This window comes from Nipponia nippon, unplaced genomic scaffold (genome assembly GCF_047370975.1).
Source record: "Nipponia nippon isolate SJK-2023a ecotype South Korea unplaced genomic scaffold, ASM4737097v1 scaffold_3, whole genome shotgun sequence".
Taxonomy (NCBI): Eukaryota; Metazoa; Chordata; class Aves; order Pelecaniformes; family Threskiornithidae; genus Nipponia; species Nipponia nippon.
Window position 1 is genome coordinate 22,520,307 of NW_028262347.1, and position 128,193 is coordinate 22,648,499.

General features: G+C 40.1%; 1 protein-coding gene across 2 annotated transcripts; it reads right to left on the reverse strand.

Moving 5' to 3' along the window:
- Window positions 1-59,197: 59,197 nt before the first annotated feature.
- Window positions 59,198-120,615, reverse strand: IL17REL (interleukin 17 receptor E like). Of its 2 annotated transcripts, XM_087766423.1 has the most exons (18): window positions 120,525-120,615; window positions 109,088-109,129; window positions 88,973-89,000; window positions 83,067-83,216; window positions 82,168-82,277; window positions 80,564-80,678; window positions 78,901-78,945; window positions 77,946-78,085; window positions 77,712-77,783; window positions 75,432-75,486; window positions 71,884-72,047; window positions 69,466-69,510; window positions 68,753-68,810; window positions 68,281-68,426; window positions 65,632-65,691; window positions 64,572-64,629; window positions 62,126-62,180; window positions 59,198-60,063 (listed from the first exon to the last, which is right to left on the reverse strand). In XM_087766423.1, the coding sequence occupies exons 4-18, from the start codon at window positions 83,164-83,166 to the stop codon at window positions 60,036-60,038; spliced, it is 1,251 nt and encodes a 416-aa protein (XP_087622549.1). In that variant the 5' UTR covers window positions 83,167-83,216; window positions 88,973-89,000; window positions 109,088-109,129; window positions 120,525-120,615; the 3' UTR covers window positions 59,198-60,035. The 2 variants fall into 2 exon arrangements, with proteins under 2 accessions (XP_087622549.1, XP_087622548.1); XM_087766422.1 differs by lacking the exon at window positions 120,525-120,615 and having other exon boundaries at window positions 109,088-109,214.
- Between the last annotated feature and the right edge of the window lie 7,578 nt (window positions 120,616-128,193).

The window sequence follows — 128,193 nt, forward strand, 5'->3', positions numbered from 1 at the left end:
CTACAGTATCGCACTTTCAAAATGTGCAATCTGTCAAAGCCACAGCTCAAAATGTCTGCTACGATGAGAGTCTTTGAAAAATCTGCTACGGTGTTGGCATTCATTCAGAAAATAATGAGTATATCAACAGAGAAGGAGGGGAAAGGAAAAAAGTTGTTGGGGGGAGGGGAAGAAGTGGAGAGGAAAGAAGATTAATCCTGAATGTAATTTGCTAGAATCTGAAGAAACTACAGGAATTCTTTATGCAAGTGTAATCCAGTTTCATACAAATTCCTCCAGGATGACAGCATGTTAATAGATAAATAGTCTGAGTGCTACATTTAATAACAGTGATGAAAAGATAATTTATCATAGATTTGACCACAACTGTACACAGCAAACCTCAATATTGATTCAAACACTGAATACATTTACCAAACAGTAGAAGACAGCAAAATTCCTTGCACTGTTATTGAATATTATGAGATGCTATATATGGAGAGTATCATAAGAGATAGGTGGAGAGAGTAGGGATGCTTAATTTATTAATTGAAAAATGAAGGAAACTGAAGAAATTTCAGGAGACTTGTAAGTAAAGACAAACTTCAGTTTTAAAATAGACAACAACACTCACAACAAAATACCCAAGGACTGTCAAAAGTAATTCTGAGAAATTTCCTTGTCTGTTTTCCTTCATCCTGTATTTCAGAAAATACACATTTACATTCAAAGAACATAAAAAGAGGCAAAAAGAGGGGGGGGAAAGAACATTTAGAAAACAAGAAAATATTTGCATATTAAAAACAAGTTCTTGTGTACCTACCTGAACAGCTGACAATACAAGCAAGTTTTCCTGGACATGTCGCTAAGCTAGCGAAAGGACTGCAGTAGAATTTTGAATTCAAAGCACTACAGAAGATCTGTGTGCTCCTTGCCATGTATCTCTGAAAACAGGAGATTACAGAAAGTTCCTTGAATATAGGAAGCAAATGTATCCTTAACAGCATAGCATTAACATGTCTGAATCCAATCACTTCTAGAAGTAAGCAAGGAAACTGATAGCAAGAATATTCAACAACAACAACAACAACAAAAAAAACCAAAACCAAACAAACAAAAAGCAAACAAAAAACAACTAGCAAACAAAAAAAAAAAACACCCCAAAATAATATCACACACACACAAAAAAAACCCTCCACTTTGGAGAAAGCTTGTGCAAAATTTCCTGCAACCAAGAAGGCTACTGAGCTGATTGAAACCAATCAGGCAGGCTTACAATGAGCATGAGATAACTAGAATAAACAGGGCCTGTGAACTAACTTGCATTGCCAATTTGAGTTTTCTCTATTAAAAAGTTAAATATTCATTTTCTATTCTAATAAAATCTGCATTTTTGTTTATTTTAAGAGCTTTAGGCCTTATTTGGGAGTCTCACTGAAAATCTCACCTGGGATATATGAAACCAACTCTTGAAAGAGGTCTTTACTGAATTAATTATTATATTGGAATTGCTCCTAATTTAGAGAATAAAAGTATTTCAGTCCCTTTTTCATGCAAAAGGAGAAAAAAATTATTGAATCTTTGAGATTATGGTTTTATGTTTAATTGTCATGTCCCTAAAAGCACAGCAAAGTGTCCTGGGTGACTTTGGCAATGGAAGCCAAATTCTTTCGTTGCCTTTAAGAGACAAAATTCAGAAGTGGCTTACCATTTTATAAAAAATACTAAAAAGATTTTGGTTTTTAATCCTAATATTTTGAAGCATCTTTAATTAGTCCCTCCTTCTTTCCCCCTCTCACTTCCATACAAATATCTTGAATGGGGGGTTCACATCCATAACTTCTGTTTGCATAAGCAAACCACGTTGAGGAAGACTCCAGTAGAAGTATTGAAGTTGCATGAGTACTTCATAATTTAGCACTATGGCCACAAGCTGAGATTCTGTTCTATAGGCTTCAGAATAGTGATTTATTTCCAAATATATGTATGGTAACTTAAAGTAGATAAATTGAAGAGTTTGTCCTGTAGTCTGTTAAACAAATGCAGCCAGAATACATTAAAAAAGCATACAATTTTAATGTAGTCAGCTTCATGGAACTGCCAGGTCTCTTGAAGCTCCTGCAAACACTCTTATTTTCCAATAGAGATGGTCTATAAGGTCCATTGTCCCCATCTTTCTCCTGCAAAGAAGTTAGGAAGTGTGTGGGCTTCAGTTCTTCTTTCACATACATCACAGTTTTGTCTTGGAAAACTTAGAAATCACATTTAAATGTTTACAGGTTCTGCCCTGTGGGATCTTCAGAAGACATCTTTGAATTTTGTTAAATTGTGCCTTCAGCATAAGCATTGCAAAATTGTTTCAGTATGTGGAGAGAGATATCACTCATCAGCTTAACAAGATTTAGAATTTCATTTCTCCTTCTCTGTAGAAGACCATCAAAAACAGCAGCCTTGATGATCCACCTGTCTTGCTTCCAGGTTTATATATCATTTTATGTTACAGTTCTTTACGTGATTGCCTCCCGCAGCACAATGTAGAGAACTTGGATTGCAATTAAGATGCCATCCTCTCAAATGTTCTTCTTGCAAGTGTCAAAGGGGTACAATAGTTCACTAATGAGTCAAAGCTGCAAAGACTCAAGCACCACCTATTGTGTGCGAAAAATGTCAGTGGTTTTTGTTGACTTCATTAAGTCAGGAGTGTTCAAAAGGCTGCAGATTTAGGCTCAGCAGCTGGAACTTTAAAGCATATGTCTACATAACTGTTTTAAGTTTGACCAGAACAGAACTTTCAAAGGGAATTTCCTAATCATCCCCATTTACAAATCAAATCCCTTTTGTTTCACAGTACAGAGCAGTCTCAGAATGTCTGAACTCCACTGCTACATAAAATGTTTCGCCTGGAATGTTTTTTGAGATCTCATAAGCTTCCATACTGATGTGATCAGCTGTGCTCCATCACAGCCTTTCCCATTCTTAAATGATTTGTTCTCACTTGAGTTTCTCTACTTGTCTAAAGAGGGACTTCTCAATACGCTACAGGCTGGCCAATATGTATGTAGATGTTCTTTGCAGACCACCTCTCTGTGTTTTATCTTTAAAACTCTAGAAAAGAAGGTGCAATTTGAGAATCAACTCTTATTTTGGAGTGTGGATGTTAAAAAGAAAACAAAAAAACCCATAAAATTAAAATAATCAAAAGCTAGAAAAACAAGCTTAGGGCATGTTCTTTGGAAGACAAAGCCCACACCAAGCCTCAAGGAATTCTGGGCTCCAGAGGACTGCAGACTGGGTCTGCTCCTTTCCTTTATCCCAGAAGAAGAATCCCATCCAAATTAGCTTTTGATGATGCATAACAGGGGAGGAAAAAATACAGTTAAGATTATAAAATCATCTCTCTAAAGTGATATTTTATTCCGCTGGCTAACTAACCCCCTACTTGTAGTAAAACTATTTTGTTGTATACTCTGGAAGGAGAGAAATGTAGCTGAGCTGGCCCAGTTCCATAATAAGGAGTTAACAGAAGTGGGACTGTATCTGGGTCCCAATCTGGGACAGAGAAAAGTGCTTTTGTTTCCTTGCAGTGGAATCCTGCAGGAAAGTTAAATAGCAGAGAGAGAACCCAACAGAAAAGTGGTAATACTACATAGGCTACAACCTGTGCAATGCACAAAGATATATATACATACCATGGAGATTATTAACACTCTCCAATTTTAGGCACCTATTTTAACCACTTACTCTCACTTACAGCCAACAGGAAGAGAAAGATGGCTTTTTCCAAGGGGAAAAAAAGAGATTCCTTGATCTAAACTGCCCCTGGAGCTGACTCTCTCTTGCTCACTTCCTGCACTGACTACAGAAGGAAAGTGCAGAGAACAGCCAGCTACCTTAAATACTAAGAAATTCGCTGATATAAATATCCACCACTGTGCCTTTCCCATCGTCATAGATAATGTGGATTTCGAAGATAAGGGGACTGTTTTATATACTATCTAAAGTAATAATTCCTCTGCTGGCTTGTCAGATAAGTCAGGCCTATGAAGTTTTACAGAACTCACAGTTGTTCTGAAAGTTAGGATCACCCCAAAAATGAGGAGACTGAAGGCTTTTAGGAATGTAATTTTATTTCTCCTTTCTTTTTCTACAAGATAGACTGCACACAGTTTCTTGAGGAAAAACACTTTTAATTAAAAAAGGGTTTGAACTCTTTGGTTGCAACAGCCTCAGCCACAGACTGCACACAGTTTTAAGAGAATGGTGCTTACAGCAGAATGATTAATTCAGAATTCAATTGAGATAACTTGACTGTTTTGTAAGTGCCTACAAACAAACTGGTCTTCCTCATGGTTTTTGAGGATTCAAAGGAAATATTTACAGACAGCGATTACAAAAAGTGATATGGTGAAATTACCGAAATATTTGTGGAAGTTCTTTTGCAATATTCATGCAGCTCTAATGGAAAACTCACTTCCAAACATTTCTAAAATTGCACTTTACTGCACAGTCTTAAATGATGTAATTGCATGTGATACTAGTGCATACTAGGAATTCCCAATAATCTGAAGTTCAGCTACTCCACAGAAAAGAGTTTCAAGAATTCAGTCATTTCACAATGAGGAGTCTAAATATATGCTAACAATGACACCAGCTTCAAAAAGACATTGCATTTTGGAAACTGAATAAAACACCTAGTGCGTGTGGTCTTATATAACCAACCAAGATGTCTGTTTAAAATAAGAGCTCTTTAAACCAATTATGCAATGCATATAGTAAGAAAATACCTTGCTGTACATACAGAAAAGCTTCTAAGCTACTATTATGGCCTACTACATGCATTCACAATATTCTTCTGAATTTCTTAAATATGTATTTATCTATTAGACCAAAACAAATTCTTCTTAGCTGAATCAGCTTCATACATTACGAAGAGTAGAATTATCGAACATGCTGCTCATCATAAGACCACTGGTACACTTCATCAAGTTATCTATATCAGAAAAATGACCATCCTGTTGCTTCAGCCCAAGTAGGCAGTGATAGGATAAGTATGACTACAGAGAAAGCCCACTCCTAATTAACTGCACCTCATTCTCTGAAAAAAAAATTTTAACTAAACATTTTATTTCTTCAAAGCAGGAAAATTTCACAGAAGCATCAGGAATGAAGACAGGGAGATACACCGAAACAGACTGTGGCAGACCCAGCTCAGTTCCCTGGACTGCCCAAGTGAGGAGCCAAGACTTTATCAAGCTGAAAACCCAGCCCTCACATGCACACACACATTACATTATGTACTTAATGTTATAGTATGCATCAGTCTCAAGTGATAACTGCATTATTATTGAATACATGCAATAGATATTACGCTAGTGTATTTGCCTACATTTGCCAAGTGCAAGTACCCTGAAATCATCTTTGAAATCCAACTTATGAAATTCATAAGGAAAGTAAAAGGAGCGTTTTCCCTAACTGACTGATGCCTTGAGCAGTCTTTGAAGTAAAATTTTATTTTTCAGTATAAACATTTTGTCAACTGCTTCCTTTCTTACTTATGCATGCAGTCATGAAGTTCATCACATATTGCCCTGTATTGAAACACATGAGTCTCACAAGCCACCTGGCCTGCATATTCCTCTTATCTACTCATGGTTCATTTCATTTATTATACTACCTATTGACACAAGCTTCCATGCAGTGGTTCCAATTGGGCACCCTTGCGTCCCTGCTTACATCCAGGGCTCAGAGCCAGCGCCAGCAGTCACAGCAAACACCCCCTCCCGGTGAGCGACCGGGTGGCAGCTCCCGGCCATGCTTCCCTGGGGCTAACCCCCGGGATGGGAAGCGGCGCCTCTCCCCAGCTCCCAACAAACGCTAGAAGCAGCAACCTCTTTCCCAACCTACGAGCCTCACTTCTAGCACTACCAGCCAGATTTACAATATTTTCCCTTCAGGGGACTTTCAGCATTAGATGTGCCAGGAATTTCATTAAAACGCAACATTGCCTTAACAGCTCAAGTCTCTGGCGGTTTTCCCCAGGAAAAACTGGCAGGATCGATTCCAGGCTGCTCTCCCCATTACAGAACGCCACAGTGCTTCCTACACACACCACTGAGTTACAAGGATGCTTTAAACTTGCATTACTCTTCCCACTCAAACAAGATGTCGGTTTTAATGTCTGCTAATAATACAGAAGTATTTTGATGATGCAGAGTGTGGCAGATGACTTACAACTCACTTTGCGCTATTGAATGCAATGCAAATTGCAAGAGAGGACAAAAGTCTTGTGAATGTGAGCTTTGAATTGGAAGAAAAGGTTTCCTTTTGGGAAATGTTTAAGTTGGGAAAAAGCCTACTTGAATTTTTATGAATATGTTGTTAATAAACATTCCCATTGTCAAGGCGCCACAAAGGCTGGTGGGTCCCTCAGGGTCAGGCACTGGGAGCAATGAGGGCTCCCCAGGAGACCCAGCCGGGCAGGGCCTGTCAGCCAGGGCCTGTCCCGCTCCAGCCAGGAGCAGGGAAGCCAGGGGCAGCCCCAGCCCCAGGCATCAGGCACCTCCCTGGGGATGGGAAGAGGCTGAGGCCAGACTGGGACATGGGCCTGCAGGTAGGCCCGGCTTGGCGGGGCCCATGTCCGGGCAGGGCAGGGCTGTGGGGAGCTGGAGACCGGGCCTGCTGCAGCTTCACTGGGGCAGGGGCTGACAGTCCCAGGGGGGCTGGAATGGGGTCCTGGGCCATGGCCAGGGCAGTGCATGTATATAACTGCTCACAGGAGGGAAAAAGGAAGAATCAGCCCTTCAAGATTACACAGCAACTCAAACTCCTTTAAGAAAGTTTACCCAAAAATTGCTGCCAGTCCCACATATCTGGCTGCCTAGAGTCTCCATTGTATAACTATCTGATAACAGCAACTACGGACTTTCACCATACGGAACATGCAACACATAATAGAGTTGGTTGAAGGATCAGGTGCTCAGGTAGTGTTTTCTTCAATCCTTTCAGTAGCAGGGAAGAATATTGAATGGAACAGGCAGACTCAGCTGATAAACACGTGGCTCCGAGGCTGGTGTCATCATCGGAACTTTAGGTTTTTCAATCATGGGATGGTCTATTCATCACCAGGTCTACTGACATCCGATGGGATGCACCTTTCTCAGAAGGGGAAAAGGGTTTTTCTCAGGAGCTAGGAGGGCTGATTGATAGAGCTTTAAACTAGATTGGAAGGGGGAAAGGGAAAATACCAGGCTAGTCAGTGATGAGCAACGGGATGGCACACCAAAGTTCGAAGAGCTGCATGCTAGTGAGATTCCTCAGACTGCTCCATGAGGTAATTGGGCACAATGAACCACACTTGAAGTGTTTCTACACAAATGCACGCAGCATGAGGAACAAGCAAGAGGAGCTAGATGCCTTGGCCCAGTCCCAGAGATATGACATCATAGGCATAAGCGAAACCTGGTGGGATGAGTCTTGTGACTGGTGTGCCGAGTCTTGTGACTGATGTGCCATGATGGATGGTTACAGGCTCTTCAGGAGGGATAGGCAGGGCAGGCGAGGCGGGGGGGTGGCATTGTATGTAGTGGAGGGGCTGGAATGCATGGAGCTAGCAGTTGGCAATGGCACAGTTCAGAGCCTCTGGGTAAAGATTAAGGGACAGACAAATAAATCGGATGTCGTTGTGGGAGTCTACTACAGGCCACCCAGCAAGGATGACGACACTGATGAGTTATTCTTTAAGGAACTAAGGGATGCTTCTAAGTCATCTGCCCTTGTCCTTACGGGGGACTTCTACTTGCCAGATGTCAACTGGGAGTATCACACAGCTGGTACAAACAGGTCCAGAAGATTCTTAAACCATCTGGATGATAACTTCTTGGTACAGGTACTAAAGGAACAAACCAGGAAAGGTGCCTTCCTTGATTTGTTGCTTATTAACAGAGAGGGTCTTGTGGGTGAAGTGGTGATTGGTGGCTACCTTGGCCACAGCAACCATGAAGCAGTCAAGTTTAAAATCTATGGCAACAGGAGGAAAACTGCCAGCAAGACCTCAACTCTGCATATGAGGAGAGCTGACTTCAGGCTGCTCAGGGAACTACTTAGTAAGGTCCCCTTGGAAAAAGCTTTTGAAGGTGCTGGGATCCATCCGTGCTGGTCACTTTTTAAGTACCACCTCCTAAGAGCACAGGAGCAGGCAATTCCAAAATCTCAGAAGTCAAACAGGCAAGGTAGAAGGCAGGCTTGGCTGAGTACGGATTTTCTTCTAGAACTAAGGTGAAAAAAGAAAATGTATGGCCAGTGGAAGCAAGGTCAGACGACATGGCAGGACTACAGAGATGCTGCTTGCCACTGTAGGGAGGAAATTCGCACGGCCAAAGCTCAACTGGAGCTCAAGCTGGCCAGTACTGTGAAGGACAATAAAATGGCTTTTTTAAATATGTTAATAGCAAAAGGCAGGCCAGAAATAACATTGGCCTGTTACTTGATGAGCATGGTCACCTCACAAACAGGGACACAGGCAAAGCAGAGACGTTTAATGCTTTCTTTGCCTCAGCCTTCAACACCGATGATGGGCTCTGGGACCCCCCAGAGCCCTGGGCTAGAGAACCATGACTGTGAGAATGATAAACTCCCAACCAACCCCGAACTTGTGCAGGATTTGCTGCTCCAGCTGGATCCCTATAAGTCAATGGGGCCTGATGGGATTCATCCGAGGGTACTTAAAGAGCTGGCTGATGTCATATCGAGACCTCTCTCAATGATTTTTCAATGCTCTTGGGAATCTGGGGAGGTCCCAGTTGACTGGAAGCTGGCAAACGTTGTCCCAATCTTCAAGAAGGGCAACAAGGATGACCCCGGTAACTACAGACCTGTCAGTCTCACCTCTGTGCCTGGCAAAATTATGGACAAGATTATTCTGGGAGTTACTGAAAAACATGTGAAAGACAACGCAGTCATTGGTCCCAGCCAGCATGGGTTCACAAGGGGAAAGTCCTGCTTAACAAAATTAATTTCTTTCTATGACAAGGTTACCCACCTGGTTGACCAAGGGAAGCCAGTCGATGTAATCTTTTTGGACTTCAGTAAAGCCTTCGATACTGTCTCTCACAGTATCCTCCTGGACAAAATGTCCAGCACACAGCTGGATAAACACATAATGCAATGGGTGAGTGATTGGCTGACGGGTTGGACTCAAAGGGTTATAGTAAATGGGGTTACATCGGGCTGGTGACCAGTCACTAGTGGGGTTCCGCAGGGATCCATCTTAGGGCCAGTGCTCTTTAATGTCTTTGTAAATGACTTGGATGCAGGACTTGAAGGATTACTATCTAAGTTTGCCGATGACACAAAATTGGGAGGAGCTGTTGACACTCTCGGGGGCAGAGAGGCCCTGCAGAGATCTGGACAAATTAGAGAGCAGGGCAATCACCAACCATATGAAGTTTAACAAGGGTAAGTGCCAGATTTTGCACCTAGGACATGGCGACCCTGGATGTACATACAGACTGGGGAACAAGAGACTGGAAGGCAGCCCCACGGAGAGGGATCTGGGGGTTCTGCTCGATCGCAAGTTAAACATGAGCCAACAGTGTGCCCTGGCAGCCAAGAGGGCCAACCATGTCCTGGGGTGCATCATGCACTGTATTGCTAGCCGGTCGAGGGAGGTGATTGTCCCGCTTTACTCTGCACTGGTGGAGCACTGGAACAAGCTCCCCAGGGAGGTAGTCACAGCGCCAAGCCTGATGCTAATATTCAAGAAGCATTTGGACAACGCCCTCAGATATATGGTGTGAATTTTGGGGTTGTCCTATGCAGGGACAGGAGTTGGACTCAATGATCCTTGTGGGTCCCTTCCAACTCAGGACATTTTATGATTCTATGATTCTATGAATACTTTGGAATTGGAAGCACTGTGCAAGACCCTGAATTTTGCATGGAAAAGCAACATACCCAGATTTGGAGTGGTATTATATGTGCACATATAATTGATTCAACAGGCCTTGTTTTTAAATGGACATAAATCTTCCACACAGTGTTGACATTTGCTTTCCCAGGGTGCCTCAGAAACCATGCAGCTTCCCAAAAAAAAAAAAAAAAAAAAAAAAAGTGACATGCTGATGGAGAACTGAGATTTTTTTATTTCCCCCTGCTTTTAAACCAGATAGTAAGTAGTTCAGAGCAAGTATTTAATAGACTGGAATAGTATTTCATTTTTGTCTAATCCAAAGACATTCATCAGAAACCTTTCAACTTACAGGTTAAACTTGTGAGTGAATGTAAGCTTTACTTGTTTCACTGAGATTTTGGCTTCTCCCTTCCCACCTCCATGCAGTTACTATCTCACACAGCTTAAAAGAGGAAGCAAGAGGTTGTCTTCTGCTCCCCAGCACTAGTTTCCTCCCAAGTCCCACACCTGTCTTTGGGTCCCCCAGCAGGCTCCCTCTTCTTCCTATAGTGGTGATTGTGCTGGTTGAGGATGGGGCTACCCCATGCACCTCCGCTAGCCCTGATACTACCATTCCTCAGGCCTTCCTGTTTCTTCTGCCTGGGGAGATCTGTAGGTCCAAGAGAGTTCTCCATTCTCACTTTTCAGTTCTGCAACGGTAAGAAAGGGGAAACAAGAAAGAAGGAAGTAACACCAGCTTAAATTCAACTTTTTTTTTTTTTTTTTGTGTGAGAATATGGCAGCTGATTTTCCCCATGTTCTGGACCCTTTCTGTTCAATTCACCATATCCCTCAGAGAAACAAGCAAATTCCTTTATTTCTTTCTTGTTCAAAAGATTCCTCTTTTTAAGGGGTTGGAGACAGCTGAAGCTCCCTCCTGACTCAGCTGTTTTCCTCCTAGTGGCAGGGAAGTGCAGAAAGCAGCCAATTCTTGGGACTTTTCAGTCCTTTTGAATAACAGTAATACCCAGCCCATCAAAGCTTCATTTGCAAGAGCATTACCCATCTATGAAATGTTCCATGAACTTTCAGAAACATTTCCCAAGTCTTGTAGGAGTAGAGACTTGAACCCTCAGGTTTTAAAAAAAAGGGCTTTGGGGGGCTTGAATGACAGTACATCAGCATCAGTACCATACACGTTTGTAGCAAGAGTGTCACTGTTTTGAATTACTAAAAATATTGACAGGAGTTTCCTAATATTAACTTTTTTCTAATACACTAGAAAGCCTTCTGTGATGGAAGACAATGTTTCTTCAGCTAAGACACATGTTTTGTGGTCTCCCAGCTCTGAGTTCTTATTGTCTGTCCTTGACAAACCACATGTGATGACAGGAAAATTGAACTCTGCCACAATTAACATTCAGAATAGATGAGCATATGCCCTGGTAAATATCATTAATATGAAGAAAATCTTAAAAATATTTACTTGCACTCAGAGGGAAAACATAAACATCAATCCAGACATTTAGAGCTTGAAAGTTTGTCTACATAAAAGTCATGACACTCATTTTAAGAAAAATGGAGTGGTTTGCTTCAGGAAGGGTCCATTTAAAATTAAAATACCTTTCCTTCTCTTAAAACCTAGTGAACAATATGACATAAAATATAATATGTTCTTTTACTGTCTTTCCCTAAAATAGAATGGTAGGTGAGAGGAAAACATTAACATCTATATAAAATATAAACCATTAACTGTAAACTAAGAAACAGATTAAAAATGCACAAATAGGAAGCAGAGACTACTCACTGTTAACTTGGATACAGTATGCGATTCGCAGAAATGGACACAGAGCTAAGAGAAAAAAAAAGTTCTGATTTCTGTTCACCCAGTCAGAAAAGTGGGGCATAATATTCACATTTAGGATCCATATTTCTCTTTTTCTCCTTTAGTATTCGGATTTTATCCTATTTTACCATAGATCACAACTATCCAAAGCCAATACATGTGAAGGGGAAGAAAAGATTCTAAAATTCCTTCTTCTCTAGCAATGTCTTTGAAACAAACAGGTTGGTTTACTCAATTTTTTGCTGCAGTATTTCTTAGCCAAGAACAATCTCTATGTCAATTGTGCAGACGTTTCACAGGCTTAATCAGGTATTTTAAACTAGCAAGGAGTATCCCCATTTAACATTTATTCTCCAAAGTTCTGCAGAAGCTCTTCCAAGTTCTGCAGAAAGTTCTGCAAAGTTCTTCCAAGCTCTGCAGAAAACATGTTTCAAAACAGTGACAATGTCACATTGCAATCCACAAATCCTACCCTTCATAACTGCAGCGAATCCTTGGCCAAATACATCTCCAAGTGTTTTCAGTTAACTAGGACTGTTCATCCCAACATGTATATTCACAGCAATAATATGAACAAAATGCAGATATTTTTACTTTAGAATTATTTCTACTGCTTAAATGTAAAAAGAGAAAGTTCCATTATAAATATAAGCAGTTAGACACAGCATCTATTTGATTTTATAAAATAATTTTCTCTTTACTCAACAACATAAAACAGTCACCCTCTTTAGTCAATACATCGTTTCAAGTCTTAAGACTTCCAACAAATACAAATATTTCTGAGAAACAGGCACACAGATTCTCTTTTAGCAACATTTATTTACACCAGAATGGAATCTGTGCAGATTAAACCTACAGTTCATCTTAAAGTATTTGGACAAACTATTGCCAAGATATTCCACATAATTGTCTCATTTATTTTAATTCACTCTTCTAAGCTCAATACATGCAAAATAACCCATAATCTTACATTCCTAGTGACCACTGGAATGACTTCATAAAATGTCATCAATACAAAGCATATGGAATAAAAGACTAAGCATATATCAATGCTGTATTAAAGGAGAAGGGAAAAGTGCACTTTCAAACATTTCTGCTTTGACATTCTGGCCTACCAGCCACTTAGCCTATAAATAAGTGGATTTAGTCTTTTATAGACTCTATTCTTTCCTTCAAAAATGGACTGATTCCTCATCATTATTATTATCAAAAACACTATGTTTATTGGCTATTAGTGTCTTTCTGCAGGGACACATCAACATTAAAACAAAAAAAAAAAAAAAAGCCAGGCAAGTTAAAATCCCAAAATCCCAAAATCAGATATAAAAGTGTAACACTAATTTTAGTTGATTCAGTGTTGGGTTTGATTTTTGGCTATTCCTTAATTTAATACGTAATCACAGTTGTAAATACTCTTATTCTGAAAATATTTGATGTATGCATGCAAACCAACAGATCTTGGAAACTTGGAAGTGGCATATCTTTGTGTTCGTGTTTTAGATTTTTCTTGAAGGTGATTTGCAAAGCCCATAGCTGATTAAAATAAAATATATTTTAAAAAAAACTAAAAAAACCCAAAAAGGTAATTTATATATCAGGTAGACTTCATTAATCAATACCATGTCTTTCAATTATGCAAATACTGTATGCTTAACTCTGACCTGCTGTTGTATAACATACTCAGCTATTGCAGGTGGGAAGTTAAGCATTTCTAAAGGAAAATAGTTTTGCTACCTCCTACTTGTTTCAGAATTTTTTTTAGGAATCAGCTCAGGTTTTCACAATGTTAGATGCACAGCAGCTGGAGCAGCAGGTGATCCAGGCCCTTTAAATACAATACCTACAAACACACAGGTGATTTATACAGGTGTCCACATAAATACTTTCAATTCCTAAGTTTATGAAAGGAGATTTTGACTGTGATCAAAGGTTTGACTTAGTTTTAATGATAACTTCCTCATTAAATGTTAAATATATTAAGTAGCCACTCTGCCAAAAGACTCCTTTCGGCAATTACGCCTTCCTTTTACTAAGAGTTGATATATAGGCAAACACCTCAGTTTGAAACAGGCACGACACTAATGATTGAGAAGATATACAGACAAAGGGAAATACATAAGAGCTGAAAATTAGCCTTTTGCAGGGAAATAAGAGAAGGTTTGTGGAACTAAAAGGAAATGTATGCAGCACCCATACATTCAAGCAGATGGCAGCTATTAGTCACCCACAGGATTGTGGTTTCAACATTGAACTTGCATATGATTTATCCTTAAAAGCATCTACAGTAACACTAATTCCTCTGTGCAATGAGGCAGACTTCTCTGCTGTGATAAGAGGGATGCCACTGTATCCTTCTCTCTCTATAAATACCTTGTGTATACAGCAGTTCAGGTGACCGAGGGTTTTGGTGTGACATTTACAATAGGAAGTTAGGCCACAGAAGTCCCAGCGTATTCTAATATTGTTATGGAACACAAGGGCTGTGGACAGCAAGCTGTAACATAAGGCAGCTGGAGTGAGACTGTGCATTTAAAAGCATATTCTTACCCAAACCTATTCCCTTGAAATTACAGACCAGAAGACGATGTATACCTTCATTCTGGCTTCTTGACTGATGAGAGGTTTTCAGGACAGAAAATTCTTGTTCTATATGAAGCTTTGTGTTACAGAGTTGTGCTGGTCAAATAATTCAGAGCAAGTGGAAAAGCTTGCTTAGAGGGATTGCTGTGTGTGGAGGTCACCCGTTGAGGAAAAACAAAAAGCTAAACCATGAGTCAGCCTCAAAGGATGCTGACAGAGAAGAGGCTCCTGCAGGCTGGTTTTGCATTTTTATCCCCTAAACAAAGCTTTTTCTAAAGGAGGCAGTATGATTTCTCAGCCTTTTAGGTGACAAAAGATATGAAATAACAATAAGCTAGAAAAGCAGCTGAGTTTCCCAAGGCACTGCAAAAATCATGTAATTTTTGGCATTTACAGAGATGAGCCAACTTGTTTAAAAACATACATATCTTAAGGTTGCTTTGCAGATGACCAGTTCTCAATTCTTTTGTGTAACCATGCCAATGAAATTCTCAGCTAGTGGGATTAAAGCCTCTGAAAACTGTAACTCATTGAAAGACAGATTGTGCCATGTTCTGAACCAGTGCTTCAGGTTTCCAGGCCTTTTACATGACTTTTCAGTTTCTAGTATAGCTGTTAGGCTCTTAGCAGTCATTGAGCACAGATCTGGAAACTAAAATCACCTAGTGAGGACCAGGAAACCTTTCTAAACACAAACTACAACATGTGGGAAAAGGGAATAGAGAAAAGAATGGAGGGAAATAGGCATCACAGCATTCAATTCTTCCCATACTACAAAAGAAAATATGATTGCCTCGATTCCAGCACCTCCAGAAGTTATGAATGAGACATACATGGCACCAGCTATGGTTAAAAGCTCCATTTTATCCTTCATAGGTTGACAAATGTTACAAAATGGGCTGTGCTCTTACATTAAATGTAAGGAGCAACAAGTTACTGATTGAGGTACTGAGAAACAGTTACAGCTGTAGACGGCAATGACAGGGCAAGTGCAGGAAGAAAACTGCGAACAGAACATTCAGTATTTCCACTGTCCCCCAGTGCTCTCCTTACACTGGAAGATGGGAGACTTTTAATCCTTCCTGTTGAGAGTTGTAACATAGATGGGCTAATGCAATTTCTAGGACAAAGAAATTATAAAATTAGACAAAAGCTAAATACAAACAAAAGACATAGTTGGTTCAAAATTTCTTCACAAACTCTTCTGTAACAGGTCAGGGAAATATAGCAGCAGAAACGGACTATTTTTCTGGGGAGAAAAGCAGTATCAGTGAGATCAGTCCTTGGACCATTTATTCAAATCCTGAAAGGTGCTGAAATAGAAAAAAACCTGATATGCATTCAGCATATTGCAGAGAATTTGGCTATTGGCTACAAGATAAAAAATTTAAACAAATACAATTAAAAAGAAGACAGAAATCAAGCTTACTCTTACTGCCAGTAAGATGACTTACTGTTTTTTCTGAATCGCTTATTGATGATTCAGAATTTAAAATCCCTCCTGAGTATGTATGCTCAGTTGCCTTGATGGAGCATTCCCAAATCTCTGCATTGCTACTTGCCCAAGTCCTTCTAGCCAGATTAGGAACAACAGTCAGACTCCTCTGCTTATAAAGATGGGGCATGCACTTTTCAAATGCTCACTGAATGCTGTTGCTCCTTCCACATGACCACCTCACTGTTTCATCTTCCTTTCCTCCTGGGATATTCCAAGTCCCACAGCCAATCCTTCTGCCTTGCTGAAAGTGCTGTTACTGCTCAGGTAGACAGAAAACTCCCTTTGACTTCAATGATTGAAATTCACAGTACACTGAATCATTTCAGTTGCTGTAAAACACAAATGGTGAACTCTTATTCATTCTAAATGTGATAGAGAATAACTGAAGTCATCAATGCTTCACATGTTGAAGCTACATACTTTCAACAAAGCTGGCTGAGGATGGCAATGTCACAGGAAAAATTGATTGCACGGTTGTGTTTCCCTGGCAATTTAAAGATACAAGTGAATCCACTTGTTACTTTCAACATTCCTCAAAATTCTACCAACTGTGCAAACAATATGTCTAATGGCACTAGACTAGCAGAGTCTGCTTGAAATTAGATATGTGCTCTGAATATCATTGGAATGCCTGTAACAAAAACTCCCCTGAAACTACAACATGATGTGAAGTATATGTCCCCCACTATCTTCAGTGGAAGCAGAGCACCTGTGAACCCAGATCCACAACAGCATCAGCTCCAAGGAACCTGAACCCAGTTCATGTTTTGCAAGAAGTCACAACCTGTGAGCTAAATCAAAACTGAATATCCAGAAACACTCATTCTGGCCTTATGATATACTATTACATGAGAGGCATTAGTTCATGTAATTAGAGTTTGTATGCGTAGATTAAGACATCAGGCTGCAGAGCAACATTTACTTTGAGCAGGATTGTGACTTGGATTACATTTCTCTATGGAAAAGAAGCATTACACATTACTGCAAGTGGAATATTTAGGGCATAAATAGAGCACCCAGTTGCTCCGATAAAACATACGTGGGGACACCTTCATTCCCTGGGGCAGGGAAATAGTTGACCACTGGTAAGGGTAAATCTCAGACCAGATATATATCTTACAGCACTACAGAAAAATATGCAAGAGAAATAATGAGGAAAATAGCTACATTACTGAGTAGAAAATGCTAATAAATGGGATCCCACCTCTCCCAAAATTAGAGAGATCTTCCTCCAGCCCAACATGCATGCTGTGTGAAACTGCATGAACAATCCAGCTTTCCTGGAATCTGCATCATTCCCATAAGCAAACAGAAAAGAGCAAGTCAGTTACCCATACAAATGGGGCATGACATTGCAACAGCCTAAGGGTTAACATTCAGTCCTCTCTATACTGGAGAAGAAGCGATGCTCACCTGAAGCCCTGCATCTCAAAGAGTCTCTAATGAGACGGCACATGCTGCCAACTGTGGCTCAGAAATCCACTTTAACCCTCATGGTTTGACAAATGTTGTAGAGTGAGCTGTGGTCTTACCGTACCCCAAGTAGGAAAACGGGATCCAAGGCATTTCTAAGATGCTTTGCTTTCTCTAAAGGTTGTCCTCAAAATCGAGCTTGAGACTACAATGAAGCAAGTAGCACACCCCAACCCTGCTGTTGAGAGTTGTTCCATAAAGAATGGAATTCATGATTTGTAAGTCCAGAAGAAGAGATCAAGGAGGACCCTAACAGTACAGACCCGTTGTTCACCTGCTCTAAAAGAACCTGAGGTTCTGCCATTCCTTCTCAGCATAGCTGCTTTTTCACGGAACAATTACTGGGTAAAATTGCAGTATCAGCAGCAGGAGCTATCATCTATTGGCTGTGCTCTTTGGAAAGGAACAACTTAATCACCTTTGAGTGTCAGTGGGAATGCAACCTAATCACAAGACATGAGAAACCATCCTGATAAAGCCACTACGCCCAGAGATCAACTGCAGCACTAGAAATGGAAAATAAGGTGCAGTGAAGTCATGGCTGATGGCAGACATGCTAAGCAAGGCATGTTTCCTAGACCAGTAACAGAGATCTCTCAGTGAAAGAAAAGACTGAGAATATCAATAAAACTATATCATCGTCCCTTCTCTGCTGGGAGGCTCCAGGTCACTTGACAAAAGTCTCAAAGTTGTAGTTACAGTTAGTCTGTTAGGCCGATCGCAAAAAGCCAATGCCAGGGAATATTACACTCTGCTACCAGGTGACTATTGATCTCCAGATGCAGTGAAAGCTGTGCCTTATTTAAAGAGAATCCATGGAGATTTAAGAACCCCAGTAGCACAGACAAGTTTCAAAACTTCTGAGAAAACTCTGACATGCTTATACCTAGTCAGAGAGCCACGAAATCCAGGATTCATGTTGTTCCACATATGCAGTTAGGTGCTGTCATTAGAGTGCAAATTTGGAAGAATGTAGGTCCCTAGTTTTTCATAAAAGAATCTGAGTTCCCTACAAAGAGGTGTCTCTGAGAAGTTACACTCTTGAATCTGGCAATAAACCTGTCTTCTCAAAGTAAAACACAAATCATGAGGTTTTATCCATGGTTTAAAATACCACATAGTTCCAAGGATGTGCTCCTGAAAGAAATGAAAACAACTGCAATCATCCATGGTGAAAAGCTTTAGTAGTTTAATTATAGTCTCTCTTTCCAATGAGAAATATATTTGCTGATATTTGGGCTGAATTTTGAAATGCTTATCATGCTTCTCCAAATAGAAGATTCACATTTGCTCATGCTGTGCATTGGATCTCTGTTTGAAAGAGAGAGGCAAGAAATGTTTATCATAGTGAATTCATAATATGGACATGTTGTTTCAAAACCTGCAAGGAGAACAAAGATATTACTCTGAAATTAAATGCACTACCCTAATCAGCAATCCACTTCAAATTAAGTCTAAGAATACCTGTACTTTCAGTCCTCTCCTGCCTTTTTAGTTGTTTAAGAACAAGTAAGTATTATCTTTTATGATGTCTGTACTTTTCAACTAAAATTGAGTTTTAAATATTTAAACAGCTAAATAACATTGATATGAGCTGATGTGGAGGAATATTCGCATTTGGGAACTGCCATCATCGTGTCAATAATAGTTTCAAACACTGGAGAACTTGTCTTGCAAGACATAAATCTTTAATCAACCTATGAACAGTTTGTTATACGTTAATTCATATTGAAAACAGCACTCCTGTGTCAGAACCACACAAAGACAGGCCTACCACCACATGGGAACCATCTGCACATAATCCAAGTTACCGTTGTTTAGCAACAGCCTGATAAGCTAGAGGTCCACTTAAATGTGTATAAGAGCCATTTCTCTTCATCACATCCTAGTTCTGTCAGACTGACTTTATGACATGAAAAAAATGTAACAAGATTATGCAGCACAGCTGGACAGCTCTTCCAGGCTTTCAAACAAAACATTGTGTAAAAGTTATTGTCAAACCCACCTGTCCATTCCATTTGCTTATATGTCACCGTGCAATCAGTCTCTACAAAGCTCCTACTTTGTAGAGCACCTTGAGACACAAGACTGTTTTAGACAGCCAGGTTCTATTTCACATGAAGTTGATAAGGTGATAAAAGTAAAAGCATCTTTCCTTTAAGGAGGTTTGTAGCTATTAAAGCAGTGAACAAAGACAGTACTTGGTCTGAATTTGCTCAAGATCACATACTGGGAGACAAAGAACTGCAAGGCACATTCATGTGCAAATGCCCCCATTAGCCTTTGTAGTTTTGAGCATTACTCCTGCTTTCTTTTACTTTTCTCCATTATAATTACTTATCATTCAAAACTAAATATTCCTGCCAATTTTACTTGATCTCTCATCAGTCTCTGATGTGGAGGTGCTGCTGATATGCCTGCAGGGCCCGTTAAGGCTGAGTGAGACTACTTTAAAACAGCTCGTTCACTCCTGTTTGGTTGCTACTAGAAGGCTGTGATGGGTACTTGTGTCTATTCTCTAAAGGCTTTCGTGAGTTCGGTCTTACATTTTTCACAATGAGGTTTTACATCTTTCACTCTACTTCTCTCACAGGTGAACATCCTTGAAGGAACCCTCACAGAAAGTATTTGGGCTTTTGTACTTGCAATACAAGAGGAGGAAGATTCAAGGAAATAAATAATAAGCACCTCCTCCCCATATCACACACACTAATAGCGCAGTGTTAGAGTATTTGAAAGATATGGGATATTTGGAGTTAAGATTATTTGGAGGATACAGGAGCCCTCCACTTCCTAGGGGCAGTTAGACTCTTGTCTCCCACCTCCCAGGGAGAGTCTGAACCACTCCAAGGTATACTCGAGTAGTGTTCTTAATTTCTCCTATTAGAGTAGGTCCACTTTACATGAAATATCCATCAGGGTAAAGAGAGAAAAAACAGGCAAGACAACTAAGCTCCTATCCCTTCTCCACCAAAAAGCTTAGTATTCTATGCAATGCTGACCATCATGAAGAAGAGTACTTGAGAGAAATCCACCCTGGAGTTACAGATACAATAGTGGTTAGTGAACTCTGTTGTGAGATATGGGTTCAAAGCCCCTTGAATTGCAAGAGAATTGAATCTGGGTTTCTCACATCTTCAAAAATTCCAGTCCAGAATGGCTGGGTAGGGAGAAGTAAGAAAAGAGTAATTTTTCTGTCTGGCTGTTTAGTGAATAATGTATATCACTTCTTCATTCTTTTGCCACAAATTTGCAAAAATACAGTTGTCAAAGCTTGTCTTTTTCTTTTGGACACAATGTTTTGGTAAGTTTAGGATTAAATTTGCTGACAGGTTTGACAACTGAAATAAAACCCCAAAATATTTTTCCTGGTTTCATTTATAGTTTAAAAAAAGAGAGCACACAAGGATTAGATATCTCAAGTTTTACCTCTACAAAAATATGTATGAAGGCAACTGCACTGAACACGTGTATTACAAAAGACTCTCACCTTGACACCCTCCCCAGCTCTCCCTGTGTCTCTTTCTTACTTTGCCGCCTCACAGTTTGGGACCTATTTCACCAGCCACCTTTGCCAGGCGGACCTACTGACACACTCCAGCACCCACATGTGTATTTACCCTGGCCCCAATCTGCTTCACTTCCATGCCAGAGCTAAAAAAGTAATTTTTGAGCCATCACAGTGCTGGGGTGCAGAAGATACAGAAGTTGGGGCTCATTCCTGCTCCCCAGCTCACAGTTCTGCTGTAGGATTGAGGCAGAAGCAGCCTCAAAGTGAGTTTAAAATGCAGGAAGCAGGCTCCAGAGATCCCATAATTTCACCTGCTGTAAATAGAGCCTGCCCCACCTATTACCCCCAATCTAAATAGTCTTTACAAGAAACAACTGGGTGCTGTGCAATATGCATCATTGAGGAGCAGATGCAGGAAGAAAGACTTACAGAATATATTTTATTAATGTGTGAAGATTTCCTCTTTCATCAATCAAACTATTACATTCTACAACTTGTTTTTCCTCTGCAGAGTGCTCCCTGCAAGGCACAAAAGAGAAGACTCCTCATGGTGGGTTGAAATTCAGCCCTAGTATGGTGGGAGACAACAGTGTTTGCCATCATGATGATCCAGATAAAATCCAGGTTACTTTCCAGAATTCCTTTGCCCTCCCTGGCTAGGGGCAGGCTGGGCAGGGAAGGGTCTCACACCCAGATCCCACCACCGTGTGCTGATATATTGGCCAGCTGGCAAGGAGTATACATTAATTGGCTAGGTACTGCTGCCTCTCAGCTCAGGGGAAAATCAATGAAACAGCTTCAGAAACTCTTTGCCCTCTTACAGCTCCTCCTGCTATGTCAGCAGTGCAGGGACCATCCCCATGGACTCACTGAATGTACTGCAGCCAAGAGATGCAGGGATGTAGCCTATTTCTTTATCAGCTCTTTAGGACCAGAGTGAAGACAGGCACTGAACTTAGAATAAAAAAAATCTAATTTTTCTCATGCTTGTCTCTCCCAACGGCTGACAGTGTTGAGGAAGAAACCACTAGATTTAAATATTTTACAACTTTTGTTGTATTTTTACCTTTGTGTATGTGTAGTTTTCTAGGATTATTAAAAAACACAATTAAAAGCTCCACCATTTAACTCCATATTAAGCACCCATATCAGACCTCAGAAGCATTGCTCTACATGTTTTTAAGTGTGCATCACTTTAAAGCTAGTTGACTGCTAGCTGTCTTTTCATTCTGTATAGGGGTCAGAAGTATCTGCAGCTTTTGTACTCCCAAATGCAAGATTATCTCTAAAATCTGTTTTCCCATCTTACATTTCCTTTGTTCAGAACAGTGAGAAATAGACTGCAATAAGATTTAGTACTTACCATGCATACTATGTACATTATGTGGAAGAAACAGGTCTAGCCTGGATCTGTGACTTCCATGATTTTATTTCATTGTTCTTGTCCTTGCCAAGTTCTCAAAACATAATTTGATTTCATATCATTCGAATGACTACCAGTATTACATGATTAATATAAACGAACAATGTCTGAGGAAAAAAATAAGACCAGATGAACATAAACACCAGAAGATGATTCATTCTTGGTGTAATTTCTGTGTCAATGGAAAATACACCAGGGATAAATTTGGCCCCGTGACGCAGAACTTCCAGGAAACATGAAGCTATTGTAACTAGAGATCTCTGCTGACGTATGAATTGAAAAGCAAAATAGAAATGAGGCAAATTCAGCATGGGCATAAAAGGAGTGAAGCTAGCTCTATTAATTACCCAGCTGAAAGAAAACAAAAGCCTGGATCAAAATAACCTAATGTACAGAAAGAAAAGGATGAAAACATGAGGCAAGAACAACAGCATGATGACAGATTTGAGAAGCAGCACATAGTAAATAGGATGACTAAAATGGAAAAAGAAAGGGTTTTCCATGACATTCAGCACAGAAGACAAATCTTTGACTTCTGAGAAACCCAGTTCAGAGAGTGTTCAATGAACTACATCGTTCAATAAACATCCTTTATGCCCATTAATAACCAAACAGCTTTTGCTAACACCACACTCATACATAAAATTGTGAAGAGATGGCTTTTGATCTGATGAAATTAGGGTAAAGGTGATCTGTTCCTACATAATTGGTACTGCCATTTTCATCACTTCACAAGGGGCACAAGTACCAGTTCACCTCAGGAGATGCCCCACACTTTCAATTTAAACTCTTTTTAGTGTAAAATATAGGTGGTAGAGTAGGGCGCAGAAGAGCAAAGGTCAAATAAACCCCTTCTTATTGGCACATTTTTTTCCTAAATTTGATAAGAGAGTGTCAGAACCATCATTAACCCTGCTGTCCAAATCTTCTGCCCTGGGGGAGTTTGGGAACATGTCCCACCTCCCTCCTTCCCTGCCTGCCCTCCCTGCCTGGGTTTGCTGCCTATGGAGGACAGGAGGAGGGGGCCTCCCACATCTTATTCCAATGTAGATTTAGACACAGTCGAGACATGCCCTTGGTGCCGAGGACTGCCTGTAGCAATTATCCACTAATGCGCACAGATTCTACTGTGAAGAGAAGACAATTCAGGTCAGAGAACATCATTGGTGAAATTTTGCTTGTAGTTATTTTTAAGGAACTGGCATATTTTATTACAATATCTAAGGTTGTTCCTAAACCAAGTAACTTACTAATGGTATCACCAGCTATACTATAAACCCTTATGTTCCATGCAAGCTGTGACAAGTCAAACTGTAGATTCTTTTTTCTGATAGTTTATTAAAGGCAAGAAATGGTATCATTAAAAACTCAGGTTGACAAGTTCTCCAAGAGCAGTGAGGAGAGGTTTAGGCTCACTCCAGTCATGGATGTCCTCCTGAGAATTAACAGTCAAAAAGGGATGGGAGAGTGAAGAGAGAAAATAAATCCAGATCTTCAGATGGCCTCTCCCATCCTCATGACAAGGTGATTAAGTTATGGGTTGAGAATTTACCCTTCTTAAAACATGAACCTGTCCTTTCTGGTGAAAGTTGAGTGCATACAAATGATCTCACCAAGCTGTATCCCTAAAAAACTCCACCATGTAATCATAAACATAGCCACTGTGAGAACTTCATAAGCACAAATTAAATTTCCACAGATAGACAATCCCAAAGACACAACCCAGATGCAATCTGATTCCTCTGTGTTCTCCAGGATGGGTCTAAGTCTTACCACCCTTGACAAGTGAGCTTTTTTCAGTTGTGTTATTTAAAAAAGTGTCATCAGAGGAAAGTAGTGCTTTGTGATAGACCTGTATCAGACTAATATTTACTAGTTTGCAGGTCTGGAATATGAAATCATTAACAGCCTGTTCATTACTATCTTTTGGCCTGTAAAAAACTACTCCAGACAGACATATTTGAGGAGGATTTTCGCAATTATGAACCTATGTCTTTCAAAGTACTAAAATTGCAGTTGCTGTAAATTACTATATAGAGTTGACTTCTCAAATAACAGATGTTCTAAAAGACAAACGGACACATACAGAAAATCTTTACTGAAATTTTTATCATGGAAATATTTCCATCTAAAACATAATAGTGTTCTTGCTTGACTTTTGTCATGAATTATCTGTTATGATTGTCTGAACTACAAAAGAGATTTCAGTGTTTAATAAGTTATGTTTATCTCTTGATTTGCCATTATCATATTAATATTACCGAATTTCTAAAATACTAATAAATAAGGAAAAGAAGATATTATTCTTGTCAGTCAATCCAAAATAAGAGGTTTTGTCCAACAGGAAAACATACCATATATATGTTATTAGCTTGGTTGATTTGTTCTCTGTCTTATGATTTGCAAGGAAAACTTGAGGTGTAACAGGCAGGGATTTAGTAAAAGTTATTTTCTAAATAAATAAAAGCAAATTATTTCCCTGTGGCAACCACCAGGAAGAACATTACACAAAGAATCCTACATAGTTTGGTGCTTCTTTTTACATGATAAATGATGACCATCTGTCCAGGCAAGGATCAGTAGCACGGCTTCTCTTACAAAGTAAAGTAAGGTCAGAAGTTTATGCATCCGTCTTTATGTGTCTGAGATGGCAAATAGCACCCTCAATGTATTACAAGTGCATCATGTCGCATCCCCAACCCAAAGTGAAAAATTTGGTGCAGATGATGCTACTTACTACTTGAATGACATGAGCCAATTTCTGTGACAATGACTATTAACTTCAGCAGCAAAGAATTTAAGGAGTATTGCCCTTCTGAAGACTTCTATCATGGATATGACTAACTAACCAACAAATAATGATACTTTCTATTTAATAATCGCTAAAAACAGCAGTTGGCAAACAGGGGAACTGGATAGGAAAACAGGGTCAGGTGGTTGGTTAAGAGACAGACATAAAGTGACAAATTTAGGACTGGAAGGAGTTAGAGGACTAGTACAGGCACCTGTTTTTCATTCAGAAGGGGAACAGAGATAGGAAAGGAATTTCCCATCAACCTCCCTAATCTTCCTTCCCTTGTCTGGTTTCCCAGAAGAGAAGAGGAGAGGAGGGTTAGGAGAAAAGGTAAGCAGACAAGAAAGGGGAAAACATGTTGCTTATTTCTTCCCCTGCTCCTTCCTATCCATGACAGGCAGTACTGCAGGAACAGTAACAAAACAGCAGCAGGTATAAAGGATCAAAGCAGGCTAGAAGGACCAAGGGGGAGGTGTCATGGGGATACAGGGGATCACCAGATCCCTTATTATTGCTAGGCCCCGAGAAACTCCTTAGCAACCCAGTCTGCATATGAACATAGACTTTACTATCATCAAAATATTTGGATGTGTCTCTGACACTGCTAAATATTCAAGGTAAAACCTATGCTATCCCTTTGTAACAATTTTATACAGATCCTTCCACAGTTGAGTCCTGGCTTCCAAATTCCCAATACAGGACAGTATCACTAGCTTCCCCACTTCTGCTTACTCCAGGAAATCCTACAGGCATAGGGATAACTTCTCTGACCGGCCATTCTAATTTTCCCTCCTTTTTATTGTTTTGTATACATAGCTGGGAATATTTTTCCCACAGTGAACTAACTTGCAGTTTTCCTGTGTGCCTGTGGTCTGAGAAAAATGTCTTACATGATTTGTGTCAAATTCTCAACAGAGAAAAACAGAATTTGATCTTTGCTTTTAATAGAGATGTAGGGTTACCACCTTGTGTTTTGGATATAGGTTAGCCTGTTTTATTGATAAGGGCTTGAAGTAGTGCACTTCTGTGCCAGAGCTGATTCAGAGTCCAGTGGTCTGATTTCCTAATGTAAAGCAGCACAGTATCATTGCTGCCTCTTTGCATACTCTCTTTCCCCCCATCCTCACTCCAGCCCACTGTCATTGCTAGATATGTTCAGGGCATTTGGCATCTCCATGCAGAGAAAGTAACTCTTTCCACCATGTCTCACCCACATCTTCAGCTCAATAATATTAAATTTCATAACTGGGCTATGCTGATCACAGCTGGAGCAGAATGAACCTAGAGGATTTGAGGAACTATTGCTCTGGTTCTAAATAGCACTGTTCTTGTCTCTCTGAATGACCAGGATTTTGCGTGAGGTCTCCTTGCTTTTAGTTACCACATCACATAACCAAGCATCTCTTGTCTGAGATTATAGTATAAACCTACAACAGAAGATTAATATGCAAGAGTCTGCCCTACACTATTTACATCCCTGACATCTATCAAAGGTTTCTACAGAGAACTTGCTAACTCTCTATTAACTCTGTATCTAGATACACCTGCTATGTCACTGCACAGGCGATGTGCTTTGAGAGACAGGATGCACAGCTAGCAGAACATAATGGAATGGTCACATTAAATTGAACAACAGAAACACCTCCTAATTATAAAGCAATATCCCTTATTTTCAACACATTTTTATCTCTATGAAAAATAACTATCAGTCTGTGTAATCATTATATGACTAGTGCTGCAGATGAAGCTACCCAAAGGGCTATTTTTTATCTTAACTAATTTCTTTTGCCTGCATCTAATATTCCTAGTATATTATCTTGCCAACAGAAATATGGACATACTGTTCCATACAGCTATGTATGAATCAGTGACCTTGTTAAGAAGTTAGCAATATATTAGCCCCATCTCCTGTGGTTTTGTCATATAAAGAAATTTATGCCACACTAGTCACCTCACCAAGAAAAACATAGCATAGAGAAACTGAGGGAGAAAATTCAAGGAAAATGTGATGAGAAAGAGTAGGGATGTTGGTAGAAATCATAAAAATATGAGGATTATTTTCCTTGGAAAGCAGGTGAATAAGAGGCTACGGGATTAAAAAATACAAAGAACAAGGCTGAGATTCATTTTCTCTGTGTCAAAGCACAAAAGTAAGAGGATATTCAATCAAAATAGAATATCATCTCACATGATATTTACTCAAACTCTGGAACTACATTTCCGGATGTCACAAGCATCAGGACAGTAGCAAGATGGAAAAGGAGATTACATGTTCAGAGGTAACAGAAGAAAATATGGAACAGAGCTAACAGCATTTCAGAGGAGATTAATCTTCATGTTTCAGGATGTAGTGAAAAAATATCTTAACTTTTCTGAGGTATCTGAGCTGGCCACTTTCACAGTAATACTGAACGGCTGATCAGGCCACCTAACTAGACTGCCATGTTAGATTAACTCTTAGACTAGTCTTCACCTGCAGAGTAGAAATGTTGAGACTGAGCAAACTGTCTTATAACTGTCTGTAAAAAGCCAGCCAAAACCTACAAATGCATTCACTCTTCCACCCTAGTGTTATATCTGCCTATTATCCATACAGTGAAAGATTGCATTTTCCTTCCATTCGAATTATTGCAAAAATTCTGTTAAAAACACATATGGAAGGAAGATGCCTACCTTCACTTTCTGTAACTGGATTTATGTTGGACTCATAGCTTCTGTAGGAACCCAGGAAGAGTTACACATGAAAGATACAGGACATAAAATGCAGTGCCCTTCATTTTTGATACATTTGGTCTGAGTAAATCAGCCATGTATTATCATCACAAAGAGCTGGAGGGACATCTAGTGGACTTATTTACAAGTAGGAAGGCCTTTGTGCTATCGTTTTACTGCACTGCTCCACATCAGAGGTGTTAATCATAGAATCATAGAATCCTAGAATCGTTAAGGTTGGTCTTTCCACTAAATGAGCATATGAAATGCCAGAACAGTACTAAAATCCACGCCATGCAAAAACAGGCAGCCAGCTATAAAACATACTGTCATCAACTCTAGATCTGTAGTCCGACTCTCATATCCAAACTGAGATACAATTTTAAACCACTCTACAGCTTACTGACACTACTAGATCAGAATTACATGTTTAAAATACAGACCTGAGGCATTTTAAATATAAATACATGTAGCGCACATTGTACCAGCCTTCCAAAAGTTGTTTATGGTTTAACACCTATGAAAATTCCTTTACAGGCTGCAGGCAAGAGATAATTCTATTTTAAATATCTTTTTTAAGAGTAAGAGAGAACTATCTTCCAACTTTACCCTAATCCTATTGGCTCAAGAGAAGTAATGCATTTTGGAAAGCAGAATGAGTCATTCAGCAACATATATTTCATATAAACTTTATTCTTATCCAAGCTATGAATATTTACTTCCACTGGCCTTCCTCAATAATATACCTGAAGATTTCCAAGCTTCCTAGGAATGGAGTTACAAGTGTACTTACGCATTTAGGGAAGTGGACAGAGTTGGGGAATGCTCTGATTCTGGGGAGTAATCCTACTAATTTCAAGTACCTTTGAGAAATCCAAGAGAAACGATATTTGAGAGCCTAAACATTTTTAGTGCCTGAGTCCAACAGATGTATTCCAAAATAGTTCATCAGGTTAACATCTGTATCTTTAAGAATATCTTTAGGTAATCTGGTAATTCCCACAAATTTTAATTTGAGCTTCTTGACCTGCAAATGTGTTCAACTTTGTTCCAGACATGGGCAATCAATTTTCTGTTTAACTGAACTCTTAAAGTATTCTAGTTTAAGAAGCAACTGAAGGAGAATCATGCAAAAGCCATTTCCTTCTTCTCTCCACCCGAGTGAAAAGCTGAGTCTCAGCTTTTCTATCTCTAGCTTTCTATAGTTCTCTATAGTTGAAATTATAGAAACAGAAAAGTCCAAAAATATCAAACTAGGCCAATTTAAAAAATTAGAACAGAAATCAGTTCTGTTGAAGAAGCTGAAAGGGCAAAGGCCAACTTCTCTCAGATATAAACTTCTTCATTTACTGAGCCATCCCGATATGCAGAGTTATATTAAAACCACAGCTCTTGAAAAGCATGAAAATCTCAGGGCAACAGAAACAAAGACTAGGAGTCAAATACGTAGGAGGGAAGAAGAAATCTTTATCTAAAATTTAAAAAAAAACCTCATGTGTCGGTCTCATGATTCTTCTGGAACTTAGCAGATGGCTCTTAGTCCCTGACAATGAAGGGCCGACAGGTACAATCTGGAACTGCCTGGAAACCAAGCTATTATCCATTTGAGTTCTCAGATCTGTCATCTGTTTCCATCTGCAAGTTTTGTCCAGGAGGACAAAAAGGGCTTGTGAGGACTTCAGGAATCTGAGTCATGCTGGTGGTCATTCAGTTGCTACGCAACAGCTGAAATATAGTCATCCTGACATAGATGGGATTCAGTAGATCCTATTTTGTTTACGCACTTCACGCCAATCTGTGTGCCTCAGATCTGTTGTGAGTGGCTTGCTCACTATCCACACCCATATTTCAGTCTGGAAGACAAGATACACACAGCAACCCTACACTGAATAATAAAAAGCTCTACAAGTGCCTGCTTAAGCTACAATCCCTGGCGGGAATCTTTCTTTTCCTCCAGTTCTCACAGGCTTAGCTCTGGTGTCTCCCAGGTGTTCATGATGCTACCTGGAAGAGGGAGGGTTGCCTGCATCCAGTGATCAACGATATTACTGTTGTCCTTGTCTAAGCATAAAATTCACATCACATAGGCTAACTTCCAGCTGGCTGTCCCAACTCTGTGCTGGGACACAGAGCTAGGAGACCCGAAATGCTGTGATTGAAGGGCCAGACCCTGGGACAGAGACGGACCAGACTCTGATCAGTTTCTAAAGGGACAGTCTGTCCTGACACAGCAGCACATGCCACAAGAAAGATCAGAAGATCTTTATCTGAATAATGGTAATTTTTCATCACATTAGTGAAAATACATTGAAAAATGCTACTTTTAGAAAACAATTAGTTATTCAAACATTTGCACTTGTCACTCCACCCTGCGGCCCAGAGTTCTTGGTGTTGGCTTTGTAAAAAAATCACTAGGATTTCTCTCAGAAGTTTCTGATCTTGCAAGAGGAATTTTTTCCTTTTCTATAATCCTATATTTTGGCTACAAAGTGATAAGTGAATAGAATCAATGTGACACAAAGTAGACATGCAAACAGGAAAATCACACTTGGATATTTTACTACAGTGTTGGTTGTTTCATACAGAATAAATGTTTGGTACCACAACATTGATGTAGTATAGGAGTACAAATACCGAATGCATTATACACAAATAGGAGGCTGGGAGCAATCCAATCTTCAAGTAATTCTGAATTCACACGTCAAAGAAGATACCCTCCTTCAAGAAAGTACACACTTTCTGTTTGAATATGTTCCTTATGAAAAATGCTCATTTCAGGTTATTTTGCCACGCATTAAACACATAGACATTTGTAATCCAAGCACATGTTACTACACATCCTAATGCGCACAACACCCTTCACATCCCTCAATAGATTCAACTCCAGGTGGCCTTTCACTCTGCTAATCGAATCCCTGCACACTCATACAGTGTCTCTGTTCCTCCAAGGTTTGGAGGAACGACCTGACCCTGCTCCTACCTCTTCTGTGTTCCTTTATTATGTTTTTAGTCAGGAGACCTCATCTACTTCTTCTTCCTGTCTGTGGCAGATACCGGCCACAATGCCCACGTTTGTCACCCACTAACTCTAACCCATAAGCTCTCAGCTGGCTCATCATGCATCCCTAGGCAAAGTTCACCTACAGTGTGTAAACTCTGTACAAGAAGAAAGCAAAACCTTCAGAAGGCTGGCTTTCTGAAAGAGAAGTCTGCACAAACCATAAAAGAAACATATGCTTCCTGTTGCACTGACACAGGAACATTGCAACTTCTGCTGCCATGTTGCCTAATACGGGCCAATATTTTATAGACTACAACAGTGTAGAAAGTATGGTTTCATAAGTAGACAGCATTCATCCACAGTAAGCTCCAAAATGCAAATACAGATTATTGAGCAAGACACTTGCTTTGATTGACATTTTGACTAAATTCTCTTTTAGGTTCCTAGATTTGCTTGAATCCAAACATGAAAGCAAAGGTTCTGAAATATGCACATAAAGCTGAAAACAATCTCATAAATAAAACCCAGAGAAAACCGGCCAGATTTCCATTCCTATAATTTTTTTTCATATTTTGCCCTGAATGGACTAATAATGCTTGCCATAAACAGAGACGAAATATCTGACAATCTTTCTTTCCACTATGCTAGTGTTAGATTTGGTCCCATCTCACAGTGTTTTCATGGATAGACATAGGAATGAGGAATACCACCATCATTTGGCCAATGGATTTTCTAATTAGATCACATAAAGGACATCTCCTGAAAGCTAGGCAGGATCAAAAGTCAACTCTGTGCATTTACTAGCTATGTAGCACTTATGGAAAAGTTATGAAGAGGATTAATAGTTACCCAAAAACTGAAGCTGAGGTTTTCCTTGGATACGGCTCTTGCAATGTGCAGTTTAACAGAGAGAGGCTGATTGCTATGTCCCAGTTAATTTCAGGGAGCACCCATTTGGACATTTGGACTGCAGGAGCAAATTGCTGCAATTTGTATTGCTAGGTGTTCTAAATCCAAGTCCAGACCTACAGGTTAAAAGATAATTTTCATTTCTGTGGCATTCAAAATACATAGCTAAAATGATTTTCTAAAAGGTTGCAGTGAACAAGCCCATGCAAACTATTCTCATGGTGAATGTGGCTTATACCAGCCTGAAGATGACAAATAAACCTACTGCTAATCTCATTGCTGAAAAAGGCAGACAGCCAAAACACAAGGTTATTCCCAACAGATTTACAGGCCAGCAAAAAAAATCCCCATCTCAGGCTTGAAGTCCTTTTGACTGAGTAATAATAAAAGTATTATGTCTACCAGTGCCCTTCCCATCCTTATTCATATTTCCACCCAACTCAATTCAACAACAAAGGAGAAAAATTAAAAAAAAACACCTTTTATCTGTTTCAGTCTTTAGGATGCAGACAGCAAGGAAAATCCTCTCCTCTCCCACTACCTTTTTCTTCTTCACATTTCTTTTAAAAAGAGGACACATCTCTTGCTTTAAAAACACTTTTCCTGGAATCACAGGATCACAATGGCTGAAGTTGGCGGGGACCTCTGGAGATCATCTAGTCTAACCCCCCTGCTCAAAGCAGGGTCACCTAGAGCAGGTTCCTGTGGACCACGTCCAGCCAGGTTTTGAATATCTGCAAGGACGGAGACTCCACAGCCTCTCTAGGTGACCTGTGCCTGTGTTTGACCACCCTCGCAGTAAAAAAGTTTTCCTTCTGTTCAAATGGGAATTCCCATACTTCTGTTTGCGCCAATTCCCTCTTGTCCTTTCACTAGATACCACTTAGCAGAGTCTGTCTCTGTCTTCTTTACTGTCCCCCATTAAAGATTTGCCCACATTGATAATATCCCTCTGAGCTTTCTCTTCTGCAGTCTAAACAACCCCCTCTCTCTCAGCTTCTCCTTGTACCTCAGGATTGGCTCTAATCCCTTAATCATCTCAGTGGTCCTTTGCAGGACCCACTCCAGTATGTCCATGTCCTTCTTGCCCTGGGGAGCCCAGGCCTGGACAGATCGCTCCAGCTGTGGCCTCTCTAGGGCTGACTTGGGGGGGAAGGATCACCTCCCTCCACCTGCAGGTGCCACTGCCCAGTGCAGCCCAGGATGCTGCTGGCCACCCTTGCACAAGTGCGCATTTCTGGCTAATAATTTTTGTTGCATCCCAGGTCCTTTTTGACAGCGCTGCCACCCGGCCAGTCAGCCCCGAGGCTGCACGGGTGCAGGGGGACCTGGCTGTCCCACATGGCAGGAAAACATTCTGCCACCAAAGTTTTCTCCCACTGTCTGTCCAGGCCTCACAAATCCTTTCATGTTGCCCTCCCTTATCACCATTAAGACAGACCAATATGGCTAGTAATCATTTGAAAGCCCAGCATGGAAACTTCATCTGTTTTTTTGGAGCCAGGCCCTGCCTTGACGGACTCTGGTGGCCGCTCACCACTCCCGGCCCCCATGGCAGCCACCAGCCTGTGCCGCACCATGACAGATACATGCAGTGTCAGAATACATAACGAAGCTGCTATATTCCTGTTATTCAACTCCACTTCATTTAACAATTCATGGAAAATATAATTCTCTGCTGAACAGTGTGAGACGTCAGAGTACTTTCTGTTCAATCTTGTTGGTTAATTCATGGTAAATCTGCCAGGGACAGTATACATTCAGCGATCCATCGTCATTCTCTGCCGTTGTTTACCACGTCTCACTCAGGCTGCGGAGTGCAGGCGGCGTCATCCACGCGGGCGGGAGGTCCCCCGGGGATGCCAGGCGGGAGAGCAAGGGCCAGAGCAGGCCTGAGATTGATCACCCTTCGCGCTGGCGTGCAGCAGCTGTTCTGCAGGATCGCCATCCGCACGGCAGACTAAAGCGGATTTTGCTTCGGTGCCAGCTCGGTGCCTTTGTGCCCCGGGCACTTGCTGCGGAGCGGGTGCCCGGGCACCCCGGGGGCGACCGCCGCCGCCTCCCCCGCTCCCGCCAGCCGCCAGCAGGACGCCGCAGCGGGCAGCGCCGCGGGGCGCCCCGCCGCCGCCAGGGGGCGCCCGAGGGCTGCGGCGCGGGCAGCGGCGCGGGCAGCGGCGCGGGCAGGCGCGGGCAGGCGCGGGCAGCGGCGCGGGTGGCCGCCGCTCCCCCAGGCGGGCGGGCAGGTGTGACAAAAGGACCGTGTCCCAGCGGGTTTGCTCTCCGTAAGGGGATCGATGTCACTGGGGAAAGGAGTTCGTGTAGCTCCGCTAAGCTGCGGTGACAGTCGGAGTCGAGTCCTTTCGAGTACAAAGCCGGGGAGGAGGGAAAGGCAGTGAGGCTCATCGGGGTACCGAGGCTTTCTGTTTATTTTCCTGGGCAAGAGCAGATGAAATCCCAGAAATGCCATTTCAGGCTGTTGCCAAATGATACTAAGCAAATCAAAATGTGGTAACGAGTTGCAACAGTAGAGGATTGTCTCTGGGACAAAACTCAGGAAGAGTTTGTACGTTTCACTCAGCAAAATTTCTGTGGTTTGAAAAAAAGTGGGGGTGGGTTTGGTAAAGCAGCTGACTTACGAAGGGGTACATTTCCACATAAGACACAATCTCCAGGAGTGTCCTGTGTTGTGAAACTTTATTACTTATAATTTACATAAGGGGTTTTTTTATTCCTTGATGTCAAAGCAAGAAATGAGTGTCAACTTGGTGTCATTTGTACATGAGGTAACAAAAGCACAGAAGGGTTGAGTGCCTCATTTTAGGTCATAAACTAAGTCACGGGCAAAGCACAGGCCAGAATTCAGAATCTCCAAATTCCAGTCCACCTCCCTATTCAACACAAAACTCTGCAGCAGTTCACACCCTTCCACAACAGATAGCTTTATGCTTTTCATTGTACTACTCTTGCACAGCTTGAATTTCATAGCAACTTCAGCAAGATATCAACCCTGAAAATGTGTCTTGCAGAGGCGGAAAAGAACAGTTATCAGCTTGGGATACTAATTCTCATTTGCAAACTCAACAAATTTCCACAAATAGCAGTAGTACCATGGTTCCATTAAAGCCAATTCCTGCCATTCTGGGGGTGAGAGGGCAGGAATTCATTCTCTGTGTGAAACACTAAGAGCATTAAAATATTGAATTCAGTACCGCCGGGACTAGATCCTTTTCTCAGTGCAGGGATCAAACACCCTCTGAAGCCAGGGTTAAATTGAAACAGAGTGGCTAAAGAGATACGGTGTCTAAAAGAGGTGTTCTTCCTGCTCTCTCTACCTCTCTCTCCATGAAGCTATCTCTAATCAAGCAGACCATTTTTTTCCTGGGTCAGTTTTCTGCCAAGTAAGGGAGTTAAATCAGCTCAGGGTCTGACGAGTGCAAATTGGTGCAAGAGGAATAGGGAAATCATGCAACCGAGAGCAAGGGGAGACAAAAAGTAGGATGAAGGACTTCACTCCCTCAGCTGTGATAACTGGCCCGAGCCATCTTTAGCCATCAGCTTCATCACCAGTAGCTGAAAAACTGTATACACCAACCCCTCCTCCCTGAGTGAAGATTAGCTTTAGAGCTTGTCATATCTGGACTCCTTTCCTTTTCTAGGTGACCTTAGCTTAAAAGTATACATGATGTTGCCAGGAAAAAAAAAAAAAAAGAGCATACAGCTTTCACTCCTTTCACAGGCGCTTTTCTCGACAAGTTCTATTAAGAGACAAAGTTTGTGCACAAATAAAACCTCCCTGTGTCACAAGTGCATGAAATTGTCCTGACTGCAGGCACACATTCTCCCCCCTAACTTGACAGCAAAACAGTGTTGATTGAACCATCTTCTCAAAAAAATGGAAGCACTCACTGCTCCTGAATGAAGTAGCCCTGTGTTGCAATGTAACTTCCTATTTCTGCTTTTTTCCCAGTTCCTCAGAATTGTACTTGCACAGGAAGGGCAGCACATACCACTCCTGCTTTTGACTTTACTTTTTTCTTAACCGTTCTTGAGAAATTGGACCAGGCTGCCCAGGGAAGTGGTTGAGTTTCCATCCCTGGAGGTATTTAAAAGACGGGTAGACGTGGTGCTCGAGGACATGGTTTAATGGTGGACTTGGCAGTGCTAGGTTAGGGGTTGGCCTTGATGATCTTAAAGGTCTTTTCCAACCTAAATGATTCTATGATTCCATATACTTAAAAAGGCAATATTAACCAATCAGAGGGGATCTGCAGAAACAGTGGGAATATTGGCAATGCAGGCTGAAGAGTGAAGGCAGCAAGTTCAGGCACATGTCAGCTCAGATGAGCAACAGATGATACCAGCAGAGAGGAAAGTGCAGGTCCCTGCCCTTCAGCTGCTGTGGGACCATGTCCACAGCTTATGGATGAGTCACAGGAACACTGTCTTCCCATTCACAGGTGCAATTTCTGCACTTCTGCTTGTAAAAGATAGATCTCATTGACATGACCTGAATGTGTCTGCACTTGGTTATTAGCCTATTAAAATAATTATACCACCATTTTAAGCAGCGAGAATTTTGTCCTATACCTTCACATACATGAAGATCCCCTGCTTGCTATAGTGGACACAATAAGCATTTATTTCATTACGATCATGTCTTGGTTTTATTGAACATCTTTTATATTGCAGTTACGATTTCCATATCCTTGGCAGCATGGGCTTTGATGTGTAAATTCTTCAGATGGGTTCTTGGAATAAACAACACGGCTTTCTGAAATAGCCAAAAATATCTGTTCTGAGCAGAGCCTTGGAATACGTGTGAGAGGCTGGGAGAAGTGGGGGAGGCAGCTCAGGCTGGCCTCTGGTCAGGGATTCCCAAACCATATGAGCAACTCATGGCGCACAAGACGTTTCAAAACGTCCCCTATGCGGGAAGGTACAGAGAGAAACTGCTGCTGCCGCCGAACTACAAAAGAGGAAGTCTCAAGTTTAAATCCTTTCAGGGTTGATTATGAAGTTCACCAGGTAATTTCTTGTCACCATGTAAAAGGAAAGCTCTGAAAGAGGGTGCCCCTACCACTAAAATTCCTGTATGTGAGCTAAGACAGCCACAGTTTAAATTAATTCCCTGTTCCTGGGAACCCAGCAAAGATGCCCCATTACTCCTATATTGGACAGAGAGCACAGCAACATTACAAAACCTTTACCACGGAAAAATTACTGGGTAATAGCTCATACGAAAGCAGTTGTCTTTTGTCATTTGCAGTGGAAAAAGCTGGAGTGGAAAACTGATTCATGTATCAAATGTATCTTTTTGCTCTCCTTGTTACACTATTTTCTTTCATCCTCTTTTTCATATAAAGTATTAATAATTTGCTCAAGTGACTTGTCTTCCATTCAGGTGTTCTGTCACCCAGCACAGCTACAGATGAGGATGGCTTTCCTTATCCATTGGCAACTGGCTTAGAGAAAAAGAATTTCAGGTATTTCTCCAAGAAAATCCAGACCTTCATTTTACAGCAATGACCTGAAAAATACGCTTCAGGAGCAGAGGTCACAATCTTCCAGATCAATGAGCACACAAGGTGATGGCTGTTGGCGGTTGTCTGAGGTGAGCCACTATATCCTGCTTCCACCCTCACAGGGGAAAAACTTGGATTTAGCATGGCGCTAGTATATTCTGGGGGTAGTAGTTTGCCTTTGGGGATATACGTGACATGTATTTTGTTTCTCTCCCCCTGTGTTGCCCTTGTTTACACCCATTTGTCCAGTGCATTGCTTATGACTGAGGAAAAACCTTTTCTTCAAAGCCTAGAGAGCTTGGTTTAATTTTCTCAATTTCATTTAATTTCCCCACAGTTCTGCATGAGAGGGCGAAACAGTGTGTGCCTGTGCTTATTTGTTAGGGATCCTCAGGGGCTGAGCTTGGCCAAGAGACTGAATTGTGCCTTCCTTTCCGCCAGTCAATCCATGGCAGAAAAGTTACATGAGTGAAGATACCAGAGTCACCATCACCCTGAGCTGCATGACAGCAATGAGATTATGAAAGAAAACCAGTTTTAGAAGTGAGAACCCATTTTAGCTGTGACTGTGTGGAACTGTGTAAGAGCTCTTGGCATATGCATGGTGCTTGTCTCTGGCCTTGCAGTCTCTTTGCTGTGTATATTTGAGAGACACAGTGTGAATATTTGTATATCTATATCTCTCTATATAGATACGTAGTGTGCATGTACTCTGGGGTGGTTCACGGTTCACGATGGGGGCACAAAAGACAGCCTGTGCCTATAACATAGCAGTTCCCTTGCTGAGGAAAAGAAGACAGATCAGAGTGGGCAGCACAGTCTGAAAAACTCCAGTTACTGTAACATAAGTTACCTTGAGAAAATCCCTCAAAAAGGAAGCCCTTTGAGGGATTTTCTGCTGTGGGCAGCACCAAACTCATAATGTGCGGAAGTGAAGAAGAACAGTGATTACAGGAGTGCTTTGCCAGCTGTTAAATACAGAGGCTTCTGTAAATTAATGTGTCACCAGAGATTTAAGTTTTCAAATGTCTTTTTTTTCACTGACACTGTTGAGACATCTCTGATGCTCTGTTTCACTGCATATAAAAAAAAATGTAAATAGCATAACATCAACAGAAAATGGTCCATTAAAAATGCTACAAATAATACTCTTACATTCACACCTAACTCCATCTTGACCATCTTGTAAGAGCTCTTTATACAACCTGCCATCCTTTCAGAGAGTTCCTAAATAGATCAAGACTGACATATCCTCTGCCTCCATTATGGCCATAGCAACACACAAGGAGACAGCCAAAATGCATGATCCAAAAGACAAAAAATAGGATATTGTCTGGCACCTAGAATTTAGGCCACTATTCCTAGATGGGATTTGTGAGCTCTGGGGAAGAACATAACTGAACTTCTTTAGTTTCGCAAAGATTCTCCAGTCACTCTCAGCAGAGTGGATTTTTAAGAAATAAGTAGCAACGATGTAGTCAGGATCTGCTAACATAGCATGATCAAATTTAGGAATAGGCTGCTTCAGTGCTTCTTACATCTCCAGACAGTACTTTGGGGTGTAGATCTGCAACATGTCATACAGTGTTAGATAGTCTCTCTCAGACAGGAAAGCTCATCATAAAGCCTGGAGATTCTGCTTATCAATGTTTTGCTGATGACAACTAAGGTAATAAAGATTAGTAGAGAAGAGATCGTTGCTCATCACAGCAACCATCTAGATTTAGGCTGAGGGGTGATGGGATGCTTTTCCTCCCATCTCCATTCTGTGACAACAGAACAGGGTACAGAAGGTTGGGGTTGGGTGGAGCCACAGGATTCCCCTCTGATTTTGGAAAGAGCCGTAGCAATCAGAAGGAGCTGAGAGCAAGCCTACAGCGATTCCTCCGTTTTCCAGGGGACACCGGCAAGTCATTCCTAACTCTGAGCTTTTCAGAAATTGAAACATTTAGGTTTTTGTTGTTGTTAGTCCTGTAAACAAGTCAAACCTGCAGTTAAGTACAAAAAAAGTCCTTGTTCAGAATCTATGACTGTTCACTTGTGGTGTTTAAAGACATGCCTGATTAAGTTATCCACCAGACTGTTCTAATAACTGCAGCACAAAGTGATCTGATGCCAGATGCACGAGTTCAAAAGCTTCAGACTCCAGTGCTGGAGGAGTTTGCAGAATGCCTGTCTCTCAGGCAATACAGGCAGTAAAATACCTGACAGAAATTTACCCGAGTATGATAAAATACAAAATGCAAGTTGAACATGTTTTGTGCCTGCCTCTGGGTCCCTTTCTGTCTCTCTCTGAAGTAAATATTGGCAAAAGATTTCATGCCAAAAGGCCTGTTTCTACTCATTAAAATTACCTAGAATTATATCATTAGCTCAGTCTGTGTGGTTAAGTTACATTCAGAAACTGAACTTTGTTCATTTTCCAGACAGTGCCTATTTCTTTCCAGTGACTAGAATAGCAGACAACCAGCTCAGCAGTAGATGTCTACACCTGATCAGCTGAATCCCATCATCAGCCAAATCATTGCCCCAGCTACTAGATTAGAGGCTTCTCAATCCCGACATTTTTCATTGTGAATACATGTTTTCTTTTGATCACTCTGCATAGTCATATTTCTTCATTACGCTGGGTGTATGATGGGAGGTGAAGACCTGAAAATGAATCATTTGGGCTCACTTCAGTAAACCAAAGTGGATTCTTTTGATTCTGGACTATGATAACATTTCATTTAGATGTTAAAAACAGCAGAAAACTTCTAGATTTTTAATTAACCTTTTGTGGGAACATCTGTGAAGAACTACGTGCTCACGTTTTTTCTTCATGTGTAATAAAAACAAATGTTGAAACGTTGGAATTTTGCTTGGGATTGGAACTGGGTTCTGTTTAACTGCACTAAAAACATACTGAGTTCAGCCAATTAGGTCATGAAGTTACAAAAGGACATTACAGTAAAGAACTTACCATATTTAAACAGCTTTGTAGTGTTTTCCTTCTACGTTTGCTGTAGCAAACCATAATGCTGATTGCTATGAAATACTGGCCACATCTATATTAGTAAGCTAGACAACTGGGGTATGTTTTCTGACCATGCAAATGAATGGGACTGCCTGGCTTGCTTGTTTCAGCATAGCTAAACCCTCTTCCTCTCCAGAACAGTGCAGCCTTCTCCATACCATATATGGCAACCAGTCCCTGGCCTCATGTTATCCCTCAAGCCACTCCTGGCCATCATCTGGGGGCATGCTAGTTAATGGTCAGGCCAAAACTGGGTCAGGGAGAGCGGTAGTAAACACCAAAGAGTACAAATGATAGATGCTGCTTCTCAAGCCAGTGCCTTGACCCTGTTTAGCTTGATTGCAGTTTGCTTTTAGTTTACTGCTGCTAAGTAGGTTCTAAGTAGCATGGCCTGGTTCATGCCCACACCACACAGCAGATCTCCTCATGCCTCATGTGGCAGACCAGTGGTTCTAAAATACTGCTACTATTCTGTCTGCTGCTTTCAGTTCAAAATGTTTGAAATAACACTAAGAGGTGTTTTGCAGTCCATCAGGATGTTTTCATAGCAAGCATTGTAGGGCGTGTATTGCATGTCCAGGGATATGCTACAGGAGTGTGTGGAGGTGTGTGAGAGGGCAAAAGATGCTGATATATTGTGGAAAGAATGTACAGGGGAAGAAAGCCAAAGCCAGGGTAGTCTCATACATACTACCTTTTGAGAAAAGAGCCTGGAGCGAACTGTCCCTAGTGGGCTTTGTCCTAGCTAAAGCAGGTCAGAGAGGGCCAAGCCAAAGCCATGGAGTAAAACTACAACTAAACAGAGTGGATGATCAAAGTCTCTCTCCTTTGCCCTTGTGCATTTAGCAGCAGTAACACCTCCAGGTTCTAATAAAATGTTTAACAATAGTTCGTCATCACCTTTGGGAACTCCCTGTGGACTGAAGAACTGGACTCTAGAGTCATACCAAGATTAGCTCGCAGGTTCTCTAAAGCCAAAGCTTTCCAATGTCAAAACTTCATTTTCAATTTTAGAACAACTGGACTTGAAGGGAATGTACAATTTCTGCACAAAGGATAATTTAAACATTTGCTGCTCCAAACTGGAGCATTTTTGTGTATGGTTTGTGGCCAGGCTTTGAAACAACACTCTGTTGCATGGTAACAGTCAAAGTGACACTATGATCTGTTTTGCAGAGATATAATTTTATTACAGTGGTGCCCAGTGAAGAGTCCTCTATAATAAAAGATTCATAAATATCTATTTTCAAAAGGCCTCATCTAAACCATAAAATTTATCTTCAGGCATGTGCTACAAAATAAGGCTGTGGCACTCAAGCATGGTTTTATATTTTTGGCAGCAGCGTACAGAGTATCTTTAAATTTGAGTTGGTTTGCCTTGGTTCAGTCCTTTTTTGGTAACTTAAGGGATGTCACAAATTATATCACATTTTTATAGTATTATATTTTTTTAACAGATTTCATGAAAACCCAAAAGAAGGCTGGTTTTATGCCTGTAATTTTTATGGGCCAATAAATCTGTGAGATGGACTGGTGTTTCACAGCCAAATTCCAGCTCTGTACAAGCATGTTATTTTCATTGTCTTTGTAGAAACACTAATTACTAAAACCAAGACTCTGTACAAAATCTTGCTGATACAGGTTTGTAATCTACTGGGAAACACCCTGAGGAATCACTTTTTTTTACGCACTTTTATGTTTAAAGCATAGCCTGACAGACTGGTGACTCCTTACAGAGAACCATGGTTCAGAGCAATAGCAATAAACAATGTAATAAATGTGAAATCATTTCAGATCTGTATGATAGCATCTTCTGTCAATTAAATGAAGAAGAGTTCTTTTTTTTATGCACAGCAGGACCTAGCGCAGTCCCCTGAGCTGGGAGGTAGTGGGGCAGGGACTCTACCTGCCAGGCCAGGCACACGTAGATGTTCACATCCAGCAGCAAGCCTCTGTATCCCCAGACTGCTTCAATACCAAACAGCTGCACCTGCAGCCTACCTCCAAAATCCCACGTACCAGTGCATTGCCCTCTCTTATGCATCACGCAAAATGCCTATTAATCCTGGGACGTCCTACAGCCAGCTCCACTCAGCCCCACAGACACTGTCTCCCACCTGTCATCAACTGTCTCAACACCTAGTCCCATGCATACTACCTCTTTGTAAATCCCTTATCTGCTGCCAGATATGCGGCACTCATCAGCGAAGTCGTATGATTGCCAGCTACAGAGCCACGGGGCTGCAGAGCCAACAAGGAGCTGTGCAGCGAGGCCACCTCAGGACACCCACCATGCGTTGGCCACTGTTGCTACACTCCGTGTGTTTTGACCTCGAGATTCGCTTTTCGGTCAGTGTGGCATGGCAAAGAGGGCAACCAGAAAGAAATACACAGAAAGAAGTTTCAAGAGGAGCCCTGACTTGATGATATAATCGAAAACAAGCTTGGGAAAGCTCATGCTAGGAGTTAGGTAACAGAAGTACTCTGGTTTCTAGGAAGAAGTGATACTGCAAAAATATTGGGAGTAAGATAAAACTAGGAGTGACCCACATGAGGTCATAGGTTAGATCATCCCTGCACTACTGGAAACGAATTGAATCTAGGCATTTTTAAAGAGCTAATAAGGAAAGCGACTGACTAGGATGTAGCTCTACTGGCATGGTAACAATCATGAGCTACATCAAACCCAACATGAGAGGCATATGGCTAAGCACAGGCTGTAAGATTTGTTCATTATATTGTATAGGTAATAAGCATGCCGTCAAATAACCTGTCTTCACCTCATCCCCATAATCCCCATACATGCAAACTTTTTTTTTAATCAGTCCCACAAGACTGTGTCTCTGTAATTCAGTTTTATGACCCCTGAGTCCACATACCTTCACTCTTACTATTTAAACTAAATCACAGTTACTAGCTAGAATGGCTTGAAATGTCTCAGGTTTTCCTGCAATTCATTTTTCAGAATGAAAATAGTTTTCTTTTTTTCTACTTTTTTTTTAAAGCTAGGCTTCCCATTTAGGGAAGAAAAAAAAAAAAAGACAGTTTTCTGGGCAGAAGGCAAAAGCTGATCATCTTTCCTTTAACTCCATGGAAGGGAAGGGAGTAAACAAGGAAGTGGAGACATCCCGCTGCTGAGAGAGCAGAAGGAAGAATTTCTGTAAATAGCCTTGTCATTTGGTAGGAAAATGCCAGCTGCAGGAGACAGTTCCTTACTGGAATTAGCTGCAGGGAGAGAGATGAACACAAGGCACAGATATAATGCGCCAAACGACTGGCTGCCTGAGGCCATACCTTAAAAACCTTTTAGACAGCACATGGCTGGTGTTGTCAGAAGGGAATGTTCCCCGGGGTGACCGTGCGGTGATACCCACACTCTGGTCCCCAAGCTGGTGCCAGTCCCGTGCAGTGATACCCACACTCTGGTCCCCAAGCTGGTGCCAGTCTGTCCCTGCTCCATAAACCCACGTTCACTCTACAGAAGCCTTTTCAGAGAGGTATGTGTTTCCTCGCTTCACAGGCACTTCTAGCTATACCACAACACCAGCATGTTGTGCTTAGATCTTAAAGAGCCTGGTAAATGATACGAATATGGCCTTATCCTCTATTTTTATTTCCCAGTCCCCACAGGACTTTCACTGCTTGTATCTGCACAGAAATTGTGAAGTTTCTTCTGCTCCTGAGCTGGGTCTGCCGCTGCTTGAAAAAGAAGCTCACAAGACACTTACTCTTTCCTATTTAACCCTATCTAACAAATTACATTAAGGGGCACAATCCTTTATGAAAAGACCTACTATAAGTCTTTTTGGCTGAGAGAGGACTCCTGACCAGAACAACTGATCAGAAAGTACATCCCAAATGAGTTTTTAATTGGGAAAAAAATCCTATTTTCCCTTTCTATACCAAATCTGAAATTGATATTATAACTGTGATCAACTCTGTCATGATTCAAAAGCTGGAAAAAAATTGCAACCCTTTTCTGTTTAGCATAAATTTGTCACTGATGTTTCAGATAGGTCTAATCAGATTGATGTAGTCATAGGTAATTATTTTCCCAAAAAGTCATCAGACAATACATTAGCCAAGGAGTAATATTTTAATGTCTAGGACTGCATAATTAGTTCAGCATACACGTGAAAGCTGAGAAGTTCACATAAAAGAGGGAGTAGCCATTTCTTATCACCTTTGATTTGCTTACACTCCTCTGGCGTGCTACATATCAGGAATAAATTCCTGTTAAGTATTTCCCCAATTCAGATTGGTGTGTCATCATCCAACAATCTGGCATGAGCTAACCTGCAAAAGAGCAAACTTCTACAGCAAACGGAGCATATCCAGTCTGTGATTGATCTCTTTCTCAACTTTCATACTTAATATGCCTCATTAAAAGTGAAAATGCTGGTTCATTCCCTCAATGCCCATGCGGAGAGGAGCAGTGATAAACCACACAGCTTGGAGTGCATTCAGGATGACTGCCCTCAGCAGCCCAGATCTCTGAGACCCTTGGAGCTCTATGGAAAATGAAACTACTACAGTATCTCCCAACTGCAGCTTAAGAGCAGCAGCTCCCTGTGCTACTGATCCACTGACAAACCCCAAATTTCCAGTTCAAAATCACAACAGTGTAAAATGCAAGTGGGTAACCATCAGCCCAAACACCGCAAACCCTTCCACCTACTTTCTGCACAAAGCAGACTAGTGGAAGGGGTAGTTTCTAACAGTAAGGTATAGGCTAGATAGTGCTACACATAAAGCCTCCTCCTCTTCTTCCAGATGTCCCGAATATCCAGGGAGTTCGGATCCTACATCCTTGACCTCCTCTGGAGCTTCCTTATCTTGCTTCCTTCATGGGATAGTATTAAGAAAAATAAAATCTGTAGAGGGTTTTAATTTTTTAATTTAATTTCATTAACCTTGCAATTTGAATAGCTGCTAACTGGCTACAGAACAGGATACGTTAGCATGGCAAAAAAACAGTGACTCAGACCTTCCTGATTGACCCATGCTCTTATTAGGTGCAGTGATTTCTTTTTTGCAGTTGTACAACAACTGGTTAAGACCATTCAGATGAGTGCACCCTGAGCAGTGCCAGTCCCTTGAGGAGCACAGAAAGATCTCAGCCCACAGAGGCCAGAGTCTCCTTGGTGTTATCTACACAAATTTCAAGGGGTTTTCTCATCCGAAGTAACCCATAAGCAGCAGAGAAGAGGAAGTCATACTTCCTCACACACCCACATGAAAGATGATTGACACTAATGGCATTTGCTGTATTGCAGTAGTTTCTCCTTTTGTCAGACCATGTTGCTCTCTAGTTCTGTCAGAGGTTCCCAGCACCGGCTGACTTGGTCTTATCATGACAGCCTTACTGGAAACTGTTGTTCCTGTTGTTGTTATTCTTCACAGGATTCATCATTCCTGATTATTGCACCAGTTTTCAGAAGTGCTTGTCAAGTGGAAATTCCCAAACTTTGAACAAACTTACACAGATTACAGTCTATATTATATTTGCCTAGTTTCCTTATAGGAAACTGGGGCCAGGTTGTGCCTTTAGAATTAGCTGGTTTACTTTCCCTGAGTTACCCTCCTCTGAAAATTAAAAGAAGCTGTGTTGTAACTGGAAAGCGGCCCAGGATAAACAGTTTTGTAATGGGTTGTGTGTCAGACTATAACCTCGGTTATTGTCGTTTCCACATCAAGGCTTAGCTCCCCGACACAGCATGCAGCCATTGGAGCCAAGGAAGTAACATAATTACCTGGATGCAGCAATAGGCTGTTGCCTGCAGTGGCACAGCCACCATAGCACAGGCATTGATCGTATGAATTCTCCATCTGAAATCACTGGCATAATTTTCTTGCCCATGTTGTCTGCTGGAAAGAGCACCTGGAATCACCCCAAAGCATCCTCTTACGCAATCGGCTGAAGCTAAAAATCAAATTCTGGAATGATAATTTATATTGAAATGGTTGTTATTGGTGTTGAAGCTCTGGTTAAAAATCAGTCCATGAATTCAGCCTCAAGTTAACACAGTTTAAGGACTGGAACAGTTTTGAGGGATGCCTAGGAAAAAATAAATAAGGAAGGAGATCATGAAAGAGATAAGATGACTGCTTTTTTCAGCTTTTAGATTTCTACCTGATAGTGAAGGAATTCTGAAAGACAACTTTGAATAAATTAAAATTCACCTGAAAGGCAAACACTGATACTATGTTCCTCTTCCTACCCAATGACAAAGTATGTCTTTCCACATAAACAGTTGGAGGATGCAAATGCCTGAAGTAAAACAGATAACAAATTACTAAAGTAAAATACATAACTGATAAGATGAAAATGCAGAAACTACTTCTGAAGCTAGTTTCTCAGCACAAGGAACTTGTAGAGCAAAATAAACATTTGAATATCTCTGGCAAAATAAAATAGGAAAAAGAGTGTGTCATCACAATGCAATGAAACGATATTATGTCTATGGGCTTTTTTTTTTCCCAATGGAAGCTAAGAGAAGAGAAGGGCTAGAAAGGGTGCAGAGGTGGAAGCCAATCTTTGGTCTGCATGGCTGGATCCAAGGATGCTATCAACAGACCAGGAGATAATTCTTTGTGCAATACTGGGAGAAGTATTAATACAAACTGATACCTCAGTGATAAGGAAAACCAAGGCAGTAAAGCCAAGTCACTTTCAAAGTCAAGATTCACAATCAAGCAATTCCTCCTCCTTAGAAATTACCTTTTAGTGTGTGCATGTGTGGTCCCTGAAGACTTGGCTCTGCAATTCATACCTCAGTCATTACCTCATAGAAAGGGATAATTTGACAGCAGATATATCCTCTGTATTTTGTTTCAGAAGGTACTGCATTAGTCATAGGTTGCACATTCCTTGCATGCACATTCCTCTTTTATATATCATTTTAGCATTCTTCTCCTTTTGTTCCCCTTGCATCTAAGTGGAATTGAAATTTTTCTAGGAAAAAAAGCACTTGCAAACTTGCATTCATTTCCCCATTCTTGTCTTTGCAAAGTGGAAGGACCTCCCACAGGGTCTGATATTGTTGTATTAATAAGTAAAGTAGTTAGTCAAAAATTCGGGGTTAAAACGCTGTGAAGTAAGAATGACAGTACTTTCTCTTCTGACTGTGGTTTCATGTTCAGATTGGAAGAATATCTTGGGAACCCTGGAGCTGAAACACAAGCATCATGAAAAGGAAACTGCTGAGAATGATCTACAGTAGATAGAAGTGGGTAGGAAATGGGTGTCTGAAAAGAGATGAGAAACAAAAGGGATCTGAAAATGTACTTAGCTGCCTTGACAGGAAAGTATTAGGGAACTGTGGATTTCAAGCTTTGCAAAAAGTTTTATGATGATGCACCACCATATGCCCATTTTTTCTCTGAAAGCTTTATGTGGAGTAACTGTAGGGAAACTGGAGGAGCCACGTCTATGGAGAGTGCAACCAAGCCCCACAGCCACCATAGCAAAGCCACTGCTGCTTTTCATGAGGAAAATAATTCCCAGTAAAAAATGTCATGAAACACCGCAATATAACTTACTAATCTGTAATTAGCTTTCATTTGCTTTTATGAACCCATATTTCTTTTCCAGTGGAGCAGCAGGGAAGTCACCTCCAGAGTAATCCCTCCACCTCAGCTCTCCTCTGGAATGAGCAACAGCCCAAATGAAGAGCCTCACCCGGGCCTGCTCCCTGTACCTCATGTGTTAATCAATATTGCATACATATGTGTTTGCTTTATGAAATGCATGTTAGAACAGGAAGGTAGAGCATTTCATGTACCTATTATCTATCCTCTTTTCCAAATAAATGTTTTGGAGACTTTTTCCTGGCACACAGTAGGTTCTTCCGGTCTGCAAGCTGGCCCAGGCCCCAGGTTTTGCAGTCTATTTTCAGCACACTCAGCAAAAACGTTGCACTCCCCACCTGCCTGAGAGTCACTCCCACCAAAACTGCCGTCCTGCCTTTACAGCCCCCACAGCACAGCCATATACACAGGGGCCAGCTCTTGGGCTCTGACCAAGAGACTCCTATTCCTTCCCATGAGTTGCTGAAATGCCAGGCAAAAGCTCAGAGACACATCAGTGTTGGGGTATTGGTCATAACAGGCTTGCATTGACGTTCAGTCTCATCAGTCCCCAGAGGGAATTTCCAGCCTTGTTTGTTCTCCTCACTGTACCTCAGGCCCCTACTTTGCATTTATTATTGCATAGGTGGATAGGAGTCCCTCTTCCCCTTCCTATTTTGTGTCAGATCCTAAAGGTGCTTTGGGCAATTCCCAAATTGGGAAGATGGGGCAGTACAAAAAGTCAATACAAGAGCTCAGACACACGTGGGGTTAGCAATCACCTGGCTTCACATCCTACTGGATAAGCTACTGGGTAAGCTAACTTCCAAACCATCATACCATAACCTTCACTACTCAAGTGCACCAAGAGAGGGAAGGCCTCTGTTTCTTCTCTGTGTCATTTTTAAGAGGAAAGAGAGGCTGAGTTGCTGCTGAGGAGTCCCACTGGGCCTTGAAAACACATAGAGCAATGGTCTCCAGCGGGTTTTCCAAATGATCTGTCTTGAAAATCAAAGAGACTGACAGATGTCAAGGAATGAATAAACAAACAAATGAACAAACAAGCAAGCAGATAACTAAGTGTCCTGGATATTGCATGGAGAATTTCGCTATGCAGTTTCAGAGGAACCATGCAATTGTGGAAGCACATTTCAACACAGGTTGAAATTCCCCCTATCAGACTCCCAGATGCAGCAAGACTTGAGCCTAGGCCCAACAGGTAGTCTATTCTTTCCTTACCAGTCATTATGCTTTGAATGCTATGTTCAGTTTTTCACAATTAATCAAATAAATGCTAAACCTACGCAGCTGTTAAGAAATGCTTGATAAAAATCACAGCTGAGAAGGTGAAGGAGAATGACTAATCCAAAGCAAACAGTACTTTGCATAAATTAAGAAATAAATACAAGGAGATATATTATTCACTGCAGAGCACTTCCCTTTGGAGCACTCCATGGCTAATTGCAAGTCAGTGCAATTCCATTCTGCAGTTTTCATTTTGGCCCCAGCTGTGCTATTAAGGAGTCTATCTGAAGACAATGGTGTCTTCTAGTGACAAAAAAACTGAGGATGAGGTAAAGGGCATGGAAAAGGTATGCAGCAATTTAAGAAGAAATATTGATGTAAATTTTAACTGCTGTAGAGGGAGCACGTGTTGGTTTCTCAACTGTTCAACATGCTCGTAAGTTATCTAGGTACCGATATAAACCATTTGTTGATGATCCTAAGGTATTCAAGCTGAATATGACAAATTACAAACGGGTTTCGCTACAGTGAGAAGCTGGTGATAAAATGGTAGGTGATATTCAATGCTGATAGATAAAGTGATGTGTGTGAGAAAAAACAATCCTAACTTCACAGCTACAGAAAACACCATTGACCCCACCACCGTCACCACCCCTACCGTGAAACCTTAACTACATGCAGAATGTACCCTGTGCTGGCTCACAGTAACTCGGTACACTCGTGAAGACAAAAGCTACCATAATGAGTAGGTTGGAAAACTTTTCTAAAGCTACTTGTCTTGTGGAAAAATATTATAGTCCATATACGATATTGTCATGTACGGCCTGCTCTAGATAGAAGTGATTTAGACTGGAGGATCAGGACCATTCTCTCTTAAAACCTGCCTATATAAAGAGCACAGAGTTATAACAGTGCATGGGTGCCACCATATACGACAACCTACTTACCATACAAAGATCCAGGTATGGACTGAATATCCTCTGGCTGGGTCTTCCCTGCAGATTGGCACAGAGGCATATTAACATGCATGGAAGTGTTATCAAAAACTGTCTAATACAAGGCAGGTGCCGGCAGTCATCTTTTTTTTCCTTCTGATTTTGCTTAGTTAAAGAAGTAATAACAAAGCCTCTCTCTCTTCTTTCCAGTCTATAAGAAGCAGAGTCTGCACAGGCAATAAAACTGCATTTTTTTTTTAATATGGCGCTAAACTCTGAATTAGCCATAAGCACTAAGGAATGAGATCTCAGAATTCTAACAGTTCCATGTTGTCAGTAGTTTGGTACTTAGTAGTACTGGTTAAAAACAGGCATGTAGTTGTCAGCACTATTAGGCAGGGAACAGAGAACAGGGCAGAACATCACGACGCCACTGTATAAATTAATGAAGCACTCATATTTTTAATACTGTATACAGTTCAAGTGATTTCCATTTAAAGAATGATTAAATAGACCTGAATTCTTCAGACTGACAAAAAGATCAGGAGGGGACAACATAGAGGTCAATAAAGCATAAGGAGTGTGAGAAAATAAGTACAGAGAAACTGTTTGTTGTCCCTTACGACACGAGAGCTAGAGGCCAGATAGAGCTAGGTGAAAGGCATAGTGGCTGGTGACAGGTTTAAAGCACAGATACTTCACACGTCACCTCCTTAAACTGTGGAGTCCCTTGCCACAAGAAATAGAAAATTTGAGAAGTTTATATGAGTTCAAAAAAAGACTTAGGTAAATTCCTATAAGAAAAACCCTTCCAGAAATATTAAACACACAAAAAAAATTTCTGTTCATCAAGTTCTTAAGACATGGGCATTGAGGCTGGGGAATATCACCCTATGCTTGTCCTGGCTATCTGCAGATGTACCCGTTGAAGACAGAGTAGAAGCTAGATGAACATTTGATTTGACTCAGTAAACACTCTCATATGTCCTTATACAAAGTCAGGAAAGCCTGAGATGATTGGATAGAAATGTGAAAAATGTGGTGGCGCAGAGAAACTCTGCTGGCAGTGTGCATTGGAATCCTGGCTAACTCATCAGGATTGTTTTTGGAGTGCTCTGCAACAGGTAAGGAAGGACAGGATGTACAGGAGAAAAGACTGAACTTTTCCTGCCTCTGTCTGTGATTCCCCACATTCCCCAGACAGTACTTTTTGCTTCTTCCAGCTCCTTAGCCCCAGTTTCCCAGACCCCAACCATCTGGGCTCCAAGAACAGGAGAGAAAATGCAGTGTTGTATGGCAAAAAGGGAATGTGTGCCTGCAGCTCCAGCCCCACAATCCTCCCCCAGGATGGACTTGATTTGGAGATGGCATAAAGGGAAGGGGCTTGTCTCATCATGTGATACAACACGGTTGAAGGAGGAGCGTCTTTGTCACAGGACACAGTCCTGGCAACTGTGAAAAAGTAGCTACCCCCACAAAATATCAGGACTGCATCCTGCCCTGATTTACATCGATGGGGACCTAAAGTCAAGCCTTTAGGGGAACTAGCAAGGATGACAGCAAAAGCATGGATGCTCATAACACCTGATCCAGAGCCCATCAAAATTTGCCTAGTGAGGAAAAGACTTTGATTTCTCGTGCTTCTATACCATATATACCATTTGTACTCTCTGGACAAAACCTATAATTACCCACATTTCAAAAGCTGTTCTGTATGTCTCATAGTCTAAAAACTTACTTTCCACTTACCTGGAAATGAATCACTGGACTTCACAGAAGAATTAAGAGCTTTTGTGTTTCTGGGAAATTAAGCTCAGTAGTGTGCATATATTGCCAAGCAAAAAATAGCAGAAAAGACAAATGGAATCCGTATTTGACTGGGATTTACTACTAATTACTACAGATGACTTACAGATCAGAGGCGTACTTTGCTTGGGTGGGACGAAGTCTGTTTTCTTCGTGACAATAATAAGTAAGCAGTGAACAATGTTTCTGGCAGGCACAGCAATTGTTGCTATCAAGCCGAGGTTCACAGGGCAGATAATACACAAGAGAAAGTTTCTCGCGATGAAGTTCGTTCTTTGTCTCCCTTTGTCACACACACACACACCCTTCACAAAAATTCACAGCTGTCAGATTAGACATGGGATGGGAATTGTGGTTGTGAACTATATTACAATGAACATTCTTTAAGTGCCCCTCCCACTTTGCTGGAGTTTGTCAGAATTCCTTAAAATTGGCTATTACATTTAAAAGCAGTTTCTTTACAGTCCTCAAGATATAGATAAGGGAAAGCTGCTACTCTGTATGCCGAGCCTTACAGAAACCTAGCTCCAGGAAAGACTTGATGCAATGGTTCTTCATTTCTGTGAGACAGAAACAAAATATTGGAGTATTTAATGGAGAAAGAGAATGAAACTTTGTGAGAATCTAAACCAAATTAGCCTGTAGTGTTTGAGTCTTATAAAATATCAGAAACATAGACGGTGGCTTACGTTCTTCAGACACAGTCATTATTTTTCGCTTGTAATGATGACAGAGCATTGCTAAGCTGGAGTACAGTAGAGCATCCATTCAGGAATCACACAGTCCTCTTTCATCTGAGGCAGTGACACGACAGCAGCAATTTTTGTACAGCTATTTCCCATGATACCCAATGTCTCTGCACCAAGCAGATAATGACAAGTCATAGACAGCCCTCACAAGTACATTTACATTATCTTTGTGATCTTTTCCATGAAGTAAATCTTGGTCTGCAATATCAACTTGCGCAGATGAGGTTGTATATATACTGTTCCCAGGCTCTTTCAAGAACAGACTGGCTATATCCACACCCCCCCGAAGGGAGGGAAAATACCCTGGAGCCTAAGCTGTACCCATGCTTTGTCTCAGATGGGAAAAGCTGGTTTGCTCCAAATGAAAGCCCTGGAGTGAACTAATATGTATGTAACATGGATGATCAAAACCCTGAAGTAAACTGGAACAATGAAGTTTCACCCAAGGGACTACAAAATGCTGCTTAGACAAAGAAAGTAACAAAATATTGGAGAGCTTTGTATTCCCCAAAGACCAAGGGTCATTTCACAATGCCCCTTCAGACCCAGTTTCCTGAAAGTTGGTCCTGCATCACTTTTAAGTGCCTGATAAGACCTTTTTAGCAACTGGAACACATTTACCTCAGCATCCTGTTGGTGTTTGTCTCTCCAAAGTATTCCTTTAAGTTAGTTCCAGCTGGCTGTGATTGAAAGTGCTGCCTCCTCAGAGGCTTTCCATCTCACGGGACACAAGGAAAAATCGGAGGACAAAAGAGAAAGAGATAAATTCATTAATAATTTCATTCATGCAAGAACAGATCTCCAAAGCCATTTCTGGACTAGGGAAAGGCAGAGGAACAAAGCTCTCACTCTGAACTCCAAGAGCTCTGCTCACAGAAGTCAGAAGATTGCTCATCAGTGAGGAACTAACACATGCTTCAGCTGTGAAGGCATAGGTTCTTGATTTGCCCCTGGCCTTTGTTGGCCTTTGGGCATGACACAAAGACCTAAATCCCCCCCAAGGTATCCAATTCAAGAATTTCATGTGGAGGCCAGATGGAGCTGCAGTGGAGCAGCTCCCAGGAATGAAAATTAGCAAATAAAATTAAAAACCAATGCAGTAAGACAGCATCTGAAGGTTTTGCAGCAACAGTTGAAGGACATAAAGTCAAGCAGAAGAAAAACGTTTGTTGGATTTGACTGCAGTATTTACTGACAGACTGGGAAGCCCTCTTGCACCATTTCTTTTTGGAAGTGGAGATGATGTCTGGTGAGCTGGCCAGCGGCAACTAGATATTTGGTGAATATTCTCCTGGCAGTAGAAGCAGATGAAATCTGATCGCCTTGGAGCTTAGAAGTAAAGGTGATCTGTAACACACCCTTAAAGAGATAGAAATGTGCCTCTAGAAAGAAACTTGAGGGTCACAAAACACCACAGAAGTCAGCTGCCTAAAAACAGGCCAAAGGAGTTGAGTCAGGCTAGATATTGATGACAGTCGTGTGCTCATCATTAGGTCACAGAAACTTAAAGTAACACAGGAAGGATGCTTCAGCTTGAATCATAAATGAAACCCACAGTCTCTGAAGGAAGGGACCCCAAATGAGGTAGCTCATTTGGCTCAGCTCAGTCTCATACCGTAAATAGGCCAAGACAGAAAGAGCAAATTTGGGAAACACAGCTCAAATAACACTACAGAACATATATCCAGAAAAAAGGCTGAAGTTTTGTTTATATAGCAAGGTGAGGACAGATACCAGATTGCTGTCTGTGCTCTGACTTGGCCAGAGCAAGTTATCCTCCATCTGGAAACCACGTTAGTGCTGTGGTCAAAATGATCTACCCTGCCTTTCAGTAAATCTTACTAGTAAACTATTCCCAACTAGTAAACTATGTATACTAGTAAACTATGCCCAAACTATGTGTGGGCATATTCCCACACAACTGCAGTTGACTTCCAGGACTCAGATACACAGCCATCTTAGAGCACAGGCAGAAAAAGCTTGCATGGTCTAGAAATATTCTGAGATATTCAGACACTCATGGTTGTAAAGTTAATCAGTGTAACCTCGGTAGGGCACAGATAAGAAACTGAGTAGTTAAAAGGACACATCAATGGAACAAGTAGAACATTTAAGGGTTATTATGATATTAGTATCTGCAGACATATAGAGAACGATGTCTTCCAGGGTGAGCTGGCAACAGCCCCATGTGAAGGCACTCAGCTGGCCAGATAAAAAAAATCAATGAGTAGAAACTACAGATGCAGGAAGAGATTCTGGATTTCACAAAGAATTAATCGAGAGCAGAAGAGGAAAAGCCACCAGAGTGGAAGCTGACTGCCACAGAAGTCCAACACTGCAAGAGAGGAAGGGATTCATGATAATATTAAGTAACTAGAGAAAGGGAAAGTTCTACTTCTAAAAATAAAGAGAAACTGACAGTAATGCAAAAAAATGAAAGAAACAGCCCTGTCAAGTGCCAATACTTTTAATGTGGAAAATGGTCATGAAAGGACTATTAAACATATATGGCTGTTGTGTAATTCAGTGGTTCTCCGCTCATTTGAATCACGCTTTTGCTTTCTCTCGCCACTATTAGGACTGTTATTATTGAAGAAGAAAAAAAATGACAGGCTGTTTCCATGGCCCTTCTAACTCATGCTCTGCATTTAGAAGCTGAGGCGTAAGATGACTTGCTGAGAACCCAACAAACTGGGAAGTCCTACAGGTAAGAAGCCCATAGGCACACTGAAGAAGACTCCCTGTCAGACAAGAAGTTTCTGGGTCTGTTTGCCTCCCACTCACTGTGACGTTGTGCTCCATGAAGGAGGGGACAAGATAGCATAGGGCAGGGATGAAAGTGAGAAGCAACCAGGTAGGGCAAATGTATGCATGCACTGGATGCAGAGCAGTACATGCCTGGTTCCTTTCCACTTGCATTCCCGTTTTACCCGGAGGTTCTGACTGAGGAGTAGATCTGAGCCAGCAATGTGAATCACACCTGGGCTGGCTGACTTTACCTCCCTCTTCCCTCTCCTGCCTCACACTCTTTATCCCCTCCAGTCCACCTCCCCTGCCCCACCTCCAGTCATCCCTGCCTCCACTTCTGCATGTCCACTTCATCCTTCACTCTTTACGGGCTCCCTTCTGCAGGCTTCTTATACACTGTTTCCTGCTGAGTGCTTCTCCCTACCTGTGCCCACAGATGGCTCAAAGTACATTCTCCCCATCTTTTATCTAGTCATCCTGTTTCTGGGCTTTCTTTTGCCTTTCATCCTTTCTTCTCCCAGACACATCCCATCAGAGAACCTCTCATGTAAAAACTGTTGTCCAACCACAAACCCAGCTTCAGAATGCATATAAGCTATGAGAGCAAAGCTTGGAAACCTCTGCAGTGGATGTACTAGAAGCTGTGAAATACATGAGAATAGTGGCTATTGGCACAAAGGCAAGAGGTTTTTGATTACATTGGCTATGATATGAAAAGGTCCAAAACGTTACAGAAATCATGTGGAGACAACCATGTGGAACATGGTCCCATTCCAAGCTGGTTTTGAAAATCGGACCTTTAGAACTTAGATAGGAGCTTACACAGCTTTAAAAGAGGATGGTTTAGTTTCATTAGTCAGCATGTAGTCAATGGCAGGAAATATACCTTACAAATTCCACCTGTTGAAAGATGAAGTCTAGAGAAATTATCATCTTCTTTTCAGTAGATAAGCTGTCCGGTTTTTATTGTATCAGCTATATCTTAAGGAGTCATTCAGCCCAATGTAAGATGGAGAGTAGATGAGATCTGTCCTGGCACTGATGGTTCCTAGGAAATCATAATTTCTAGAGTTGTTGTGAATCCAATACAGGAACTGACCCTTGCTCATTTAAAGTTTTTAAAAAATGGCAGTTAGTGCCACATAAAAGGGCCTATTCCTGCCAAATGTGAGCCAGTGATACTGACAATGGCTTGGAGCGGTAGAAAACCATAAGAGGGATGGGAGTAATAGCTCCCACCATTGCTACTGGACTTGTTCCAGTACTACACTAAACACAGCAGCATTACATGTTTGCACTAAAGGGCTTTCTGGATAAGAGAGAGAAATTGTTTTCTTAATCCAGGGAAGATATTTCCGTGTACAATAAAAAACTTACAGGGGATATGAGATATAAGATAAAGTCACCATTTTTTAAGGCCAGCTGTCACAGAGTGTGAGCAAGGGGAATTTGCTCATTGCAACTTTTCACAGTAAATGGAAGCAAATACATTTTCTTCTGTTTGCTAAGCACAGGCGCATGATCAGGTTGCAGTGTTACTTTACAGTTCAGACAGTCTGCTGTCTAAGGAACTTACAGAAGCAGCACTGTTTCCACTCCCCTGTAGCTGGGCTGCTTCCCTTCTGCTGGCTCACCCATGCCTGACTTTGTAGTTCAGGGAGTGAAATCAGCGGTAAACTAAACCTACAAAAGTAGTCACTATTTCTCTTCCCATTTATTTCTCTGAAGTAGTTTATCAGAAGTCCAGAAAAGAGATGGGTGAGGAACACAGACTGCAGAGCACTGGACTAGGTCTGCTGTGGCTGTTACTATGGCTTAGTGAATACACAGCTACTCATTAGGATGTGGCAATTCAAGCATGCCGCTCAACTACAACTTGCTATCAAGGGAATGTATCCACTACTGCAAATAAAGACATCCAAAATCCTGCAGCAGCATCAGTCTGGTTTCCCACACCAGACCCAGCGTGGGTGTGGCAAGTGAAAATAAGTCCCTAAATAACTGGAGGAACACTGCTTTAATTTCTGTGGTAATTTTAAATGCTAGTTTCAGGTTGTGCAATGCACTAGGCACAACTGAAAGTCTTTTGAAGAGATTACTACAAAGCACCTATCAGTGCTTTTGCTATACCTCAATGCTATTCTGATATATGCTAATATCTTGGAAGAACTGGGACATTGATGCTCTGTGATAATAGTAAGAATGTACATATGAAATGAAAACCAAATAACTGCGGGTTGTCTCAAAATAGGGTGATTGGACTGGGCCCACAATAAGCAAGAAGGGAATTTCCTTCAACAAAAGAATGGAGGCTCTACAGAATTAGCCAAGCCTATAGGCAATCACATAGGGGATTTTTGCATTTAACTGTTATTACAGCACATTTACTAGTGCATTGGTCAATATTACAAAACTATTGCATAGTTTGGGTGAGAAAAAGAAAACATTTCAGTGGTCAGCAGAGTGAAATGAATACTTGTAGAGTTAGGAAAGCTACTCATACCTTCTTCTTTCAGGATTGACCTACGAAAGTTTAAAATGCCTTGTGAAAAAGAAAAAAAAAACTTTATTTTTGCAGCTGTAATGTCACAAGGATGGTAGTGTCTGGTAGCTCAGTAATGCAGAACTCTAACTTCTCTAGAAAAGGTATCACTCGAGTGGAACTCCTTCCAGTGTGTTACATGTATAGGGTGGTCCAGTCACTATTTGAAAGAGTGGGAAGACCTGTCCTCAGGTGGAGCATGAATTTTGTAATCAGAAGAGACAATGTTTACCTGAAGTAGTGTATTAGAAACAGGACTCTTAGAGATCAGCTTGGAAGTCAATCAGAAAAGCTACCAGCAATTTTCTCACTACAGAAATGCAAACAGGCAGACCTGAGCCAAAGTATGGAAATACTATTCGGGATTATTTGCAAACATTGTCATAAGCAGGAATGCCTTAATGGTAAGCATTTAGGCTAAGATGTCCAGGCTCCCTCTAAAGCAAGTATCCAAGCAGAATGAAATATGCTTGGAAAGTACCTGTCTCTCCGCAGTGGCCATCACGGGAGCCTAGACTACTACCTTTGAATGAACACCTTACTTTCAGACAGTTAAGTGACATGTCCGCTATGTTCATCATTCAAGCTTTCCTATAAAACAGCACCAAACCGATCAGGACCATGGCTGGCCACATTCTCTTTGGTATTTCCATCACTGCAGCCAACAAGAGAAGATACACTGCAAGAGATTTAGTGTCTGTGCAGCTGAAACAGGATCTTATCATTGAAAGCATCCAGCCTCAGTACAGCTATTGTTGCTTCAGGACCTCATATGAACTTGTCCTTGGAGGTGGTGTCTTAGCTCCACTTAGGTTTTCAGATCCTGCCGCACCTGTATATTCATTTTCAGTCTGAGGACATATTCAAAAAGTTGATCTTAAGACTTTGCTACAATAAAAAGCACACTGTACAAATCAACCGTTCCTACAGAAAAGAAGACTTTTCCACTGGAGGAAAGTGAAGAGAGTAATGTTATGGTGCTCTCTCAGTTGAATGGCTGAATGTCTTGTTTCTGGCTGCAGTCTGGACGGTATTAAAGGGAAAGCAGATGTCTGAATAGATCACTGCTGCTATTTCACAGCCAAAGCAAGTAACTAAATGCTTTAGGAAAGCTGCCTTGCCACCTCTGCTTTTGGAGCTGTAGCACTGCTTGGAATAAGAATGTATCTAATAGATGTGCAGTCTACACAATGAAGCTTTGATATCAAGGGAGCCAAGCAGAATTTGTCTGCTTCAGGGCACCGCAAAAACCTTGTGTTTCAACACAGCAGATATGTCTCTTACACCATATTTGTCTAATGTAAACTGCTCTTTGAAAGTCCTGAAACAAAAAAACACATTCAAATGGAAAATATATTTTTATTGATCAACTTCTTGTTCCAGACCCTAACTCCCCACCCATATTCCTGATCCCACATGAGCAATTCCACGTCGTTTCAGGATTTGCTATTAATCATCTCTTAGTTGACTTTATTTCCTTGTTACACAACAGGAAGTAAGGATATTTGACAGGAGTATTCAGTGAAATAAAGGCCAAATGTTTGACAATTAGTACAGTGTGTAATATTATTCTCAACAACTGAGTATAAATACTGGTATAATGGAAAAAAAAAATACTTCAATTCTTTCCACTGAACTGTTAACTTCTAGGCTGGATTTCCACATGACAGTTTTAAATAGCTATCAAACCAAAGACATGTACCTCCTCAGACAAATAGGAAAGTTATCTCCAAGTCAAATAATACAAATGCAAACACAGAAAACAGTTGTTAGATATATTTAAGGAATATGGTCTGTCATGGTGAGATCATCAGAATGGCATCAGAAAACAAAGGAAATTACAAAGAAGGATAATGTAACAAAGCTGAGAAAACTTCCTCCATCCTTCATTTCTCAAAAACTTTTGCTTGTGGTTTGAAAACAAAGGCTACAAATAAGAAAATCTGAAATACTTGTTCTATAGGCACCCAAGGTACTATGAAAGTACTCATTTATAGCATATTGTATATAAAATATTAATTTAGAAGGAAAATGTGAACCTGATTCTGTAAGTGATCTAAGACATTTTTTGTTTTGAAATACTGGGAAATGAGGAATCATAATCCAGCTTCTTTTGGACATGTTAGAATAGGCTTAACTTGCTAAATTCTTCACTCATAAGAATAATCTCACAGTAATTAGCAGAAACTACTAACATGAGAGATGACCAGTTAGACAAGATTTGCAAGTTACACCAAAATACAGCTTGATGTTGAGAAGATATTAAGGACCTTGAAAATGTGTTGTTGAATTCAATGCAAGGAATGCACGCTCTTCATTCTAGGGGAAAAACAGAAGAGGAAAGAAGATTAGCTTTTTTTCTCTGAAATGTGAGAAAGTTCATTGCATTCATATATAGTTGGAATTAAATAATAAATCTAACCGGTTGTCTACAGCTTGTGGACTTGACTGTCACAGTCCAAACAGCACTCATATGAACAAATGAACTAAACCAAGATACCTTATTCTGAATGGTATCTTCTGACAAGGGAAAAGCCAAAGACTGCCTCAAAGCAAAAATGGTAGCCCCTTCTCAACCATGACTTGCACAACTTCTGCAAGGCTGCATATTTTTCCCATCTTTGAACAAGGGCTTTTCAGAACATCTCTACTCTCTCTGGAGTTCTAGGTTGCTCCCACTATTCTGGGTTGCCTCTGAAAGGGTATCCTTAAAGGAAAAGCTTTTTTAAGAGCTCAGGGTCTACCAAATCATACATCCATGGGCTGCATTAAGTACCAATTTGTTTGTAGCCTAGGAATAGGTGTTTTGCAAAAGGCTGTGGGAATGAAAAGCAGCACTGGAAAGCTGAGCAGGCATGTCTAATGAATGAGAGCACAGATGGGACTGATCTGCCTGCAAATGTTGGGGAGAAAGAAGGGGAATCTTGGCTGCTCACGGCTTGGATGGGTGCACTCTGCGCTAGGTTAAAAACTGGCTGGACGGCCGAGCCCAGAGAGTGGTGGTTAACGGAGTCAAATCCAGTTGGCAGCCGGTCACGAGTAGTGTTCCCCAGGGCTCAGTACTGGGGCCTGTCCTTTTCAACATCTTTATCAATGATCTGGATGAGGGGATCGAGTGCACCCTCAGTAAGTTTGCAGATGACACCAAGTTGGGCGGGGGACCCGGACAGGCTGGATCCTTGGGCCAGGGCCAACTGTATGAGATTCAAAAAGGCTGAGTGCCGGGCCCTGCACTTGGGTCACAACAACCCCATGCAACGCTACAGGCTTGGGGAGGAGTGGCTGGAGAGCTGGCCAGCGGAAAAGGACCTGGGGGTGTTGGTTGACAGCCGCCTGAACATGAGTCAGCAGTGTGCCCAGGTGGCCAAGAAGGCCAATGGCATCCTGGCTTGTATCAGGAATAGTGTGGCCAGCAGGACCAGGGAGGTGATAGTGCCCCTGTACTCGGCACTGGTGAGGCCGCACCTCGAGTACTGGGTTCAGTTTTGGGCCCCTCACTACAAGAAGGACATTGAGGTGCTGGAGCGTGTCCAAAGAAGGGCAACGAAGCTGGTGAAGGGTCTAGAGCACAAGTCTTATGAGGAGCGGCTGAGGGAGCTGGGGTTGTTTAGCCTGGAGAAGAGGAGGCTGAGGGGAGACCTTCTTGCTCTCTACAACTACCTGAAAGGAGGTTGTAGCGAGGTGGGGGTCAGTCTCTTCTCCCTGGTAACAAGCGATAAGACGAGAGGAAACGGCCTCAAGCTGCGCCAGGGGAAGTTTAGGTTGGATATCAGGAAAAACTTCTTCACTGAAAGGGTAGTCAGGCATTGGAACAGGCTGCCCAGGGAAGTGGTTGAGTCCCCATCCCTGGAGGTATTTAAAAGACGGGTAGACGTGGTGCTCGAGGACATGGTTTAGTGGTGGACTTGGCAGTGCTAGGTTAACGGTTGGACTTGATGATCTTAAGGGTCTTTTCCAACCTTAAGGATTCTATGATTCCATGATTCTAAGGGGACAGGTACTAATAATGTGAATGTCATGCTCAGCAAATCTGAGATTGTTCCAAGGCTCTTGAAGGTTGTCTTGTTACTTTACAAACTTCTCACTTCCAATGCTTCTTTGTCTCCCTTTGTCCTGTCTCTTTGGCAGCAAGGCAGCTACCTCTGATGCCACTGCACTGTGGTGCAATAGAGGGAGAGCAAGAGGAGAGAGAGCACAGGAGCAAGAGATGTCTTCAGGGGGGACAAGGAAAGGGGAGAGATAGGACCCTGATACTCCTGCTGGCTAGTACAAATTCACTCAGACATTGCTTCTGTTCTTTAGAGAGGCCAATGATACATTTTCAGGATTAACAACTCTTTCAACTCTCAAAGATGTTTTAAACTATACATTGGATGGATACCTGTGTGTCATGGCCTTTGCTGGGTTTCCATCACCGTATGTCTGACCGCAAAAATCTAAAGAAACAAGTTCAAATGTAGGTTACCATTTTGTTTTCGTTATGGTTTACATATTTATTCTCAAATTAACTGATCTGGGTTATTGTTTCATTCAGAATATATACATTTCTTTTTTAATAGGTGAAATAATGTCTCAAAATGTTGGGCTACGTTAAACAAAATCTAGAAAAGTGGCCAAAGGAAAAATAAAATTTAAAAAGAACACAAAGTTTTGTCTCTAAGTCAATGTTAGTAAATGCAAAAAAAAAGGATTTTCCCATTTCCATTTTCTGTAGAGCAGATAAAGCTAAGCCATTCTAATTCCAAAGAACAGCTACTGATAGAAAAATGCAATGCATTGCAGTATAATGCATTCTACCTGCCAGAAAACTCCGCTTGCAGCTGGAAAGAGCGTAGCCTTCATGATGGTTAGCGACACTGATTTTTTTTGTAATAGATACTGTCATCACTGGAATCTTGGCTTTGAGTAACAAAATACATGTTAATAACATTATGGTTCTTTTGGACACACTGACGCTGTTTGGTATCTTTAACAGTGATACTTAATGATGTAAATTTCTGTTTTACAAAGACATGGAGTAAATATTTTCACTACTTTCACTGTGTCATTATAAGATTATTTCTCATTTAGTTTGACATTTTGTATAATCCAAATTGTCACAAATTACGGACAAATCTTTGGTTTAATATTCCCTTCACCTTTATGTGGATTGTTTTTCTTAACATCTTGGATTCAAACACAATAGCATCCCAGTGTAAGAATTATCACCCTCAGTGACATTGTCTTTAAGAAACTTTCATCATCTCCTGATTTTGAAAAGCTGGTGCTTGAGAAAATACCTTTGTTATAGAAAATAAACATTTAAGAATGCGAAAGTCCTTAGTAGTAATGCTATTACTGTTACATTAAAAATCTTACACGTGCCAAGCAGTTGATGGCTCCTGACAAGTCATTAAGAACGCAGGAATTACAGCAATGTGTTGAACCCCCTCCTGGTCAGCAGGCAGAGATGGAATTATCCACCTACTAATGTGGACCGCATTATCCCAAAAATATAAAGTATGGCAGAACCCATGAAGCATGAGTTTAATATCCTCTATACAAGAAACATAGTGATCACATATTACAGTTCAGATATTCTTGCTATGCACACACTTTCTCAGGTTTTTTTCTGAATCTCCACAAACTCTTGATCAGAACAAAAACTTGTGACAAAAAGTTCCACATTTAAATCAAATACTGTGCCCAAAAAGTTCTTTACTCAGTTTTCAGTGTTCCACTATTTTCATCTAATACGCAGACCCATTCTCTCCTGCTATAAGGCAGACGGAAATTCCCAGACTGCCATCTCTGGAGCCTTTCATTATTTTACATGCTTTCATCATACCCTTCACATTTGTTAAAAGGAAGATATGAATAAGGAAAATGCACCCAGACTACATGAATCATGACACTCTGCCTGTTTAATTGATTAACCTTGAGTGGGCTTGTTATGAGTTTTTAAGTGGAGAAGAAATCTGAACTTGCATTACACAAGGGCTTGCATGGAGAACTACATTTAGACTACTAATTCAAGCCCCCTCCTTTTTAGTATCAGGCTTCCAAATCTGAAGCTATAGTTAACTGACAGGTATTTTTAGAAAACAGAGAAAATCTGTCATAGGAATCATTATGTTTACAATGAACCGGGAGGGGAGTTTGGTTGGGTGGGTTTGGGGAGGTGGTTTTGACAATGCTCAGCGTGAGCCTTCTCTCAGCTTGACTCCTTTTAGGCTTTTTAGTTCTAAATCAGTCAATCCACTCCTGTGCTCTTCACCATAAACCCCACAGCCTTAGTTCACTCTGAACTCACTAACTTTTACAACGCCTTACTTTCAGGGCTTGGAGATTTCAGAATATTCTGACTCCATGAGCGTATCTGAGTGTACCTCAAATCATAATAATATCCTCACCATACTTCTGCACTGGAGGGGAGTCCCATTTGCAGAGGTGGGGAATTAACAGTAGGGCTGTGCTGCAATCACTACAATGACAGCACTGTGTGCCTGCTTGCCAAGGATTGTTTTTAACTAGTTCCCTCATGTACCGACAGCAAGGTAAATGTAGGTGTGGCATGCAGAACTTGGCACAGGCTGGAAAATTCACCCAGGAAGCAGAGAAAACAGACAGCCACACAAGTCGCCCTTGCAGTAGCTAATTAAAAGTTAGTTAAGGTATATAAGTCCATTGCCTATAAAGGAAGCTGAGCGTATCTAGCTCACACACAGACTTCCACATTGAGTCAGGTGAATCCCACCTCAGTTTCCCAATGAAAACACACTTCACCTGAGATGGTCTCTTCTATACAGTCAAGACCTAATTCTTCTTTTGTTATCATTCATACTTACCACAGTGGATATCACATATCTGCAGTGGAACTGAATAATCTACATCTGTCCTCCAGCCCTTTTAAAAGAAAGAATTGAGGCTTATTCCCCTTTCCGCAGAACTGTTACTAAACACTTGTGTTGACAAAATGAGATTGCTTTATTAGTTTACTCAAGTGACTGCATTTTTTAATCTGTTTTTAAATAAATGCATATGGAGACCACTGGTCTAGTGTATATTTAGTGAGTTGCAATCACTTTCAGGTTTCCAAATGATAAAGCTAATCAGATTATTTTGGGGGTGGGGGGAGAACTGTATTCTGACATATAATGTCTTATTTACATAATAAATGATCTATGTAGGAAAACATCAATTTTACCACCAAATCTGACTTTTTCACTAGGGAAAGAAGAGCAACTCTCATTACCTGGAAGGCTCTTGCCAGTCTCACTTTCATCTTGCTCCTTTCTTCCTAGAGGCAGAAAGTGAAGCTGACAAGGACCTTCCAGGGCAGCTGCTGGAGCCTCGCAGCTCCGGCTGTCAATCTCTCTTGTCCTGGTGTCTGCTGAGAACATTAACGCCAGAGAGGAATCAACCTATCAGCTTCATGGTCATTTTCTATTAATGTTGTCTTAATAAAGTTCAGCCACAGAAATAGTGTGCAAAAACAGCATTTACTGTACTGTTTGCTATATGCCTAACCTCTTCCAGCTAATATCAATTTTTGAAATATTCATCTATGATTTACTTGGATGTTTGATATCTTGGAACTTTTTATTACAAAGGAACATACAAAGACAGGATTAGCAATTTCCTGATTGATATCCCTTTATCTGCCACTGACAAAGGAGCAAGACCATGGAGAGCAACTTCTCTGTTACTTAATGTCATCTCAGCAAGAGGTGGTGGCAGCACATCAAGCTATAAGTAATGCTCTTTGCCAACTCCATTCGCACAGTAATCAGATTTGGCTGTGAGGAGAAAGCAGTGAGAGTGTCTGCTGGTTTTCTTTTTTGGGGGTGGGGGGTTTGATGATTTGTTTATTTTGTACAGAGTACCTGCCAAAATCAAGACACATACCTGAATGCAAATTGTTGACCCACACATTTCCCGTGACATAGGGATTGATACAGAATCTCCCTAATGAAAAGAAAAAAATTGAGAACTATTATTTTCCATACTGTGGAACAATGAAAATGTATTGTGCCTCTCCAGCTCTTTGGTTTGTTTGCCAATAATGCTACATGTTCTACTGTGTCAGAAAATTAGTAAAGTATATATTCATTATGGAAGGTTATTTATTTTCAGAGATATCCCCGGATCTCAATGACCATAAGCAGCTGATGTAGTTTTGCCAAGCACAGTTTGGGCAGCACAGGAAGAGGGCTAATGTTCCTGCATTTTAGGAAGCATCATAAGGCATGACACCCTCCCTGCCATGGCTCCTCACACTGTGGCAGCAAATGAGCATCTTCACTTCTTTTCCCTGGTACACGAGTTGAAGGAATGACCCTTTCTTTACAGTTCTTCTGGATTTCCCATCACATTGTATGCTGAGAACAAGTTCAGCCTTAGGGTAAAATTGTCCTAAATGACTGTTCTGACATTTAACATTTGCTTGTTTATGGTTTGTCGTCAAAATAAAGTTAGTTACTCAACTAATAGCTATGAATTCCACACTGCTCTCTTTAGTGTGGCAAACTCCTAAAATAATTTGGGGCAAATTAGGTGAACATGTTCTTTCTTGAGCATGATTGAACAGAGATTACTAGGTAGAGAATGAACATTGGGTTTTGGGAACACAGAGCTAAGTCTTGATGAAAACTTTGTGTATATTGCTAATGGTGTTGAGACAGCAACTGTATGTAATTTATGTGGGCTCCCATTCTGTCATAGTAGCATAGAACATAACAGCTTTGTACCGGAGGGAAGAAAACAGCTTTTTTAAATGCATCAGTGCCCTTCATTAAACACACACTTCAATACCTAGCTGTGATTTATTGGTGGTCCACCATTACCCTTCTCACTTAGCAATTCATACAGGGAACCTTTAAAACCAGAAAGTCTAAACTCCACAGATTTCATGTGAAATAAGTCGGTTGAAGGGAAGTGCCACTGTAAGTGTTCACTGAACATAGTGTTTGACAACTCTTCTACCAGATCTCCATCTCTGCCGGTAATACAGCATTTCCCCAGATACCTTGCCCCATTAGGACAGACTTTTGATAGCACCACCAATGCCCTCTGTGGTCTGTGTTGATTAGGATATCTGTTTTTTCCCAGGCCTTTCCCCATCTTTATTCAGCTCTGGGATCTCCTGCAGGAGCAGTTATCATGTTCCACTTAAGCATGTCCTCAGCTTGAGCAGCAAAGCTGAGTTGGAAAACTCTGCTTTTAACAGCTGCTCTGTTACATTGAGCACCAGAGATGTAGTAAAGACCTAAACTGATTCATTAGAAAATAAATTCAGCTTTCAGTGTTCACCCCTCTGAGTTTAAGAAGTCTTTATTCATAGCTGCCTGCTTGTCAGCTACCCGCTGGTTTGGGCACCCTGCACAATGAAAGCATCAGGGGTACTTGAAAAAGTCACAGTTGCAGCATATACCTGCATACAGTGGCAAAGAAAGAACTACAGCTGGAATATATCCTAAAAAGAGGACAGGTGTAAGAGCTACAGCATGCTTATGTCTTCTAAAGCCCATCCCCCTACAGCAGAGTGAAGTCAATGGGCACAATTAGGAATAACAGTAGAAATCACAACATCCGGATTTCTCAGCTTTCTCAAAATCCACCATATGACATCTCATATACCTGGTCAGTGGAGCAGACAGCAGGAGCGCACATTTAGGGGAGGACGTAAGACTACTGAGGAGCTGGCTGCTGAACCAGCAGGATGTGTTTCAGCATGGTGGTCCTAGTAGCTCCTAGGACCTATCCTGCTAATATTCTCCTATTTGAAAAAGAAACCTATGGCCACTCTTCTGCTCTTTGACCCCACTTTCCAGATGTACCTCTCAGCTGATCACAGGTCAGACCCACAAGGTAACTCTGGTAAGGAGGGTTGAAGGGTAAGGGCAAGCCACAAGTGCTGCACTGAAAATGTATGAGATACAGGCTTAGTTGTAAGAGAGGAATGAGGCTCCCATTTCATGACTAGCTGCTGCCTGAAACAGAATTCTCACCTTCCCATAATCTTTTCCCTCTCTCCCTCGCTTTGATGGAAGAAGCAGTTGTGTAGTCACAGAGTCAGCCAGCTCAAAAAAGCTAATTTGGCTGAAAACTTACCTTTTTTGTGTGTTGAGTTTGTTTTGGCAGCTGTGAGATTTAGAGGGCCTCAAGATCATCGTGGATTTATGCCTCAAGTCTTGCATTTCATAATGTGAGATTTGCCAGGTCAGCTGTATCAGTGACCCATATATGAAGTACTAACACTAACATTTGCTATATACATAATAGAAATACTACACCACAAAAATATGTTGAAAGAATATTAAGGTTCCGCTTTCTTTGATGTGACTCATTTGACTTTAGGATCCTTATTTATTTCTTGCTTCAGTGTGAGATCAGAATTAGAACTACATGCTTTAAAAATGTTCCAGTAATGGCTCCAATATGTACCTGCATGGGTTTATTAATGCTTTCAAAGCAAAGCAATAAATGGAATAATAAATGAATGCAGTTAGATATATTTAAAAGTCTTACAATGTTTAAGAAATAACATATACAAACCACAGAGACTGAATGGTGCGTCCCAACAGATTCACATGAGGCCAGCTGTGTCCTGTTACACACAAGCACTGAGAACTGTGCCTTGGTTTGGGATGTGAAGTAAACTTGTATTTGTTCTGCAGCTGCAGCAGTTCTCATTTTCCAAGCTGATATTAGGGGAAAAGACTTACTTTTAGATGTACAAGGACAATACATTACATTCTAAATTGCTATATTTAAAATAAATGTCTTTTTAATTAGTTAAGTGCCACCAAATGATATGCAATTATTTTGATTCCCACAAGTTACTTTTTATACTGATAAATACTTGATCTACTGGGGATACATAGAAGTAGCAAACCGACAAATCTCTTTGCCATAATTTACAAGCTACAGTGATGTGAACAAGTCTCTACTGGAGAAGGCTCCTATCTAGTGACTGATTTAAATATTTTTCATAATTTAATATTATGTAATTAAAAAATGTATTTACCTGGAAATTCTCCATGAGCAAATGGACATTTAACCCAAGAGCCTTGCTTGGTTGTAAACTGAAAGCAGAGAAATCTGTTAGAAAAACTGATTTTTCAATTTCAATCTGTGGCTACAGATTCAACTAGAGATGATCAGTGCATTCCAGAAAGTTGCAGGAGGTGAATTCACAGCTTTCCTAGTCTATGGTCTCTTCCAACCCTTAATTTAAATTAGGTCCCCCAGTTCTTCAGATATTTATGCACATGCTTATTTTACAGAAACATGTAGTTTCACCGACTTAAAAGTAATCTAAAAGAAAACAATAATATGCCTATATTAACCTTATGTGGCATTCTTTTCTCAACTAGAATAAAAAAAAAAAAGGTACTCCAGTAAATGTAGTGTATCGATCATTACCAAATATTTAATACAGAAAACTTTATACATTAAGTTTACTGCATGCTTCAGAGTTTGCATTGACCTAAAACATTTTTCCCTGCTTTTCCTAAGCAGAGAAAACAGAGGGCACAATCTGACCTGTGTCCTATTATTGCTGCTGCACTTCCTAAGAATCTCCTTTTAATCTAATCTTTCAGATTTCCTTCATTCTTACTTCCCATTCATCAGAGCTATGACACAAAATACTGATCCTAAAGAACATTAGCAACTCATTTTTTTAGAGCTGACATAAAGAGGACATTTAATAGGTGTTTTACAAAGAAATCCCTTTACCTTCATGCAAAGTCTCGGGTGAGTGTCTACACGAGAATATTTAACCTGCTTGAAAAGAAAGCACTCAGCATTAGCTAGTTTCATTAACTAATTTCACAAAATCAATTACCCAAAATTTTCATGGTTTGATTACTGAGAAAGGAACTGGTTTGTTTACTTTATAAACATCCTAGGAAGTCAATCACATAAAATAGTAAGTATAGAAACAACCGCTATTTTGAATTACTGAATAATTTGCCTCTTTTTATCTGCAACGTGTAGCATTTTTATAGTCAGTCTGACCCATTAGAGCTAAATTAATTGATTCTACTGCAGCTTGTGTGCAAAATTCTGATTACACAGTCATCTTGTTTCAGTCCCTTATTTACCGCTCATCAACAACTCAGCAGAACATTTAAACATACACACAAAAGTCTTGTTCCACCTTCAGTTCAGAAATTTTTCGATTTTCCATATCCCTGTTCCAGAAAAGACTTAAACATAGACCGAATTTTAGACATCCACTTAAGCAACCCACAAAATGTTGCTTTTTTGGTTAACAACTGTTTGTTCGCCAAGGGCTTCAGCATAAAAAGCCTTGTCTCATATAAACAATTACTACCACTGTAAGTGATCTTACTTAAATAAACACCGTTGCTCAAGTGACTGAGCACAATGGACCCTACACACAACACATGGCATAATGACGAAAGTAACACCTCTTTCCTGTAACTTTTTTGAGACGAAAATAATGGGTGTCCTTGGGTATGTCTACAATAGGGTCACAGAAGATAGATAGTTCTGTAAGCTTCCACTCAGATCTGGAGACAGCAGTGCCATCGACAGAGAAAGCCCCACCCTAATTAGAGAAGAGTTATGTAGCTTTTGGGCCTAAGTCAGTACCTGTGCATGGTATTAGAGTGTACAGCATCATGTGGATTTACTGGGGGAGCTGGCACTATGTGAGGAATCTCTGCAGTAGTCTCCAGCACACTATAGAGATGGTCTTCAGAGTTACAGTACAAGAAATGGACCAAAATCAATATCAAACCTTTTAGGATGAATTAGAAACAAAAGGAAAATTCATCCTGTCCATGAATATTAATAAATACAGGAAAACATTCATCGTCTGTAAGAAACTAATCTTGGATTGTGTTCTGGGTAATAGATATGATCATTACCAGCCAAACCTCATTTTAAGCGTATTTCTTTTTTTTTTCCTTCCTTTTTTTTCCTTTTTTTTTCTTTTTTTTTCTTTCCTGCAAACAATGAGTTGTGCTTGTTGTCAGCAGATAATCAATCCCACAGGGACCCCTCACATGTATAAAATTACATATATTTATTTTTGCAAGATCAAAGCTTTGTTGAAACCCATAAAATGGTGAATCTGAACAATCATTAAACGCTTGGCCAGGAGTTCCTAATCAAAAAAGCACTCAACAGTCTTGAGTCAGCCTCCCCCCAAATCATGTCATCAGAATAATACTCAAAGTACCAAAAATTAAGAATTTGTATTTGATTTTATTTGCCTTTTCAGTTGTTACCTCAGGTGTGCTGGCTTCTCTCCACTACCAGGAAAGCCTGAAACCTACTTTTCAAGATGAAATCCAGAATTCTAACTAACCTCATAAATCCAGTGCATTCAGCATCATGAGACTTCAGATTGAAGTATTAAGCAGTTTAAGATACATGCAATGAAAAGTCTTTTCAACTGTAGAACATAAGTGCTGGAAGAACTGAGGAATGCAATATTTCAACACCCACAATTTCAAGACATTGGACCAGTTTGAGGAAGGCACTTCAAAGAGATCTGAACAGAGTACAAAACAATCATGCCCTACCAAGGTACCATTATGTCTCCAGTAAGATTTAAAGAGATTTAGCTTCATCTCACTTACATTTTAAGTGTCTAAATGTTAAATATCCAAATGTGATCTAACTACAATATACTCTTGTCATAGTCAGTGAAGAGAAAGAGGTACCTTCAGAGGGAAATCCTTCCGACCTTTCTTATATGCCTGTCTTCAGATGAGAAGAGTTGTCCTCTCAATATGTCTGTTTCATTTACTTACTTTAAAGGGAATCTGAGACGAATAGTATAGACTTGAACACCTATCTTTTAGACAGTAAAGTCCGGGCAGATGAATCATGCCTTTACTATAAATGAAAAGCAGACCCTATTTACACCAAAGAATTTAGCAAACATTGCTAGCTTCACAGTCATCTCCACTTGCTATTTCTTAATAGTGAGTCAGTCAATATGAGCTCTTTGAATAAATCATGTGGTTAGCGCACAAGAACAGGCTGTGATTATGAATAGTTTTAAGTACTAGAAAAGAGAGGAATTTGCAACTGCTCGTATTCCAAAGTCTAGCTCTTCACATGCCTTTGGTCATGGCCTTCAATCTCACAGTTTGAATAAATCTGCATAGCTCTTACTTTCTCAGAAGAATTTTTGGAAGAGTTTTGTATATCTTCACAGTGGTTGTTAGACTTCGTTAACCTGCATAGGTTAACCATGACAAGCACAGGACAGGCTGGCTCCCAAGCTAGGGTTTGTGTCACTGGGTTGTAAACAATATTATCCCATAGCACCTTCGTATCTGCGCACAAAGAGTGGAAACATTATTCAAGATGTCTAAAACTGAATCAAAATTGGTCATAAATCTGGTACCCATACATGTGCTTAAAACCAAAAGCATTGCTTTTCCTTGTCATTTTCACCAATCAGAACTGCAGTGTTTCACATTGTAATAGTGTAAAACTTTAATTCATCCCACTGAAGTGTTGGCATTTACCAGAGGTACTCAACCTGAGAGCTTAGTCTTACCAGTCTCTCACTACGGTGATAGGCATCACCAGGGAATGGCACCTCGGCTCTTAAGTAGGCTGCACTGGAAGTGCATTCTCTGCCCATCAGTCACAGGGGGAGTGTAACGCAAGTAAATTCGTAACCAAGGACCTTCAGTTAACTGTGTATGGTAAATTGGAATGAACCCATACATTAGTGACTAGAGGTCATGGTATTGGAGACACAGATTCTGTATGTCTTGTGTAGGACTTACATGCACACAACGTATATGTAAAAAAATAAATTCAAGCCTTTAGCTGAATATCAAGAACTCCAGTAGTAAACAAAGCTGTGCAAGTAATTCACAATAAATATTCTTTTCTATAGCCTTTATATAAATCTTCCTTCTATGTATACTGTGCACACTGTAATGTCAGATCTAGTCAACATATATTTGGGGCTATCTTAAATAGACACTATTATAAAATAAAAGCTGTCTTATCTATTTGATTGGTCAAATTAGTCACTTCATACTGACTTTCTTTTCCATTTACCTGCACATGAATGAGAGAATTTCCAGCATGAAATTCAAACTGATATTTCAGTTCATACTTCAAGAAGTAATTTGGAAAGTTTTATGTTTGTCTAATAGTCAGAAGTAGGCGAAAAATATATTTCTGCAACTATTTGTGAAGCAAAAACTTCAAAATGTGGCCAGTTGGATGTTCAAGAGGAGTGAACAAACAATAGCCATGACTAGAAAATGTACCAAAGTGAAGAAGCACAGTCTACATCAAAGAGTGAAAACACCAGGTGCCCAAATTCAATTCCCATCAAGCACAACAATTCCTTCTCTCAGAAATGTCCTGAAATAAAACCTTTTGATATTTGCTAATAAAAACATTCCAGACCCTTTAATTGTGCCAAGCCTCTTGCTGTCTTAACTTTGTGTCCCAATGCGTATACATCAAAATACTGAAACTTTCTATGAAGTGGAAATTTTTATTCTGTTTTAAAAAAACTGCTGGAAATTTTTATTCTTTTTTAAAAATGCTGTTTATAATAAATGGACATGTAGTATAAAGCTAATGTTCAGAGAATATTTAACCTGACTGCAAAGTCCTGGGTTCCAACAGTTCTGACAGTTTTCACAGCTGTTTTGAATGTTATAGGAGTCTGTAATAATGTAGAAATAATGTAAGTGTAATCCTAATAGTTAAGAGAATAGCACCACAATTAAGACTTCTCAGGTTTGTTTCCAGGCCTGCTCATTGACTTATTACCTTACTTTCCTTCTGTTTTACTCCTTTGTGACATCTACTTATTTACATCATAATAAAGATGCTCATTCATCTTCAGTCTCATGTAATTACATTGTTCAGTAACCAGTAGACATTCTTTTTTCCTTTTTTTCTTATCTTAGTTACATTAAGGCAAGAGTTATTACATGAGGAGCTTCTTTCTGATACACAACTGTTAATTACCTCCTACCACAGAACTAAATCTATAATCCCAACTTTATTACACCAATGATAAATGAGCCAAAAAAAAGAACCAATCTACTTTAGATATTCCAGCAAACAGAGCTGTCAGTTAGGAAAAAGAAAGATTTAAAAAGAAAACAATGTGGCTCAAAAGCTGGAACTCCTTATATACTGAAATAGCTGGGTGCTAGAATCTGAAAAATTGCTTGAGATTTCTGCAAGGAGGATAGTTGAGTAAATGAAAAGTATAGCTATAAAACAGTATTTCCCATATTCACTTCCTCATCAAAGCTATAAGTTAAGTTTTCAATTGTAATTGTCCATTGGAACTTCCTAAATGGACAGAAATAAGCTTCAAGACCTTCAGTGTGCCAAAGCACATACTGCCTTTCCTCTGACTACATAAAGCTTTGTAACCTATGCTTCAGCTATCCCCATAGTCCTGATTCAATGCCATCAGGGAGGAGAATGACTGCAGTAGGAGGGGAAGGAAAAGAGGCAGAATACAGAAGGCAGGAAGGAATCATGGGATCCATGAGCCCAATTTCCTGCACTTGCAAAGCATAACCATTCCAAGCACAGGGAATAGGTAGAGATAGGAGAAAATCTGAAAGAAAACAACCTGTGCCTCATGAGACCCAGCCTCAGGCTGAACAGCTACTAAGAATGGAGGTTAGGACTTCATACTGCAGATGACCAACAGGCTTTGCTTTGATGACCTTAGAGCCAGATCTGAATAGACGACATAGACACAGCTACAGACAGAGCTTGAGCATTCCTATAAGTGTTCTCTATTGCATAAACAGAGAAAAAAAAAAATCCCTTTTTATTTAGTCAAACTGCACTCCGTTGCTACAAAGGAATTGTAGTGTCACTATATTCTGACACAATAAAATAAATCAGAAATGAAGGCTGGGCTAACTAAAGAGGAAATTGCTTCCATTTTAACACAAATGTATCAGCCCTGCAAGAATGTGAAAAGACTGCAGTGAATGTCTATGCAGTTTAATGGAGTTTGGATGCACTGTTATGGGTTGATGTTTTCATTCTCTCTTATGGTTTGTTTGGGTTTTTTTTTAAATCAAATACTAAAATCCCTTAATGGGCTTCTTAGCATAGTCTGGGGGAAAAAATATTGTTGTACTTGTATTGGACTTAACACAATAAAGCACTTTTTCAGGCTACACTTTTTTCTATCTGCCTGGTAAAACTTTCACTAAAGACTTATATAATATGACAGTTTCTTTTTCAGCTGTGAGACCAAACTCTGATTTTGCTGGAACACTTTGTATGAATAATTTCCCATTAAGTATGGGAATTCCTTAACTTAACTTAACTGTCTTCTTTTTCAACTCCCTGTTCCCTCCTTTAAGTTGGGTGTCAGACACCTTCAAATCTCTCCTTGAAGCCCTCTTCTCACATCAGCATTTCAAAGCTGACCTCAGTGGCTTTTCTTCCTTCTGGCCACTTTGCGTGTGGCTTAAGAAAATGTAGGAAATGACTAGAAAGTTACTTAGTGTTTATATTGGCATAAACTTGGTGAACAATTTGTTCTGAAAGTTATTTCGTCTACCCACAGTATAACAAACCAATATGATGTTTTCTTTAAGTTTTGCAATGTATGGTTTTCACCTTAGATGAATTTCAAATTGTGACATACTACTGAACCTGCTGAAAATCACTCATATAAAGAGTAATCACACAATACTTGCCATTTTCAAAGGGGCAAAGTTGTATCCTCCTTGCATCTGGAATTGCCAGCCAACCCTACAACCCAAAAAGTAGCCATTAGCTAGAGATTCTCAGAAACACCAGTTTTTAACATTTCAGATAGAATGTGACAGAAAACCTTTCCACCAAAGATAAAGATGCCATGTTTATTAGAAAGCTTTGGACGTATTTTTTTAAAGGATGTTTTGCACTAGATATCTATTTTATTGTTCATCATTAGGGGGATTGGAGCTGATGAACTAAGGTGATCCCTTCGAGCACTATATTCCTACTATTTCTGAGTCATATATTTGGCCCAATTTCATTTAGAAACTCTTCAGTTTGATTTTCATTAAGTTTCTTACAGTGTCATTACTTTCTAGGGGTATCAAAAGACATTCAAGAATCATAATATCAGACCTCCTGGCCTTTGCTATGGTAAAGGATGTATCCTTAAAATCTGAGGACTAACACTTAACCCAATCTGCAAGTATATGTGCATGGCTCTTACTATACCCTAATTATTTAGATTCATGTGCAAATGTTTCTATTACTGATAGTTCCCATCTGTTTACCCAGCAATCGTATTGTGGAATTCTCTGTGTATATGCTAAGAGGAATAATATCTTTCCAGTGAACTCATGCCTTTCAGAGTGGAATAAAAAAAATCCCTAGGCTTGGAAAAGACCTTGTAGTTCAACTCGCATATGGAGGTATGTGATTTTAGGTGCCCACAATGTACACATCTGAGTGTGACTGAAGTGCCCAAATTACAGTAGCCATATGAAGATCTAGCCAATACAGCCAGTGGAGTCTACAGTGCTATCCAGCACATCCCAAAATAGCCATCTACATTTCGTCAGTTGAGTAACTGACTGCATGAACTAGATCTCCATTGACTATAAGAGTTTGGACATCTACTTCAAATGTAGATATCTACATTTGGACATCTACATTTAGGTATCTTAATCTGCAAGGTAAATCCTACCGCAAAATTCACTGAGAAACTAGGTCACATAGTATCTTTATATCTTACCAAGATCATTTTAAATTGGTTTGCTGATTTTTTATTCCTTTTTATGAAAGATATTCCAAAATCTCATTTCTCAGATTATCAGAAAAAAATCTGTAGCTATCCTGAATATATTACTGGAATAAAGTTTATCCACCTTCATTCTTGTGGCAAGAATGGCTTTAGCTTAAAAAAACTGTTCTTTTTCCTTATAAGTGACCCTTCTGATGTGTGTTTAGACAACAAACAAATTTTCTCTTTGTGTGTGTTTTACCAGGCTAATGAAAACATGTTCTTTGAATTTCCTTTATAGACAGTCTCTCCATTCCCCAACCATTCTAGATTTTTTATGTCTTCCATTCCATCTTCCATTTCAATTAATCTTTCTTGAATATGGATACAAGAATTGCCTACAGTATTTCAAAGGAGGCCTTGCCTATACTTTCCTATTAGCTTGGAATAATCTAATCCGCTAGACCTTTGTTCACATTTACATCATGTAAGCATGTTGGTTTAATCATCCTGCGATGAACTATTACACCCAGATCTTTTTTCCTCCACTGCTATTTCTAAATGAGGATTCGCATCTTACAGCAAGAATTCTTTTTATTAGAGCAAGTGCATGAACTTGCACTTCATCCTCCTTTAGTTATTTCACGTATAAAGATCTCTAGTCTCTTCCAATTATCCTGACCCACTTTCATTTTGATTACACCTCTCAACTATATTATCAGCAAATCTCTTTAACACGTTCCCACCTTTTGTGCCAATGTCATTGATGAAAACATTTATATAAGAACTGCTCTAAGTGTGTTCCTTAAATAATCTTCCTACTAGCACAGCTCCATTCAACAGGAGTAGTTTGAATTAGCCCTCCAGTTAGTTATCTACCATACAAATCTTGTTCTCACCCCCAGCCTCCTCAATTCCTGTTTTAGTTTCTCATGCAATACTACACCAAATGCTATGCTGAAATTCAGTCAGATTAAATTTTATGTCTTATCATTGCTTATAAAAAAAGAGTCAAATTAATCTTACACAATACTTCCCATAAATTAATGTAAATTGCATCCCATTTTCTTCTTATCTCCATGTTTTAATTAGTTTCCTAAAAAATCTCTTCTACATTTACATAATCATAAGGTCAGACAAGTCTCAGTCAAAAGCTTAGGTCTACAGCCTTTTTCTACAGATTTTGCCTCCTTTCTTAGCACAAATCCCAGATAAAATTTCTTTAATCGGGTATATACCAAATTCCAGACTGTATTACCTCAATGCAAAGACAAGGAAGTAGCTGAGAATATTTCAGAGAAACTGATTTTAAAGATTCCTTCCCTTTTATCTGAAATGAAAAAGATGGTCATGAATCCAGGACAGTAAATCACTTTTAATAAAGCTAAATAAAGATATAGAAGGTCATTTCTTATAACTGTGACCTCAATGAGGATTTCCACCTACAGTCACCCCCCACCAGTTCAACAAACTGCTTTGAGCTTTAACTCACCACAGCAAATGCCCCTGCATCTTCACAGGTAAACCATTTGTGGCACAGGCGAACGTAATAATCTTGATCTTGAAGAAAGTTGGATACATTCACTGATATAATTTTCCTTGCTCTGTCTACATTATAATCAAACTTTCCAGCTGAAAAAGAAAATTCAAGCATGAAATTATCACATCTGTTTCTTTATTACTTTGTTATTTCTGATTTTGTTTTTTCTTTACAAAAGGTACAGAATATATTTTGTAACTTGATGGAGATGAAATTCAACATCTGTAGATTCTTACCTAGGATGTTTGAATTAATTCTTTTTATATCCTGATATTCCTAAAGGTATTCTTATTTTCTAAGATACAATAATTTTCATGAGAATAAATTTCAATATTTTTCAGTTTTAAATTAGCACTGGCAATACTGAGAGGCCAGGACACCTACCAATTTTACCTCAACCTTAGTACTTGAAATGTTACGTAGTTCATGTACAGATACTTGAAATATACACACTAATACTACTATAAAAGCTGATTATCCCAAATTTCCAATTTCATAATATAGAGAATATGTGCAACTATGTTAGACAAGTACAATATGTGGGGGGATGTTTTACTTTTTTTCTATTCATGGGTATGACAAAACCAGGATAACAGTTTGGCAAATTAATTTCAATCTACTTATGAGGTCTGTCTGTAGAGAAAATATAAAACCAGCAATCCTAAATGCTTGAAAAGGACACAAACCTACTTCCAAAAGTTTAAGTATTAAATAGGTTGCTATCTAGCATTTCCAAGTCAATATAAAGAAACACATTTTCCAGGACATTATCTATCAACTACATGGTAATTATTAGTGTTAGTTGCAAATCATCATGTTTCCCTGCTTATTCAGCTATGAAAACATATCATTGCATAGGTCACCAGAAATATCTCACAGCTTTAAATTGTATAGAAGATCGGCTCACCTGAACAATCTGAAATATATTTTCCCACATCACTGTTTCTGCAATCTGCAAAATAAAAGTCAGAGTTTTCTTCAGAGTTTTCTTCAGTGCGGCTTTATTTGTATAACTGTGTAAATAAACTGCCACATTATCCAATAGCTTCCCAACAGGAAACCTCTCTCTTATACCCCTTTTTAAAGGCAGATGTACATCCACTTCTAGATAAACAGCAAAAAAGAAAAGTACCCTTACCACATACAGAGATTATATCACAACTTGCTTTAAGGAACTCTCTCACCAGTGTGGGGTTTCTACTGGAAAACCTCATCAGCAGTTTAAGGTAGCAATCTAGGGTATAACACTGCACTTCTTTACCTAGTACTTAACAATAATTTAAATAATAATAATAATTTCATTTATTCTTTCCTTGAATGCTCCTCCCCTTGTTTACCAGACTTATCCCTCTGTTATAAACAACTGTGTATTTTTGCTGTTCTGACTCTGCTCTAGACTTACAAAGAAACATCCTATTTAGCTCCTAGGGAGCTTACCAGAATTAGAGGCCAGGTGACACTTTCAGAGCTTATATCTAATATTTGTATCTCCAAAATTTAAATCTTGATTTATGAACATTAAATCAGCTCATAGTGTGCTGCCTCCTGTTGTCACCTCTCCTTGCTTAACTCAGTATTAGAGCAGCACTGTGCTCTCATTTCCACACACAGTTCTTTGCCCCAGAGAAATATTTCCTCTTTTCATTTGTTTACTCACCCTTGTCAAGTGTCTTAAAACTGGGCTTTATAAAACCTTATTTTTCCCCCCTCTCTATTCACAAAGTACATATCTACTTCAACAGTGAATCAGGATTAATCAAGAAAATGAAAGACTTTTTAAATACAAAAAGATTTTACTTCTATGAAAGCGTGAAACAGACACAACGTGTCTGATACTGTGTGCAAGGGATGATACTGTACCAAGGGGCAAGAGCAAGAGCCACCCACCCACGGGGTCTGGAGATGAAAAGGCAGGACAAGTCCAGGCACCAGACTGAACGAGGGGTCTCATCTCATTTTTTGCACCACCATTTGGTGCACTTGTCTTCACTAGCCGCACTGTATCTTGGTTGGACCACAGTGCTGAATCTATTTTTATATGCATATGGTAGGCACTTTACACCAAAAACATGAAAAAATGCTACCTTGTCTTATCCAGTTACATGAAAACAGGTGATAGAACAGCTAGCTAATGAAAAGAAAAGAAAATTTCTCTACACTTTCTTATTAAGCTTTCTTCAACCTCTGGAACCACCTGTGGCCTAACTATGAAGAGAAGCAGAGACTCAATCTTATGAACAGAGAGCACACAGGACTGAACCTGCAGGCAGAGCAAGGGCATGTGCCAATCACAAGAAGGCCAATTAGAACAAATGCATAGTGTAGTTCAGTTTCCCATGTACTTTTAGCTATGAACTCCGGTCTCTGTTTTTTATAGCAAGTCAGACATTTATACGCACAAAATAAATCACTGAAATGTAGAATGTCCTGGCATACATGATCTACCATCAGTTAGATCAGTGTATCCCAGAACATGATTTGGCTTTGCATTTGGGGCTTTTTGGTTTGGGTTGGGTTTTTCTTTGAAAAGATGTTTCTTGAAAAACATCTGGTTTGAGATGTTTTCCTACCTTCAACATAGTATTCCTGACTCAGCTTGACTTCACAGTAATTTGGTACTGTTTTCATGGTCACATAGATGTGTTGTGCTACCTTGACTTCAATGCAATTGAATTGTACCTGTACCTGTTTAAAACATTTATAAAATCAAGTTTGTGCATGACTTCCAGAATACATGAAAAGCACTGGTTATCAGAGTTAAGCAAGCAATATTCTTTGTTCAGACTTATTTATATTTACAAGGAGCATTCAGCAGTCAGATATTGTAGCATTAAGAATGTAAAAGAAGCAGATATCACTTAATGAAAGGATTTCAAAGAGTATCATTACTTCTAATCCAGGATGTTGCTATATCTTCTTCACTTCCAGAAATCCAAATATCTACAAGCTATCAGATAATCCAAAAAGCACAGAAATACAGGTACCCAATGCTTATTGAACTTCAAAAGCAAAAAGGTCTTTCATACTACCAAAAGTCCCAGTTTGTAGGCATTTTACAAGCACAAACACTTGCAGAATAGGGAAAAAAAGTCTGTTTAAATATGTAATGGCAACTTTAGCAAATTTATTCATTCCAGTAACAGTTTGTAAGGGAGAAAGTAGTTTAGGAGACAAAAGTTGAGGTCCAGTTATAGCAGGTCATTCCCTCACTGATGGCAGTAACTATTAAATTCCATATAGGTTTTCACGTTGGATATACTCCTAATTGGTACAAGGCATTTGGAGGATAAAAGATATCTTATGTCACCATTCTAGTCACTGAACTGAAACTAAGAAAATTTCATTAAATATGTTTGTTGAGTCTTGCCTATAAACTTACCTTACTCTAAAAGCTACCAATTGTTCTTTGCTAGCCCTGCATTTCCTACAGGGACAGTTGATCATCAAGTGATACAGAGTGTGAACTACAACAGCAGTTTGGGAGAAGATCTTTGTTTCACATGTGCAGTCAATATAACATTTACAAAGCACACGAAGTAACACATTTTGTATGGGATTAGTAACAGCTATCCACCAGTAACTGAAAGCAAAAATTCATGTATTTTAAACAGTTGATCAAGGATGGTTCTTTTTTTTTTTCCCAGTTGCAAATTTTAATAACAAATACTTCTGGGTTTAGTTTAGTAAAAAATTGTACTTTGCTGTTGCAATTATTACCATGAATTTAAGACAGATGTGCACAAATGCTTAGGCACTTGGTTGTCTTCTAGATGTGTAAATTCTGTTGACATGGCGGGACTTAAAGAAATCATATGTATGCACTTAAAATCCCTGTGGCATTGTACTTCCTAGCAATTGGAGTTACAAAAGTTTCCCCACAATTTGGTGGGCACAAAAAAAAGCTAGCAAGATTGATATGTAAACCAGGCTTTGCAGGGGCAGCTTCTCTTGCAAAAAGGTAAGTGGAAGAAGTATGAAATGGTGGAGAATTGAATTTATGGGTTATAAAAGGACATTTTGTTATGGACTTTCATTTGACAATGCTGAAGTATACATTTCATTGCAGTTTTCCATAAAGTCGATAAGAGAAGAAAATAAGAGAGATACAAAATATATTTCTTTCCAAAGGCTCATAAACATTTAAATGAAAAACAACCCAAAAACAGGAGTCTACCTTCTTTCCATTAAGCATCTTGCTTTTTTTCCTAGCAAATCTCACATTTGTGCACTGAGATTGCTGTGTATCCAGTGAAAGAGAACATATTTCCAGCCCACGGATATTTTCTGAAATGAGTTAGGAACAGATTTCAAAAATATAATTTGATCATCTTTAAGAAAAACAAAAAACAAGTTAAAATATACCATATCATAAGTTTTCCTTCTAAGTGAAAGGCACATGTATTTTATCTCTGTTAAAAAAGGGGCATTATATATATAACACACATGGAAGGTAGGAGCAAGGATTTAATACAGATTGCTATAAATTAAAGCTTTAATTATGCAAATTCTTATGCAAATTTAAAAAATAAACCTATTAACTCTGAGTGAAGCACACAGGAAATATCTAAATGGTAACACACTAAGCACATGAATGGCAGGGTGTTAGTAAAAATAGACTATGCCTAAAAAGTTTGAGTGCTTTCATTTTATTTTAGTGCAGAATTGTAACTTCAGACACATAAACTGTTTCTCCTTCTGTTGGGGCAGTCACTCATGTCTGAGCTACCAGGGCAGACAGAATTTGTATGTGTGTGTATGTGTGTGTGTGTGCACACGTGTCAGAGCAAGGAAGAAAAGGGCAACAGTGTGCTTAGGGCACTGGTAGAGGACAAGTGTATTATATTGGAAGTAAAAATTCAGTTGTCTTGAATTCATTATCTCAGTTCTCATTCCCTTGAGAAGGGCCACGGCTTTATCCTGGTTTGTAGTAGAATGGTTTCACAAAAAATATCTTTCTGATACAATTACATGAAAACAGCTTGGACACAAATATTGAATATGGGACAAAATTTGGCTGAGCAGCTACAAAGAAAAAGTAAACAAAAATGATTCAGTAGCAAATCTGCTTCCTACCATCCAGACTCAAAGTTCCTTTAATGTTTAAATGAAGAGAGCATTGGCTTCCTTGGACACATTTCATCACTGTTGAGATCTTCATGCTTTTCAGTACCATAGAAGATAAAGATGCAGGAGCATCATGGCAGAAGCTGTTAAAAATGCCACCTGCAAATGCAAATACAAAGACAGAGAAATCTCATTGTGCGCAGGATATCTGGGGGAGAGAAAGCGCCAAAGGTGAAGCTCCAGCTCTACTGAAATCAGTAGGAAAGTCACCATTGACTTCAGCAAAGCCAGTACTTTACCTAAGACTTTCACATGGCCAGCATAGCTAGTTGGCTTCACTAGCAATGCAGGGAGGGGCGGAAAGAACTACATTACAGATGGGGTTGATAATAAATTTCCTGGCTTAGGGAAGTGTTAACCCACAAGGGGAAGGAATCACACTTCTAACAGTTAAGGCTAGCAGAGCACACCTAGACTAATAGTGGTTTTAAATAATCAGATCTGCTAGATCGTGGCTAGACTAATAGTTTATTTAAACTTTCTTTCAAAACCACTACCTGTACATTGTGAGCACTCTCATAGTTAGTATTTTAATTTTAGGATTGGCTGATGGTCTCAACTGCTGTTAAAATACCACTTTCACACAAGAGGGCACCATTGCATTCCTCGTCATGGAAAAATCCCTCACACCTGCAGGATTTCCTTCTGCTTTAGACCAGAACAGCAAAAGCAGAATAAATACTATCCAGGCCTTCTTCAAGGTGTAAGCAGTAGGCACACGACACAGCTACTATGTCTCATCTTATTTTCCTATGGAAATTTAGTCATCCCAACGCCTTAGGATATCGGTTTGCACAGCCACCTTCTGTAGGCTAATGCAAAAGGCAAAAAAGTCTTAAGGCCCCAAATCTCGTCAAGTAGCCATATTTCATCTCTTTCTACTTCTCAGATCACCCTGCACAGAAATCAGTTATTTGTTTATGAATTTATGTTGGTACAGTGGATTTAATCCCCAATGCATTCCTTGGGCTTCTATACCTCACATAGATTGTTTGTAGTCCCAAAAATTAGGAGTTCAAGAAACTATCAGAACAAATAGCCAGGGAACTGGGTTTTGTCCCTTGGCTTTGTGGTACACAATGCAGCTCACCTCATTTTAGCTGTAACTACATCATAGCAATTTCTTTGAAATATCTATTACCCTTCTCACTTAGGTACATAACATGAAAGTTAAGACACTCAAGTACAAGTATTTTACTGCACATTCTCCTCCCCCTGGGGAGAGGTTGGAAGAACAAAAAAACATTTGACTCTTATTAGTCATAGTGCTTAACACACTCCTAGAGGAGTTCAACTAGTATGGCGAAGAGCATAGTATGAAATAGCAGTGCCACAGTAGTGTGCTTGCCATAAAATACAGGGTAACAACTCTTAACTCGGATCATCAGGAAAGGGTTCCTCCCTCAATATCTAGCCAAGAACTGTGAAGTGTAGGTGCCCGTTGACTCACATGGAAGACACATACACAGTTCTCACAGAGGAAAGGTAGGATGTAGAGGAGGAGGAAGGGCAAAGCTTATCCTTACTTACCCCTCCAAACCCTCCAATGAAGGAAAGTGCTCTAAATTTAAAGACTGAAAGTGTATTAACCTGTAAAGGACCTCTTTCTATATTACGAGATCCTCACTTTCACAGTGTCCAGTTGCAGCTGAAGCCCATTGTCAAGGGTCAGATGCTGATATGTACAGAATGTGAAGACAGGCTGACATAAATGTGGTACCTTGGCTTGAATCTGTCAGGCCTTAAGGTGACCTCACACTTGGTATTAGGATAAGTAAGTCCAGCATGTTACATACCAGAAGTCAGAAAAGACAAATACTTCACACCTGAGTCTCCACTCCATTATCCTGATTTTGTGCCATTAAGCATCTTTTGGAGGCAACATGACATGCTAATATGAACAAAATGGAAAAGAATGGAAAAACAAGGACACTTTACCTCAACTGGCAGTAGAGTCAACTCTCAATTATCCAAGGCAATATTGGCGACAAGAGAAGACAATTTGTGCAAACCAAAGAAAAAGCACAGATCATTCAAAATGTACAAATTAGGCTTTAAGAGCAGTGCAGTACATTGGCTTTTGAAGAATTTGTAAACGTGTTTCCACAGAGATGAGGCAGCCTTAAGAAGTACAGGGCACAGCAGCCAGTTGTGAACACTATATTCCGTGTTCCATGAATGGGTGTTGTAATAATTAATCCTGAAGGTATCTCAGGTTGGAGAGTTATTGTACAACATCCAGCCAATCCACCCACAGTTAATTGGGAGGTTATTATATTGCAGAACTACCTGGAAATAATTACTAATAACGTGATAAGTGATGATTAGTTTTAGCTCTGTCTGTCTCTCTCAAAAGATATTTTCTTGACTGCATCGTACGACATGTTGTGGATACCAAATGGTACCCAGGAGCAGCTGTTTCTGCTTAATTCCTTGGTGGTTGGTATAAATTTCCTGATCCAGGCCTATAATCTTGCCCATTCCCATGTCTGTGTAGAAATGATTTCAGGGAAGAGCAATGTGTATATATATACATTGTCAAAGCTGACAGTTCTTTACAAAGTATTCTGTTTGGGTGAATTTGACCATATTATTTGACCCTACATATTTTTAGGAGAGACTGTCATGACTTAATTGAATTCAGTCCTTAGTTATTACCACCTGAGGTATGGTATTATCAGATGTCACAGGCTTGGAACTCTCTCAGGAGAATCCTAAGTCATACCTAGGTGCACTACTGACATTGGATCGGTATCAGGCAGATGCACAGTTTTAGAGACTACTGTCTGTCCGTAAGCAGGGACACTGTCCTCCTTGATCACAGTTTCTACCTTCAAACTGAGAACAAATAAGTAATACACTGGATAAAATGAAATCACTCTTCCACTTTGGATATTTTTCCATTAATTTTACTATACATTTTGAGAATTGCAAAAGATGCTGCAAATCTCATTAATAATAACTTAAATGGATCATATCGTGCATGAGGATGTTAGTTTTGCATCACAATAAATAGATGATACAAGGAAGACCTGACAGAAAATAATTTTCATTCTATAAATCATCATGGTATGAGACTCATTTCTGACTAATTCTTCAGTAAACTCTCACCTTATCATCTTTTAATCCCCCCCTTAGACAGTTTCCTCTGGAACACATACCTCTTTCCTTTTCTCACGAGTAGTTTGATCTACACCCCAGAAGACATAGAAGATACATCTTGCTACACAAAGCATCTGCTGAGTAAATCTTGCCTAAATTTTATGTTTATGAATTATAACTGTAATTAGCCCTACATGAGAGAGGGATTGTTGCTGTAATAGAAGATGCCTTAATTATGGACACATATAAGCCCAGGCATAAAGAAGCTTATTATTCAGCATGTAGACACTTTCCTTGTACTTCTGCCATCAGCTCAAGCACAGCAGATTATTTTTTTATCTGATGATGCAGCAATCAACCCAGAACTGTCATGACAGCAAAACACACCTTATGTACACTTAGATAATAGAAGCCAGAGCTGAGCAATGAATACGCAATAGAAATGATTAGATGGATAATTTGAAGCCTCAGGCAAGAAGGTGAAATTGGAGAACAGCAAAAAAAATTACAGAGAAAACCCATTAACAACAGGTCCAGGCCAACACCCGATAAAAAATCCTACCTGGTTTTTTGTCTGGTATTTCTTCCCTACAAGAACTGTAAGAATCTGAACTACTTAGGATACTGACAGTGCTAAATCTGTAAGCATCTCTAAAGCACACTAGAATTGCTTCACTGGAGCATCATTCCATGAGTATGAATTAGAGTAGCATTTCAAACCTGTTTGCATATGATTTACCACAGTATCTGCTGCATCTGTGCATTAGGATGATTCAACAAAATTCATAAACAAACTAGATATGCTCTTCTAAGATAACCACATGGTGCACTTCAGTTAATAAATACCAAATTTCGCTACTTAAAAGTACTTACACCAATTATGAAATTGATTAAATTTCAGACTGACAGCCTCTCTTTCACAATAGATTTCAATGCACAGTAAATTAGAAGGGTTTCATAGTTGTACATTCAGAACATGTTTCAAACTTTCAAGGGTATTGGACAACATGGTGATATAATGTGCCAAATACATTTTATGAGAATGTAAGGCTTTTTTAAAATCACTGATATATTGATATCAATGTCTGGATATATTACAGTGAATTTCAAATATTACAGTAGCCTTTATGTACTACTAATAGTCTAGAAGAGGAGGAGGGAGAAGGCAGAGTCAAAGCTACATTGCCAAATACTACTGAGCTGATAGCTGCAAATTCTAGGAAATAAAGTCATCTTTTTGTTGCAGCTAAAAGCAATGACTACTGCAAAGGAGCTCTATTATACAGTTAAGGTCTTTTAAGGTAATTGTACCTCAAATAAGAAATAATAAAATGAATGACTATAGAAAAGGAAGTATGGATCTGAGTATACACCCACTGTTGCACAAGTGAATTAAGATGAAGACTTGAAGACTAAAATATGTTTTTTCATCACCCCTATAAGGCTGAGCCATCCTACATGTTACTTGTATTAAAGACAGCTGATAAGTCATTTTCAGGCAGCACTGAAAACCTACAACCAGCTCTGCTTCATGTACATCATCTTGAAAGACAAGGATCTTTAGTTTACAAACTCTTCAGTGTCCAAAGTCTATATCCAGCTAAGAGCTAAACATCTAATTTAAGCTTATGTGCATTATCTAAGCACCTCTGGCAATCAACAGAGAGGGAGAACCCCTCTTGCGTCCCTCCCAGCACATAAATCACCTTGTCCTAAGATGGGTGGAATGAATCACCAGCTCATGGTACCTGTAGTGAGTCTCCACTATCTAGATCTGCATTTGTGTAATACCCAGTACAGATTGTAACTCATAACCAACAGTATTGCAGGTATCCTTTCCTTTGAGACCAGGGTAGAAGGGTTTGATTTCCTCAGCCTGTGCTGCCGAAGGGCATGAAGGCGTGCTTCAGCTAGGCAGAGCAAAGGTCAATGCCCCTGTTTCTTCCTCTGCTTTCCACGTAGTTTGTGTAACTAGCAGCTCAGCTGCCTAATCCTAAAAAGATTCATTCGCAGTCCTTGAACCTGCCACCGATGGTTCACTCTGCTTGCCAGCAGAAGACTAGAGACTTTTTCAGGTGGGACTTTTAACTTTGTCCCTTCCACAGTCGTGTTCCTTCTCTCCACCTCAACATGTGTCCCGTAAATTCCATGCTTCCAGAGTAAGACTCATGACAGCTGACGTTGGGCTCACGCCCCACACCATAGCATCAGCATCTCACATGCTTGCGGCTCAGCATCGCAGCTTCTCCCTGTCTGTCGACTCTCTGCCACACGGATCCAGGAAAGGCACCGTGGAGACAAGCAGTGCTCAGAGCTGGGCCTCCAGCCAGGACTGTCCTCTCAGCAGGGACTGCCTGCAAGGCAGCTGCCTTGTACTTCCCTGTCAAGTGACTGTGTGTACTGGAGGAGTGACAGATGGAGGCTTCAGAGTTCAGGTAATTCAAGAGCCTGTATTACTACTGTAGGCAATAATAATAAGCAGAAGCAATAAAAACATGTGAAATGACTAAGCAAATTCTCCCAATGACAATCTATGATAAGGAAAATTATAAAGCAACTATGCACAGTCATTATTAACCTATTATTTAGCAGAGCCTACCAATTTTACAATGTTTTGTCCAAGGAAACTGGTGATAAATACCCTGTCATGACAGTGATCTGATGTCACCAGGGAAGTGGATTTATTATCTGCAATAAATTATCTTTACCTTCCAAAAACAAATGTAGTAAAAATGTGAATATTGTATACTCACTGGAAGGTTTGCTTTTACAATGAATCCCCTGCAAACAGAAACAAAAAAATTATAAAAGCTGAGGTAACAGTAAAAATAAATATTGCTTAATCATTGTACACAAATATAAACATACCTTAAAGAGGTAAACATATTCACAGACCACAAGAGAAATAATTTTCAAGATAAAAAAAAAGATTTTCAAATACAGAGAAAATGCACATTACTACTGCACATGACAGCCTGATGTGTATGGGAACACAAGATCAGCATTATCCTTATTTTCATGTATTTCTCCTGAGGTGTAATTGTTATAACAAGTATAACAGTTCCATCAAATACAGACATCATTTTATGAGGTACTGCCATCCACACTGACCAATAGCTTCTTGTTTTGTCAAACTTGGACTGCTCAGACCAGGGCAAAGAAACCAAGCAATTTTTTAATGGAAGATATCTAAAACACTACTGAATATTACATGATTTTTAGAAGATCACACTAGGCCAATGGAAGGAAGTATTACATTAATTGCAAGTGAAGTTTAGAAATAAGACTTGCCCTTTTATTTCTGAGAACTATCTGGCTCAGAATCCTGAAAATGAAATTACTCAGGCACAGTACTTACCATGTTCAAGTGGGAAAGTGTTTTTGTAAGAGGCAAAGTGAACCTGACACTGAGATTTTAGCAAGTTTCCAGTTATCTTCCAGACAGACGACATCCATTTTCCCAGTAAAATAAACACTTAACCACACACTAAAATTCTGGAGAGTATAAAAATAACAACTCTTATTTTGACTACTATTCATGACATTCTAAAGAAAGGCTATTACTTAGCCAGCAAATAGTTTTCTGCTGCTCTGGCATTCAAGTTTCTGACATAGCAGTATTCCTTTGTATACGGCACATATGTTCCCCTCTGCTTTCCTTTAAAATCAGCGTCTCATTCAGAGACACTTTTGTCACACCCGCAAAAGGAGCGGGCACCACCTTGTCCCTCTGCTCTCACATGGACTGGCAGCTCTCAGTCCTTTTAAAACATTTTAGGATCTTGTCAATAAGCCAACAATCTGTGAGTTTTAGAGCCCGCAAAAATCTCTCAGTGGACATTTGGTTGTAGTTCTCAAGTTCTAGACAAACACAGAGACTGCAGCCTGGGTAACCATTAGCACATCATAAAATAGCTATTGCTTGGTCTTCCATGAGGCTTTTGTCCACAGGTAATTCTGTCCTCCTCATAAACACAGCTGTAGAGCAAATTCATATTATTGCTTCAGGTGAGAAATGATAGCATGTTAGCTACACTGTGGCAGCTGCCTAGAGTACCTGAGAAGTGTGTTTTCTGTCCCTTATTGCTGCTTTTAAGTTTTTAGCTAGATAAGCTTGATTTTAAAGAAGGCCTTTAGAAAACCAGTGACCAGTATCTAATCTGTATTAGTTCTCATTCTTTTGTCCTTTTGGCACTTTTATTTTTAATAATCACTTCTGGAGGTAAGTTTTCATCTTTTACAATTGGCGGTTTGTCACTATGACTCAGAAAAGTGCAGATGCATAAAAGGTGGTATTTTAAAGCACTGTTTTTAAAAAGACAGGGATAGTCATATACTTTCATAGACTGAAGATTATCAAAATTACTTGTGACATTGTTAAAGGTATTGCTTTGGCTGCTTCTACACAATACTACATCGACACTCAGAGAAGTAGGACCTGTCACGTAGAACAAGGCGTAATGGTTTTAAACTAAAAGAGGGTAGATTTAGACTGGATATAAGGATGACATTTTTTATGATGAGGGTGGTGAAACACTGGAACAGGTTGCCCAGAGAGGTGGTAGATGCCCCATCCCTGGAAACATTCAAGGTCAGGTTGGACAGGGCTCTGAGCACCCTGATCTAGTTGAAGATGTCCCTGCTCATTGAAGGGGAGTTGGACTAGATGGCTTTTAAAGGTCCCTTCCAACCCAAATCATTCTATGATTTTATAGAGGTAATCAAACTTCTTTACATAACCATTCTAAAACTAGGGTACTTCTATTTCAAAGGTTTCATAAATTCCTCAAATCCCCCTGAAGGGCTGAAAAACATAACTGATGTGACTTCATTTCTGCTGCAACGTGTTCATAGAAATATTTGTCATTTATGAATTATTTCTGCCCCCCCCCCCCCCCAAAGCTTCATTGGTACTGTGCTGATTCTCCCAATGCACATTAATCAATAGAAAGAAGACTAGCTTTCTGAATAATTCAGGGCAACACTAAACCAATAAAAGTGGAACATGCCAGTTCATATAAAACTACTGGAATTTTAACTGCTGTTTCAAAGGCCTGATTTTGAATTATTTTTAATCAAACCCTGTAGGAATATGCAGAAGGACAATTTGAATTCAGTCTCTTTACTTGAGGTTCTTCATGGCCTTAGGGAGTGGAATAGACAAATATACAAAATGACTGCAAAAAATCGAGTGAGTGAATTAGGCAGCTAGCTTTCTTGGTGAGAAAACCTAACTGTTGGATCAACTAATTGCTGAGCCACTGCCTACTTGAAGAAATTAATCTCTCGTGAGGTTGATAATTTAGCAAATTACTCCCATATTTTTAACTTCCCATTTTGCAGCCATATTATTGAAAATATTTTGGTTAGGTGGTTGAGAGAGTTTCCAATTGTCAGTCAAAATTTCTTAGAACATCATCTTTAAATTAACTTCTCTAACTGTTCTTTCTGGTTACAATCATGGTGCAAAAATACATTAGAAAAAAAAAAAAAAATCTCACTGAAGTAAAGAACAAAAATCTCACAAAACTCAGAGGACTGAGCCTTTTACTTAAAGAAGGCCACTGCTTTGGAGTCCCTGTTATGACACCTGAAAAATGCAAATCATATATGTAAATAAATTATCTTAAGTTACAAACACGAAAAAAAACCCCACCCACTTCTGTGGGACAATGCAGAAATCCTCCTATACCTTCTAGTCTATCCTAATTAATTATTGTTTTTCACTGTTGTTCAGATGAATCCTACCATCTGAGCACTTTCCAGCATCATCTTGCATTTATTTTCTCATCTTCTCCATGGGAAAAAAAGAAACACATCCATCAGTGATTTTTGTTCTGGTAGGAGATGTTTTGTCATTCTTGGGCACTCGGTTTTGTTCTGGGTGAGGAGTCGTTGGGAAGGTTTACATAAATAATCAAACATTTGCACAAACACTTGCCAGTTACAGCAAGCATTTGGTCACAGCTCAATTCCTTTTTTTTTGTAAGCGTTTCTTTTGATTGTACAATACCGGGGGGGGTGTGGGGGGTGTGTATTTTCTTTTATAATCATTTTGCAAAATAGTCAAAAGAGACCATTTGTCTCAAAGAAGAACTCAAATAAATTAACCGAGTTCTTCTCTCACTTTCTATATCTTTTGTTTACAGGAATTTTCAGTGATGAATGCAATAGAAAAACATAATACCCTAAAACCAGAATGGAAATTTTCTTCCCCTTTCACAAATGCCGTGGGTGTCTTATGCAAAAATAAGATCCTGAACATGATAGTACATTTTACTCCTATACAGAGAGCATCTTTGATTCATATCTGCTTTGGCAAGGAGCCTAAGCAAAATATACTTACACAATGCACAAATAGTTAGGGATTTTCCTATTTCTCTAGGGTTTTCCCCATTTCTGGTATTACTCAACTGTAGCTAGAGGTTATCTGAACAGACACCACCAACGTGCAGCGTTCTGAATAGAAGGTGTGGTGCCAAATTTTTAGCTAGCACAGCAACTTCTCCTCAATCTAACCCAACTGTAATATCACATTGTTTTATTTAAAGACTGTAGAGAAGAAAGTTGAGATCAGCACAGGACAACTTGGATTTGGGGGCACAGAGAGTATTTTCGTGAATTAAAATTGCCAAGGAAAAGAAACAAAGATTAGACCTGCTTCCCATTTCCTCTCATATCTTTAGGCACTGAATCAAGCACAGAATTGTGGAAATTATTCCCTGAATATTTTGTCATGCAGGAAAGTGTCTGAGGCAAATTTGGTTTCACAGTCTACCTGTTAGCTCTGTTGTACCTCGTCCATAGAAGAGTTGGTGGCAGCTCTTCCAAACTCCATAAGGAATAGCAATATGCCTGAAAACACCTGTGCTGGTTTTGGCTGGGGTAGAGTTAATTTTCTTCATAGTAGCTAGCATGGGGCTGTGTTTTGGATTTGTGCTGGAAACAGTGTGGATAACACAGGGATGCTTTAGTTATTGCTGAGCAGTGCTAACACAGGGTCAAGGCCTTTTCTGCTTCTCACACCACCCCACCAGTGCGTAGGCTGGGGGTGCACAAGAAGCTGGGAGGGGACACGGCTGGGACAGCTGACCCCAACTGACCAAAGGGATATCGCACACCATATGACGTCATGCTCAGCATATAAAGCTGGGGGAAGAAGAAGGAAGGAGAGGGGCATTCGGAGTGATGGTGTTCATTACATGTGATGGAGCCCTGCTTTCCTGGAGATGGCTGAACACCTGCCTGCCAATGGGAAGCAGCGACTGAATTGCTTGTTTTGCTTTGCTTGCGTGCGCGGCTTTTGCTTTACCTATTACACGGTCTTTACCTCAACCCACAAGTTTTCTCACTTTTACTCTTCTGATTCTCTCCCCCGTCCCCCTGGGGGGTGGGGGAGGAGTGAGCAGCTGTGTGGTGTTTAGTTGCCGGCTGAGGTTAAACCAAGACAACACCTTAAAATGTATTCTTGGATTGGGACCAGGTTGTCAGACACTTAACATTCATTCATTAAGGTGCCTACATTAAAGCCAGGGAAGGTAGACTGAACAGTTTTTCCCCCTTTTGAGAGATCCTCAGTGGCAAAGCTATTACCTACATTCCTACTTTAGGTTCAACTGTCAAAGAGGGCAGAGAAAAAGGAACATGACCATATTCTGATGTTTCCCTCTATTCCAGCAATTTCTGTTCTTTGTCCACCATTAAAACTAAGCATGGGATAGTATGTATTCTCACAACACAAGAAAGTGTGGTCTTGCAATAACTGATGCTGAAATTGTAGCCAAAAGGCTGATAAAGATGATGAATGTAATCATATTCTTTTTGATTTCCAGTCGAGAAGGGATGCTCTGTAGAAATACGTCTTATTCTGCACACAATTAGAAAGGATCTCCCAGTCTAGTCCCCTGATAACCACAGGTTATCATCATCTAATCTGTTTCAAAAACTGGTGAAGCTTAATTTTAAAATCAGTCAGGCTTTCACGCGCACTGCTCCAATAGCCAAGGCTATTCCAGAAGCCCTGTTCTCTGCCAGCACCAAATCTTTTGATTTTTAACATAAACACAATAATAGTTAGCTTGTATTGACTTCTGATTGTGCCTATTATCTTTAAATAGATGCTTTCCACCCTAGAATTTACTTTCCATTTATCTACAACCAGTAATATACCTTTTCTCAGGTTTTTTGTGAGACTGTAAAAGCCAAGCTCTTTTATTCCTCTCTAATAAAACAGGCTTTCCTTCTTACCCTCACCTTTTCCAGCAGCTATTTCTACTTTAATGCATCTGTCCAAATGGAGTGACCAGAACCACACACAGTTCTGAAGACAATTTCCCACTAGGGTTTATTTGGTGCCTTGTAAAGTGGTGATATTCTTTGTCTCAACTGGGAGCACCCCAACCATGTCTTATCAGCAGTTATCCTTCAATACAGAGAGGGAGCTACTTATCCCTTTCTATGTAAGCAATCCAGCAGCAGCCTTCGTTTCTCCATCTGCTCACCCCATTCAGTTCGTGGAGGGAAGAGCCTACAGATGCTGGGCCGTAAGAGTCCTGAATGATTTCTTATGGCCTCTAGTGGAAAAACCTGACAATGCTAATGTGATCTCAGTCACCTCCATAAAGAAGGACAGCCACAGACAAAGTGATACAGATCTATACAATTTAAGAACTTTGGATGGAAACAGAGAGGATTCAAAGCTGTATCATAAGCTCCTCAGACTATCAACAAATGACTGTAATTTCTTTCACAGAGACATTCAGCCCCAGAAACTATCTAGGGAGAACTTCACAAATGGAAATAACCAAGTATGCTTTAGCTTTTTCACAGGTGAAGGAAATAATGGCTTTGCACTTTACCTGTCCTTGATGCTGGTGGGGATGAGAACCTCACGGGACTTTTCTCATTCTATCCTTATAAAGGTCACCACTGTATTTATCTTACCAAATGTAAGGAAACAGAATTTTTTACAGTAAGAGAAAGCAGAGGGATAACATAATGATTCCTATCCCACTAAAAAAAGTCTTAACTATATCATGGTCAAGTATTTATACAAAAAAGAATGTTATTGGAAATGGGTGAACAGGAAAAATAATAGGCCTACAGAACACACTTGGCAATTGAATAAAATTATGGTTATATTTACTGAGAACTAGAGGAATTACAATTATTAATACACATAATATGAAAATTTAGAACTGTTAAAAATTCATTGTTAGCCCTGCTGATACAGTGTCCCCAAAAGACCTTTGCTCAAAAGAAGCATCTGTATTTGTTTTGACCTCATGTGTAATTACTTTCATTGCCAAGGTAAAACTATCTTACTGATGATCCTTTTTAATTTTTGGCAAACCGCAAGGTTGTTCTTCAACTTTTATTGACAATGTGGTGATCAGATACACATGAACAGTGTGCAATGGCATCAGCTAAGCAATCATAGGAGGAAATATTTGGACTGTTACCCATGCAGAAAAGAAACAGGCACCTGAACTTATGGCAAAGCATTATTTTGGAGTACTTTGAACTATTGCTTCTACAAGAGCGCCTGGATGTTGCTGGATTTTTTTACAGAATGCTAAAAAAAACCCATCTGAGTCATGCCAACAAATTATCCAGCTCCGAGTCTCTCTGGATGTGTTCCAAGCTGAACAAAACCCATCCCATCACATCAGTGCAGTGCTGAACCTGACAGGATAAGTTCTACTGAGAAGTGGGATATTAAGCTCAGGCTCAGTACAGTGCTAACGGGGTCACACACTTTTTGGATGAGAGCTGGCTTGTGTCCAACAGAGCAAGGTAACATCTGCCTGTGTTAATGCCATGTGGATGTGCTCTCAACTAAACAGCGACCTGACAATGAACAAACAGGGAAGAGATTATTGGGTTTATTGAAGATTATTGGACAACCTTCAGTAGGGCTTCACAGTGGTCTAAAGCATAGCCTTTTACCAATTTTTGTTTCCTGCACCATTTGCCATTTCACACGTATATGTAACTGTTGTCCACAACCTACTGTTTGTCACGAGGCCAAGACTTCCATTACAGTCTAGCAGTACTTCAGTAATGCAGGAGCACATGACTAACACAAGACCTTCAGGCCCCTTAGATTTTTGTCCTTCTGTTTACCTGCTGCTATTCAGGTGTAACAAAGACATCTGTCTTCAAGTCAGTATGTATGTCCTCCTCCACTGTACCACTGCAGAGGAATCCTGTTCCCATATTTTAACTGGACTGTCTTGCATTTTAGCTGAACTGCATGTGGCATATAACATCTTCTGACCATTACTGTGGCTGCTTGGCTGTGTCCCTTTTACAGAGCAGAACAAGTGAAAGAGTTGGCAGCACAGTAATTATATATATGGGAACTCTTTGCAGGGACATGCATTTATCCTGTAAGTGAATGTCCAGTCAAAACAATACTGCTTTGAGGTCTCACAACTGGGAAGAATATTCCCCCCTTGTATTTTTTTTTAAGTGAATTGTATGTAAAAATAATGCTGTGATACAAAAACGACCTACACAGAAACCACTTGCTTTTAAATTTATTGGACCAAAGGGAGCTATGACAGTTTGAAATAAAAGCTGCCTGTTTTATTGTATGCTTCAACTCCAGGACTAGAAGCAGAATTTCCTTAAAGCAACAGTATGCTCTACCTTCTTTTTTTAAGAAATAAAACCCCCAAAAATAAAATAAAATAAAAGTTAATCATTTTGATGTCATGTTTCCTAAAATATTAATACAAGTTGTTAACAAAACAGAATTGTATACAACAGACAAAGTAAAATTAAAAAGCACTTTGAATGCCATATCCTCAGCTGGTATAAATCAGCACCATCCCATACACAGAGTGTCAAAAATTTCAGACCACTCAACTACTTGAAAGGACAACTAATCTACCAAATCAGCACTTCTAGTCTAACAATGAGAGAGGGACATTCTAACACAGGATTAATGGCTATTTCAGTGAGTGATTGGAGATCTCATACAGAGGGTGATAAAATGGAATCAAAGAAATTTAGGGTGGAAGGGGTCTCTAGAGGTCATGAAGTCCAGCCTCCTGCTAGAAGCAGTACTGTCACCAACACCAGATCAAGTCAACCATTACTTTGGCCATTTCTTGAAAAACTGGAGGACATAGATTCTACAAGCTCTCCAGACAACCATGGATATCCCATGCTTTGAGGTTGGGATGGTATAACGATCTCTGTAGCACAGAAGAGGCTACAAGGAAAACTTAGTCAAGATCCCTCAGCAGCACTGACAGCACTGAGATTTGCAGCCTCAGAGATCATAGAACCATAGAATGCTTTGGGATGGAAGGGACCTTTAAAGGTCATCTAGTCCATCCCCCCTGCAATTGGCAGGGACATCTACAACTAGATCAGGTTGCTCAGAGCCCCATCCAGCCTGGCCTTGAATGTTTCCAGGGATGGGGCATCTACCACCTCTCTGGGCAACCTGTTCCAGTGTTTTGCTACCCTCTCCTTATATCTAATCTGAATCTACCCTCTTTTAGTTTAAAACCATTACGCCTTGTCCTATCGCTACTGATCCTGCTAAAAAGTCTGTCCCCATCTTTCTTATAAGCCCCCTTTAAGTACTGAAAGGCTGCAATAAGGTCTCCCCGCAGCCTTCTCTTCTCCAGGCTGAACAACCCCAGCTCTTTCAGCCTGTCCTCATAGCAGAGGTGCTCCATCCCTCTGATCATTTTTGTGTCTCTCCTCTGGACCCTCTCCAACAGGCCTATGTCCTCCTTGTACTGAGGACGCCAGAGCTGGATACAGTACTGCAGGTGGGGTCTCACCAGAGCAGAGTAGAGGGGCAGAAGAGCAGAGTAGAGGGGCAGAAACCCCTGGAACCAGTGGGAAGTGAGATTGCCACAGAAAAGAAAGAAGGAAAAAAAAAAAATAAAAGCAAGAACTGAAGTGAAGATTATGAGAAGAGTCCCTCCAGGACAGAATTGATCCTCCTGCTGCTGCTAGAGACAGTGGTTATTTCTTTTGGAAATACTTATTTTTCTTTTGGCCTGAAGATCTTTTTCTATTCCAGTTACTGTCTTCTCATACATCCTAACACTACTGCTCAGCAAAAAAAGGAATATATTGCAGGCCTGGCTTTCCAGTGTTCTGGCATACACAGTGAAGCCCTCACTGTTTTGCTCTAGGCAACTACTCCTTTTGCTTATGTTTAGTCTAAGTCCCAGGAGCCGAACAGCACTCTGTTGTATACTGTGACCTTTATAAATGATAAATGCCATCCTGCTCACATTCACAAATTGTGGAGGACTGTGGTTGAGTGAAACTCTTTCCACTGATTTGAATGAACTATGAATCAGATCCAAGTGGGGAAAAATTTTTTGCCTATTGTGGTGGGTTGACCCTGGCTGGACGCCAGGTGCCCATCAAAGCCATTCTATCACTTCACGTCCTCAGCTGGACAGGGGAGAGAAAATATAACAAAAGGCTCGTGGGTCGACATAAGATCAGGGAGAGATCACTCACCAATTAATGTCACAGGCAAAACAGACTTGACTTGGGGAAAATTAATTCAATTTATTACCAATCAAAATCAGAGTAGGATAATGAGAAAATAAAAACTAAATCTTAAAACACCTTCTCCTCACCCCTCCCTTCTTCCTGGGCTCAGCTTCACTCCCAATTTCTCTATCTCCTACCCCCGAGTGGCGCAGGGGGATGGGGAATGGGGGTTGCAGTCAGTTCATCACACGTTGTCTCTGCCACTCCTTCCTCCTCAGGGGAGGACTCCTCACACTCTTCCCCTGCTCCAGCATGGGGTCCCTCCCACAGGAGACAGTCCTCCATGAACTTCTCCAATGTGAGTCCTTCCCACAGGCTGCAGTTCTTCAGGAACTGCTCCAGTGTGGGTCCCTTCCATGGGGTGCAGTCCTTCAGGAACAGACTGCTCCAGCATGGGTCCCCCGCAGGGTCACAAGTCCTGCCAGCAAACCCACCCCAGCATAGGCTCCTCTCTCCACAGGTCCACAGCTCCTGCCAGGAGACTGCTCCAGCATGGGCTTCCCACAGGGTCACAGCCTCCTTCAGGTGCATCCACCTGCTTCGGTGTGGGGTCCTCCATGGGATACAGGTGGATACCTGCTCCACTGTTAGCCTCCACAGGCTGCAGGGGGACAGCCTGCCTCACCATGGTCTTCACCACGGGCTGCAGGGGAATCTCTGCTCTGGTGCCTGGAGCACCTCCTCCCCCTCCTTCTTCACTGACCTGGGTGTCTGCAGAGTTGTTTCTCACATATTCTCACTCCTCTCTCCAGCTGCAGCTGCTGTTGCACAGCAACTTTTTCCCCTTCTTAAATATGTTATCAGAGAGGCACCACCACCATTGCTGACGGGCTCAGCCTTGGTCAGCAGCGGGTCCGTGTTGGAGCCGGCTGGCATTGGCTCTATCAGACATAGGAGAACCTTCTAGTGTCTTCTCATAGAAGCCACCCCTGTAGCCCCCCATCACCAAAACCTTGCTACACAAACCCAATACACCTATACAAACTTCAGCTTTGCCCATGAGAAAAGGCTCACATCATTTCCAAGTAAGGCAATTTCTCTGTGTGGATTTTGCATTCATTACTACTGGTAGTGAAAAGAAGCCAAAGTTTGCAGTATTTGCAAAATAAGATTAAGTCAGCCAAATCTAAAAGAGGATTTAGGTACCTGAAACATGATTTAAGCAAACTGTGGTAATCTCAGCCAAACACCATGGTCCGTAATACCCTACTAATTGCCACCTAACACTAGGGGCACCTCAGCTTATTAGGCACCTCCCTTTCTGATCTGAAAGCTCCCTGGATGCATGTAGTTTGCTGTTAGGTCATGACCAGAACAAAGCTGGAATGACATATAGCTCATGCCAAAGCTCTTTGGGATAGCATACGCTCACTTGTGAGACACCCACGTCCCCCAGTGTAGCAGGCAGCTGGAGGAGATTTAATAGTAACAGAGGTCAAACTAACAAAGCTCAAGCCTAGCTTCTTTCAAACTGGAAATATTAGAAGAGGAAAGCAGAATATGGGCATGTTCCAGCTTTTATACCCTAGCTTTCAAGTCCTTACCTCAAGGGACAGCCAGGTTCAGCCAGGTTCAACATTCTCCTTAACCTGAAGCAGTTCTAACCCTAAGTTGTCTGTTTGCCACACTGCCCAGTAAATGAGAGGGTTTCCCAGGCCTCCTGCCAAAGCAGTGATATTGTATAGAGAGGAAATAAAAGAACAACAGTCTGAGAGAAGGACAGGCAAGATGCAGTGCAATTTTTAAAGCTGAGTGCTTTCAACAGTCAAATGGGAGATCTGTTGCCTACTTCAAAGGCCACTTACATTTTCTTTTAAGCAGTCATCAGAAAAAAAAACAGAAACTGAAACTTCGGAAGAGTGTCTCTCAGCAGCTACTCTGAAGAGAGAAATGTCAAACTCTGGCTCATAACTCAGGTGCCTGGGCTCTAGAGAGTGGAGTTCAGACTAACCCAGCGCTTAACTGTTTTCCCTGCCTAACTTGAGGCAGCACCATGCTGAGCATGCAGGTTTCTCATACTGCCCTGACAAGTCACTAATGCTTTCTCATGATCTCCATTTAATCTGTATTTAATAACCTGGAACCATAGGAAAGGAGCAGGGTCATAGAATGGGTGAAAGTTGCACAGATACTATCCTGAAATGTTGGGGGTGGAGGGGCTTAAAAACAAAAATGAACTTGCTAATCCCAACCCTGCCAGCATGGATCACAAAGTCATGCTAAAATTTAGAACAACAAAGCACACCTGGCAATAATTTCGTATAACAGTTTCAAGACTTTGGAGGCCACGTCTCAGGGCTGAGACACCCTTCAAAGCCATGGAGAGAAACGCAGGAACACATGTTTCTGGTTTTTGTAGCTCCCATAAAAATGGTATTTCTCCCTTTTCTTCTTAAACAGAGAAAAAATTCAAACCTAAATAAATTTGGAACTACCCCTGATTATAGCTCTTCCTGCTGAGAAATATTTTTAAATGTCGACTTTGGTTTTATTCTAGCCTTAGCTTGTTATGTTGCTGTGTAAGGATGTAAGGTCACACAAATGATCCCTCAGGCCATGCTAGAAGCAGTGGTAGAGTAGTCTCAGATGGCAATCTTGAGAGGCCACTGCATTCCTTCCTGGTGCCACAGTATCAGTTAAGGAACTGCTTCCATTAAAGACAATAATAAAGATGCCTGACTAGCTCTAATTGTGCTTGCTTGAGTTACAGAAACACTCTAGCCACAGCAAAATGAGAAAAATCTTCTTAGTACATGTAGATGAAAAACTCTTTATTGCAGCTGTATACTTGAAATTTTTGAGAGAGAGGATTATTTCCTAACTATTCATATTTGTATTATTATGGCATCTGAAAGTCTTAATGCTACACCAGAAATCTTATACCAGAATCCCTGCATACCTGCTTTCCTCTCCTATCAAGAGCAACGAAAGCCAAAAAAACACCTTTCCTTCAAAGAGCTAGCAGTGCGAGTACATGAAAAATTAAAAAGCATTTGAAATTTGCCAAGTCCTACTGAAAATATCTATACTGTTCATTCCAGCTGAAACACTTGCAGTTTGAGATAACTGATATAGAAGCTAGTTATGAATAAATTTGGAAATGCTAAGGAAGAATAAATAATATAAAATACAAAATAAAAAATAATTACTTGAAAAGTCATTACATAGTCTATTTCTCTTTTTACTGTTAACGCATAATTTGGGGGGGGCTTGTGTCAGGGGGAAGAAAAAATAAACCCAAACTACGAAATAATCACATAGTTTGACTTTACCTTGTGTATCTTCCATGTACTGTAGTTGCTAAAGTTAGCACAGTCCAATTAATGGAGGCAGAGGTCCAAAAGAAGGGCTTCTAACGAGACAGGATTCTACCAACTTTACGACAGCAGCATGGTTTCACCTGACTCTCCAGATCACACTCTTGTCCCTAGAGGCAGCAATAATTCCTGGGCATGGCCTCAGCTTAATAAAACCATCAGTGTTGAGTGCCTTCATATGTTGCTTCACCCTATGTCTCATTTTTAATCATAGCCCTTACTCACTGAAAACCACCTATACCACACACTCACCTAAAAAGCCTATGTGTTTCTTTCCCCCCTAAGTGGAAGAGAAAATAAGCTACAAAGGCAGACTGAATAGTAACACAGATGTGACCATGCTCCAAAAATTATTCTATTATATCATATATAGATATAATATATTGAAAACGAGGGGAAAAAATTAAAAGAACACATACTACTGACCAAAACTAAGCATGAAGGATGACACTATGAGAATCGCAAAAATAAAAAAAAAATAAAAAAAAAACACAAAAGGGGAAAAATTATAATACACAGCTATCAAAACTTGAAAAGTAATGGAGAAAACTGTCATTGCAGTCATGGAAGGAAGAACAGCAGGTCAGGAAGATAAGGAAGTGGGAAGTTTGCATATGTAGGGATGAAAAGGAAAATCAAAACTGGAGACAGTGAAATGTATTAACTGCAATAAATTCTATTTCCTCAAAGTTTTTCCAAGACAAGACAATGAATGCACATCTAGTACTGTACAATGTTGTTTATATGATTCATACTTTCTGAAAATATGCAGGCAAGTAGAGGCAACTCCAAGACAATCAGTTTTCCAGAAATGATTGAAATTTACCACACATATTCAAAGCAACTAAGTTGAAACATTTTCTTGCAAGAGAAAGAGCCACAGATAATTTGCAACGTAAAACTAAAACTCTCTTCATTTTTGCATAGATACTTCCTGAGTGAGATTGTATGTCCCATACAGTTTTCACAGTGAGCCCCATGTTTTGTGTGCTGAAAGGGCAGGATATGCACTACAGCAACACGGGTCTTTGGCTCTGTTGACTGTTCCAAAGGATTAAGTTAAATATGACTTGAAAGACCATCTTTAGAACGCAGAAAAGAGAAAGTGATGAATGAAAGTAGAGATATCAGGGTTAGAAAAGAACTCAAGATGTCATCTACTCTACATTTCTGCCTTAGGAAGAATGACCTTTATCTGAGACACATCTAAGACATACTTGCTTAGCATGTGGAGAGATCTCTATAAGCTCCACAGGCAATCTAGTCCAGTGCTCAGCATCATTAGTTACTGTGACTTTCCAGCTTATTCATGACCTCAGAAAATTCTGGCCCAGTGAATCCCTACAGTTGTGAAGGCAGGGTCAGGGCTGTGATGTGTCCACATCACATCTGAACATACAGGAATTTACCAGTTCTGTGATCATTCCCAGCCAAGTAGTTCAGAGCTGGTCTGGATCGTCCTCAGCAACACGCTGCTGTTCAGGGCATATTTTCTGTTTTGTGTTTTTAGGATGGCAAATAATTTCCTGGTTTTCAAAAAACAGCCAGTAAATGTTAACAGAATCAGAAAAAAAAGTTTTACAAGGAAAAATATTTTCCTGAGAGTATGAAAACTGCTATGAAAACATCTGTGCCAGAGCTGATATATAAAACCTAGGGAACTCTTGTGGGGATGATGGTAACGCAATGCATAGAACTTCAAATGTGGGTTCCGGGTTTGAACAGCCTGGTAGCCACAGCACGGCACATGGGAGCTCATGGCTCCCAGAAATCAAATGATTTTCAGTTAGAGATAGGAGGAAACTCCTTTCTTCAGTCCGAATTACCTACCTATCTGGGAGTGAGGCCTAGCTTCTCAATGCTGAGCCAAAAAGCCAGGAAAGTATCCAAAGCTATCCCTAGAAATAAGTCTTTTAAAACCTCTTTTTGGTCCTTCTCATTTTTGATCATCCCTGGTTCTTTCCCATGCACAAGCATTCTGGCAAGAGAGGAAGAACGGGACAGTATAAACAAACATGACTAAGTAGCAGGTACAGCATTGCCAGCTCCAGTAAACGTACAAATTAAGTTAACCCTAGACCTTACTGCAAGACCACATGGTCTTGTTAAAGTTATTACTGCTCCTAAAAAATTTGTCCTGCCTAGATTTGATCAAATTACAAGTAGCTTTCCAACTGCAAAGCAGTCAGTCAGACAGCATTATTCTGCAGCTGTGGAAAACACCTACTCCCAAATCTCAATATTCACCACTGAGCTTTGGGTCCAAATGGAGCTGAAGGATATCTTCCCTCCCTAAGATCAGGGCTGAGAGAGATTTGTGAGCTAAAATTCGCTGCCAACCATAAAGGTCAGCTGTTCCCATCTCCTGCTGAGCTTGCTTATATATCCCTTTTTTTTTTTTTTAAATATCTACCTCCTGCTACAGGTACGGATTGCACATACTTATGTTGACGTCTCATAGTGGTGAAGCTTCTAGCACTGCCTTGTGTTTCAGTTTCAGGACACCTTGTCCAGGTGGTGTCCAGGACATCTGGACACAGGTCCAGTTCCAACATCTGTTAATTTTGTGCCCCCAACTTTTATGACTGTCTGTAGTGCTTCTGCTCTTGCTACTCCAGTGGCTTATCTCTTTCCAGATCTTATAACCTTTTTCCAGAGTTCTTGAGGAAGGAAGAAGTGAGAAAGAAAACGAACAAGAGCTACCATTGCATTTTTTTGCAAGTTCTGAATTGCAGAGCTTTCTCCATCTCCACCTCTCCTGAAAGAAGTGGTGGCAGATGCTCTAACAATGAGGAACACTGGAGAGATCTGTGAGTCCCTGCTTGTACCTGTCACTGGCTGTTTTCTTCTCCGGGGGTGAGGAAATGGGATGGCACCCAACCAGTGGCATAAGACACAGCAGGAAACATGGAAGCTAAGTGTCTCATGTCATTGCCATGCTATTTTTGACCCTAAGAGCAAATGTAAAACACGGTCCAAGAGATAAATCACCTAAACTTCCTAAACTGCAGCTCTCCTGACTACCAGCAGAGAAGGCAAGCAGGGATATCTAAGCAAATGGGTTAATATCACTCTAATACAGTGACTCAACATGATTGAGCCCCTTAAGTATGAATGCTTTGACTAATGAGTACTTAACACTTAATTATAGTATTCAAAGCACTTAATTAAAACACATAATTAAGACACATCACACAGGAAGGTCAGCACTATTTTGTACTTGTGAAAACTGAAGAAAGGAAATTACTTGAATAGGGCCACGCAAGTGAGTCAATGACAGGCAGGGATGCAAAACCCAGGCTTTCTATCTAGGGCATGCTCTTGCGGATTGTATTGCATCTCAGCAAATATTAGCAGAGGATATGTTTTATATTTTTATGCATCTTCTCCAGTCATCAGGTATATCGGTGCATACATAAAAAAGTCTGGTGAATCATCTTCCTGTGTTGGGACTTCACACTGTATCTCTCTCTCTCATTCACTCTGAGGACGCCAGGTCAGAGATCAGTCTCTTTAGACATTTTCTATGTCTAAAACTAGTTTTTCGAACACATTTTGGAGACCAACTGAATTATGTCACCTAGATTATCATGTCCATTTTTTAGAGGCTTGGGATCACTTTTAAAATACGAATTGCTTACCTTAATAATGAACAAAGAATGCCAATTTATGTCAGCTGAGTTAGTGCCCTAAGGGTTGTATTATATCACTGGTTTTGCAGTGTGTAGTATTCAGCAAGAATGGACTGATCCATGGCATAAATATCCAGTAAAGAAACATCACATACTTCAACTATGAAAGCATGAACAGGCAGCAACTATATCAAGAATTTGCTGACAATAACCTTTATAATGGGAGGGAAATCCCAGATCCAGTTTAGGGTTTCCTTCTTTATCCATGGACTTTGGAAACGTTACTACATTTAATGGCAGACAATACAAATACTATTTCATAGCTTTCTGGAGAGTTTTTTTTTAAATGTAGTGCTCTTGTTCTTTACCAGCTGTTGAGTCAAATTTGGCATAAGCCTGTTTCTTTGTGTACAGCCTGCAAACAATGTGGATTGTAAAATGAGTAGGGCACAAACCCAATTTCAATTGCAGGCTGGGATTCCCCTATGCTTTTACAGGGAAACTTGGTTGATAACTGTGTTTTCTATTGGGTGAGGCAGGGAGACCAAGCCCATTATATTTAACCTTTGAATACCAGAATATCATGTGAGCTCTAAAGCCAAGCCATTAAAATAAGGAAGGAGAAATAAATCATAATACATAATAAAAGCTTGGTTGTTCCTTTGCCATCACTCAACCCACAATTGTATATTTTCATGCTGTTTAAATTTTCATGTAATACTTGCATAAACATCCAGTGTTCTTTTGTTTTTCCTTTCTTGTACTGAACAGAAGTACAGTTTGTGGTATAGTGATGAAACCTGGATATTGCCTTATACAAGGCAATGCAAAGATGTCTTGCTGAATACTCATGGTAAACTAAGAATGATTCATAAAGTTGTAATAAGATCCAAAATCTAAACAGTTCAGTGTGAAGGGTTTTTAAGTCACATAGCTCAAAACAGTTATGTCACTGTTTCCCTCTTAAGTACAACCAATGTTTTACTCTGATAAGGAGTACCCAAGGAGGTCAAAACTGCTTACAAATATGCAAGGGACATAGCCACCTTAATATCTAGTCTGCTGGTCAAAATTAACAGTTTCAGTTATTAAACCTGCTCAAAACCTTCTGACAATACCCACAGTTTGAAAAATGCAGAAGAAAGCAAATTAATTGCTTTTCATTCCCCTGTTGCTTTACGAAGAATCACACAACCTCAGGGCTGACTCTGCAGAAGAGAAATCCGCCATACAAACTTATGGGAAAACATCATAAAGAAAAAAAATTACTTTCTATAATACTCACTTATAGCAATAGCAGCTACAGAAAACTTCTGATAGTTTTAAAATTACAAAATTTCATTATCAGATTAAGCAAATTGCTAGAAAAAAATGGCATTGATTCTCTACTTTGTGATCTGGTGTGCTACAGCAGAAGGCAGCACACATACATTGCACATAGACAAAGACAAATTGTAACCCCTGGTTAGTGCCCGTGTAAAGACCATCGAGTTATAAATTATGCAGAAGATAAACTGATCCCTTTTAAACTAACTCAGGTAGGAATGGGATTGAGGCCACAAACTGTGGTCAGTTATGTAGGGAAATTGAAGCTACTTCCAAAGGAAAAGGAAGAAGGAGTTTTCTCTAACCAGCTAGTCATGAGACTTTAAAGTTCATGTAGCTAAAATGGTTTGCACCAGATTGAAAATGCTACGCTGGCAGTAATTTGTCCTGTTGAGATCATAATTGTTCCCAGTGAGAAAACATTTTTGTCTTAAAAAGTCATTAATTCATTCAAGATTCTTCTGAATGCAACTAGCAGAAACATTACATAGAGAACATGAACTGAATCCTATCTTTAATATCACAAATGATTGATTGATTCCGTTACACTGTAAACAATGTATTTCCCCTGCAAATTAAAAAAAATACACCTTTCTCAGTTATTCAACCTTCAGTATTGGAAAAGTTGTAAGACAAACTCTTGAAGGCAAAGAAAGAGATCCAGTCTACCAAACCTCAGGGTTGTGTCTATATCTTAGGCATCTAGTGAATCAGTCTTAACATACATACCTAAGATATGACAGAGAAAGATGCCCTTTAAGGTCCCCAGAAGTAAATCCTATCCCCTAGACTGAATCCCACTGAAACAGGTTGCTATTGTTTTTTTACATGCTGAGTCTGATAGTCATACACTCTTTGGAGGGATAAATTAGAACGGTAAATCATTTCTCATTGCAGCAGACCAAGGAGCATAATTGTTTAAAATGCATGTGTGTTTGCATTCATAAACATAAGTACATAAAAATTCTTGAAAAGTGCTCAGGTACATCTAGAGATTAATCTCTTATGACTATACTTTATTATTCTAAAAACATTATCTAAGTGGATAGAGACTACAGAATTTGAATGTGGCAATATTAAACAACTTTAAATATAGAGGGTTTTTTTTTCCCCTCAGCCTAGTATTTTATAAGCATCTTTATTCCTGATATTTTCTAGGATACACGTATAAAATACAGAATAAATTTCTGTAACAGGTACTAACTTAATGTCTGGGTAGTACCACCACACTCAGACAATCTTTAGTATGTCTTATTGTCTGTCCTAAACACTGATATCTTCAAGCAGAAGTCTGTACAGCCAGCCAAATTCTTTCATGCCATCAACTCCACTTCTCTGTAGCAAGTACATAGGTATCATCTCCTACCAAGACTGAAAGTCAGATTCCTTATTATTTTATCCTTTTTTTATTTATCTTTCCATTTACTCTATTCTTAGAGTTTCAGAATGCCAACAGAAGCAGAATATCTCCATACTGCCCCTTTGTGGGGATATTTGGAAACATACAAAATTCAAAGCTATTCAAGAGATAGTATGGTTCACGCTCCACTTTTATGCGCATACGTAAGTCATTAAATTTAACACTGCAGCTACATTCATCCCACAAAATGAAAAACGGGTTTTACTCTTTCTCAGACTTAATTCATTTATTCACAGGAAAGTCAGTGTTTCGTATAATCCTAACATAATGAGCAATTTCTGAAACCTCCCATTCCTCCCTCCCTCATCTCTTTGGCACCACTGCTGTTGTAAAAACTGACACTCCACAGTAATGAATATGAACTAAATAATTTTTTTTTTCAAATACAAAAGACAGATTAAAAAACATACTAACAACAGCAGTTGGAAATAGGGTAAGATGCATTTTCTTACTCTCTCCCTAACAGTCATCTTTGCCACTTTGAATACTTAAATCAGAATGACAGGAATATAAAGTGAATGTTCAGGACAGCTGAAATATTTTTCCGTTTTTGCTTTCTTGCTTTTCTTACAATTATTTTGGCAGCATACAACTACTATATTAATAGATAGCAAATAAAAACAAGTAAGAGATTACCTGAGAACATGAAAGTCCACATTCTTCAATCCTGGGAATAATCTGGCAATCAGAATTCCAAAAAATAATTATTAGAAGAATCTGAACATAAATACTTATCATCCTAAATTGAAAAAAAATAGCAAAACCTCAGAAGAAACCTTCTACTCTGACAATTCTCCCTCTCATGCCAAAACTTTAATATGAATTTTAGTCCCTCCCACAGCACCTCTGAGCTCCTCCCTCTAAAACTTTCCAAAGACAGAAAATTGCTAGTTATGGGAAATATAAAGCATGTTCAACTCATTTCTTATGTACTGTAGTGAAAAATGGGAAACGTGAATTTCTGACAACCACAGTAAAAGCCTTTTCCTTCTGGATTTCATCATGTCAGCTTTAGATCAGTTTTAACAAATTTCTTTTCTGCAAATTCTATGTATCAATGGGAATTTTGTTTCTAGAGTGATGTACCAGGCAGGTTCACTGGAATCCAAAGGCATTCTTATGTCTACTTATTTTCCTGTTTTTCTAATGTGTTGAATAAAAAGAAAAACAGCTTTGCTGAGGTGGGTAGTCTTGGAAGACTGGTTTCTTTGTTTTCATCAGCAGGAAAAACAGATTCTTTTACCCTAGAAAATTGTGCCTTGAACTTATTTCACGTATTATTTAATTGTATCAACAGAAGCCTCTTGTACTATAGCCTATCTCCAGTTTTTGGATTTTCAACACACTTGGGAAGTATGCATGCTTTGCCAAAGAAGCTCATCATCACCAGCTCTGAAAGCAGGGTACGAGTCACAACACCTCAATACCTGTTAGCATAACAAAATGCCCAGGAGTGCCTTTCGGGGTGCTACCTGGCACAGTCCCACTACCCATCGCAAGGAACAAGTACTCCAAAAAACACACTCTCTGGTTCATATGGAGGCTATATGTGGTGTGTTCTGCCCATAGGTGGAATAGGGAGTTATTCCTCCATAGAAATAGAAATAGAAATAGAAATAGAAATAGAAATAGAAATAGAAATAGAAATAGAAATAGAAATAGAAATAGAAATAGAAATAGAAATAGAAATGGCTTTCTCACAACCGAGAGAGATATCTTTCAGTAGGACAGTGCCAGAACCCAAGAAGTCCTTCGTGCTCTTGCAAAACCTTTTGCATCAGTTAAAGTAGGGAATACACAATTAACACCATCTGCTAGGATCTGGCTTTACCAATATTTTCTTTTAATAAACAGGTAAAAGACAATGTCTACTCTGCCAATGTAGCTACTATACTTGTTTTTTAGATACTTTCACGTGAGTCTAGTTTGTCAATTTTCCAGTAAGACTGTATTTTTGGAAGATAAAGAACTGTCTCAATCACAGTACTGAACAAACTGTTATTTAATTATTTTGTTTAAAAAATAAAAATGAATTTTTTTCATCTCTACATAAAAAACCACCAGATCAAAGATCTGCCCAGTACACTCTCCTGTGCCTAACAGAATCAGTAGCAGATGCTTAGAAAAAATAAGAAAGGAGTTAAATATGCTACTTCCATGGATTATTTTAACCTATAGGCTTCCAAGTTCTAATGACTTGGATCTTATGGACTTCCTGAACTGAAAGCCATGTGCACATTGCTGTTTTTAATAGCTGTTTCTGGACCTTTCCTACATGAATTTGTACAACAACTCTTTGCATCTATTTATCCTTTTGGTTTTCAAAACTTCTTGTGGCTATGAGTCACACAATTAAACTATGTTTATTTGCTTTGTTTTGATTTTAAAACTGCTTCCAAATAGTTCAGTTGGGTTCTCCCCTTGTTCTTCCTTTAGAAAAAATAGAGAATATCCATTCACATCTCACCTTTGCTAAAATAGCCACAATTTTATTGATTTCTAGCATATCTCCCCTATTTTTATTAAGATTAAGAATATACCTCTTCATTTTTACTATACCCTTTTGTAAGATAGGGGATCCCGCACACAATATTCAGGAGTGAGCAGATCAAGGATCTTTTTACACAATAGCATAGTGATATTGACTGAATCATCAGAAGCATGATGTCCCTCTACCAAAAAGCCATTCTGTCTCTCCTTAGCATATCATTTACCAGTATGTCTCCTGCAAGCAAGCCAGTTCAGCTCACACCACAGTTAGTAGTTTTGCAACTTCAATTTCAATTGCAATTTGACCGTGTAGAATACTGTTTGATTACTGTTTCAGATATTAATCTTATTCTTTTGGAGTATTTGTTTTAAACTGAGATCTGAGACAATTCCTCCAACTCACCCTTCAGTAGGTTCCTATGTAATGAACTCAACTGCAAGCAAGCACTTCATTTTTTTTTAGTGTATCATTAGATTCCTCGAGCAAAAGGCGTCCTTTCATATCTCCATTACTAGTCAGCTCCATAGACTTTTTAGGAGGCTTACTTCTCATCTTTGGTTAAAAAAGGCTAGTATTGACCTTTGTTTAAAATATTGCATTGGGAGCTGCAAAAAGATGTTTTCTTACAGGCGGCATTTTGGGGGATATCTTATATATGTACTATTCTGAGTTTTCCCTACATTACTTTTAAAGAAGCTCCTTGTGCCTGGAAAGCTTCTACCCTTTGTCGTGGTTTAACCCCAGCCAGCAACTAAGCACCACACAGCTGCTCACTCACTCCCCCCTGGTGGGATGGGGGAGACAATCGGAAGGGGTAAAAGGGAGAAAAACTCGTGGGTTGAGATAAGAACAGTTTAATAATTGAAGGGTAATAAATTAGAACAGTTAAATAGGCAAAGCAAAAACCGTGCACGCAAACAAAGCAAACCAAGGAATTAATTCACTGCTTCCCATGGGCAGGCAGGTGTTCAGCCATCCCCAGGAAAGCAGGGATCCATCACACCTAACGGTTACTCAGGAAGACAAACGCCATCACACCCAATGTCCCCCCCCTTCCTTCTTCTTCCCCCCAGCTTATACACTGAGCATGACGTCACATGGTATAGAATAGCCCTTGGGCCAGTCTGGGTCAGCACCTCCCCCCCCCCCGGCTGTGCCCCCTCCCAGCTTCTTGTGCACCCGGCAGAGCAGGGGAAGCTGAGGAGTCCTTGACCAGTGTGAGCGCCACTTAGCACCTATTTAGCAACAGCTTAGCACTACTTAGCAAGAAACAAAGCATCAGCGTATCATCGACATTGTTCTCATCCTAAACCCAAAACACAGCCCCATACCGGCTACCAAGACGAAAATTAACTCTGTCCCAGCTGAAACCAGGACACCTTTCAACTGCTCCTTTTAACTTCCTTTTGGAGACTTATTAATCTTATATAGTTCCTTTTTTACTTATGCATTAGCATAGCACATTTTTTTGGATATTGAACTTGTGCCACTATTGAAGAGCGGCTTTTTGAGTGGCTGCTTGGAAAGAGTTCTTTCTCTGCCTGTGGGGTCTGTGATTACTTGCTCCAAGCAACAGTCATTTGTAGTGTTTACAAATTTACTTTCTGCATCAAGCCCTGAGGTAACACTCCTCCAGTTTCCATAGAAATGACTGATGTCGCTCACTTATTAGGTTTTCTCCTCACTTACTGTTTCTGGTATTTCTTAGCACACCTCTGTCCCCTTCTGAATAAGGTGGTTAGTAGCGCTGCTCTAACAGCGTACCCTTTCTACGCAGGAACAGTGCTTCGGTCCAGTTTCTGTAATACCTGTTATTAAGTTCAGCAGGCAACAACCTTATTGTTATTTACTTTATCTGACAGTAAGCTTTTTTAAAAGCATGTCTAAACTAGCACAATCTATTTTACCATTCCTACATAATTTATATCCTGGAATTACAGCGTTCATCCATTGTTTTTATTACGTCATGTTATGGAACCCCCATGAGGGTAACATTCCCACTAAAAGCTGGGCAGTATAAGAGACCCATACCATGTTTTTTGAAAACTATCATTTATGTAGGAGAATCTGTGCATGTGAAATTTATATGGGCATTAGCTCTTAGGCTCCCTGCTCAAACGGAACTCTAATTCTTGATAATAATTATTGAAAATAATTTCTTGATAACAGATTTCTTTTATTCCTTGCTCCTCAATACACCTTACCTATATTTTAATCAACTTTTGTCTTGTGTTTGACATTTTTATTACTTCATCCCTGAAGAACAGATGATAGCAAATTATGTACTATCCTGCTTCTACCAACGTTCCCTCCATCTTAAGAATAAAGACTCTTAAAAAAACCCTTAATAGAAGCAGCACCTTTTGCACTTTGGTAATATAGACACTTTGTTCCCTAAAGCTTTATTGGAGCGCTGGTCAAGGATATAGAAAACCCAAAATTTAAACATTTCTCAGTTCAAGAAGGTTTGAGTCCAAGTCTTGCACATTTCAGGATGGTAGCCTGACTGCTCAGGTTTTTTTAATAAAATGCAGAGGTAGACCATAGAGGACAGAGCAAAATCCAGTATTTCCCATTCTCCATTTTCTCTTGGGTCAAGCCTGATCTCTGGACCATCAGCCCAGGTCCCTTCTTCTTAACTGCTCTCTGGCTTCACAAATTTTGCATGCTTGGCTACACACTTGGCCTATTTCAAGAGAGGCCACAAATATAATTCCACCATTGCTCAAGTGTGTTCAAGGAGCATTACATGGGAATAAAAGTTAGGACAGACATGCCTACGCAGCCAGACATGGATTTTGTGACTTGTTGTGTAGAAGTTTAGGCACAGAACTCCACACAGATTTCCACCTTGGCTACATATTTACCGAGTTTGTTGAAATGAACATGCCAGTATTTAGGCTGGAAGGCATGTCCCTGTCACATCCATACTGGAGTAGTCCCAGCCTTCTTTGGAGCACAATAGCCACGTTCACACTACATTTTGCAAGAGCATCCTGTGGTACAGCACTAAGTACTTTCATGTCTCACCAACACAGGCACACATATCTTATTATTATTATTCCATCTGTTTTGAGATGAAGGGCCATGGCCAGCACAGTCCCATGGCTCCTCTTTTAATTTAGTGTGCAGTCGCACTGCCTGCACCAGGCAACAGACTTCTTGCCTCAGGGCCACTCACATCAGCCACAGGACAGCTGAGTGTTTATAACTTAACAGCTTCTTGTCATGTTGGGCAAGCTCTGGAGCGGAGCTGTGTGGGGTGCTACTGTCATCACAACAAAATATTCGCAATGATTCAGAACTACTTGGGAGCTGCACTTTTCCAGGAGTGTGCCTACATCTCCTGTCCCGAGTGAGCCTGCACAGCCAGGGCAGATACTCAGTGGAGGGTACCAGCAGGGCACGTAAGACCCACAGAGCCACAAGACAGGCTGGTGAAACAGGAGCTCCCCAAGTGCTCCTGTATCAGCATGTTACTGCTTCATTGTCCAAAAACAATCACTCCTTATTTCATCTCCATGATCCAAGAGGACCTTTACTCTCTTCCCCCAGCCCGTCCCTTTCCTACAAGAGTGACAAGTATTCAGCAACGATGGCAAACATTACAGTAGGTAGCACCTTAGAAGCATTCCCTACAACCTGTAGAAGCAGCCAAAACGCATCCAGAACTGCAGGTAGAGGCTAGAAATATCATTCATGCACAAGTCTGCAGTACAAGGGGCAAATGAAATGCTCAGTGGGGTGTGAGAAGGCTGTTATTTCACCTGGTTCATGCTGTACTATAAGCAGGCACTTCTAGCTAGACCCAAAGTTGAAGAGATTGCACAGTTTTTGCAGTTACCCTGTATTTGGGCCCCTTTGGAAAATGCAACTTTCAAATGGCCTTAAGCAGAGGCAGGTCAGGTGCACCAGACACCGAGGGATTAAGTCCTATGTATGCAACTACTATTAAAATCACGTATACTCTATCTAGGCAGCAATGTCTAGCTAAGAAGTGATTTACTTCCAGGTAGAACTACTAGCCATAGTGTTGTGTCCAGTGATACTGTTTCCCTGCCAAAGCAAGCCAATTTCTCCTGTGAGTAACCAAGAGTTCCTCCTTCTATCTACTTCTCTCACCACCCACAGTGCCAGGAAAAAGGCAGGAACGGATGAAGCATTGCTGGAAGATTGCCCCTGCCCTCACCTTTCTCCCCCAATACAAATACCCACATTAACACACTTCTCTGCCGAGTACTCTCAGTGGAGCGCACTGACCTGAACAGACTCATTGCTGCTCCTCTGGACTGGTATCAGCAGTATTATATTCACTACTACACTCTGGGAAAATGCAGTTTTTTACTTAGTACAATCAATCAGGATCATTCTCAAAGATGATGACCTCTAATCAGCATGAGATTTTTCCTGTATCCAACTACTTTAGTTTTAGTTTCAGTTTCTTCTGTCCCAGTTGCTTTGCTTCTTTTCAGATACTTGTTTTAATAGCAAAACTGCATTTAGTTTATGTTTTTCCTTTAAATTTTTTCTGAATCTTCCCTTTTTGAGGAAAGGATAATGCAGGGTATGCCGAAGGTGAGAGCATCTGCTTGATAGGTAGACATAGCTTTGGAAAGGGCAAACCTGGACTTAGTAGCTGGTAAGAAGGGGAAAACAAGAGGAACGTGAGGATTTTGGACATTTGAGAGGAGCCTGTGGGACTACACAAAACTCAGTAAAGAATGTGCAGAGGAAGGGGATCAAGGAGGAACAAAGGGGGAACAGACAGAAAGGAGCCAGCTGCATCTAAACAGCGTCTGGTCAGTAGGCACGTGACCAAGCTCTGAGCTTGACGAGCCCAGTCTGTCCTATCTTCTTACTGAATCCCTTCTTAACCATCCCTCTGTCATTTCACTCTACCCCACGTGTGGGAACACCATGAGGACAAGGTGCCAGGAGGGTTTGGACTATTTTCTTCCCTTTCTCAAAAACCTCTTCTGCTATGTTGCCCCACACGATGATGGCATCAATGTACTGCAGGTGTTCCGGAGCCCCACCCTGTTCCAGTACAGTCTGGATCAGTCTATGGCAAATGGTGGGGCTGTTTCCACCCCTGGGGCAGCCGATTCCAGGTTTACTGGACGCCACTCCAAGTGAGAGCAAACTGAGGCCTGCACTCTGCTGACAAAGGGATTGAGAAAAACGCATTAGCGATGTCAATTGTGGCATACCACTTGGCTGCCTTTGACTCCAGTTCGTATTGAAGTTCTGGCATGTCCAGCATGGCAGCACTTGGCGGCGGCATGACTTCATTCAGGCTGCGATAGTCTACTGCTAGTCTCCACACTCCATTCGACTTTCGCACTGGCCATACGGGACTGTTAAAGGGTGAGTGAGTCTTGCTGATCACTCCTTGGCTCTCTGGTCAACGAATCAGCTTATGGCTGGGAATCAGGGAGTCTCAGTTGGTGCGATATTGCCACCGGTGCACCATTGTGGTAGCTATTGGCACCTGTTCTTCAACCCTCAGCAACCCCAGAACGGAAGGGTCCTCTGAGAGACTGCTGGACAGCTGTTTAATTTCGTCCATCTCCAAGGCAGCTATACCAAAAGCCCACCGGTACCCTTTTGGGTCCTTGAAATACCCTCTTCTGAGGTAGTCTATACCAAGGATGCACGGGGCCTCTGGGCCAGTCACAACGGGGGGCTTTTGCCAGTCATTCCCAATTAGACTCACTTCAGCCTCCAATACAGTCAGCTCTTGGGATCCCCCTGTCACTCCAGAAATACAGATGGGTTCTGCCCCTTTATAGCTTGATGGCAATTAGGGTACACTGTGCACCAGTGTCCACTGGAGCCTTATAGTCCTGTGGGTCTGATGTGCCAGGCCATTGAATTCACACAGTCCCGTAAACCCAGTTGTCCCTTTCCTCCACCTGGATGGAGGCAGGGCTCCTCTAATTCTGGTGATAGCATCTGGTACTCACTTGTTGTAAATATGAGTCAGGAGTTCCTTCATTACAATCAGCAATAAGATCAGCCCTTCTACTCTGTCTGCGGAACTGTCCACTGGAAACTGGAGCAGCAATTTTCCTGGAAGAAGACCCTTGTGTGATTGTTTTTCCTTGCAACTTGCGTACCTGTGCCTCTAGGGTCGAGGTGGGTTTTCCATCCCACTTCCTCATGTCCTCTCCATGGTCATGCAGGTAAAAACCACAGGGTGGCCCGTGGTGTGTACCGCCTATATCCTTCCTCTTGAGCAGAGGAATGCTTGCTCCTAATAGCTGAGATACTGGTCTGAACAGGTAGGGAGTAGGATCTATACTCTTTGAGTCGCTGGACCAGTTTCTCCACAGCCGAGACTAGGGAGGAAGAGAGACTTTCTTTGTATTGCCGGAATTGGCCAGCCAATTCATCCACCATTTGTCCATCTCCATCTTTCCAGGTCATTACTGCCAATGAGTTGGCATATGACGATGGTGTGCTTTGTACAAACTTCCACCACATGGGCCACGTGCACTTGACTTCATCTGGATCTTTGGATAACTGCTTGTTGTCCACGTCATCATAAATCACCTCCAGCATGGCTAATTCTCTCAGGTACTGGATACCTCTCTCCATGGTTGTCCACTTGCCTGGGTGACCTATAACGTCTTCCTTGAATCTTCCTTCCACCTTTCCTTCACGCCTGACAGGAGTCACCTCCAGAGGCTGAGGACTTGTGCCCCTTTTCCAATCACTTTGTCAATGCCCCCTTCCCTAGAAAGGGATCCCAGCTGCTTGGTTTCCCTACCCTCTAATTCCAGGCTACTGGCCCCATTATCCCAGCATCAGAGCAGCCAGGTGACAATGCGTTCACCTGGACGATAGCTGAAATCCTTTCACATATCTCGCAGCTCACCCAGCGATAGAGATTGGGTGGTTACCATCTCTTTTATGAGTTCTTCCTTTTCCTCCTCCTGTTCTCGTGATGGCCCTGTTCTAGAGTAGTCTGCCTCCTCGCCGTCGAGACAGTATGCTTCTTCCGCCTGCTCCCTCTTAGGAGGAGCTTCCTCATCCCTTTCTAAACAAGCTGACTTCCACTTCCAAGATTTCTTCCTGTGTATTGGGGCGACTGATACCAGCACAGGTTGGTTCCCTGGTTTATCTGCAGTGCCTGTCACCAGGGTTTGAGTAGCTGCAGTGCCTGTCACAGAGGCAGATCTCTGGATCGTATTCTTAAATAGTTGTTTAATCCTAAACAAGACCTGAACCACATTCAGGAGACATAGCAATAGGAACATGCTGGTTTGAACATCCCAATGATACTCAAAGTTCCGAAGAGCTGTTGTAACTAGCCTGAATGAGAAAGGGAAGGTGAAGGAGTAGGGAAAGGTTTCCCCCCCCCATCTCCCCCATAGATTGGAGAAGAGGTAGAAAGTATAATTATTAATAGTTTCTGAGAGATGGCTCCCAAACTACGGGGATGACGGCAGTGCTGAGTACAATTCTGTGACAGATAATTTTGTCATACCATAAGCCACTGCTGCACAGTCCAGCAAAGCAATAACGGTAATCCAGCTCCCAGAGGTGATAAGCAGCACTGCAGGGAGCGCATATGGCAAGTAAGGTGTTACGTAACACGCCTCTGAGAGCAAATAAATCAACATTGCGACTAGCGACTACTAAACTAATATAATGAATGCTCATCACAGATTTGTTTTAACACACTCTGGTCAGATCTGTCATTATCTCGAACCCTTCGAGCCCCATGTTGGGTGCCAAAAAGGACTGTTGTGGTTTAACCCCAGTCGGCAACTGACCACCACACAGCTGATCGCTCACCCTCCTCTCCGCTGTGGGATGGGGGAGAGAATTGGGAAAAAAAAAAGTAAAACCTGTGAGTTGAGATAAAGACAGTTTAATAGGACAGCAGAGGAAGAGAAAATAATAATAATGATAAAAGAATATACAAAGCAAGTGATGCACAATGCAATTGCTCACCACCCACTGACCAATGCCCAGCCCGTCCCTGAGCCACGATTATTGCCCCCCAGCCAACTCCCCCCAGTTTATATACTGAGCATGACGTCATACGGTATGGAATAGCCCTTTGGCCAGCCTGGGTCAACTGTCCCAGCTGTGCCCCTTCCCAGCTTCTTTTGCACCAGGCAGAGCATGGGAAGCTGAAAAGTCCTTGACTAGTGTAAGCACTACTTAGCAATAACTAAAACATCAGTGTGTGATCAACATTATTCTCTTACTAAAACCAAAACACAGCACTATACCAGCTACTAGGAAGAAAAGTAACCCTATCCCAGCCGAAACCAGGACAATAATAAACACAAAATAAGACAAAAAAACCCTGTAAAGTATCGGTTTTCTTGGTAAACTATTGCTAACTAATCCTACCAGCCCCTCTGGACGTATTTGTCTGTCTGCTGCATCTTTTCTTACACCTAGTAGACAAGTTTTCAGCAAGTGGTTGTCACCTTTGGTATTGGTCTGGTAGTGTGTCCAGCACAATGTAACTTAGATCTTTTATTTAGCTTCCCAAACACAACTGTAATGAAAATAGTAAAAACGACTCCTGTCTACATACAGTACACTCAGTTGTACAAACTGAATACAACTAAATTCTGCTTTTAAGTAAATTAAATGAATGCAGGCACAGACCAAAGACAAAAAATGTAATAAAATTAATAACATCCTCAGTAAGATTCAAAAGCATAGAAAAAATATTTTATTTCTTCCATTGTAACAAAGATTTTTGGGCTGAACTACACACTACAGAGTTCCCAAATAACTGGTTCACTTGAAGTCATTGTCATGAGACCTGTATAATACTGGAAGAAGGAATTTGTCAGGTTTCCTATGAAGTCATAGGAATATTCTTCTACATACACAATTAACTTAGTGCTCCATTTTAAACTGAAGCTACTATAGCAATAAAACATTTCTTAGACTTTAAAGCAATTTCCAGAATGAGCTCTCCTTGACCAGAATGTAATGCCATATCCTCCATACCTGTTTCCAGAAAAATTAAAATTTTTCTGTATTCTTGCCTTTTTTCCATTTTTTTTTTTTTACTATTGAGAACAACCTTGTTTGTGTCTTCTTGTACCTGCGTACATAATTTTGCTGTGACTAGGGCTGAAGGAAATTTGGTTGGGCTGGTGTTGACTTCAGTCACCCATTGCTTAAAGTCTTGCCCAAGAATAATATCGGCCCTATTGGACTCAAAACTGTTCTTCCTGGGTTCAAAAGTATTTTGAGCCTTCTTCATGGTATAGTCAACCTTTCTGTTTTAAAAATGAGATTTGAATTACAATAGGAGTTTGGGACCTTTACTATGCTTTTCTAATACTTCTTCCTCCATCACTACAGTTATACTATAAGTAAATGTGTACAATTGTGTAAGAGGCTGCCACAACAATAAATTCAAATTGCAACCATTTTGGTTACATCAGTGGAAAAAAAAACCAACAAAAAACCCCAACAACACAACAGTATTTGTCCCTTAAAAAAATGTATTCATTACAAGCTAATCCTTTGCTACTTTTAAAAACAAAACAAAAACAAAAACAAAACAAAAAAACCCCCAAAACATTACTCAAGAAATACCTTTATCTGTGTCTACATCTCTCTTGCTGATTTTTTCTTCGGCCTCCTGTGGTATTCTACTGCTGGCATTTAAACAACTCGCTTGAAGGAGAATACAGAAGCTGCTGTATTCCAGAAGTCCTCTAAAATAAATCACACTATTGTAAGTTCTCTTTCACTAAATTTAAGCAAACCATTAATAATTCTAACGGAGTTCCACTCCCTCCTTGCCCTCTGGAAATGAAACACTGGTAAATCAATCCTTTGAGTAACCCTCAACCTAGTATAGAAAAAGATATTCAGTTTGGGCAGTGGACTGGCACCAGCCTCCTTACTCCAAGACATTTCTCTGAACTATATCAGTCTCTAAAATTAAAACCCTGCCAAGTTCCTATTCCTTATGTCATCAAACATTCATTTATTTGAGATACATTTTAAGAGACAGAATGCTATTCACATGCCACTTAAAAAACTTTAACATTCACTTTAAAAGTTCTATATGTATGGGCTTACCATTTGGAAGACAGTAAATCTGTGCCCATACTTTCTGAACTGTTGCATAATCTCTACAATAATCCTCCTAATGAAAAGGAGGAAATTAGACTCTGGGGAAGTCCAGTGAAACAACCCATTATTCTGGGTGGAAGCAAAAAAAGGGAGGAATTTTTTTTAGCGACTGCGTACACCTCCTAAGATCATTCAGTGCACTGTGGCCATTTTCCACTTCAACAACAGTCAAAATTTAGCAGCAATATGTTTCCCCTAAGCCTTTAGTGGTGCAAAATCAGTGCTGGTGACTCTGGCCAAGGTTTTAAAAAAACTTCAGCTGCTTTACTAATCCAGTCGGCTGATCGATAGAGCTTTGGAGAAGCCTAAGGCAAAAGTATGTACTCTGTAAATTAGGCGTTCAGTGCAGTATGTCCTACTTCAAACTCGTTGACCTTATAACTGCTCTGTGTACTGCTTACTCATAGTGAAGTATCACGGATCTTTCTTAGCACATGATATCAGTAAGATAAGACTATTTTAAATTAGCTCCTCAATTATAAAACCAAAATACTTTTTTTCCCTGCAATGCCAATTATTTGCTATGCTTGAAGTATCTGTCAGACGATTAACACCCTTCAGTGGCAGGGCATCTCAGCCTGAAAATTTAAAAAAGGAAGGCATTGGTTTCAGAGGATTAAGATATTTTCTGTTTTAGTACACATGAGCAGCATAGCTTTTAGAAAAGTATGAAAAAAAAATATGCATGCACTTTTCAAATAAACGATAGGCTATGATTAAGACCCACTAGCTGACCCATATCAAAGGCATTGTAAAAACTACAACAGGCATGGAACTTGTGCAACTTAATAAAAGAAGCTTGCTTCAAAAAGCTAGAAAATTTCATTCTTTTCTCTCATGCAATAGAAAGAAAAGGTTGCCTCTTTAAGGCCAAACTCTTTAGTTAACCAAATTATGCTGAAACGCTAGTGTTAGATAGCTGAACGGCTAACGAATCTACCTCACCTTTCTGAAAGATTCTGAGGGTAAATAACATATTTTGAAGATTAACATTTTTGTTTTCTCCAGTACCATGGTAAGAGCATTACTCTGGATTTCACCAGCATATCTAAACCAGTAGATTTTGCTTATATATGTTTTCTTGCAGGAGTGAAGATATACAGTGAAACAGCAGAAAGTGTCTGACTATATTTGATGTTGCAAGGTGTTGAGTTTTCTGAACCCAACTCAACCCAGTATTTTAGCACCTGTTTTAATGGTAATGGTTTAATTACTTCAATAGAGCTACACGTGTTTTATATCATACATACTAAGGCACTTTAGTAGATACGGGCAAGTGTTCAGTACCTTCCTGCATTAAAGTTGTAGGTACATAAAAATGTTCCTGGTTAAACAGTCAAAGAATGAAAAGACTTACCCATAAAAATCGCAGTTTTCATCTTCCATGCAAATACCCTAAGAGTGGGGAAAGAGGGTAGGAGGATTTACTCAAGCATACCAGGGTAAATTTCTCAAATTTAAGCAGAGTCTAATCTTCAAAAAAAAAAAAAAAAAAAATACACACACACACATATACACATTTGCTCTGACTTCACCACCATGTCATAGTACCCAGAATGAGACAGAATATAGAACACTGACACACACAAGAATTGAAATATGTATTTTTATAAAGCATGCAATTCCATTAAAAGGACCCCGTTTCATGCTCTGATGATATGATACAATTGTTAGCCAATTCTAGCTGCTTGCTGCTGCAAAAGAAAGGAATAGTCCTGCTACCCTTACTTCCTTCAGTCTCAACCTTGCTCATCAGACTACCTGCCAACATGATTCAATTTGTTGACCTATCAGAAAACTAATCCGTCCCAATAAACTGAACAGCTTCCTTTGGGTCAGCTAGCGAGTTAGCTCAGATAGATACACAAGATCCTACAGGACAAGACAGGAATTCATGGCTGGAACCAAGCGTGGGAGAGGTAAGGAAGGACGTGAAACTGCTTCTTCCATGAGAACCCAATTCGCATACACATACAACGATTAAAACTGGCAACCGCAAGATTCTCCAGCATAACAGGCATTCCTAAGAGACAGAGCAGTACTACTTAATACATTCCTAATTCAGATGATCCTTTCCCTTATGCACAGTCAACCAGTTTTAATTCAGAAAAGGATCCAGTTAATTTAGCTAAGTATTTAAGACCTACTGCTTTCTAATTGTTAACATGAATGTTTTTCTTATTCAATAGTAAATCACTTGTACAGACTCCTCCCACCTAACTTTAAGATTATCTAAGTGCTAAGGATTCACGTTATGTCTGAACCAAAATAACAGCTTATTTCTCCTCTTTCCTTCCTTCCTGGCTCTTTCCCCTTCATATTCAGTTGCACAATTTCACTCTTCCCTCTACCTTAGCACAGAGTCTAGCATTCATTTAATCAAAAATGAATGAATTAAATTAATCCAAGAAGAAAAAAAAAATCTATTTGCTGCATTGGTGAGTTAAACAAGCCTACTCTGAAATGAAATGAGTACCTAAGTTGACTCAAGGTCAACAAACAGCTGTGGTGCAGGGCAGGGAGTGAAGAGATTTTCTCATCCGCGTCAGAGAGGTTGGTGAGGTACCATACCATTCTTCCCAGGATCTTCACAACTACAATACAGACCACCCTTACTATCCTGCAAAACCACTTCTACAAGGAAGCCTTTTTTCCACTCCTTTTCCTTAATTCATATGAATTACTGGGTACAATCCACAGATGCTAAAGACTTTCCTTTCCTAAAATTAGAATGATACAACCATAGAACGGTTTGGGTTAGAAGCAACCTTTAAAGATCAACTATTTCCAAATTAGGTTGCTGAAAGCCCCATGCATTATTAAAGAAAAAAAAAAATAGAAAAATTATTTACAAATTATTAAAGACAATTATTTTAGAACACTATTAAAATTGTTAATAAAATTATTAAAGAAAAAGCCACAAACTTGAGTGTTCAAAAAAAATCCTCTTGAAACAAAAAGAAAAAAAGGAAAAAGGAGGAAAAAAAAGAAAGCATATTCACAATTTTCCAACTTTTTGTAGACAATCTATACTTTTAAGCACTTAAAGCTCAGAGAAACTGGAGCTGTTAGCAAATATGGGGTTTTTGCAATTAAGAGTAAATCAATAACCAAACATATTTACCTTAATTTCCTTTCTAGAAATCTTACCAAATTGTATTTGTCTGGTTTTGGGGTAGAAAGTAGTTCTTGTGCATTTCTATGATTTAGCCCTACAGAAGAAAAGAAGCAAAAGCAACTATAATCCAAGCAGCAATAAAAAAAAAGCAGTACTGGAAAATTTTCTGTCTTTTCTGTGCTAAGGACTATGTCTATCTATTTATTCAGTTTTACTACTTACATTAATACTGACTTACTGAAAGGCTTAGAGATCTGGAATTTTTCAGATTTGATACAAAACACTTACGTGAACTCTGAGGCTGCTGACTACTGTTAGGTAGGGAAGAGCATAAACCCTGTGATGAATTACTTCTATAAGATCTGACTTTGTTTAGATTAAATTGTCTAAAAACAAAAAAAAATATTACATTTCTCAAATTCAGATGTATATACCAATTTTGTTATCATCACATATTCCCACAACTATATAATAACATTAATAACACTGGAATTTAAATAAAGCAACACTGCAAAAACAAAGTGTCCCGAGTTTACTATGGGCTTACATAAACCAATTTTGTTTCCTAATGCAGATGAAAATTAGATGACCTAGAAAGAGAGGAGCATTTAAAGTCAAGTTCTTAGGAAACAGTTTCCCTAATGTGAACTGCATATAATTTACCCTTTTTTTTCACCAGACCACAGCTACAAGTGCACCTAAATACTTGAAATACTTTGTTCCTTTAATTTTAGAAATAAAAAAAATATTGATTTTATCTGATTTAGTTTTCTGTTATGCCCACAATATCTTTCAATCATGGCTGCTTAAAGTAATAATGCTAATGAGTGAATTAGAAGTTATCCTTACCTAAAGGGCTGTAGTGCATTTAGGAGGTACCCTATTAGAAAGAACACAGGCTGAAGCCCCTTGTCCTGCTCACTTGTTCTCAAATGTGTGAAGACCCCACCTGCCAATGAGTCACAGTAAGATTTAAATGCTAAACCCTCCTCAGTGCAAGCAATCACAAGTGACAATAAACAGACCCAATTGCCTCTGTGGAGAGCAATGTTATATCCAGTTGTATGAAAAGCTCTCAGTTCTCCACCTCACTGTATATTAAAACCAATTCAGCCATGCTGAATTGAAAATGCATTGCCAAAATCTTCTTGGATTATTTACCACAAGGTCTGCTTCATTCTGGTGATGATTATTTTTTGGAGGGCTTTGGTTTGTTGGGCGGGGAGGGGATTCTCTTATACTCCATGATATCTCCATAAGTACAGTTATGGCTCACCTTTAAAGTCCTAGTGCATCATTATTAGGACAGACTGGATTCTAGAGAGAAATACATACTCTGTGATTAGATACTAGATCTATGGATCAGATCATGAATAGAAGAGATATTGAAGTACTGGGTCACACACAAAAAATGGAGGTTAACACACAAGAGATGCTGCACACGAGGACACCAGCAGTTTCTAGAACAGAAAGTAACCCTTAACCATCTGGAAGGATTGAAATAAAAATTGCTTCCCAACTATCAAAATTTCAGCTGAGGTCAGCAAGGTAGGATTTCAGATTTTAGACAGCATTAACACCAGGACCAAACAAGAAATAAAAATAAGTTGAGTCACAGAAAAAAGGAAAGCTGCTTCTCACCATGTTCTCCTTTCTCACCAAATCTAGGAAAAGTCTTGCCTTGAAAAGCACAGACCAACAAATGAAAGTGATATGGGGAAGTCTGGAAAGACTGGCAGAGTGGCAACTATCAACAAAGTGATGCTATGTAGCCCTCTAAAAATGGGAAGTCTAGGATAGGGTTTGAAAATGTTGTAAGCGGCAACAATGCCGGCTTAAGCTAACATCATATCTGCTGTCCTGTGCTGGAGCATCTCAATCCTTCAGTTCAACAGAGAGTGTGAAGCCACATTGTAAACTGAATAAGGAAACCAATGCAGGTTTAAAACTTCTTCAGAACAAAGAGTGGTTTTGTGCGATTTGAGTGATTTGGGGTTTTTTTAGGCAGCTCAGTTTGAAGCATCACAGGTGTCCTGGTGGAACTCAACGTAGTAGCAGACAGCATGGCGTAGGTTGAAGTTTTAATGCTATCTTTTTTCCTTCCCATTTCAATCTTGAACTTCAGTGTTTATATAATGCAGATAAAATCATTCTGATTTTATGTAACTTTTTATATAAATCAGATGTTGGAAAGAACATAAAAATAAACACAAAAACTCCAAGACAAACCATATTGAAATAAATGAGACTCTTTCCATAGACTTCAATGGAAATGGGTAAATGAGCAGCAGAACATGATGAGTAATTTAAACCCGGACTGCTGGCCAAGAGTACATACCCTCAGAACTGAGCCTGAGTGAGTCAAGGCCTCTGTCTAGAAAAACAAGCTCCAGGGTAGTTGATATTAATCCTGGTTATTCGTTAAATGGCGAGCCCAGGAACAACCAAGAATCAGTCACAATCCCTGCACTGTCAATAGAGGCCAGCAGGAAAGACAGGCTACACCCTCTACAGACAGCATAGAGGCACAGAGGTAGGATAGGAGATACGGAGGGAGGAGGCACTCCATCAGCATCTCCCCTCTGGGGGCACTTCTGAGAACAAGCAATGTTGGGGCAACCTCTAGCAACTCAGCCCCTGTAGAAGCACTTGGCCTCTTGTAGGTGCTGGAAAGCAGAGCTGGTAATACAGGAATACACTTCCAAGTTCCTCCTGGATGCCCAAAGTCTGACAGCATAAAGCACAAAACCATGCAATACAAAACAGCAAATCATCCTATGCACACAGTGTTTTAACACTCTTATTTTCCCTTTCCAGAACATACAGGTGGTAAGAATACCTACAAACTCTGGAGGTCTGGATTTCAGCCTCCATGGTTCACAATAAGCAGAGGAGAAAAGAACAGGGCCTATTTAAATCTAAACATTCTGGCCTTTGTCTGAGGAAATGGCCACTACCAGGCATCTGTATAAAAGGTGTTTCTTGGATTAGGAGCTAAATCAGATTTTAAAAACAGAGTCAGCTAGGGGGAAAATCATTCAAAAAAAAGAAATTCAGTATCAGTTTTATATTTTTTCTCCAGAAACAGTTTATCTTCACAGGACAGAAAAGAATAATTATAACCTGTTCACTAAAGAGGTTATAACTACTGAACAAATGAAACAGAAAGGTTAAGTAGGAAATAAATGTTTAAAAAAATACTCCGAGGAAAACTCCAGTAAGCATTACATAAGGATATTTTATACCTGTAGACTTCTCCTGTCTTGAAAAAGGAAGTATGAAAAGAAATTTTTGCTTATATTTGGTGGCTGTAACTTGATACTAACACAACACTGATTAGAAAGCAATTGGCCAATACAAACTGTTTCCATGGGCATTTCTTTCTTCATTGCTTAAAGCTAGCAGGCATGGTTTTCCTTTCGCATGAATCTGATTCATCGCAACACATTCAGCTCTATCATTATTTCTCTCCTTGGCTGTTTTCCCTACAAATGTAGGGGCAGAAGAACAGCCTACTGTGAAGTATCTCATATTAGCATTAGAAAGGTAACACCAGAGAAGGGGGAAAAAATTATCCAAACCTCATCTTTTGAAGAAACTTTATCTAAGATACTATTATTCATAAAATGGATGATACTAACATTTTCTACGGACTGTCAGTTTCTCCCTGAGGGACTTCGCACTGAGTAACAAACAAAAATACTTTTAACAGTTGAAAAAACAGGAAATTACTATAAAACTAAATCAGTTGCCAGGGAAGCCTGACTACTCCAGTTTCTGAAACTAATTTAGATTTTATTATTTTGATCTCATGGATTCTCTTCAGCAACACAAGACCCAGATCACAAAACATGCAATTTTTATTTGAGAAACTCCTTTAACTCCAACTATAATTGACAGCGATCTACACACAAACCAACTGATTACATGGTCAGTCTAAAGTTGTAATTCCTGGTATGGATCATGTACAAGTCTACTTTTTCAAACAGAGAATGGAGAGGAGAA

Coding starts and splice junctions, on each gene's coding strand:
- IL17REL (XM_087766422.1), bottom strand. CDS start 109,189: ATGATAAGTATTTATGTTCAGATTCTTCTAATAATTATTTTTTGGAAT. Junction 80,679..82,167: donor AGATGCTTAATGGAAAGAAG/GTAGACTCCTGT, acceptor TGTTTTAAACAG/GTACAGGTACAATTCAATTG. Junction 64,630..65,631: donor GGTCAACAATTTGCATTCAG/GTATGTGTCTTG, acceptor TTCTTTTAAAAG/GGCTGGAGGACAGATGTAGA.